Source organism: Pelobates fuscus, chromosome 13 (genome assembly GCF_036172605.1).
Source record: "Pelobates fuscus isolate aPelFus1 chromosome 13, aPelFus1.pri, whole genome shotgun sequence".
NCBI classification, from domain to species: domain Eukaryota; kingdom Metazoa; phylum Chordata; class Amphibia; order Anura; family Pelobatidae; genus Pelobates; species Pelobates fuscus.
In genome coordinates, this window is record NC_086329.1 from 79,452,742 (window position 1) to 79,596,920 (window position 144,179).

The following is a 144,179-nucleotide window of genomic DNA, read 5'->3' on the forward strand; positions in this document are numbered from 1 at the left end:
CGACCCTGGATTATTGAACTACGTTCCGTACTCACGAACCGGCTACAACATCGTTGTGAAAGCCCTCTGTTACCGGACCGGACTGGAAGACTTCAAGTTCCCTTCACCTCTCCTCATCTACGACTAAAGCTGAACTCTCTCCATCCAGGATAACCGCCTCTGAGGAGATCTCGGGAATCAGTGTTCTATGTGCCGGAAGCTAAGTAAAACCTCTGTGATAAGCGTTGCATCTCAAAGCTGTTATTTCCTGTCTCCAAAGTCCTTCGATAAAACAAACCCGTTACAGCTAACTTCAACTCATACTTTATCTCAGTTAGCTGCATCTGTCTTGCTTCAGTTAAAGTCTATGGAACAGCTATTGTAACTTCTTATCACCTAATTCATTAATACTACTAAGAAACTCTTTTCTGATTCAGTGTCTGCTAATTACTACCGTTTACTACTTAAAGCTACAGTGCCTATAATTGTGGACTTCAGTTATCGTTTACTACTTAAAACTACAGTGCCTATAATTGTGGACTTCAGTTATCGTTTACTACTTAAAGCTACAGTGCCTATAATTGTGGACTTCAGTTATCGTTTACTACTTAAAGCTACAGTGCCTGTAATTGTGGACTTCAGTTATCGTTTACTAATTAAAGCTACAGTACCTGTAATTGGACTTAAAGTCAATACCTTTTACTTTTTATAATAAATATTCAAACTATAAGAAATCTGCAGTTGTGTTCCTTCATAACAAATGTTTAGACGTGACAAATACGTACACACAATGTGTAAGGGTTTGAAAGAATATTCTGAATCCTTACATGTTTACTTTATCGTTTGTTTGATTTTTGTGAACCATATATAAACTACAAGCAGCGTGAAAACTATAAAAACTCAAGTGGCCATGCTGATCAAATTAAATAGTATGCTTTACACAGCGTATAAGGGTGATGTCATAGCACAACGGGAATGTAACAGGGGAAGAGGTGAAAGTCATCCTCCCCCTCCCACGACCCCGCCATATCTGCCAAGTGATCCTATGTTGGGGGAACAGTCTCTATTCTACTTTGTGTCAGTGTGTATCATGGTCTCTGAGGACGGTGAACAGTCTCTATTCTGCTCTGTGCCAGTGTGTATCAGGGCAGGGCTTTGAGGACAGGTGTCAATGTTAGGTGATTTCTGCCCTTTATGGATTAAAAGCAGACTCTGCATCAACTGTGCAATTTTCCATGGGAGTTTTGCCATGGATCCCCCTCCGGCATGCCACAGTCCAGGTGTTAGTCCCCTTGAAACAACTTTTCCATCACTTTTGTGGCCAGAAAGAGTCCCTGTTGGTTTTAAAATTCGCCTGCCCATTGAAGTCAATGGCGGTTCGCCGGTTCGCGAACATTTGCGGAAGTTCGCGTTCGCCGTTCGCGAACCGAAAATTTCCGGTTCGCGACAACACTAGTCGAGAATATCGGATATACTTTTAAATAGTTTACTGTCTATGGGAAGTCTCTTGATGGGATTGTGTGCTGATAATCTGTGAACACCTCTTAATATGCTTTTAACTGGGTAAGACGTTAGAAATGGAGTTTTGTTGGGATGGCTGGTTAACATGTAGTGTTGTATGCCTGTTAAGTAGAGTTTGATAGTGTTATATGCTTATTTAAGAGATATATGGCAAAAAGATGTGAATGCAAAAACAGTTTCAACAGAAAAAACCTTTATTATGTGATAATCACAAACAAAATCTTTAAACAATTTGTAAGCTCTAGAGTAGGCTTACCTTGTGTTAGTGTACAGGCCTGCTTGAGCGAGAAATCTACTATGCTGTAAAAGAGAACTTATATCATAATTAGTTCTGTGAAGCTTGGAGATGCCCTGGGTTGCGGGTTTGCTGATGGGTGATACTTGAAAAATTCCTGCAAATTTAAGCATGAAAGAGCATCAGCAGCGTTATTCTGAACCCCCGGGACGTGAAACCCCCAGGTCAGTCTCCTAATTAATTTCATAATTGTTAGTGACTGAGAGCGGCCTTTGTTAACTATATCACGGGTAGCTATGTTATCCGAAAAACATCTGACTGACTGACCACTCCATTCTTTACCCCAGACGTGTGCGGCTGCTACAATAGGATACATTTCAAAAAGAGCGGAAGTGTTATTGAAATTTTCGAGAGAGGTGGTCTCAACTGGCCAAGAGTCATATAGCCACTCATCACCGAAAATGGCTGCATACCCTAACGCCCCTGAAGCATCGGTCCAAATTACAGGGGAATTGTCAGATATGGGTGGAACAAATAGCGACCTGCCATTCCAAGAAGATAAGAATAGCTGCCACATTTGAAGATCAGCTCTAGCTGAATCGTTAAGGGAAGTCGTGGAATCGTCGTCGGGTAGGCCGTGTAACAGAGAGAGGATTCTGGAAATGAAGGATCTACCCTGAGGAATAATTCTCATAGCAAAGTTTAGTGAACCGAGTAGTGATCGTAGTTGTTTCCTAGTGCAAGTGCCTTGTGACGTGCAAGTGTTTATGTAAGAAAGTATCCGGTCTACTTTCTCTTGAGGCAGGCTGGTTTGCATAGAAACTGAATCGAGTGTAATACCAAGGAATGTGATCGCTGTGTTGGGACCTTCAGTTTTGTCTTGTGCAACGGGTACTCCTAAGTCTTTGGAAAGAGTGAGCATGTGCTCTAGGCTGTGGGGTGTGTGTTGGTGAGGTTCGATGGTGAGGAAGTCGTCTAAGTAGTGAATGACTACTGGACATCTGCATGAGTTGAGTAGGAGCCAGGTTAAAGTTTCGGCAAATATATCAAATAACTTGGGGCTACTTTTGGACCCGAAGGTCAGTCTCGTGGCGAAATAGTAGCTTCCTTCCCACTTAACTCCGTGCAGATGCCAGAGTGACTGGTGGATGGGAAGCAGTTTAAACGCGTTTGTGATATCTGATTTACTTAACCAAGCCGCCCTCCCGGCATGAATTATTGCTTGGATGGCATCGTCAATTCTGGCGTATTGCAGGGAAAAGTCATCTGAAGGAATCAGAGCATTAAGGCTAGGAGTTGGGGACGAGTGTGGAGTGGAGAAGTCAATAATCAGTCGCTTTTTGTTGTTATATTTGCCTGTGGCGATACCTCGTGGGTTTGTCCTCCAGGAAGTGAAAGGAGGGGTAGAGAATGGGCCTATCATAAAACCATTTGAGATTTCTTTGTGTAACAGTTCTCGTATACTGTCTGGGTCTGTGAGTGCCGACTGTAAGTTGGGGCATTCTAAAACCCCTGTGGGTAGTGACACGAACCCTGTGTGGAACCCATTAGTAAACTCTGCCGTGAGAAAATCAACCAAATGAACAGAAGGATGCTTAGACAGGTAGCGTTGCAACTTAGGTACGTTTATTGGCGTGGAAGATTTGTTAGGGTACAGTCTGTTGGGGCACATTGTTTTGGCATGTGCTCTAAAACATATTGAGCATACGTGTAACAGCCTACACGCACTATAACTGCAACCACCTGCATTAAAATTGTTGCAGACTTGTGCTTTACCTAGAAAAACAATAGGCCTACCCAGTTTGTCTCTCACTTCCCTCTGTGATGTGTAAGATTGATAACCAGAATTTGCGCTACTGGTAGAAGGGGTAGCCACGTTTTCAGGACAGAAGTTAACTGAATGAGCAGCAGATGAGCATATAGCGCAGGACGGGGTTTTAAGACCTGCAAAATGCATCAGGAACAACTCTGTGTCTAGCTGTGCCCAATCAGTAATCGTATTGTACTGGGAGAGAGAAGCTGCAGATCTTGAAGAAAATGACTTGTGATAGTCATAAAATGTGTAGCCGCCGTACTTGTATGCTAACTCAATCACTTTATGAAGGTATAAGTCAAGCTCCTCTCTCCGTAGTGGGAAAGCTGTACAGATCACATCTCTGTATAAGCCGAATGCGAGGACAAACTCGGGGATATTGAGTTTCCTATTAAGTCTAGGGTCTCTAGATTTCATCACTACTGACAGGTCCTCGAAGGTATAGGCCCTGTTTTCTACCACGTCTTGTGAAGCAATCAGTAGTGATGCTAAGTTTATGTCCTTCCCCTCTATAATGTCCCGTCTTAGAGACTGAGGAATGAGATGAATAGGGTTAATGATATTAGTGGCTCTACTAGTTGGTAGAGGGTTATCTTTACCTAAGTTAGGTGTGGGCTCAGTTACTGGCACTAGAACCTCTGGAACGGTTGTGATATTGTTTGACTCCAGATTATCCAACCTATTGTTAATCGTTGCTACTGAGGAAACAAGGGAGGTCATCATATTGTGTAATTCTGCCAGGCTATTTTGCACATTGAAAACAGTACTAGGGCCTGGCCTTTCGTTGTCATCAGTAATGTTTAACAATCTAAACAGTTCAGCTTTCCTGGCTGTAGCTGGGAAAGGAATGTTCCTCTTTTTAAGTTCTGAGGTGATCTTGGGGATAGTCCAGGAACGATAGCTGGAAGCTGGACTTGGTGGATCGGTTAGTCTCTGTGAGCCTGATCTGAATGGGGTGCTGGCCACCGACAAATCATCTCCTTGTGTAGACTCGTTAGACATGCTAGGAAGTGAGGTAGATGGGTAAGGTTAGTATAGTACCGTATAGAACGGTAGTGACCCAGCTTACTAGGCTAGTGCCTACTGGCGAAATTGTATTAACTAGCTTAGTTTGGTGACAGGTGAAGCCCTGACTACTTGCCAAGTGGCTATGAGAGGCTCTACCTTCAATTTGGCTTGTGGGGCCTTTGTGCCACTGAGGTGGGTGGCGGGGTGTTGGCCTCTCGGTGACGGTTAACAGAGTAATAACGATTGGCCGTGACAGGTGAGGCCCTAACTATGTCTTGATGCAAGGCTCTAACTATGAAATGGGACGATTGGCCTGAACCTCTGAACGTAGCGGTAGATGGTATGCCTTGCGGGACCACTAGATTGTTAGGCGAAGAGGCCTATGGGATTTTACCTAATTTGGCGAGAAATTAAAGGGTAACCTTGTTTGTGTTTGACCCGTATACATACCGGATAAATGACTTGTCTGACGTATACTGAAGTAGTTAACAAATTCTTACTTGAACCTAGAATATTTCACAAATGTAAATTACCACCTAATCCCTGGGAGCAGCCGTGGAAATGTATTTATTTTATTTTTTCCAACAAAATTGTATAATAACCGTATGCGTGGAAAACGATTTGCTTTTAGTCAAAAGTTCCACTTGTACGCTGTGTCGTATATAGTGTTTTTTTTATTTTTTTTGGAGGGGAGAATCACATAAAACAACGTCATTTAAACAATCTTGTATAATGTAGTTATAAATACGAAAACCGCGAGACTGTAAATAACTGTCCGTAGTTAACCATGGGCACTTTGAGTACCCCAATTGAAGGTACTGAGTAAAGAACCGACATATAAATACACACAGATATATTAAGCCTTTAGCAGCATTTACCCGCTTGAGCTTTGGCCAACCACCAGGTGGTGATAAAGCCAAAACCAACCAGGCTATGCCACATATGATTGACAACATATACCGTATATACTCGAGTATAAGCCGAGGCCCCTAATTTTACCCCAAAAAACTGGGAAAACTTATTGACTCGAGTATTAGACTAGGGTGCGAAATGCAGCAACTACTGGTAAATCTCTAAATAAAATTAGATCCTAAAAAAATTATATTAATTGAATATTTATATGCTGTGTGTGTATGAATGCAGTGTGTGTGTATGAGTGCAGTGTGTGTGTATGAGTGCAGTGTGTATGAATGCTGTGTGTGTGTGTGTGTGATGCAGTGTGTGTGTATTAGTGCAGTGTGTATGAATGCAGTGTTTGAGTGTGTGATGCAGAGCCTTGGTGGGGGTGGGCATTTTTTTTTTTTTTTTTTTTTATTATTTTAATACTAATTGTTTTTTTTTGTTATATTATTTTTTGTAATTATTATTTGTTTTATTATTTTTTAATATGTTTTCATTATTATTATTATTACTAATACTTTTATTAAATTTTTATTATTATTATTAATATCTGTATTCTTATTTTCGTCCCCCCTCCCTGCTTGCTAGCTGGCCAGGGAGGGGGGCTCCTTCCCTGGTGGTCTAGTGGCATTAGTAGTTCAGTGGGGGGGAGAGGGGGCTGTCAGAGCTGTAACTTACCTTTCCTGCAGCTCCTGTCAGCTTCCTCCTCCTCCGCGCCGTCTGTGCAGCTCCCTCTGTCAGCTCACACTGTAAGTCTCGCGAGAGCCGCGGCTCTTGCGAGATTTACACTGGGAGCTGACCGAGGTGCTGAACGGAGGGCGCGGAGGAGGAGGAAGCTGACAGGAGCTGCAGGAGAGGTAAGTTACAGCTCTGACAGCCCCCTCTCCCCCCAGTCTGTATTATGGCAATGCAAATTGCCATAATACAGACTATTGACTCGAGTATAAGCCGAGTTCCGTTTTTTCAGCACAAAAAATGTGCTGAAAAACTCGGCTTATACTCGAATATATACGGTAAGTTATTTTAAATGGAACTGGTAACATGTGAGTGAAAAGTCAATTTGAACCAACGAGCGTTTATACCCCATGAATTGCTAGTTTGCAGTAACGGAGGGGTAAAATGTTTGACACGAAATGGTTGATAGAAATTATTATTATTATTACTATTCTTCTTCTTATTATTATCATCATCATCATCATCCTAAAAGAGTTAATTATCCGAGTATAATGTTTGAGAGGTTTTAACTACTGACTTCTTTTATAAAACAATTAAAAGATTAAAGTACAGGATTTAATAATGACGTGTCTATTACTGGCGTGCAAGTGAAGAGTAGCAGGTTAAAATGATAGTCAGTTTATAACCCATCTGATAATTAAATTCAGTTTTGAAACAGTGTACAATTTGAAAATTCATTGAAAGTTAAACATTTAAATGAATGAAATCAACACATATTGAACATAGCCACAAGGTGGCGATATTCAGCCATACACATTGACTAAATTACATACCAACAGTAAAACCAGCCTACATGCGGGGAAAAGCAGTGCTTTGAATGAAATAGCCGAATACAGCCCGCAATCATTAACTAGGATCGCACGTAAGTATAAGGGTAAGTGTATTTGAAGCGTTTGGTCGGTAGCACGAAGCTGGTATGCGGCAAGTATCCAAAAGGACCCTATATGCGCCGTGCTCCCTGAGTGTATTTTTTTTTTTTTTTACTCAATCACTCAATCAATTACTCAATCATCTGGGGTGGCAAGACATAGCCTTACATATTACATGCGACAATATATGGCGCAATGACTTATGGGGCTGGCATAGATTTTTTTTTTCCAGGGCTGCTTTGTATCCCCAGTCCGGCCCTGAATGTAAACATGCAATAAGGACACTGCTCCTAGACAACTTCAATAAGCTAAAGTGGTCTGGGTGCCTACAGTGTCCCTTTAAAATATTCCATAATGTTCACGTTACACATCTATCAATATGAAAGAAAGATAAGTTATTCCGATGGTATGGAGAAACAGACATCAGTAAGTTCAATTCACAACGGAAAATCTGCTGCAAATATTTAATGTTTATTTGATCAAAATAAATGGAGAATTATGACAAATATCACAGGCATAGAATCAATGAGATGTGTGGCAAATTCTAGTTCAACCTAAAGCTGGGGGTGTTGGTTGTAGCTTATGTCCTGCTACAGTACTTAAAACATATTCTAATTTAAAAAACATTTTTTTTGCTTTATGATGTGAATAGATATTTTAGGTAACAGGTTATACAACTTTTGCTATTCTATTAATAATAAAAGATCAGCACAGCAGCATCAGTGATTTCTTTGCTTGCGCTCCACCCTGTGCGTGTCCCATAGCCATCCCAATCCAGACCTGCAAAATCTCCGCATTGTCTGGGGCTCTGTTCAGGCATGAATCCTCCACCTCCAATACAGTACTGGAAAAAAAATGTAATGTAGAAGTCTATGCATTGGATTTTATTGTATTCCATATATTTTGGCTCTACCCTTCTAAGTAAATGCATTTTCAAACCATCCTTCTATATTGATGTCTTATACCGTATCACACTGTTTATATTACCATTTTAGTGACTTCCAACTCTGATGCATCTTGAAAGGCTTCTAAACCCCCTATTTATGCACTTTATTATACAGATAAGAACAGAAACAATTCAGCGCTTGTACAATACTGATATAGTCTAAAGGCAGCTTGATCACCAAAAGCGGAGTCTCTCTTGTCCGATAGGGGGTAGCACCAAAAGCGGAGTCTCTCTTGTCCGATAGGGGGTAGCACCAAAAGCGGAGTCTCTCTTGTCCGATAGGGGGTAGCACCAAAAGCGGAGTCGCTCTTGTCCTCTCCTACTTTATTATACAGGTTGTATGTATTTTTTTTTTTTTAGTTTTTGTGAAGGGGATTTAAGGATTATAGATTCCTCTCTTTGATTTCATTCATGATTTCACTGTTTTGGGAGTTATTGTGAGGTAACACATGAAAGAGAGTGCAGCTGATTTGGTTTGTTTATTCATAATTATTACTCACAGGCAGTGGTGTATCCTGGTTTTGTGCTGCCCTAGGCAGAACAAAACTCAGGCGCCCCCCCCCCCCCGCGCGCGCCACCCCCACCCAACCTTTACCCATGCCCCGCATTCTAAACACACACACACACATTCACTGACAGATACGCATACACTAGCTAACAGAAACACACACTCGCTAACAGAAACACACACACTAATAGACAAACTCACACTCAGTAACAGACACTCGCTAACAGACACTCGCTAACAGACACTCGCTAACAGACACTCGCTAACAGACACTCGCTAACAGACACTCGCTAACAGACACTCGCTAACAGACACACACACACTCGCTAACAGACACACACGCACTCGCTAACAGACACACACACACTCACTCACTAACAGACACACACACACTCACTCACTAACAGACACACACACACTCACTCACTAACAGACACACACACACTCACTCACTAACAGACACACACTCACACTCACTAACAGACACACACTCACACTCACTAACAGACACACACACACACTCACTAACACACACACACACTCACTAACAGACACACACACTCACTAACAGACACACACACACTCACACTCACTAACAGACACACACACACACTCACACTCACTAACAGACACACATACACTCACTAACAGACACACATACACTCACTAACAGACACTCACATTAACACTTTTTTTTTTTTTTTTTACTTTAACCCCCCCAGCCTCCTTACCTTTGGGAATGCTGGGGGGAGCCTTCTTTTTTCCCTGGTGGTCCAGTGGCTTTTTTTTTTACTTTAACCCCCCCAGCCTCCTTACCTTTGGGAATGCTGGGGGGGCCTTCTTTTTTCCCTGGTGGTCCAGTGGCTGCTGGGCGGTCGGGTGGCGCTGCTGGGCGGGCGGCGAGGGAGCACTCCCCCTGAGCTGTCTGCTCAGCTCCCTCGCGCGCCGCACAGTGAGGCTGGGAGGCGGAGCCGGAATATGACGTCATATTCCGGCTCCCAGCCTCACTGTGCGGCGCGCGAGGGAGCTGAGCAGACAGCTCAGGGGGAGTGCTCCCTCGCCCCCCCAGCGCCGCCCGACCGCCCAGCAGCAGCCCAGCATGTCTGTTAGCCGCAAGGCTAACAAGACATTTGCCTTGGGCATTTGGGGGCGGCTTTTTTTGCCGCCCCCTGGAAAATGCCGCCCAAGGCAAATGCCTTGTTTGCCTCGCGGCTAATACGCCCCTGCTCACAGGTATAGTAGTTGTCATTTTGCACTTAATTTTATTGGTTTGTGTGTAACATGGGATGCATACGTATTTGTTTACTGTAACTGTGTGTGTAGACAGTGGTGTCACAAGAGGGGTGCGGGCCGCACCAGAGTGTGCATCACGGGACAGTAAAGAAAGGGTTTCATAAAATAAAAATGTCTTTCATAAAATCATGACTTTTCGTCACGAAATAGCAAAATCATGTAATTAGGCTGACACTTGGTTACTTTAACCAAATTATACTGACCTTGACTGCACACATATTTTAGTGAATAACCCTGTTTGTGTGATCAGATTCTAAATCATTCAAAAGTCATTTGAGAACGTATGTTCTGTTATTTATATAGATAGTTGTAGAAAAAAACAAAAAAAACTTACATGCTCTGAATTGCATCCCTTGACTTTGACACCTGGGCACAATGCCAGGGGGGCTTTTTCGTTGTTTATCACTCGGAACTGGACAAAACCAGGATCAAACTCACCTGTGGAAACCAAGAAACATTTTGTAAGACTTTAACTATATATTCATTAAATCTAAGAAAAGTATACAGTGGCAAATCTAGTTTATCTAACAGACATAAGAGACGGGGTTGGGGTAGAAGTAACAAAACTGGATCAATGTTTCAGTCCCTCATATGGACTTTCTTCAGGATCATAGAAATACATATAACAAACAATGTGAATATATATGACACATAAATAGGAATATTGACTTACCCCAGGCAATGTGTTCAGACCGGCATCCTGCCGAATCCCATGCGCATGCATGATTAGAGCTATACCCCTAATTGTGACGTGATTGCGTGGTAACGCCACCGTCGTTGCCATAGCGATGCGGCTTAATTAGAATCTCTATGGGAACGTGTACACTAAAGTGAGCTTCCAGTATTTGGTGCGATCGCCAAATAAAAAACCTAAGAGACTTAATATATTATAAAGTGCAAAGTGACTAGATCAAATACCAGGGTGTATAGGACGATTATAAAGACATCTAAATGAGGCAGTACTATATACTGTAAAGTGCAGTATGATTTAAAGTGCAATTGTGTCTACAGTGATTCAGTGATAATCAAAGTGCTACTGTAAAAACTACTTTACAGAAAGTGATTTGGTGCTGAATTCTTAAATAATTGAAATACTGTGGTGTGTGCATAAAACTGACAGCGAAGACAACAATGACATAATGTATTGACAAAAGCTATAATTGCAGATTATATGCATATACAAAACATGAATAGTGTGGGTATCAATAGTGCAAATATCCAAATTTGCATTATTTATTTTTCTTTAAAAACTTATGAGTATCATATTACTAAAATGTTACCAGTATCACCCAACAATACATAGGTTTCTAATAATTGTAGGATTGTTATATTTCTGTCTGCAAAAATAAATGCCATCAACAAAAACGATTAAAACAATGCAAGTATAAAAGGGGGTTAATTACTGTAGGAATGAATGGAGAGATAGTCTTGTTAAGTCCTTTTGGAGATACTGTATTTAAATCATGGATCCAATATGCTTCCTTATTTAAGAGCATTCTTCCACGCTCACCACCTCTTTTTGGTACGGGTATGTGGTCTTTAGTAGCCAAAATCTTTAACGTTGTCAAAGGGTATTTGTATTTTAAAAAATGCTTCGCTACTGCCTTGTCCAAATGACAGTCTCTATAGGCTAGTCTGATACTAGACCTGTGGCCCCTAATGCGTTCACATATAGCTGTTTCGGTCTTCCCAATATATGAAAGACCACAAGGACACTTACGTTTATAAATTAAATGTGTGGTCTTGCAAGTAATGGTATCTCTTATGTGGTAGACCTTATTGCTATGTGGATCTCTTAATATTTTGGCTGGTGTCATATGACCACTAGTGACACATCCCAGACACCTTACTGATCCCCTTGTCTGTTCTCTCGTCGGTTGTGTGTAACTTTTAATTGGATCCGTGTGAACCAATAAGTCTTTTAAATTCCTGTTCCTCTTTAAATATATTGAAGGCGATTCTATAAAGACTTTAGGCAGCGTGCCATCACTTGACAGTATCTTCCAATTTTTCCGGACAATCGATGTGACTTGTGGGGTTGATTGATGATACATCCTAGGAAAAAACAAGTGTCACTGAGGCATTCTTCTCCATATCTGCGCGTGCACTCTGTGTTTCGTATAGCACATTATTCAGGATGTGTCGATCATATCCTCTTAATAAAAACGTTTCCATCATTTCAGCTAACTGCTTTTCCCTAATTTCTACTTTAGAATTATTCCTGATCACTCTCACAAATTGTGTCTGAGGGAGCGAGTTCTTTAAGGCCCTGGGATGTGCACTTCGGTAATGAAGAAGTGTATTTTGATCTGTACGTTTAGTGTATAGAGAATATTGGAGACTTGAAGATCCCACCGTGATCTGGAGATCCAAATATTGCACTTGTTCCATGCTAATATTTGCTGTAAGCTTAATTGGCATATGAAGTTGATTAACATAATCTATCATATTTTTTGCTGTTTCCATAGTGCCATTCCATATTATCAGCTGGTCATCAATAAACCTATAGTAACTTTGAATGCTGTGTGCACAAACATGAATGCATTCTCATACATCGGCGCCATGGCTGCCCCATTGATATAACTGCTATCTGGAGATACCAACTATCTTCAAAGCGAAAATAGTTATTTTGTAAGGTCAATGGAGAAGTTCTAAAACAAATTCAATGGGGGGACCTGTCATGGAGTAACACTTCCGGGTTCGGCACTCAGCTGTGAGGAACCGGACCCTGCCCCCCTCTGACACAGCTCTGACGGTATTTAGGGAGACTGGACCAGAGAGAGGGTGCTTGGTGATTGATTGTTTGAGCTAACGTGTGAGCTGCCTCCGCGAGACCGCGGGCTCCACAGGCTCAGCTACTGGGAACTACTTCCGCCAGACTTACCTCTCCACAAGCTGAGACAAGCCGTTCCAGCCTTTGAGCAAATGCAAGGATTGCTACATGCCATAAAGGATTACAGGAGAACGGATACTTTGCTACTTTACAAGTGGACTATTGGAGGACTACCCATATAAACCTTAAGTATATCTTTCAGCTATTTGTCTACAATATCATTTATTAATGAGCTATCGATTGCTTACTCTAATCTTCATTGCTACAAACTACTAATTTCATGAAGGACAACTCCCATCATGCTTAATCACTATGAACTGTTTCTTGCTTTGCAAATACTTTCAGTGCTTCAAGCTACTAATCTCATCAAGGACAACTCCCATCATGCTTATTCACTATTAACTGTTCTTGCTTTGCAAATATTCTTAGCTACTTGATTATTGTTCCTATTGAAGATTAATCTCAAGAACTTAAAGAATGTTACTTAATGCATCTCTGAAGAAATACTAAATAATGAACTTTGTATTGTTGATTACTTGCACTTCTTCTTATTGAATTATTGCCTAAATGCAATTAATTTAAGTTTAACACTTATTAAAACTTCGGTTGAATCAAGTTACCAGTGATTCTCTCTTTCTTAAAGCTACAGTATTAATACTTAAGGATTCTCCATTTCTTCACTATTGTAATTAGGGAGTTTACAAGCTGCAGTTGAGTTCCAACCCGAATCACCAAGCCCAAAAAATGGAACCAGCAGAAGGGAATTCCCAAATTACTTCATTAACCCATAGAGTTGATATACTCACACAAGGCATGCAGGATTTGCAAATTGCTAATGAGAGACTTCTTTCTTATATTAGAGAAATGCAAAATAAAGTTACACATTCTTCAAGTGACCCTGCTGTCTGCAATCCTGAAAAATTTCATGGAGATCGCTCTAAATATAGAGAATTTTTGAATTAATGCAAAATGTTGTTCACTCTTAAACCTAGGGCGTACCCCACAGACAGGATTAAAGTCTGTTCAATGATTTCCTATTTAAGGGGTGAACCCATGTCCTGGGCACATACATTTCTGGAAAATGAAGACCCTATTTTGGATTCTTTGGATAATTTTGTTGAAGCAATGTCACTACTATATGAGGATCATAATAATTTAAAAGATGGGCTTCAGAAACCCAATGGAATGATATAGCTCTACGTAATCAGTTCCGTTTAGGGTTGTCTGAAACAGTTAAAGATGAATTATCTAGAACCATTCTTCCCCCAACGCTTGATACATTAATTCAACTTTCTATCAGTATAGATAGAAGAATCAGAGAACGAAAAACTGAAAAGGCTCTCTCTACTTCATTTTGGAAAAAACCCAATCCACCTTTGCGCATGTCTACTAAACCCCTGCAAGTTGGGTTTATTAGGGCACCTTTAACTATTGAAGAAAAAACAAGAAGAAGAAATTTAAATCTCTGTATGTACTGTGCTTCTAAGGAACATCTTTTACAAGAATGTCCTCTACTAAAATGCTCTAAGGAAGGAAAGCTTAAAGTTAATACCTCAATTTTGAAAACACTTCCCTCTTCCTGTTCTCATCAGTTTGCTGTACCTTTAATATTAAAATGGGACAAAGAAAGAATCAAGACTGGAGCTATTATTGATTCTGGAGCTACAGGGATATTCATAGATTCTTTGTTTGTTTAAACCAATAAAATTCCTTTTGTGAAAAAAGCATCTTTTGTCTCCATCAGAGTTATTGCTGGATCTTTAATTCCCTCTGGTCCTATAAAAAATGAAACTATTCCTATCAAGACAATTGTCAATGATAACCATTCGGAATTTCTTGTTTTTGATATAATAAAATCTCCTCTTTTTCCAATCATTTTAGGAATCAACTGGTTACAAACGCATAACCCCTTCATTCGTTGGACTCCCTTCTCTCTCACCTTTGATTCAGGATATTGTGAGGATAATTGTCTCCCACAGATTCCTATACTTCATTTAAGTCAATAAAAATTAAGACCTGGATCTCGTAACAAAGGAGCTGATGCTCTTTCCAGAATTCCATTAGATCCTTCTTCGGAAAAGAAAACCTTTTCAATATTATCAAACAATAAGATTATTGGACTTACAACTACTATATTGGATGAACTGAAACAATTATCTCACAAGGAACTTGAACTACCTTCTACTCCTAAATTGTTCAAAAAAGATGAAATCTTTTATTTCAAAAATAGAATTTACATTCCTCCAAAACTCCAAAAAAACCTCTTAAAATTAATTCATGATTCTCCCCTTGCTGGACATCCTGTAATAAAAAAAATACACTTGAACTCTCTACTAGACAATATTGGTGGCCTCGACAACTCCAAACCATAGAAGCCTATGTTAAGTCTTGTCCAGTATGTCAAAGGTCCAAAGTGGAACGTCACCTTCCTTATGGATTAATGACTGGATTACCAGTACCTGAAAGAACTTGGCAGTCTATTTCCATGGACTTTATGGTGGAACTCCCTCCTTCTCGGAAAAAACACCTCCATTCTTGTTGTCGTAGACCGTTTCAAAAAAAATGTCACATTTCATTCCTTTGACAAAGTTACCCTTATCCTCTGAACTTTCCAAAATTTTCATTGACAATATTATCAAATTACATGGATTTCCTGAAGAAATAATCTCAGACAGAGGTTCTCAATTTACTTCACATTTTTGGAAGGAAATGTGTTCTTCACTTCAAATCCACCGTAAACTTTCTTCAGCATACCATCCACAAACAAATAGCCAAACAGAATGAGTCAATCAATGTCTAGAACAATACCTTCGTTGTTACTGTACGTATTTACAAGATGACTGGAGTAATTGGTTACCCATGGCTGAATTTGCCTATACATACAAGCAGCAAAATGACGCCATTCTTTTCAAATTATGGATTCCATCCCTCCTTGTTCCCCGAAGATCCCAAGACAACTTCTAACCCAATGGTTTCTTCTCAAAATATGGAAATGTCTTCATTGTTCAAGCAATTAAAGAAAAATCTTGAAAGTTCTATGTCGTTATATAAAAATAATTATGATATTAAAAGGAGAGCTCCTCTTAAATATAAAATTGGTGACACTGTGTGGCTATCTTCAAAACATATTTCTACTAACCATCCTTCTAAGAAACTAAGTCCTCTTTTTCTTGGACCTTTTCAAATTGAATCCATTGTTAATGAAAATGCTGTAAAATTGAAACTTCCTCCATCACTTAAATTGCATCCTGTTTTTCATGTTTCACTCCTAAAATCTTTTCTCCCAGATCCCTTTCATAGGGAACAGTTGAGGAAGCCTGACCCCATTGAAGTACAAGAAGATTCGGAATATGAAATAGAGAAAATTCTTAACTCCAGACTTCATAGAGGTAACTTACAATACCTTATTAAATGGAAGAGTTATGGAGAAGAAGATAACACATGGGAGGATTCCTCTGAAATACATGCATCAAAGATGATTACTGCCTTTCACAGGAGATACCCTCATAAACCTAGGTAATAGCACACGGAGAGTGCTCCTTAGGTGGGGGATCCTGTCATGGAGTAAGCCTTCCGGGTTCGGCACTCAGCTGTGAGGAGCCGGACCCCGCCCCCCTCTGACACAGCTCTGACGGTATTTAGGGAGTCTGGGCCAGAGAGAGGGTGCTTAGTGATTGATTGTTTGAGCTAACGTGTGAGCTGCCTCCGCGAGACCGCGGGCTCCACAGGCTTCGCTACTGGGAACTACTTCCACCAGACTTACCTCTCCACAAGCTGAGACAAGCCGTTCCAGCCTTTGAGCAAATGCAAGGATTGCTACATGCCATAAAGGATTACAGGAGAACGGATACTTTGCTACTTTAAAAGTGGACCATATGTCTGGACTATTGGAGGACTACCCATATAAACCTTAAGTATATCTTTCAGCTATTTGTCTACAATATAATTTATTAATGAACTATCGCTTGCTTACTCTAATCTTCATTGATACAAACAGCTAATCTCATGAAGGACAACTCCCATCATGCTTAACATGAAGGACAACTCCCATAATGCTTAATTACTATGAACTGTTTCTTGCTTTGCAAATAATTTCAGTGCTTAAAGCTACTAATTACATGAAGGACAACTCCCATCATGCTTATTCACTATGAACTGTTCTTGCTTTGCAAATATTCTTAGCTACTTGATTATTGTTCCTATTGAATATTATTCTCATGAACTTAAAGAATGTTACTTAATGGATCTCTGAAGAAATACTTAATAATGAACTTTGTGTTGTTGATTACTTGCACTTCTTCTTATTGGATTATTGCCTAAATGCAATTCATTTAAGTTTAACACTTATTAAAACTTCGGTTGAATCAAGTTACCAGTGATTCTCTCTTTCTTAAAGCTACAGTATTAATACTTAAGGATTCTCCATTTCTTAACTATTGTAATTAGGAAGTTTACAAGCTGCAGTTGAGTTCCAACCCAAATCACCCCTAGTAGCGTAACAGGACCTTTGTAGGTAGTGGAGTGAATAAGGACCTGGCGTTTGGCTACAACCCCAGCTTCATGTGGGATCACGGTTTATAAACTTTGTACGTCCCTGTTAATGAGAATTGGTTTGGGTTCACTATATTCCAACTTGGTTATTTTGCTGATTAATGTTTGGGTGTCTTTGATGCAAGTATGCAGTTCACCAACAGGTCTCTGGAATAGGTGATCTAGCCATTTAAAAAGTGGTTCTAAAACACCATCAATCCCAAAACAATGGGGCGTCCAGGTGGTCTGTTGGGATCCTTGTGGATCTTCGGTATTGAATAGATTCTTGGGATACGTGGATTTTTTTTGTTAGGTACTGATATAATTTAACCCTTTAAGTCCGCCGGGCGTATATTTACGTCCTTTTAAAAGCGGCTCTAAACGCCGCAGGACGTAAATATACGCCCGCCGTTTTTTTTTAACTTACCCGGTCGCCGGTGGTCCCACGCCGCCGATCGCGGTTGGGGGGACTCCCAGGGAGCCCCCCTGTGGCAGATCTTCCTCCTCCAGTCCCTCCCGGTCATGTGAGAGTGAGGTCCTTGCGAGGACCTCACAATCACATGGCCGGTATAGCTGGCTCAGGCATTGCCAGCAGGGGGACCAACTGTAATGACAGTTGGTCCCCCTGCTGGCTGAAAATCAAATTAAATAATGTTAAAAGTGTAAAAAAAATATATATATATACTTAGATCATATATATATGATCTAAGTATATATATATATATATACACATATACACACATACACATACACCGTCTAGGTGTATTTTAATATTAATATATATATATAATTATATATATATATATTAATATCAAATTACACGTAGACTGATACTGATTAAATATATATATAATTATTGTTATATATATATTTATAAAATAAAAAATAAATATGTAAATACGTAAAAAAATAAAATAAAAAAAATAATTAAAAATAAAATATTAAAAAAAATATAGATGTGTTTTATTTCGTTCTAACTGTATAGTGATATTAATATATATATATTTATATATCAAAATACACGTAGAACGAAATAATATATATATATCTATATACATAAATATATACGTATATATCACTATATATATACCTATATATAAATAAAAATATTTTAAAAAAAAATATATATATACGTATATATACACATATGTATATATATACATCTATTAATTCTACACATATATTTATGTAATAATTTTACATAATTAGGTATCCTAATTAATTACAATTAGCGGGACCTGCCTGACAACCCATACCGAAAGTATAAGGAATTTAATTTGCTAGCACTATATTTAACCCTATAACTTTCTAAGACACCATAAAACCTGTACATGGGGGGTACTGTTTTACTCGGGAGACTTCGCTGAACACAAATATTAGTGTTTCAAAACAGTAAAATGTATTACAACGATGATATCGCCAGTAAAAGTGAAGTTTTTTGCATTTTTCACGCACAAACAGCACTTACACGGACGATATTACTGCTGCAATACTTTTTACTGTTTTGAAACACAAATATTTGTGTTCAGCGAAGTCTCCCGAGTACAACAGTACCCCTCATGTACAGGTTTTATGGTGTTTTCAAAAATTACAGCGTCAAATATAAGGCTTGTGTTTCATTTTTTTCACATTAAAATTCGCCAGATTGCTTACGTTGCCTTTATGACCCTATGGTAGCCCAAGAATGAAAATTACCCCTATAATGGCATACTATTTGCAATAGTAGACAACCCAAGGTATTGCAAATGGGGTATGTCCAGTCTTTTTTAGTAGCCACTTAGTCAAACACTGGCCAAAATTGGCGTTTTTTGCATTTTTCACACACAAACAAAATACTAACGCTAACTTTGGCCAGTGTTTGTGACCAAATGGCTACTAAAAAAGACTGGAAATACCCCATTTGCAATACCTTGGGTCGTCTACTATTGCAAATGGTATGCCATTATGGGTGTAAATTTATTTCCTGGGCTACTATACAGTCTCAAAGGCAACGTAACCAATCTGGCGAATTTCAATTTCAAATGTAACACGCTATATTTGACCCTGTAACTTCCCAAAACACCATAAAACCTGTACATAGGGGGTACTGTTTTACACGTGAGACTTTGCTGAATACAAATATGTGTATTTTATTGCAGTAAAAGCAAACAGTATTATGACATTGACAGTTCAAATGTCATGTAGAACTAAAAAAATAAAAAAAAATCTTATTTTCTCCCATGTTTTTCATATTAAATTATGTTTCATAGCTAAATATTTGATATTAAATGAAAGCCCTGTTTCCCCTGAATAAAATGATATATAATAAGGGGGGGGTGCATTTAATATGAAAGAGGTGAATTACGGTTTGACAGACATATAGCGCAAATGCCAGGTTTTGTTCGTTCACAACTTGTACATTTGGCTGCGGTGTTAAGGGGTTAAGATCTATATAACTAGCTCTCAATCCCTTAGATAATGTTTCTTCAATATTATTTTGGACATCCTTAATAGGGTCCCCTTCCAACAGTTGGTAAGTACTCTGGTCTGATAGTTGTTTTTCAGTTCATTAGCTTAATATGTATAAACCATAATTACGATACCGCCACCTTTATCTGCTGAACGATTTATTATTGATTGGTCATCTGCCATTTTTTTTATTATCTTATGTTGCTTTTTGGAGATATTAAGTTGTGTGTTCTTCTCGTGTCATCACTGTTTGGGCTTCTTTCTTAGTCATAGAGAGAAAGGTCTTAATTAAAGCTTTGTTGGAATTTGGATTATATATTTACTTCACACTATTCAAACGTGATTGTGGTGATAGTATTGTTTTGGCCTTGTATTATATTTCTACCAAACCTGTAGAGTTCGATGTTCCATTTGAATTGATTGGATTTTGATGTAGGTACAAAAGTTAACCCCTGGCTTAATAAATCTGTCTCTTCAGCGTTGAACGGTTTGTGGGATAGATTAAAAATAGGGACTACCTCCTGCGTGGAGGTTTCCCTTGAAACATTATTCTTCCCTTTGCACCATCTGCGCATTCTTGGCTTTCTGCCCCTCTTCCTCGGCTCCGCGTAATTGTGCCAAACTCTGGGGTATCTAAAAAAGCCCTTGTATCTTTTTGTGTACTGCTTCTTGTATCAGTATCATAGGCAGATTCGCCTGAGGTCACATCTATGGTTGATACCTTTGGACGTATGATCCTCCTGCGTTGCAGTCTTGGTCTACAGTTGTTGTTACTGCTGGATAGCCACTTGTACACCCTGTGATCCAGGTAGTCTTTTTGTACTTTCTCAATTTTTTGTTTTTTAAACCTGATTTCATTCTTGTACTTAAAGACTTCTTCCTTCAGTTTTTGTGAGAGTTTCAAACCTTCAGGTGATGATAGGAGAACAGCGTACTCTGTTTCCAGATCCAGAATCTACTGGTTGGTATCCACTAGGTCTGACTTAACATATTTAATTATGATGAGCATTAGATCAAAAGATGCTCTATTTAGTACCTGTGTCCAATCTCGTCAGACTGTTGCTTTCTCCCGTCCAATTGTAGGTATGTTCAAGATTCTGAATCCCCTTGGGATCCTCTTGGCTTTATAATAATCTGATAAGAAAATGCCATATGAATCTAAATCAACCTGTTTCCTATAGAGGCGTAAAAGTTTGAAGTACACATCTCTTGTAAATAGGTTATGAGGTAGTCCTAAGCTGGAGGAGGAACAGATCTGGCCCAGAGTAGGAGCTTGTACTGTATAAATTGAATGTCTGTTGCTTCCAGTAAATCAGTCTTGTTCCAGCATTAATTTGTGGCTCATGTGTGGATTATTTGGCTATACCAGCGATATTTATTCCTGTGGATTCTAGGCGATACTTTTCTATTGGGAAAAGGAATACTAAACCGTGATACCAGTTACTACCGTCACACACACAACCAACGAGAGAACAGACAAGTGATCAGTAAGGTGTCTGGGATTTGTCACCTGTGGTCATATGACACCATCCAAAACATTCAGCCATCCACATAGCAATAAGATATACCATTACTTGCAAGACCACACATTTAATTTATAAACGTACGTGGCCATGTGGTCTTTCATATATTTGGAAGACCGAAACAGCTATATGTGAACGCATTAGGGGCCACAGGTCTAGTATCAGACTAGCCTATAGAGACGGTCATTCGGACAAGCCAGTCGTGAAGCATTTTTTAGAATACAAACACCCTTTGACTACGTTAAAGTTTTTGGCTTTAGACCACATACCAAAAAAAGGTGGTGACCATGGAAGAATGCTCTTAAATAAGGAAGCATATTGGATCCAGGAATTAAATACATTATCTACAAAAGGACTTAACGAGACTCTATCTCTCCATTCATTCCTACAATAATTAACCCCCTTTTATACTTGCATTGTTTTTAATCATTTTTGTTGATAGCATTTATTTTTGCAGACAGAAATACAACAAACCTACAATTATAAGAAACCTATAGATGTAGTGTTGGGTGATACTGGTAACGTTTTAGTAATATGATACTCATAAGTTTTGAAAGAAAAATACAGCCAGGTCCATAAATATTGGGACATCAACACAATTCTAATCTTTTTGGCTCTATACACCACCACAATGAAATAAAATGAACAAGATGTGCTTTAACTGCGGACTTTCAGCTTTAATTTGAGGGTATTTACATCCAAATCAGGTGAACGGTGTAGGAATTACAACAGTTTGTATATGTGCCTCCCACTTTTCAAGGGACTAAAAGTAATGGGACAATTGACTGCTCAGCTGTTCCATGGCCAGGTGTGTGTTATTCCCTCATTATCCCATTTACAAGGTGCAGATAAAAGGTCCAGAGGTCATTTCAAGTGTGCTATTTGCATTTGGAATCTGTTGCTGTCAACTCTCAATATGAGATCCAAAGAGCTGTCACTATCAGTGAAGCAAGCCATCATTAGGCTGAAAAAACAAAACAAACCCATCAGAGAGATAGCAAAAACATTAGGTGTGGCTAAATCAACTGTTTGGAACATCCTTCAAATGAAAGAACGCACCGGCGGGCTCAGCAACACCAAAAGACCCGGAAGACCACGGAAAACAACTGTGGTAGATGACCGAATAATTCTTTCCCTGGTGAAGAAAACACCCTTCACAACAGTTGGCCAGATCAAGAACACTCTCCAGGAGGTAGGTGTATGTGTGTCAAAGTCAACAATCAAGAGAAGACTTCACCAGAGTGAATACAGAGGGTTCACCACAATATGTAAACCATTGGTGAGCCTCAAAAACAGGAAGGCCAGATTAGAGTTTGCAAAACAACATCTAAAAAAGCCTTCACAGTTCTGGAACAACATCCTATGGACAGATGAGACCAAGATCAACTTGTGCCAGAGTGATGGGAAGAGAAGTGTATGGAGAAGGAAAGGAACTGCTCATGATCCAAAGCATACCACCTCATCAGTGAAGCATGGTGGTGGTAGTGTCATGGCGTGGGCATGTATGACTGCCAATGGAACTGGTTCTCTTGTATTTATTGATGATGTTACTGCTGACAAAAGCAGCAGGATGAATTCTGAAGTGTTTCGGGCAATATTATCTGCTCATATTCAGTCAAATGCTTCAGAACTCATTGGACAGCGCTTCATAGTGCAGATGGACAATGACCCGAAGCATACTGCAAAAGCAACCAAAGAGTTTTTTAAGGGAAAGACGTGGAATGTTATGCAATGGCCAAGTCAATCACCTGACCTGAATCCGATTGAGCATGCATTTCACTTGCTGAAGACAAAACTGAAGGGAAAATGCCCCAAGAACAAGCAGGAACGGAAGACTGTTGCAGTAGAGGCCTGGCAGAGCATCACCAGGGATAAAACCCAGCGTCTGGTGATGTCTATGCGTTCCAGACTTCAGGCTGTAATTGACTGCAAAGGATTTGCAACCATGTATTAAAAAGTGAAAGTTTGATTTATGACTTTTAATCTGTCCCATTACTTTTGGTCCCTTAAAAAGTGGGATGCACATATACAAACTGTTGTAATTCCTACACCGTTCACCTGATTTGGATGTAAATACCCTTGAATTAAAGCTGAAAGTCTGCAGTTAAAGCACATCTTGTTCATTTCAAATCCATTGTGGTGGTGTATAGAGCCAAAAAGATTAGAATTGTGTTGATGTCCCAATATTTATGGACCTGACTGTATATAATGCGATTCTGAATAATTTGCACTATTGATACCCACACTGTTCATGTTTTTATATGCCTATAGTCTGCAATTAGAGCTTTTTTAATACATTGTCATTGTTGTCTTCACTGTCAGTTTTTATGCACATATCACAATATTTCAATAATTTAAGAATTCAGCACCAAGTCACTTTCTGTAAAGTAGTTTTCACAGTAGCACTTTGATTACCAGTGAATCACTGTAGACACGATTGTACTTTAAATTATACAGCACTTTACAGTACACAGTACCGCCTCACTTAGATGTATTTATAATCGTCCTATACACCCTGGTAATTGATCTAGTGTCAGGATCGGGACAGGGATCCAACACGCAGAGTACAAACAGGTACAGGGTACGTATACCGGACCTTAGAATGGCCGGACTAACGTAAGTAGTAAGTAAAGAATGGTATAGAGACAAGCCGAGGTCGAGGGAACGAGAGAGCAGGTAAGCGAGAGACAAGCCGAGTCAAAGGGTAATAGAGGTAAACGAGGTAGAACAGACAAGCCGGGTCAAAACCAAAGAAACTAACAGAATACAAGAGCACTGAGTGACTAGACAAGCTAGAACCACGACAGGGCAATGAACAAATGTAGAAAGCCCTATTTTATACCCTGGTTCCAAACAGGTAATCACGCCCCCGACGAATCCTCATTCGTGCTTGGGGCTTGATTGACAGATCGGGTTGGGTTGTCGTCATGACGTCGGCTACTGAACGCCGCGTCATAAAAGGAAGTGGATCCCTCGCGGCCGGCGTGTAAACGACCGAGGGAACCGCGAGGAACGAGTGATTCAACCCTTTTGCGAGGAAGAACGTCCAAGTGTCTCACCTCCACAGAGGTAGAGACAACAGGTACCCTGACATCTAGTCACTTTGCCCTTTGTAATACATTATGTCTCTTAGGCTGTTTATTTGGCGATCGCACCAAATATTGGGAGCTCACTTTAGTGTGTACACATTCCCACAGAGATTCTAATTAAGCGTCATCGCTATGGCAATGACGGTGGCATTATCACGGAATCACGTCACGATTAGGGGTGAAGCTCTAATCCCGATGCGCAGGGGATCCAACATGACGCCAGTCTGAACACATTGCACCTGGGGTAAGTCAATATTCCTATTATTGTGTCATATATATTTACATTGTTTGTTATGTGTATTTCTATGATCTTAAAGAAAGTCCTTATGTGGGACTAAAACGTTGATCCAGTTTTTTTTACTACTATAGAATAAAAGTAATTATTTACTGAAAGAGCAAGAGTGCAGCCGCCTATTTACAGATTGGATCTTGGAGCCCTGGTAGTGCTACCGGCCATGTTGTTTTGCAGCCTGAGTGCAAGGAATTGTGTATATATATATATATATATACACACACACACACGTGTACAGTTTATATAGTGTCTGTGTTTTAATGGGTAGGGGGTTAAAGCCACCTGCACATATGACAACAATGCAAACTGTCATGTGAAGGAATCAGAGAGTTTAACAGGACAGGTAAGTGTTACAGAGAAACACGGGGTCAAGAACAAAGCCAAGGTCAATCAAGGATTGCATTAAAGGATACTCTGAACAGAAACCATGATAGGGCAAAGCAAATAGGGCCAAAAATCTTAAATGCTAAATGATGTATTGTGATTGGTCCTCGTCATGCCTCTGACCTGAAATTGTCCGCTAATGGGGGCACTGATGTGGACCAATTAGAATGGGAAGGGACATGACTTCCCCATTTCCCCTTTAAGGACCGCGAGTAGCATTCATAAAATGAAAGGTTGGGCCACACAAATTAATATAGCATTAGGCAGGCGCAGACTCTCTGGACTTTCCTTCACTGCAGGGGCTGAGCACACAGAATGTCAGAGCCAAACAGAGGAGTGGGTAAGTAACCATATACGACTTATAGCCTTCTCTTTGGCTGAAAGCATCAAATAGTTGTTCAAAGTCCTGCACTGCCATTTAATTTCTTACAATTGGAGGGTGGGCACCAGGGCACTCCTGGCACCGTAACACTACAATGTGCTATGATAGTTACATTGCTCTGAGTTTCCCTTTAATTTCAACTTTTACCACTTACCAATACATATTTGTTATATGTGTGAAAATTGTGTTCTTTTTTTTTTTTCATTTTACAAAAAGTGCAGATTCCAATCGAAATTAACCTTGTTACACTCCGTGGCTGTCAATCAGACAACCATGTCCCGTTACTTCCGGTTGGTTAGCTTACTGGAGCTCTAAACTCTAAGAGGGAAAAATTACCTAGAACACCTGCCTTACTTCTCATTGAGCTGCATTGGGAAGTCTGTGTTTGCACAGAAAGTACAGTATGTGCAGTGTTAGAAGGGAGGGCTTGCAAAACTCAGCAGAATTAATAGATATATCCAAAAGAAATGTATTTTCTAAAAAGTTATTCCATCTCAAAATGCTGTTTTGACACATTCTGAATATTCTGAGCATTTGTTTCATATATTTGGCAATAATAAACATTGTGTAGGAAGTCAATAATATATAATTTATGTTAGACACAGAAAGCCTTAAAAAAAACTGAGATTATTGAGATTATTACACTTAAACAACTAACTAGAAAATTGTGTAGGTGCTATGGTTAATGCAAATTTTAATACAAACATACTTTTTCCATTAGGCGAGTAATAATTTGCTGTCTTGTCTTTATCTCCAAAGTCATAGACAACGGGTATGGCTGGTCCATTCTGATTTATGCACGTTCCCACATTGAAGACCACTGGGTATTTCTAAAAGGATAAGGATTAGAAAATATTTAAAATGTCAAAAATTATTTTTGGCATTTATGTAGCGCCAACATATTCTGCAGTGCTTTGCAATTATAGAAAGTGAATCTTTAGGGAAGAAGAAGGCCCTTCTCAAACAAGCTTACAAATTCTAAGGATTTGATGTAGGTAGATATATATATTATTAGGTCAAAAAAAAAAAAAAATAGGGAACAGTGACACTAAACTGAGAATACAAGGGGGGCGGGGCCTGACCACCGAGCAAGCAGGACGCATGTTGAAAGAGCTCCTCGGCAAATAGATGGAAATTGGCTAAAAATCGTGATACCTGCTATAAATACTGGCAGCATCCGATCCCTGAAGGCACGGGAGAGACCGGGCACCAATTTTTAACACCCAGCTGTGTGCATTATGGGCTCCGACGGGCATTGCGGCCTGCTGACTACACTGAGGCGGGGGACGCGGCCGATCTCCCGCCTCACCTACACATCGACGACGGTCTTGGCTACGCTTCCCCCCCTATGGGCCGGTGGGGGTTATCCCGGCCTCCACAAAGCGACTGACCACGAACAAGTGCACAATAGCACCAAGCAACTGAACCCACAAACCGACATGCGGGCCGCAAAGATGGCCGCCGCACGTTACCCAGAGCCACGGGCCCTGCACGAGGACAATATAACAAGGGCATTTGAACGCTTATGGGCGCAACTCTGGGAGAAAATCGCCGAAAGGCCACAAGGACCGGCAATCGTACACTCAACACATAAACTGGCGGCGACAAAAGCACAACAACCTGCACCACTTAGTGGCGCGGAGAGGCTGACCAGAATGAAGAGAAGGCGGACGGCACAGAACTCACCTAACCGTCCCACTACCAGAGCTCACTCGCCTGGAACCCGGTCTGCGCAGGTGAGACTGCACTTACACAGCTCTCAACCTCGAACAACGGGCACTCCACGGAGACACTGGCTGCCAGCTCACACTCTCAGCGATCAAGCTCAGACCACCCACAGCACCCATGTATGAGAGACACGGACAGCTCAGGTACACTACAGGAAGGGACAAAGCAATCCACAATGGTACCTACCAAGGGGCACAGGTACAGGTCCAGGGCAGAGAGGTGGACAGCACACCCACAGACTGGGAATTGGGTAAGCAGGTAAGAAGACCCGGACTGCCTGATGGCCAGTTCCGGTGATGATCCCGGCATAGACGACCCCCGAATCCTGCTACACATGGTGGACTCGAGTAAACAAATGTACACCCTTGGACATAGACTTTTACTTAATCACGTTAGCCCTAGCAATAACTACAACCAAGCTCAGCCAGCCGTACATATACTACATGACCACGGAACTCTGCGCACCATCAGGAGGACTCTGGTTCAAATGTCCCCACTGCGAAGACCCTATGGCCACCCACCATATCTCAAAGACTGGGCATGTAACTATACAGAAACGAACGCTAACCTGCATCTACCTACATGCTATTTTATTGTCTATTGCTTTTATGTTACAGTTGCACGTTTCTCTCTTTTTTTTTTTATTGTCTGATTTCTGGAACACCAGGGCGACCATTTAGCCAGATAGTTTAATGTCTAACATTGTTCCTCATATCGAACAGATCTAGAAGCCTTGCTTTAGTAATTGTAAGTTTGCTGACTTGACTCCCTGCAGAGGTTGTTTGTTAGACGTAAACTACACCCCCACCCATATGCGTACAGGTAGCATATTACTTATTCATTTGATCCCGAATCTCACAGCCACTCCTATACCTAGGGTGTGCGAGAGGAAAGTCCTTGCCCTATAGGCAATACAACATTGTGAATACAACCCTGTGTTCTGGATGACACCTAATCGCCTGAAGCTTGTAACCTCCTGTGTACGCTACGTATGTTACAGTATATAACCTAGCTATGTCTTTCTATGCATAATAGATATATAGTACAGCTTAACGCGAACGTGATTTATATGTATCCTTACTGTCCCAGCGTACTGTAAACCTATCTTTTAAGCCATGTTGAACGACGTACTATTTAATCTATACCCAAACGCTGATATCTCGACTCGTTATACCTTACTATTTTAAAAATTATATGCAAATCCAACAAGCCACAACGTTGTTATATTATGTGAATGAAACTTGAGCCTGCGAATGCCGTTGTGGCAATACAGGCACTGTTGTAACTACCTGCAAATCTAAAAAAAAAAGAATTAAAAAAATAAAAATAAACTGAGAATACAAAAATAGAAACCCAGTGCAGCTAAAAATCACCCAATTGTTTAGTCACTTCAAACACTTCATACATACTTCAAATTTGGAATGAAAATGAAGTGTTTGCGCACACAATGGTAAAAGATGTTTTCTCAGCAGATTGTAGTAGATATAACTTATATAATATAAGCATAAAAAACATCATAATGTAGTATGTACACATATAAATGAATAGTAAAATAACCTGGAAAACTCATTTTAGTCGGCTCTAAACTATGCTGGCATTTCATCAATCATATGATGCAGTGTAAAAGATTTCACCACCGGGTCCACCACAAAGCAGCATATTTCCTCTGTTTGAGAGCCAGTAACCAGGTAAATATATATGACAAAATACTTGATTGCCACAACCAAATAAAACAAAATAAATTAGCACAAAGCGTTCCAACCAATAACATAGGCCTTCATCAGGTGTATATAGTTCTCAGTATTAGGGTACATGTATTTATACCACCCTAAATGCTTAAATCATGCATGTGAGTTAATTAGCTACACTTTCACCCATATCCTAAAATGGGCCGATAGTGGCAATGTTCCGCCCCACCTAATATGGAGACTCTGTTGTTTCCTGTGTTGTGGGCACACTTGACCTTCCTAAGATGGCCGCGTGCTCCTTGGAACTCTATCCTTCCTCTTTGTTTCCTGTAGGCTGGTTTGCTCTGATGCAATTTCTGTGCATCTGTCCCCTCCGATGACTCCTCTTTGCCATCCACACATTGATTCTGTATGACGCACTTCCGGTGCTTTGTTGGATCTCGGCGACTCCTCCATACGTATAACAGTGGCGCTAATCCATTTTAAAAAGTCTGTTATGACGAAACGCGTTATGGACATTACTTTTTTTTATCTGATTGAATAAAGGATTTTGGTTTTGCAACATTTTATTGTACATTACAATTTTTTTCCAATATCTTTTCCTTGCTTTTTAAATTATAAGTATTAATATATTTTACTTATTTGTTATTATTATTATTTTTTTACTTCATCAATTTTTACTCTCAAGAAAATCCCAGGTGGGGATCCTACCACCAACGCTGTCATCATAGAGCAGTGAGCCTGCTCTACACTTGTGAGTACTATCTTTTTATATTTTATACAGCTATTACTGTCTTATTAAGAGCACTATTTGTGGCTATTTTTATTTCCTCTCAGAGTGCTTAGACACCCTCCTGCTGTGATCGACCTTCACCATATCCCATAAGTGGGAATTATACCACTATAGGCGATACACACTAGAGCTGGTCATAGCTCTCTTATATGTGAGTGCAATATCATTATTACTGTAACAGTTTACCAGGAGTTGGAACCCAATTGCAGGAGATGGCACAAGGAGAAGGCAAAAAACAAAAACACAGTACAGATGAAGGGGTAATCCAAAGGCGGGGTCAGACGAGAAGCAGAAGTCAGGACTGGCAGCAGAGTATCGTAGTCAGTAAGGCAGGCAGAGGTCAGAGTCCAGGTCCAGAGCCGGCAGGAAACACCAACAAACAAAATGACCAGATTCTAGGTCTCAGGCAGAGCTGGCTTTTACAGCCTGCTGATTAGGAGCAGCTGACCCTAATTGGTAAGGGGCTGCAGGTGAATCAGCACTGCTCCATCCAGGCAAGGAAGCAGAATCAGGAAGCAGAGTCAGGAAGCAGAATAATACTGAAGCCCCCTGGTGGACAGCATGGTGTTTACCTCCTTTTTGCCATCTCTTTCTTTTCTTCTCTTTCTTATATTTAGTTTTTATAAAGGTGAATGGATTGCCAAACGCATTGCAGTTATACTCCTTGTTGTTAATTTGTCAGAGTATTTAATAGGACTGTCGTACTGTTACTTCTATTGATATAACACCATTAGGGGAAAATAGACACATAGATATTCCTCCTTCAGGATTGCCTCGGAGGGACATTAACTAGACACATTCATCAATTTTAAAACACCTTTTTCTCTATTTCTTTATGGACAGACTTCACTTTTTTTTCTCATTCTTGCTTTTTTCCCTTTTCTTGCCTTTTGTTTCTCTTGTTTCTCCTTACTTTCTCTTTCCTTCTTTAGTTTACCCTTTTTTCCTATCTCCTTCCTTCCCATACTGGTATTAAGTAACATGTACACTTTGTACCTGGAAGTCCGTAGCCACAGGCAGCTGTCTCATTGTGGGGTTTGGCGATGTATCGTGCCTTCCAGGTCCCATTCCCATCTTGCTAGGGCGACTCCTCATGTCTTCAGACCTCCGCCAGTATCGTTATACACAGGAGCACAAAACTGACGTTAAGTGATTATTTCTGTTCAGCGATTACTTAAGCTCTTAGAGTTAGATGTTTAGTGAGCTTCATAGTCAGCTCTTAGAGTTAGGCGTAAGCATACCTCGTGGTCCTCTTCAACCTATTGTTCCTGTAAGTTTTCTTGTAATTGTCCTATTTATAGTTAAATCACCCCTCTCATAATATTGTAAAGCGGTATGGAATCTGTTGGCCCTATATAAATGGTAATAATAATAATAATAACTCAAGAAGAGCATCTAGTAACTTTTCAACAATATATTACTCAGCAAATACTCAATGAAGAACTTGATGGCCTATATTTAAAAATAAAACAACATTTCAAAGACAAGTTGTGATGGAAGGCACCTTGACTCAAGGCTCAAGCTACTGATGTCCAGTCTGTTTTTACTTTCATGTTATGCTTTGAACTCTTAGTCTAGTTTAAGTGTCTGACAAGTAAGCATAAAATCTTTACTTGTGACATTCTGTTGTTTCTGAGGACACGATTGCAGCTTTCACCCTCAGCCCCCCTTCTTATGTCCTAACTTGTGTCCCAATGTCTTTTTTTAATATATAACCATTGAAATATGCTTAGTTATGTAAATTCCTTTTATGGTACAAAGTGACTTCAATCATCCTGTTTTTGTTGTACAAGTCACAAAGCTGTTTTACCAAGTACTGTATAGTCTCAAAGCAAACCAATAAAAGAGGAAGTAATCTTTTGATGGAAGCCTTTGTATATATGGACCCTGCTTTTTTACATCATGTTAAACTTTGGTTACGGTATATAGACAACATTCTTTTTCTTTTGGACATGTGATGTGGGAGATTTTATGTTATTCAAATAGAAATTGGATTGTCGTCTTGACACTATCTCTTTCACCTTGGAATTTGATTCCCATGAGGTGCACTTTCTTGATGTCGCCATTCAGGAAAAGGAAGGTCATTTATTATTTAATTTATACCAAAAACCTGCATATCTGGTAATAAAGTTGGGTTCAGAATTTAAACAGAAAAAAGAAGGATCTCTGCAGGAATTAAAAGTATTTTTAGAGGCTTCTGTCGAGAACCCTTTGCAGAATTAAATGTTATTGGCATCAATTATTCCCATACCAAGAGTAGTCAAAGATCCATCACTCATCACTAACTACAGACCTATATTTCTTATAAATATAGACATGAAAATGTATTCTCAAATTATGTCTAATTGCCTCAAGAATGTTATTAATGATCTAATCAATATTGATCAATCAGGTTTTGTCAGGGGGAGAGAGAGGCACAACAGATAACACTTGTAGGATTTTTAATTAATTTCATAAGATTAATAAATATAAATTGGGATCTGTTATTATGGCTCTTGATGGCCAGAAGGTATTTGAGAAAGTCGGTTGTAGATTCAATTATGGGGAGATTCAGTGTTGTGGGCCAATTTAGAAATAAAACTATGCTGCTTTATACCAAATCCTTTTTTTGAATCTGACCCCTTTTTGATAACAAATAGTACTAGACAGGGTTGCCCTTTGGCACCCTTGCTGTATATTTGTACTATTGAACCTTTAGCTGGTTTGATTAGAGAGGATATCAATATAAAGGGGATTAAGATATGCAATGGAGACATCAAGATCTCTCTCTTTGCAGATGATGTGCTTCTCACCCTGGCGGAACCTTTCATTTCAATTCCATCGGTCTTAGAAACTATAGTAAATTTTCAAACTATAAGATTAATATTAAAAAAAACTCACATTTTAACCTCTTTTTTGTCTATGGTGCAAGAAGAACTTTTGACCTCATAATTTCACTTTATATGGAAGGGAAACAATTTTGATTACTTGGGGATTAAAATCTCCCTTGATATAGATAACTTAATACAAATGAATTATGATATTTTATTAAAGAAATTTCAAATACAATTAGATAACTGGACAAAGCTAGAGGTCTCATGGATAGGTAGATTAAATATGTTTAAAACATTGCTCCTACCAAAGTTACTATATTATTTTAAGGTGTTGCCCTACAGAGTGGAAAAAGAGGATCTCGTCCAGTTTCAAAACTTACTTTCAAAATGTATCTGTCTAGATAAGCAACCTAGGATATCTCATTATATCTGTTGGAAAAGCTATGCAAAAGTGGATATATATTTTCTGGATGTCTTTAAACTTCACGAATCCAGTATGCTTTCACATCTATATTTGTAGTTAAACCTAGAAACTGAAAATCAATTGTGGTATATTTTAGAACAGGAGGATAGTCCTAAGTACAAACTGTATATTTTATTTTGGATTGGCATTTTAATGTTTGGGAAGTTAGATATTGCTATATTTTCTAATAAAATTATTATTGATATGATCGATACCTCTAAAATTCTTAGTAAGAAACTAAAGCTACAGGACAAATTAGTATACTGCGTCCCTTTAGAATTGTTACAAGTTGCAATGGAAGATATAAATGTTCAGATGTAGATTCAACACGGTATAATGAAGATTTCAGATTTATGTTATAGGAATAACCTTATCCCATTTGCACAACTACAAATAAAATATAATCTTTCATCTAAAGATCTCTTTCAATACCTAAGAATTAAAAAATTGGTTATGTCCAATGCTTTACAAACATAACCCAGACCCTTTTACAACTTTACTTAAAACTAAGGTCTCTAGATCTAGACCGCTTCTCAGTGGTCTTACGTGCTCCCAACTTGCGCCGTTACAGTCCATAATGAATGCGGCGGTGAGGCTCATCTTCCTGTCCGCCCGCACCTCCCATGCCTCACCCTTCTGTCAGTCCCTACATTGGCTTCCTATAAAATATAGAGCTCAATTTAAAATTCTGGTTCTTGCTTTCAAATCTCTACATAATGCTGCTCCCACCTATCTATCCTCCCTTATACACAAGTATGTCCCGTCTAGGCCCTTACGATCTGCTGAAGACTTACGTCTATCTTCTGTCCGTACTCCCACCTCTGATGCTCGCCTTCAAGACTTCTCAACGGCTGCACCGTTCCTGTGGAACTCGCTTCCCTCCTCCGTTAGATGCTCACCCAGTTTCCACTCTTTCAAAAAATCGTTAAAAACCCACTTCTTCATAAAAGCGTATCAATTAAACTCTTAATAGCTCCCAACTGATTCCTCTTCCGCAACTGTCACTAGTCTAATACTATCCTTACCTTTTGTGTCATTTTACCCCACTCCCTCTAGCATGTAAGCTCATTGAGCAGGGCCCTCAACCCCTCTGTTCCTGTGTGTCCAACTTGTCTGGTTACAACTACATGTCTGTTCGTCCACCCATTGTAAAGCGCTGCAGAATTTGACGGCGCTCTATAAATAATATAATAATAATAATAATAATCTATTAAATTGTTGGGATCAATGGAACAAGTGTCTCATAGCCCCATCTATGAAATGGGAACGAGACCTTCGGAAAATGTTTCCTCTTTCAGACCAAAGCTACATTATTAGTCAAGCGTTGTATTCATAGTGTATGCCTCTGTGAGCTTCATTTGAAGATAATTTATAAGTGACACATAGTTCCTGCAAGACTACACAAAATTGAATCTGGAGATGTGGTGTGGAAGCTGGATCTATGTATAATATCTGGTGGCAATGTGTAGGTTTGATGAATATCAAAATCAAAATGTTCAATCTTATACGCTCCTTATTTACGGAGATAATTGAGCTATATCCTCAATTATTTCTTTTCAACATTGAATTTCCATCCCAGGATAAGAGTCAAAATTATCTTCTTACGCATATATTTTTTTACAGTTAAATTATGTATAGCAAGGGCCTGGAAAAGTTAAACTCTCATACCTTGGAAGGATATTATGGTATCAAATAGATTTTCAATATAAAATGGAACATAACTTTGTTTCAAGTGCAGATCTTTGGACATCCTATGGAAATTGTGGCTACCCGGGACATCCTATACGGCTAATCTATTAATGTTCTCCCAGGTTTGATTTGGCCTCATGTCGATTCTCAGTCATTTTTTTATTGTTGTTTTTTTTGTAACAAAGTCTCAGACATAATCTAGATGGTCAGAGAAAAAATGGGTAGAATATGGACATATGATATGAAGTATGCTTTATTGTCTTGATATCCAGATGTCTGAATGCTATGGAATAATCTCTGTTCAAGTCAATATATATTAAATACCATATATTAGATGAGACTATGTCTGCATAGATTAATATCAATAATTATGTGTTACGACGTTTTTTTAGTGTCTGTCTGGCGACGCGTGATGACGTGACGCGCGCACGCACGCTCGTACGTCCTCGTGGTCGCGGGTATGAGAGAGAAGGGGAAGGGGAGCGAAGTCCGAGAGGTGGATATGGGTTGGCGGTAAAAGTCCCTTTGATCGCAAACTGCTATGAGCCGGTGAAACTGTTCCTGCAATATTGCTGACGCTCTACATTCTACCGATACTGCCATACTGCCATTAATAATATTTTATATTAATCCCTCATAATCCCCCATATGCCTGAGTACTGAGCGGCTGGAGTGGGTCGGAAAACGGAATACTGAAAATAAAAGGAAGAGGAAAGGGGAGAAAATAAAAGGAGATGAAGAGTTAAATTTAACGGAAAACCAACCGATTTAAGCTACCTGAAGCACAGTTTTTAAAGAGCAACGCTGATTCCGGTAAAACTCACAGGCATATTTAACAAACAGTCTGCAAAGAATTTCTATGAAGAGTGGCAAGTAATGAGATTTTGTATTTCCTGTCTCCCGATTTTGGGGGCCTGCTATATTGCCATTTAAGCCCATGAGATACAGGCTTATCTTAGGCTTATCTCAGATAAAGGCTTATACGATTTATAATTCTATTTTGACTATTTTTTGTTAAAAGCCTAATAATTTGAACACTTGAATGTTTGAACCTTCTAGAACCTTCTAGAAAAAAAAAAAAAAAAGAATCTAATATACTGCCTGACCTATCTTTGCCTGATTTATCCTTGTCTGATTTCTTCTTCAATCAAAGGTCTAAATTCCGCATAATCTCCAACTTATTTAAAGAGACAAGAACTTATTTTACAACACACATTAATAGATGTATGAAGTATTATTGAACACTCTGACTTAAAAGCTCAATTTGAACTGAAGTTTAACCCCTTAACGACCGCTGACGGTTCAGGACCGTCAGCGGTAAAACGTGCGTTTGGACCGCTGACGGTCCTGAACCGTCATAACGGTTTTGGGCTACTTACCTGATCGCCGTCGGTCCCACGGCGGCGATCAGTGCTCCACCCGGTCCAGGGGGGTTGCCTGTCTGCCCAGGCAGTCCCCCTTCGGCAGATCAGGACCCCACGGCCATGTGATCACTCGATCACATGACCGCAATAGGTGTCCATGTGTCTGCCTGCAGGGGGACTGTCTGTGCTGACAGGCAGTCTCCCTGCAAGTGAAAAATCCAAAATAAAGTGTAAAAAAAAAATCTGTGTAAAAAAAAAAAAAAATATGTGTATATATATGCTATATATACACATGTATTATATCTATATATACCTATATATAATATATGTATATATATCATATATATAATGTCACACTAAGTGTATTTTTATATTTATATATACGTATATAATTATAAAAATACACTTATATTTAAATTACACACGAATATATACAATATATATAATAACTATATATATGGTATATATATATATTATTATAAAATACAAATAATATGTTAATAAAAATAAATAACAAAAAATAAAAATAATTTTTAATAATTAAAAAAAAATTATATATATATATTCAGTTTTATTCTAACAGTATTTTGATATTGATATATATATATTTATATCAAAATATACTTAGAATGTAATGATATATATATCTATGTATAAATAAATAAATAAAAATAATACGAAATATACATATGTCCACATACATAATTACATAAATAATTTCATAAATATACACGTAGACGTCAAATATATAAATATGTATATATATTAAAATTCTACGTGCATATTTATGTAATATTTTTACCTAATTAAGTAATTTTAATGATTGCAATTTGAGGGACCTGCCTGCCAACCCAGGCCAAAAGTACAGATAATTTAATTTGCTAGCACTGTGTTTAACCCTGTAACTTTCTATGACACCCTAAATCCTGTACATGGGGGTACTGTTTTACTCGGGAGACTTCGCTGAACACAAATATTAGTGTTTCAAAACAGTAAAACATATCACAGCGATGATATTGTCAGTGAAAGTGAAGTTTTTTGCATTTTTCACACACAAACAGCTCTTTCACTGAGGATATTATTGCTGTGATATATTTTACTGTTCTGATACACTAATATTTGTGTTCAGCGAAGTCTCCTGAGTATAACAGTACCCCACATGTAGAGGTTTTATAGTGTTTGTGAAAGTTACAGGGTCAAATATAAGGCTTGATTTTACTTTTTTTTTTTTATTGAAATTTGTCAGATTGGTTAGGTTGCCTTTGAGAGCGTATGGTAGCCAAGGAATGAGAATTAGCCCCATGATGGCATACCATTTGCGAAAGAAGACAACCCAAGGTATTGCAAATGGGGTATGTTCAGCTTTTTTTAGTAGCCACTTAGTCACAAACACCGGCCAAAGTTAGCGTTTTTTGCATTTTTAACACACAAACAAATATAAATGCTAACTTTGGCCAGTGTTTGTGACTAGGTGGCTACTAAAAAAAACTGGACATACCCCATTTTGAATACCCTGGGTTGTCTACTTTAAAAAATATGTACATGTTAGGTGTGTTTCGGGGATTTATGACAGATAACGGTGTAACAATGTCACTATTGATACATTTAAAATATATATATATTGAAACAGCAATTTCCTACTTGTATTTATAGGCCTATAACTTGCAAAAAAAAGCAATAAAGCATGTAAACACTGGGTGTTTTTAAACTCGGGACAAAATTTTGAATCTATTTAGCAGTTTTTTTCATTAGCTTTTGTAGATAAGTAAAAGATTTTTCAAGTAAAAGTCCAAAAACATGTTTTTTTTTTTATTTTTCACCATATTTTATTATTTTTTTTAAATACAATATATGACATAATATATATACTGGTATGTAAAGAAAGCCCTTCTTGTCGTGAAAAAAACAGTATATAACTTGTATGGGAACCGTAAATGAGAGAGCGGAAAATTACAGCTAAACACAAACACCACAAAAGTGTTAAAACTGCTCTGGTCCTTAACGTACAAACATCGCAAAAACAGGCCGGTCCTGAAGGGGTTAATATGTTGCTTGACCAATCCTTGCTTTACTGCAATGTTATGTGGAACATATTGATCTAGAGGTTTGAAGCACCGTTCAATATATTGCCTGACTAATTCTTGCCTGATTTATACTTCAATCAAAGGACTAAAAACACTCTGATTTAAAAGCTCAATTTGAACTGCAGTTTAATACGTCGCTTTACTAATCCCTGCTTTACTGCAATGTTATGTGGAACATATTGATCTAGAGGTTTGAAGCATTGTTCAATATATTGCCTGATTAATTCTTGCCTGATTTATACTTCAATCAAAGGACTAAAAACACTCTGATTTAAAAGCTCAATTTGAACTGCAGTTTAATACGTCGCTTTACTAATCCCTGCTTTACTGCAATGTTATGTGGAACATATTGATCTAGAGGTTTGAAGCATTGTTCAATATATTGCCTGATTAATTCTTGCCTGATTTATACTTCAATCAAAGGATTAAAAATCCTGTCTAAGCTCTATCTCAATTAAAGAGACAAGAATTTATTATATAATAGACATCAATAGATATCAACAGATACACGAAGCAATATTGAATATTCTGATCTAAAAGTCTAATTGAATTGCAGTTTAATTCTTCGCATGACTAACCCCTGTTTAATCTCTATTTTAATTGAAGAGATAAGATTCTATTATAAGCTGAATATAAACGGATATATAAAGTATATTAAGCAGTCTTGACAATTGTGAATATACCGAATTAAAATTGACTAAGAGAAAAAAGGGATAAGATAAGACCACGGGAAGGACATGTGAAAGATTTAAGGAACTAAGATAAGACAATATACTATAAATAGCTGGCACACTTTCCATCTAGATCTGATTAAAGTTTCCAAATCAGATTGAAAACTTTTTAAATAGAAGAAAAGACATCAGTGAATCAGAGAAGGCATCAGTGAACCAGAGAAGGCGAGAAAAGAAAAGATCGATAAGAAGAATATCAAGTGGAAACAATCAATTACCGTATATACTCGAGTATAAGCCGAGTTTTTCAGCACATTTTTTGTGCTGAAAAACCGGAACTCGGCTTATACTCGAGTCAATAGTCTGTATTATGGCAATTTGCATTGCCATAATACAGACTGGGGGGAGAGGGGGCTGGCAGAGCTGTAACTTACCTGTCCTGCAGCTCCTGTCAGCTTCCTCCTCCTCCGCGCCGTCCGTTCAGCACCTCGGTCAGCTCCCAGTGTAAATCTCGCGAGAGCCGCGGCTCTCGCAAGACTTACAGTGTGAGCTGACAGAAGAGCTGACCGGACGGCGCGGAGGAGGAGAGAGCTGACAGGAGCTGCAGGAGAGGTAAGTGCACTCTGACAGCCCCCACAGCCCCCCTCTTCCCCCCACTGAACTGCCAATGTCACTGGACCACCAGGGAAGGAGAGCCCCCCTCCCTGGCCATCTAGCAAGCAGGGAGGGGGGGACGAAAATAATAATACAAATATTAATAATACAAAATTAATAAAAGTATTAATAATAATAATAATAATAATGAAAAATTATTTTAAAAAAATTAATTAAAGAAATTAATTAAAAAAAGTTAATATAACAAAAAACAATTAGTATTAAAATAATAAAAAAATAAATAAAAATGCCCACCCCCACCAAGCCTCTGCAAACACTGCACTCATACACACTGCACTCATACACACTGCACTCATACACACACACTGCATTCATACACACACTGCACTCATACACACACACTGCACTCATACACACACACTGCACTCATACACACACACTGCACTCATACACACACACTGCACTCATACACACACACTGCACTCATACACACACACTGCATTCATACACACACTGCATTCATACACACATACTGCACTCATACACACTGCACTCATACACACACACTGCACTCATACACACACACTGCACTCATACACACACACTGCACTCATACACACACACTGCATTCATACACACACACTGCACTCATATACACTGCACTCATACACACACTGCATTCATACACACTGCACTCACACCCACTGCACTCATACACACTGCACTCATACACACTGCACTCACACACACTGCACTCATACACACACACTGCACTCATACACACACACACACACTGCACTCATACACACACTGCACTCATACACACACACTGCACTCATACACACACACTGCATTCACTCATACACACACACTGTAAATAAATATTCAATTAATATAATTTTTTTAGGATCTAATTTTATTTAGAGATTTACCAGTAGCTGCTGCATTTCCCACCCTAGTCTTATACTCGAGTCAATAAGTTTTCCCAGTTTTTTGGGGTAAAATTAGGGGCCTCGGCTTATATTCGGGTCGGCTTATACTCGAGTATATACGGTATGCCTCCGAAGAAGGATAAGGATAAGCCAACCACAACTACTACAACTAATCCTGATAAACCTAGAAATATCAACATCTTCTGTTCTCCTAAGACACAAGACAACTCCTCTATTAACAGACTATCGCAGGGAAGCAGAAGAGACTCTGCAATCTCTAGTCATGATTATCCACAACTGCCTCTACTACAAGTGACGCAACAAACGCTTAATGAAGCATTGGAAACACTATATCTTAGAATAAAACAAGACTCTGATGACAACTCAAGTCTATTAAGATCAGAAATAAGGGACTTATCTAATATCATACAAGAACAAGTAAATACTATCCAAGAATTGAAAATAAATTTTGAAGAAATGAATTTAAAACATAAAAATCTTGATGAGAAATTACAATTTCTAGAAACAAAACTTGGCGACTTGGAAGATAGATCCAGGATTAATAATCTCAAAATACGTGGCATTCCAGAATCCATCAAATATGACCAATTAGACCAATTTCTTATAATTTTTTTCAGAAGATTATCCCAGATACAACTCTAGGAGACCTACCTTTTAAAAAATACCATAGGATAAGTAAACCAAAGAACCTTGCTCCTACTGTACCTAGAGACATTATCGTTTGTTTCTCCAGTAACCTCATTAAGAACCAGATTATCCGGGCAATACAGAAAAATGGAATTAATGATCCAGACTTTAAGGATGCTAAAATATTTGCAGATATATCTACAACGACCCGACAAAACAGGAAAAAATTTGCCTGCCAGACTGCAATTTTGAGACAGAAGGGAATTAGATACAAATGGAACTTCCCGACGACATTAAAGGGAAACTCCAGTGCCAGGAAAACAATCCGTTTTCCTGGCACTGGAGGGTTCCTCTCCCTCCCACCCCCCAATCCCCGGTTACTGGAGGGGTGAAAACCCCTTCAGTCACTTACCAGGGGCAGCGACAGGTCCCACGTCGCTGCTTCCTCCTCCCCCGCCGCTCCTCCTTCTGGTTACGTCGGCCGGTGGGCGAGACTGATCTCGCCCGCCGGCCGAGGAGACCTAATGCGCATGCGCGGCAATGCCGCGCATGCGCATTAGCGCACCCCATAGGAAAGCATTGAAAATGAATTTCAATGCTTCCCTATGGGGAATAGAGCGACGCTGGAGGTCCTCACACAGCGTGAGGACGTCCAGCGACGCTCTAGCACAGAAAACCTGTGCTATGAAGCAGGAAGTGTCCTCTAGTGGCTGTCTAATAGACAGCCACTAGGGGAGGACTTAACCCTGCAAGGTAAATATTGCAGTTTTAAAAAAACTGCAATAATTACACTTGCAGGGTTAAGGGTAGTGGGAGTTGGCACCCAGACCACTCCAATGAGCTGAAGTGGTCTGGGTGCCTGGAGTGTCCCTTTAACAGTATTCTATCAAGAACAAAGACTCCTTTTTAAAGACGCTGCTGAAGCACAAGAAACCATCGATTCTTGGGACCTAACATAATTACAACTTAAAGGAAAAGGGGGAAAATGAGAAAACCTTGCTATCTATTGATGTCGGTTACCTCTGTCTACTCCTAGAAATGACTTAATATTGGATAGATAGAAATTAGTTTTTTTTTTTTTTTTGTGCAATGTATTGATTAATATGGGTCTAAAAGGTCACTCATAGTAATATAGTATATTCCCCTATTCAAATGCACTACTTTTTGAACATGAGCTAAAATTTTATGTATCGATCCTATTGAATTTTTTTCCATAAATATTGATACCTAATTACAATATTATGTACACAACGCACTACATTTTCTGTTGATTAATATGGGCCTAAAAGGTTATTTGTAGTAACATAGTATATTTCCTTATTTAAAACACTACTTTTTGAACATGAGTTAAAATTCTATATATTGGTTCTACTGAAATTTTCATTTATAAATATTGAAACTTAATTATAATGCTATACACATAAGGCACTATGCTTTCTGTTGATTAATATGGGCCTGAAAGGCTATTCATAGTAATATAGTATATCCCTTTTTTCAAACACACTACTTTTTGAACACGAGTTAAAATTCTAGATACTGGTAATATTGAAACTCCTTCTATAAATATTGTTACATAATTACAACACTATGTACATAAGGCATAATGTCTTCTGTTGAGAGATATGGGTCTAAAAAAGCTATTTAGAGTAATATAGTATATTTCCTATTCAACTACACTATTTTTTGGACACGAGTTAAAAATCTATATAAGAGCAGAGTAAGTGATGAGAACCGCACTCAGTCCCAACGGCCAAGGGTGCTCCAGAGCAGGACCAGCAATCCCAGTACAATAATCCAAGAAGAAAAAACTCACAGGCACTCCAACTTCAAGCCGCAGGCAGATTTATTATGACAGAATGCAACGCAACGTTTCGACCGGAAAAAGACCTTTCCGGTCGAAACGTTGCGTTGCATTCTGTCATAATAAATCTGCCTGCGGCTTGAAGTTGGAGTGCCTGTGAGTTTTTTCTTCTTGAAAAATCTATATAAGGGCTCTATTGAAACTTTCTCTATAAATATTGATATATAACTATAATGTTATGCACATAAGGTAATATGTTTTTTAATTGATAAGTGACTTATAGATCTGACTAAAGTATAATGGACTAATCTCTGACTATGAGACTAGTGCTACTCACTATTTGGGTGAAATACACTGTAAATGGTTAGGATATTGGTTATTAGTGGGGTTTTTTCCCCTAATTTGATTGATATATCTTGTTTATGGCTAGGAAATTAACGTCTCAGGACCAATATTATTAATGAGCAATACCACTTGTATAGTCGAAATATATGGTGAATTACTGGCGTAATGGTGGAGGAAAATGTATATTGGAAAAATATAAGAGAGGAAAAAGATATATCTTGTTGATGGTTAGGCAATTAACGTCTCAGGACCAATATTATTAATGAGTAATATCACTTGCAAAGTTGAAATATTTGGTGAATTGACGGCTTCATGGTTGGGGAAAATGTATATTGAAAATATATGAGTGAGGAAAAAAGAGGGGAAGGAAAATATTTTTTTTTTCTCTCCTCCTGCTTCATGAATTTAGATTTTGTATCAACTGAGATCTATATTGAATATTTAGCCTCATGCTGAACTGGTCTCATATACTCTCTTGTGACCTTTATTCTTTACTCACCTCAATTGTGACCTCTACTCCCTCCCTACCCCTCTCCCCCGTGTCCTCACTCCTGCCATCCAGGCAGGCTTATCCAAAGGGTTACTATTGGGTTGCTCTATTGGAATACCAATGGGAACTTTTTTCTCCATGTATTGGTATACACTCTTGTTGTTTTTTATGTTAAATGTTTTTTTTTTTTTTTTCTCCTCTCCTCTTCTCTCCTCTTCTCCGGGACCGGTGGAGAGGGAAACAGGATACAGTGGTAAATGTTCTTCCTTGTGATGCCACTTAATATTGTTTCATGGAATGTCCAGGGACTGAATTCACCTCAAAAGAGGGGGGCCGTACATAAATTTCTAAATGATAACCAAATAGATGTAGCTTTTATCCAAGAGACTCATTGGATTAGTCCACCAGATAGATTGTGGAAATTTAAAAAATATCCATGGGTATTTGCCTCAAACTTGGAAGGGAAGAAAAAGAAAAGGGGCACTGCTATCTTTATCTCTAATAGTCACATTGTTGAAACTGTACACTTTTTTTCAGATCCTATGGGTAGATATATCTTCCTAGTGGTTAAGATAGATGGAACAATATACACCTTGGTTAATATCTACGCTCCAAACCGAAGTCCAGAAAAATTGCTTGATCAAATTATGGAAACAATTGATGATTCAGCTAGTGGTAACTTATTAGTGGGGGGCGATTTCAATAGTGTCATGGATCCACAAAAGGATAGAAGCTATAAACAAACAGCAAATTCTAAATCATTAAATAACTATTCATATAACTTAACAGACTATATGGCAAAAAAATACTCTTTACGATTGTTGGAGGAGGGTATTTAATCCAAATGAAAGGGACTATACCTTCTTCTCCCATGTCCATCAGACATATTCACGTATAGACATGTTTTTTGCAAAAGCAGACTTTTTAGACTCCATCGCTAAGACAAGTATTGGCTCTATAATACTATCAGATCATGCCCCTATATTTTTGAAAATTAAATCTAGAGATAACTTTAAACCTAGGTGGAGACTTAATGAAAGTCTTCTGAAAATTGACTATATTAGGGACTCTATTGTAGTGGAGATCGAGAACTTCCTAAATATTAACAACAATGGAGAAGTCTCGGTCTCCATGGTATGGTGTACTCTTAAAAGCTTTATTAGGGGGCTACTAATTAAATATGGTTCAGAACTTAAAAGAAAGAAAGGCGACAGTCTTCAAAAATTAAAAATCAAATTGGCGGAGAAAGAATATCTAAATAAAAAAGTAACAACTAAAGAATTATCTGAATAAATAATTAAACTAAAGGTATCCATTAAAGATAAATTATATGATTCAGTTGATAAGAACCTCACACTTCTTAAACAAAGATGGTACCATAATAGTAATAAAATAAATAGAGATCTTTCAAATAAACTTAAAAACTATAATAAAGATAAATCTATAAAAAAAATAATTTTAGGTGATACCCATCTAACCCTACCAAAAGATATTGCTAAAGCATTTGTGGATTATTATAGTTCTTTATATAATCTGGATGAAGTTAAAGCAACTGACTTGGAAATCGATAGATTTCTAAGTAGCCTTAATCTACCTAGAATAAAAGATTTAAATCTAGAAAGACTCAATGCTCCAATTTCATCAACGGAGATTATTGAGACAATTAATGACTAAAAACCTAATAAAGCGCCTGGTCCTGATGGATATCCAGCAATATTTTATAAAAATTTTCTTAACTCCATTTCTCCTATCTTATTGGAAATGTTTACAAAGACATCTACAGACTTTCCTTTTCCAAAAGAAATGATGGTAGCCTCAATAATACCTATTCCAAAGCCTGACAAAGATCCTACTATGATCACTAATTATAGACCGATCTCTTTGATCAATACGGATATAAAATTTTTCTCTAGTATATTGTCTAAACGTCTTAAAGATACTATTAGCGATATAATTGGAGTGGATCAGTCGGGTTTTGTAAAGTGCAGAAGCACTACTGATAACACCTGCAGGATTTTTAATTTGATATATAAAATTAATGAAAGCCGAATGGGTTCTGTGGTGATGGCCCTCGATGCCGAAAAGGCCTTCGACAGAGTCAATTGGAGATTCCTTGACTCTGTCCTGGGCCGATTTGGCATCGAGGGCCAATTTAGGAGTAAGACTATGACATTATATAAGAACACTTCAGCAAAAATTAGTAATCCTTTCTTTGACTCAGATACCTTTGAAATTAATAATGGTACTAGGCAAGGCTGTTATATATTTTGTCAATGGAACCACTAGCTGCACTAATTAGGCAAAATATTAATATAAAAGGAATAGTATTGCGAGAAAGTGAAGTTAAGATAACTCTGTTTGCGGACGATACCATTCTCACCCTAGTTAACCCCCAGGTGTCAATTACACACTTACTAAGTGATATAGTTATATATAGCTCCTTTTCTAACTATAAAATTAACATAAAAAAAAATCAAATTCTACCTTACAAATTAAGTGATGTCGATAGAGAATCAATAACCAAGCAATTCCATATAGCTTGGGCTAAAGAAGAGATTGATTACCTGGGGATAAAAATTTCTCTTGACATCCCCAGTACAATACAAATGAATTATAAAAATCTATTTGGCAATCTACAACATCAAATAGCCAAGTGGAAACGAATAGAACCATCTTGGATTGGTAGAATAAATATGGTTAAATCATTTCTGATACCGAAACTCTTATACCTTTTTAGGGCAATTCCATTTAGAATTAAGACAGAAATGCTTAATCGGTTTCAAAATCTTTTCTCTAATTTCATTTGGGCCAATAAACCTCCTAGGATTGCTTTTGAAATACTACGTAGAAGCTACTCGAAAGGAGGCATGGCATTTCCGGATGTACATAAGATCTATGAAGCATGTAAAGCATCCCAATTATTAATGTGGATGAATATGGATCAAGATAGCTCACCATGGTTTAGTATAGAACAAGAAAGTAGTCCTAAATATAAACTACTTATTCTGGTGTGGTTAGGCCTATTAGACTTGGCCGTATTGGAGAATAATTTTTTCTCCAATAATATTCTAAATAGTGATGTACCGAACTGTCCGCCGGCGAACAGTTCCCGGCGAACTTAGCGTGTCCGCGTTCGCCGCCGCGGGCGAACACATGGGCGGTTCGATCCGCCCCTATTCGTCATCATTGGGCAAACTTTGACCCTGTGCCTCTCGGTCAGCAGACACATTCCAGCCAATCAGCAGCACTCCCTCCCTTCCACACCCTCCAACCTCCCTCCCAGCATCCATTTTCGATTCATTCTGAAGCTGCATGCTTAATGAGAGGAGGGAAAGTTTAGCTGCTGCTGATTAGATAGGGAAATTGATAGCTAGGCTAGGGTATTCAGTGTCCACTACAATCCTGAAGGACTCATCTGATCTCTGCTGTAAGGACAGCACCCCAAAAAGCCCTTTTTAGGGCTATAACATCAGGCTGCTTTTTTTTTTTTTTTTTCCTGTGTAATGTAATTGCAGGTGCCTGCCTGCCAGCTTCTGTGTGAGGTTCACATTGGATACTGTGCCTACTTGCCCAGTGCCACCACTCATATCTGTTTTAACAATTGGTTAAGCTTTAGATTTAAAATAAATATTTTTTTTCACTGTAATAGAAGAGCAGTTGCTTGCCTGCCAGCTTCTGTGTCAGGTTGGATGCCTTGCCCATTTGCACAGTCAGTGCCACCACTCATATCTGTTTTAACAATAGCTTAAGCTTTAGATTTTAAAGAAATCATTTTTTTTCACTGTAATAGAAGAGCAGTTGCCTGCCTGCCAGCTTCTGTGTCAGGTTGGATGCCTTGCCCATTTGCACAGTCAGTGCCACCACTCATATCTGTTTTAACAATAGCTTAAGCTTTAGATTTTAAAGAAATCATTTTTTTTTCACTGTAATAGAAGAGCAGTTGCCTGCCTGCCAGCTTCTGTGTCAGGTTGGATGCCTTGCCCATTTGCACAGTCAGTGCCACCACTCATATCTGTTTTAACAATAGCTTAAGCTTTAGATTTTAAAGAAATAATTTTTTTTCACTGTAATAGAAGATCAGTTAGTTGTCTGCAAGCGTCTGGGTGTCAGGCCTACTTCAGCGTGTGCTCTGCAGACCTGTGCCAGCGTGCTTTGACAGTTGCCAATCATATCTGGTGTCTCTTTAGCGTGCTTTTACAAAGAAAAAAGGTTTCCAGTGTAAGCTAATAGCAGCCAGTCAGTGTCCTTCAAGCGCCTCTGTCAGGCCTTCCTTCAGCGTGTGCCCTGCACAACCCTGCCAGCGTACTTTGACAGTTGCCACTCATATCTGGTGTCTCTATAGCGTGCTTTTACAACCAAAATTTTGTTTCCACTGTAATAGAAGAGCAGTTGCCTGCCTGCCAGCTTCTGTGTGAGGTTCACAGTGGATACTGTGCCCTCTTGCCCAGTGCCACCACTCATATCTGTTTTTACAATAGCTTAAGCTTTAGATTTAAAAGAAATAATTTTTTTTCACTGTAATAGAAGAGCAGTTAGTTGTCTGCAAGCGTCTGGGTGTCAGGCCTACTTCAGCGTGTGCTCTGTAGACCTGTTCCAGCGTGCTTTGACAGTTGCCAATCATATTTGGTGTCTCTTTAGCGTGCTTTTACAAAGAAAAAAGGTTTCTAGTGTAAGCTAATAGCAGCCAGTCAGTGTCCTTCAAGCGGCTCTGTCAGTCCTTCCTTCAGCGTGTGCTCTCCAGAACTGTTCCAGTGCACATTGCCAATCATATCTGGTGTCTCTATAGCGTGCTTTTAAAACCAAAATTTTTCTTTCACTGTTATAGATTGAATAGCAGTTACTTGTCTTCAAGCGGGTGTGTCAGGCCTACAGTGTGTGCTCTGCAGAACTGTTCCAGTGCACATTGCCAATCATATCTGATGTCTCTATAGCGTGCTTTTAAAACCAAAATTTGTTTTTCACTGTTATAGATTGAATAGCAGTTACTTGTCTTCAAGCGGGTGTCTCAGGCCTACAGTGTGTGCTCTGCAGAACTGTTCCAGTGCACATTGCCAATCATATCTGGTGTCTCTATAGCGTGCTTTTAAAACCAAAATTTGTTTTTCACTGTTATAGATTGAATAGCAGTTACTTGTCTTCAAGCGGGTGTCTCAGGCCTACAGTGTGTGCTCCGCAGAACTCTTACAGTTCACATTGCCAATCATATCTGGTCTCACAGTAGCTTGCACTTATAGTACCACTAATCCCCAAAAAAATGACAGGCAGAGGCAGGCCACCCCGCAGGGGCCGTCGTGGTCGTGGTGCTGTGATTCCCTTTTGCCCTAGAATAATGCCCAGTTTTCAGAAGCCATGTACCCTGAACTTGAAAAGTTCTGAGGACATAGTTGACTGGCTAACACAGGACACCCAATCTTGTACAGCCTCCGCTCGGAACCTTGACGCACCATCCTACTCCAGCTTAGCTTCAGGCACCTCTCAAGATACCACTCACCCGCCTGCCGCCACCACCAAAACTAGCACCACAGCCGCTTTACTTGGTATGTCAGAGGAGTTATTCACACACCTGTTTGAAGAAATGAGTGATGCGCAACCATTATTGCTAGAGGATGTAGATAACAGGGATATGTATCAGGCAGGCAGCATTAAACACATGGAGGTACGGTGTGATGATGATGATGTTGTACCCGCTGCTGCTTCCTTTTCTGAGTTGTCAGATACAAGCGAAGCGGTTGATGATGACGATGCATCCTGGATGTCACGTGGGTGCCCGCTCGGCAAGAAGAAGAACAGGGCGAAAGTTCAGATGGGGAGACAGAGAGGAGGAGGAGACGAGTTGGAAGCAGGGGGGGGTCATCGCAAGGAGCTAGTGGCACAGTCAGACAGCATGCATCGGTACCCGGGGTCAGCCCGACAGCACGCCAATCAACGCATGCTGTGTCCACCACCAGAATGGCGTCATTGCAGAGCTCAGCAGTGTGGCATTTTTTTTGTGTGTCTGCCTCGGACAACAGCGATGCCATTTGCAACCTGTGCTAAAGGAAACTGAGTCGTGGGAGGTCCAACACCCACCTAGGTACAACTGCTTTGCGTAGGCACATGATCTCACATCACAAATGCCTATGTGATCAACACATGAGTACAAGCAGCACGCCTACTCTAAGCCGCCATCCTCCTCCTGGTCTAGCATCTTCAGCCACGTCAACCACTGCTGTCCTTCTTGCCCCCTCTCAACCATCTGCCACTCCGTCTCCCGCCTTGAGCAGTTCCCGCTCATCTGCCCACAGTCATGTGTCTGTCAAGGACATGTTTGAGCGTAAGAAGCCAATGTCACCAAGTCACCCCCTTGCCCAGCGTCTGACAGCTGGCTTGTCCGAACTATTAGCCCGCCAGCTTTTACTATACAATCTGGTTGAGTCTGAGGCGTTCAAAAAATGTTTAGCTATTGGGACACCGCAGTGGAAGGTACCCGGCCGGAATTTCTTTTCACAAAAGGCAATCCCCAACTTGTACTCGATTGTGCAAAAGGAAGTCATGGCATGTCTGGCACACAGTGTTGGGGCAAGGGTCCATCTGACCACTGATACCTGGTCTGCAAAGCATGGTCAGGGCAGGTATATCACCTACACTGCGCATTGGGTAAACCTGCTGACGGCTGACAAGCAAGGAATGCGTGGCATTGCAGAGGAGTTGGTGACACCGCCACGAATTGCAGGCAGTCCTGCTGCCACCTCCTCTACTCCTCCTACTCCATCCTCTTCCATAACCTCCTTGGCTGAGTCCTCTTGTGCTGCTGCGTCTTGCTCCACATCAACGGCACCCCCCCAGCTCCCCAGGTACTATTCCACATCCCGGATACGGCAGTGTCACGCCGTCTTGGGTTTGACTTGCTTGAAAGCAGAGAGTCACACCGGACAAGCACTCCTGTCCGCCCTGAACGCACAGGTGGAAAAGTGGCTGACTCCGCAGCAACTGGATATCGGCAAAGTGGTGTGTGACAACGGAAAAAATTTGATAGCGGCATTGAAGTTGGGCAAGTTGACACATGTGCCGTGCATGGCACATGTGTGTAATCTGATCGTACAACACTTTGTGCATAAGTACACAGGCTTACAGGACGTCCTGAAGCAGGCCAGGAAGGTGTGTGGCCATTTCAGGCGTTCCTACACGGCCATGGCTATCATGTGTATCATGTGGACGGTGAACAGTCTCTATTCTGCTCTGTGTCAGTGTGTATCATGGTCTCTGTGGACAGGGAACAGTCTCTATTCTGCTCTGTGTCAGTGTGTATCAGGGGCTTTGAGGACAGGTGTCAATCCATACCTGCCAAGTGACCCTATGTAGGGGGGACAGTCTCTATTCTGCTCTGTGTCAGTGTGTATCATGGTCTCTGTGGACGGGGAACAGTATCTATTCTGCTCTGTGTCAGTGTGTATCAGGGGTTTTGAGGACAGGTGTCAATCCATATCTGCCAAGTGACCCTTTGTAGGGGGAACAGTGCCTATTCTGCTCTGTGTCAGTGTGTATCAGGGGTTTTGAGGACAGGTGTCAATCCATATCTGCCAAGTGACCCTATGTAGGAGGAACAGTCCCTATTCTGCTCTGTGTCAGTGTGTATCAGGGGTTTTGAGGACAGCTGTCAATCCATATCTGCCAAGTGACCCTATTGTCAGGGATCTTACCTGGAGTTGGAGTCCGGCAGGCAGAGTTAAGGCACCCTTTGCAATTCGGCACAGACCGAGGGGACTCAGGACAGAAATCCCCAAGGGTGTGACACAGTGCACTGGGGCTGAAATAACCAGTGCTTCCTGGAACGCAGTACAGACAAGGGATATCCAGAAGAGTAGTCGGTAACAGAATCAGAAGTCAGGGCTGGCGGCAATCAGGCGAAAACAGTAGACGAGCAGAAGATCAAAACCAGGAGTCAGATTAACAGCAGTGAAACCAAACGGAACAGGAAACACGATCTGACAACGAGGACCAGACTTGCGGGGTTTAAATAGGAAGTCTCAAGCAATGATCATGGAACCAGGAACAGGTGTGCAAATCCCAGGCAAACCGGCTCAGACTACAAGATACCAAGAACATCTAGAAACAGTCAAAGATGCGTGGATACCAATGTAAGGATCCTGACTGGGATGCAGGCAACTCAGGTTCGATCCCAACCAGAGCCAAATACACAATATTGTGTAAAACACAATGATGATCCTGACATTACCCCCCCTTCAAAGACGCCGTAGGCGAGAAGAGGAAGGCAAGTACGACCCAGGAGGTTACTTTTTAGTTTTCTTGGTTTTAGTAGTACCCTTAGGAGTGGAGGTCATAGCTATTAGGGCCTTTTCAAAAACTTCCAAGTCCTCCTTCCGGACTAGAGTCCCATTAGAGGCATAGGTACAACCAGCAGGAGGGACTTCCTTGATAGGACTTGTAGTGGTTGTGGTGCTTGCCTTCCTAGAAGCAGACTCTTTAGTGGAAATAGCGATCTCGGGTTCTTTCGTAACTGATTCCAGCACATCCTCAGGAGCAACAACTGTAGAAGACGGAGGATTGTTCAAAGTGGTCAAGCAAGGACAGGCAGCATGTTGGCAGACAGGTCTCATGGGATATGCCGGAGTAGTACCCAGACGGAGAACCCGAGACCTAGAAGGACGAATGGGACAAAAGGAGATTAAATGCCCTCTCTCCCCACAGTAAAACCACAGTCCATGCGCCACCCTTCTTGCCCTTTCTTGAGATGACTGACGGCACCTAACCAGTCCAATCTCCATGGGTTCTTCCGCCTCGCTGCCAGATGTATAGGATGTTTCAGGCATTTCAGGAGACTTGGGAGTAGGAGGGTTAGTAGTAACATCAGTCCGAGTGAAAGGAGTAGTGTAAACCATTTCCAGTCCGGGTTGCAATATATGGGAAGCAACAGTAGGTGTTCTCTGTATATAGGACTTTTGTGTCTTGTTGCATTGTAGCCCCAGGGACCGAATAAAGGACTCCCAGGAATCCAGGACTGGGCTTTTGGTGAGTAACAATTGGTGGGCCCAAATCTTAAGGTGCCCCGACAATAAGGTAATTGCTGTCCTCACTTTAATGGCATCTGTGGCATAGGTAAGTGGTCTCAAGAAAAACAGGACCTCGCAGTCAACCTTGAGGGTGTCAAACTTAGACCGGATCCCAGAAAATTTCTCAGGTAGAGCAACCAGCGGTTCAGATAGTCCAGAGTCATAGGTTACTCTCCCTTTATGGGAAGCCAGCTCCTGCTGTAAGCCCTGCAAAGCCTGGGTGAGCTGGGAAACTTGCTGGGTCAAGGCTGCAACGGTAATTCTCAACTCTGCAGACTCCATTTGGTCAGATCGTACTGTCAGGGATCTTACCTGGAGTGGGAGTCCGGCAGGCAGAGTTAAGGCACCCTTTGCAATTCGGCACAGACCGAGGGGACTCAGGACAGAAATCCCCAAGGGTGTGACACAGTGCACTGGGGCTGAAATAACCAGTGCTTCCTGGAACGCAGTACAGACAAGGGATATCCAGAAGAGTAGTCGGTAACAGAATCAGAAGTCAGGGCTGGCGGCAATCAGGCGAAAACAGTAGACGAGCAGAAGATCAAAACCAGGAGTCAGATTAACAGCAGTGAAACCAAACGGAACAGGAAACACGATCTGACAACGAGGACCAGACTTGCGGGGTTTAAATAGGAAGTCTCAAGCAATGATCATGGAACCAGGAACAGGTGTGCAAATCCCAGGCAAACAGGCTCAGACTACAGGATACCAAGAACATCTAGAAACAGTCAAAGATGCGTGGAGACCAATGTAAGGATCCTGACTGGGATGCAGGCAACTCAGGTTCGATCCCAACCAGAGCCAAATACACAATATTGTGTAAAACACAATGATGATCCTGACACCTATGTAGGGGGAACAGTCCCTATTCTGCTCTGTGTCAGTGTGTATCAGGGGTTTTGAGGACAGGTGTCAATCCATATCTGCCAAGTGACCCTATGTAGGGGGAACAGTCTCTATTCTGCTCTGTGTCAGTGTGTATCAGGGATCATTAGGATAGGTGTCAATCCATATCTGCCAAGTGACCCTATGTAGGGGGAACAGTCCCTATTCTGCTCTGTGTCAGTGTGTATCAGGGATTTGACTATCTTTAATCAGATTCAAAAATTACAATTCCAGGAAACATTTAACAAACATTTACAAGAACATGTTATGCACATCATAGAAACAACGTGAACCTCTTTAAAGCCACAAACTTAAGACAAAAAATACGTACACACAATGTGTTTGAAAGAATATTCTGAATCCTTACATGTTTACTTTATCGTTTGTTTGATTTTTGGGAACCATATATAAACTACAAGCAGCGTGAAAACTATAAAAACTCAAGTGGCCATGCTGATCAAATTAAATAGTATGCTTTACACAGCGTATAAGGGTGATGTCACAGCACAACGGGAATGTAACAGGGGAAGAGGTGAAAGTCATCCTCCCCCTCCCACGACCACGCCATATCTGCCAAGTGACCCTATGTAGGGGGAACAGTCTCTATTCTGCTCTGTGTCAGTGTGTATCATGGTCTCTGAGGACGGGGAACAGTCTCTATTCTGCTCTGTGTCAGTGTGTATCAGGGGCTTTGAGGACAGGTGATTTCTGCCCTTTATGGATTAAAAGCAGACTCTGCATCAACTGTGTAATTTTCCATGTTAGTTTTGCCATGGATCCCCCTCCGGCATGCCACAGTCCAGGTGTTAGTCCCCTTGAAACAACTTTTACATCACTTTTGTGGCCAGAAAGAGTCCCTGTTGGTTTTAAAATTCGCCTGCCCATTGAAGTCAATGGCGGTTCGCGCGGTTCGCCGGTTCGCGAACATTTGCGGAAGTTCGCGTTCGCGAACCGAAAATTTCGGGTTCGCGACAACACTAATTCTAAATGACATGTTTATAACTTCTAAAATACTTATGAAAAAACTTAACTTGAGGGATAGAATATTTTATGATACTCCAATCGAGGCCCTATGTTATATATTGATAGATCTAGACATTAAACCCTGGCTTCAATTGGGGATAAATAAGATCTCTGATTTATGTGAAGGAAACAAGCTGACTATATTTAATCAATTACAACTGAAATACAACATACCAACAAGAGATATATTCAAATATCTAAGACTAAAGAACTTCCTAATGTCTAAATCAATCTGTAAAGAACACTATATAACCTTTCAAATTGTTAATAGTCAAAAAAAAGGTAGTATTGCCAGATTTTCTAAACTGTTTGACCTAATGGACCAAGACTTTCAAATTCCTCCTTTTAAAAAGTGGGAAATCGATATTGGTAAATCTATACCTTTTGTAGAATGGGTTGGAGGTACGCAATTAGTGAAACAATCTATTCATAATGTATCATTAGAAACCCATTTTAAACTAATATATAGATGGTACTTTGTTCCAGCTAGAATGTATAAGATTGATCCTATCCATAGTAAAATTTGCTGGAGATGTGGTCTGGAAAATGGCACAATATACCACATATGGTGGGAATGTCCTAAATTAGACGATATAAAAACTCAAATGTTTGAACTAGTAAGTTCTTTATATCCAGGTATTAAGGAAATTAGCCCACAAATGTTCTTGTTTAATATAGATCTCCCTATACAAGATAATAAGTTAAATAGGCTATTGACTGATATTTTTTTCGCAATTAAAATCAACATCGCTAGATGCTGGAAATCCCCTGTACCCCCTGATTGGAAAGAAATTATGTCTCAAATCGATTTCCAGCGTAAAATGGAGATGAGCCAGGTCTTTAACCTACAACATAGGAAAAATGAGAAAATCTGGTCCCTTTGGACTTCCACATTTTTTAATGAGATTTAAATATATTTACGCACTGTCCTTTTCTCCTGCATTGGCCGGGTGGGGTGGAGGGGGGAGGAGGGAGAGAGAATTTAATTTTTTAATCTCGAATCTATAATATAGTAGTAATAAATGTTTTTTTTATCTATTTATTTATTTATTTTTTGTCTTCTTGTCGTATTGTTTGTCTGTATGTTTATTTTTACTGTATTCACACAATGTAAATATTATGAATGTTTTGATAGATATCATCAACTATAGTGCATATCTATATTAGCATGGGATGTTTGTATCTTATGGCATGAGTTTGATATGTGATGTTTGATGAAGTCTGTTTTAAACAAATGTGATTTTCTGTATTTTTCAAAACTTTTCTCTGAATAAATATTATAAATAAAAAAAAAAATAATTATGTGTTACAAATTCTGTTTGAATGTATATTGTCTGTAAAAAAAATATTTTTTTCAAATATAAAAAAAATACAACCATGTATTTACACTATTATAAATGGTAAATGAGTTCCTTAAATTTCCAAATGTTTTTTTTTTTTATGACAGTCCCTATTCTGCTCTGTGTCAGTGTGTATCATGGGCTCTGAGGACAGGTGTCAATCCATACCTGCCAAGTGACCCTATGTAGGGGGAACAGTCTCTATTCTGCTTTGTGTCAGTGTGTATCAGGGGCTTTGAGGACAGGTGTCAATCCATATCTGCCAAGTGACCCTATGTAGGGGGAACCGTCTCTATTCTGCTCTGTGTCAGTGTGTATCATGGTCTCTGAGGATGGGGAACAGTCTCTATTCTGCTCTGTGTCAGTGTGTATCATGGACTTTGAGGACAGGTGTCAATCCATATCTGCCAAGTGACCCTATGTAGGGGTAACAGGCTCTATTCTGCTCTGTGTCAGTGTGTATCATGGTCTCTGAGGACAGGTGTCAATCCATACCTGCCAAGTGACCCTATGTAGGGGGAACAGTCTCTATTCTGCTCTTTGTCAGTGTGTATCAGGGGCTTTGAGGACAGGTGTCAATCCATATTTGCCAAGTGACCCTATGTAGGGGGAACAGTCCCTATTCTGATCTGTGTCAGTGTGTATCATGGGCTCTGAGGACAGGTGTCAATCCATACCTGCCATGTGACCCTATGTAGGGGGAACAGTCTCTATTCTGCTCTTTGTCAGTGTGTATCAGGGGCTTTGAGGACAGGTGTCAATCCATACCTGCCAAGTGACCCTATGTAGGGGGAACAGTCTCTATTCTGCTCTGTGTCAGTGTGTATCATGGTCTCTGAGGACAGGGAACAGTCTCTATTCTGCTCTGTGTCAGTGTGGATCATGGGCTTTGAGGACAGGTGTCAATCCATATCTGCCAAGTGACCCTATGTAGGGGGAACAGTCTCTATTCTGCTCTGTGTGAGTGTGTATCAAGGGCTCTGAGGACAGGTGTTAATCCATACCTGCCAAGTGACCCTATGTAGGGGTACAGTCTCTATTCTGCTTTTTTTCAGTGTGTATCAGGGGCTTTGAGGACAGGTGTCAATCCATACCTGCCAAGTGACCCTATGTAGGGGGAACAGTCTCTATTCTGCTCTGTGTCAGTGAGTATCATGGTCTCTGAGGACGGGGAACAGTCTCTATTCTGCTCTGTGTCAGTGTGTATCATGGTCTCTGAGGACAGGTGTCAATCCATATCTGCCAAGTGACCCTATGTAGGGGTAACAGTCTCTATTCTGCTCTGTGCCAGTAAGTATCATGGTCTCTGAGGACGGGGAACAGTCTCTATTCTGCTCTGTGTCAGTGTGTATCATGGTCTCTGAGGACAGGTGTCAATCCATATCTGCCAAGTGACCCTATGTAGGGGGAACAGTCCCTATTCTGCTCTGTGTAAGTGTGTATCAGGGTCTCTGAGGACAGGTGTTAATCCATACCTGCCAAGTGACCCTATGTAGGGGTAACAGTCTCTATTCTACTCTGTGTCAGTGTATATCATGGTCAATCATGGTCAATCCATATGTCAAGGTGTCAATCCATATGTCAAGTTGTCAATATGTCATATGTCAGGTGTCAATCCATATCCATTGTGATTTAGGAATGTTAGGTGATTCCTGCCCTTTATGGATTAAAACCAGACTCTGCATCAACTGTGTAATTTTCCATGGGAGTTTTGCCATGGATCCCCCTCCGGCATGCCACAGTCCAGGTGTTAGTCCCCTTGAAACAACTTTTCCATCACTTTTGTGGCCAGAAAGAGTCCCTGTGGGTTTTAAAATTCCCCTGCCCATTGAAATCAATGGCGGTTCGCCCGGTTCGCCGGTTCGCGAACGTTTGCGGAAGTTCCCGTTCGCGAACTGTAAATTTTGTGTTCGTGACATCACTAGTGACAATATTTTTAGCCCAAAATAGGGACTGTCCCTCCTAAACAGGGACACTTGGGAGCCTTTTGTGCAAAACATACTAATAATCATTGAATTGGTTTGTAGGGTATACAACATTGTTCTCTTACAAAAGTGATATCACATACAGCTGTATTACTGGAACAAAAAATATTGCAGATTGCTAATTCAGGAGACTCACAACAATACAGGACTTCAAAAGCAAGTCTTTGTGTTTCTCTTTGCATTATTAAAATGATGTATTAAAAGGTGTGGAGGTGCTCAACGCCTGTCATCTCCCTTCTTACAATATGTAAGTATGTAAGTTTCTTGGTGATGTCTTGAGTCCCATGGAAATGTAACAATTTATATTCAACAACAAATCAAACATCTATACATTGAATAACAAGGCATACATACTTTGTACAAGTAGAAAAGATTGTCGCCTTCTTTTGGTAGAAATCCAGAGTTTGTTCGATATCGAAGCAAAGCTGCGTTCTTCCAAGCTGGTAATGGAGTTTTGTTTGGAACATGCCAAATACCTATATCACTAGCTCTGATATCATAATATCCATGATTCTAGGAAAGTAAGCAAAATAAAATAATTAAAATAATAAACAAGTGACAAAATGTATGCTTAATGCTTTCTTTATCACTCCCAGAGGAATAAATGTAAAAAAATTTGATGGAAAAATACATTAAGGGGTTCAAGATAAAAAAAAAAAAAACTCTGAACCAGCAATAAGACATCTAGAACCTCAAAACGTATTGCCAGATTTCCCATTAGGCAGAGTATGTGCATGCCTGATGGGGGTGCTGTAGATAGATACTCTGTATGTTGTTTTTTTTTTAAATTCTTTATTTTTGTTGTGCATGTTATAACAGAAGAGCTTGCACAGCCACGACAGCATGGGCAAGTGCAATAATGACATTAGAGAAAGACATCATCATGGCATATGTAAAACAGCACAAATTTTTAGGTTAATTAGATCTATATTTTAACAGTTTATGTTCTCGTTTAGTTATATGTATTCATGAACGTCGCTCTTCAAGTATTTACTCCTGAACTGCTTATCAGAGAAGGTGGGGTGCCAGGTTAGTTAGAACAAGGGAACATAAGTAACAGAAATAACAGGAGATTAGTTCTAAAGGTAAGAGCGTTGTTACTCTGGCTTACAATACTAACATAACTGAGGTGGGCAGTTATTCTAGCATGGTGTCGCCTTAGGTAGGCGTTAGAAGATATTGCCCACTTATGTATATATATGTTGATATCGCTTTTCAGGGTACACAACTAACCAGGACAGGATACCTTACAACAACATATGATCTGCGCTAAAGATTATGGTTAGTCAGTTGTAGGCTGTCAGGCTTATAGAGTACAGGCTTTCCTGGACGTTAGTGACTTTAGCATGCATTAAGGTTCACACTTAAATTACATGTGATATAAATGAACATATAAAACATTGAAATAGCTAGCAATATGCTTTTAACAGTGCATGAGAGGTTAAGTAGATAGGTGGTACACACGCTTAAACAAATCGGTTCTCTCACATATGTGGCACTCTAGCTTAGTTAATCTGGGGTGTCAGGTTACTATATTGTAGGCCATGGCAATATGCTAGCAAAATTATCATGAACCGCAAATTGCAAATTCCCTGTGAGGCCAAGTTCTATGGCCAAGATAATCAAGGGAGCCCTGTGGGAATATCACAGCTGAAAACACATTGAAATGTGGCTTAATAGGAACCTAGTAGGTGCTTCCTAACCGGGCTAGGTTAATCTGAGGACCTCTGGCTGTGAGGGAGAGACAGTCCAGGCGAGCAGGGTGACTGCTGCGTGGGTCTAAAATGTGTTATGATAACCTGTAAGGTTTTGCTGAGTCCGTGTGTTTGATGATCATTGCTTATCCATAGTCCATAGTCCTTGGTGGAGTGGCCACTGAGAAAGTTTATATCTCCGGCTGAGTGAGGTAATGATCCCCGCGTCTCGTACAGGGCCTCAGGCCGTGGGCCTCTGATTGTATCGGTCCGATTCGCGTCACCCGATGCCTTGTCTAATGGCTTCACTTGCGTGGCAGGGTATGTGCCCCATTGGGGTGCCCACTCCTGTGAGCTGTGGAAGGGCTTTCTGCTGGTGTCGCCCCCCTGCTGACATCCTCGCTGCTTCCTGGTCATCGTCGCAGCGGGCTTTGTGTGTATCCCCGTGCGGGGTTGCGCTTTTCTGGTTTAGGGTTGATTGAGTCGCTGAGTGGGAGGTTGGTCGGGCGTACCGGCGGGTTCTCTTCTGGAGCTTGGGGTCATGAGTGCCGCTATCCGAGGGTCCCGGAGCCGGTTCCCGCCATGATGAGTTTCGGCTTTGTCTCCGTTGCGAGTCCGCTCGGGAGTTACAGGGTGGGGTTCCCTGCAAGTGGCGCCGGGTAGCCGGGCGGATCCACGCCATCACCCCCTTCAGCGCTAGCTTGTAGATCCGTCTTCGGGCTTTAAACTTCGCCCAGAGGTAGGTGCATAGCTGTCCAACAAACTCCCATGTGTGCTTGGGTGGCTGTGTAGATGGTCGCTTGGTCATAGGCTGCGACTGAGCTGCCATCTTGGCTAGGCCCTGTTTGTCCTGTTTGGCTGAGGGTTTTGTTGCTTGATCAGGCGTTGGTATGGGGGTAGTCGTCCCCAGCGAGGACCGGATTGTCACCCGCCGGTCCAGAGGGAGGGGGGGGTAGCAGGGCTGTAGCGGGCTCTCGTGTGTGAGCTCTTCCCGTGCCGGGAGATCGTCCGCCTCCCCCGGGTCTCAGGCTTCGCTCTGGTTTAGGCCGCATGGCTGGTAGAGGTTTTTTGGCGGTACACCGGAGCCGGACTGGTACCGTTTTCTTTGGCATGTTGCTCTGGATCCGTTCTGCATCCGTTCTAATGTGAATATAGCAGTCGGTTTTAGCTTGTTTAATTCGGTTGTTGCAGGAGCTCTTAGGATGTGCGACCAGCATCTTGGCTGTCAGGCCCCGCCCCCCGATACTCTGTAAGTTAATACCTACCCCAACCTGATTGCCTAGGTGTTTGCTGTCTCCTCAGATCTGAGCTGGGTCTCTCTGTACCTTGTTATTTGTAGTAATGTTTCTCAGTGTGTGGTTCCAAATGGTGGCAGATATTACTTGGAGTGTTGTATAGACCACCTGAAACATGGGCTGATCGATGACACAAGACCGTCCATTGATAGTCATAGGAATTAAAGCCATTGTTACAATGGCTTTATAGTTATTTTTTAACGAAGTGGCATAACTCCTTTCTCTGATCAGGTAAGGTAGATCAGATTTTTATGTGCCTACATATATTAGTTATAAATATGGATTCCAAAAGGGATACTGTTTACACTTATGGTATACCTATTTCAAACATGATTTTCTTCTGTTGGGAAATTCTTTGAACCATCTAATTTTTCAAAACAGGTTTCATGAAGCTCAAATTGTGTTTACCAAATAAACATCACTTAAGATCCCAAAAACAAATGAATTCACAAGCATCACATTTTAATTATAGAAAATGTTTATTCCGCTGTTACTATTTCAAATTACTAAAAAATATGGAAATGTGTTATACCTGCATTATTGAGGGAGTCTATTGCATACCTTTGGAAGTTCAGAATTAAGGAACAAACAATACCTTGTAGTCATCACTAGTGGCTCCTTCAGGTGTACCAAATGTTGCATAGTTTGCCCAGTTGCCATCACCCTCTGGGTTGTTGGGATCACTTCCTTGCTGGTTGGACCATCTATCTCCAGTTGTACATTTGCCCAATATGTTATTTTCATGAATGCTAGCCACCAAAGTCCAACCACCACCATTAGTGGTCATATCACAGAATGCATTGTAGGGTGTCCCGTTTTCAGTGATCAGTGTATAAATCCCATCTGTATTAGAACAAATGATTTATATATATTGTAGGTAAAACAATGATAGAGTGAAGAATTTGTTTACTGGAAGCATTTGACGTTGCAGGTGTAGTATGAGTATCTGACACTCTCTTCTCTTCTGCAATGAGGTGGAGAGCAATGCTAGTTTGACTACTTATGGTCTGATAGGCGAGCACCAGGGCTCTGCTTTCACTATCACCGCTATAGTGGTTATGGTGCTTGGAGTGTTTCTTTAATTGTTTTCTATAAAAAAAATATAAGGGCATTGTGATGGAAGTAGTTTAATTTGATCTCATAGTCCTTAGTGTGTTTATCCTGTATTAAGTTCCTGTTACAGATCTATTCTTGATCTTCGGTATTAGTGTTTCTGACCTGGCTTTTATGACTACCCTGTTCACGTACCAGACCCAGCTTGTTCGTTGACCTGTTCCAGTCTGTAATCCTGATCTGTTTGAATATGGTTTGCTGTTTCCTGTATCAGTCAGTATTCTTTTTTTTTTTCTTGTACACAATTCGGTTTATTTTATATTGTTTGTGTTTTTTACTTCTATATAAAATGTGACAAACTCCCCTCTCCAAGTGACCACCAGACTATCACAGACCCAGGCCGATTGGAGGTCTGGGGTCTGGATAGTCTCCCAGTGAGGGGGAAGATATGTGACAAACTCCCCTCTCCAAGTGAGTTTGCCACGAGCTTCTGGAGGAGCCTGCTTGCCAGCCTCCTGCCCACAGACTGTGAGCCGTGTAGGGAAACCTGTAAAAGACTACTAAACTTGACCGACTGTTAGCACTGATTTCCCTGGAACTGTTTTAGGCATAGGACCATGTGCACGGTCGGTCAAAACTATGACTTCCAGGAAATTCTGCAGGACTTCTCACGGGCGGCTCCTCTCCTATGGAATAACTTGCCTACTGCCATCAGACTCTCCCCTAGTCTTCAATCATTTAAGAAGGGCCTTAAATCCCATCTCTTCAGGAAAGCGTATGGCCTCCCAGAGTAATCTCTCCCTTACATACCTGTCCCTATGGGATAGTGCTTTGCTCTCTCCTCCAGCTCTGCTTCACTCCTACTTGATATTTCCTATCCTAATGTTTCTAATACCCCACCTCCTATAGACTGTAAGCTCATTTGAGCAGGGTCCTCTTCAACCTATTATTCCTGTAAGTTTTCTTGTAATTGTCTTATTTATTGTTACATCCCCCCCCTCTCAAAATATTGTAAAGCGCTACGGAATCTGTTGGCGCTATATAAATGGCAATAATAATAATAATAATAATAATAATTCCTGAACCCCTGCTCTGATCTGGGTGATTTTTGGATATGTTGTTCATCTAGATCAGGGCTATCAGGATGTGACTTTTATGGGGATATGTTGTGTTTTGGGGTACTTTTGGGACTTTTTAGAAATGTGTTTTTTCTGCCTGGAGATGATTGAGTTGATACAGTAATTAACTCAATTAACTCCCAAGCAGAGGGGAGGGATTGTTTGCCTGTGTGGAAGTGTCTTACATTGTAAATGCGTTGTTATTGGTTTGGATGTTTGTGTCCCTGTGTCCAACAAGGTCCACCTGGGTGTCACCCTTGTTGGGAAACTTGCATAAAAGCCCATTAAAATGCTATTCCAGCTTACACTCCAAAACTGTGTGTCGTCGTGTTATTGGAGGGAAAGAAGATTTAGTCCTGTGTCTGCTGTTCCAGCTTGCAGGGGTTTCAACTGGGAAAGTCCTTGTAAGGACTAGAGCTAATTCCCCATTCGGCTCCAGGAAGGAGCGGTTCCAGGGCCCCAGTCAAGCCACGGCGACTGTGGGCAGAAGTGCTGAGGTTTGTCCCCTGTTTCTGCTACGCTCTCTGGACTAGGAGAGGTCTACCCACTGGAAGCTGGACCCCGGTCTTGGGTCCAGGGTGGGTGGAGGACTGCAAGACCCCAACCAAGCTGCGGCGGTTCATGGGGTCTACGTTGGTTATGGTGTTCCAGTGCTGTGAGTATGGTACTCGCAAGTACTAGGAAGCAGCGATAGATGGAGGTACCTGGTCGGGATGCCAGGCGGTCCGTTACTTAACCCCTTAAGGACCAAACTTCTGGAATAAAAGGGAATCATGACATGTCAGACATGTCATGTGTCCTTAAGGGGTTAAAGTGCACTATAGTCACCAGTTTTAAATATGGATATTGTGGGATGGAAAAGTGCAGAGAATCTACAAAATGCACAAGAGGAATATATGTTGTGATGAAGAAATGGTGTTTACTATGTAAATTTTGGTCATGTATAATTTGTGTTCGAATGTTCGAAGTATTCTCTATATTTTTTACCCATTGTGAGAAAACTGATATATTTTAACATGAATTTCAATAGCTGCTGATCTATTAATCTAAAAAAGGTGCCCTTGTCCGTTTAACATTCATTTGGTGATTACATAACAACATTTCTAGAAAATCACAGTATCTGGCCTATCTCCATCACATACCTCTAGCTGTTCTGTCCCATTGTTTAATTTCTTTACAGCTGCCAAAGTTTTTCTCACAGGAGTAACCTTGGATACAAAAGATAATTGCAATAATGTTATATGCATTAAAATGTATTTAAAACAGAATTGGAGAGCTTCTCAAATATTAGATATACAGGTGATACTCGAAAAATGTGAATATTGTGCAAAAGCTAATTTATTTCAGCAATGCAACGTAAAAGGGGAAACTAATATATGAGATAGACACATTACATGCAAAGCAAGATAGTTCAAGCCGTGATGTATCATAAGTGTAATGATTATGGTTTACAGTTAATGAAAATCCCAAATTCACAAACTCAATAAATTAGAATCTTGTGAAAAGGTGCAATATTATAGGCTCACAGTGTCCCACTCTAATCAGCTAAGTAAACCATAACACCTGCAAAGGGTTTCTGAGCCTTTAAATGATCTCTCAGTCTGGTTCAGTAGGAATCACAATCATGGGGAAGACTGCTGACCTGCAGGGCCGGACTGGGAATTAAAAGCAGCCCTGGAAAAAAATTATTTACCAGCCCCATAATGCGTCACGCCAGCATAATGTGCAAATACAGCGTTAGAAAAGATAATTTAAGATTAAAAATTATTACTCCAATGTAAAAAAAAAAAAAAAGCACATATAGGCTTCAAAAAAACCAAGAGTGCAGATTTATTTTAAGCAGACGTGCCTTTGCATATAACCAATGTTTCAGTCCAACTACCATGATATATTAAGGAAAGCTTGGTAATGGGACTGAAATGGTGAATGTATGTAGGGCACAACTGTAAAAAATGACGGTATCTTGTTTAGTTTGAAGTCCTGTGGGGGCGCTCTTCACTTTAAATATGTTATTGTGCTGGAGTATGCACCTAGCAACAAGACTTGGCCAATATCTGCTCATTACATATGGTACATATCAATTACATTTCTCTGTGTATTACGTATATATATATATATATATATATATATATATATATGTACATTAATATATGTGTAAATATAATAGGCATAATTATATATATGTATATATATATATATATATATATATATATATAAAACTAATACACACATTAATATACATGATAGATAGATATAGATATAGATATAGATATATATATACACCCACACCAGTGGCGGATCCAGAGCCTGATCTCGGGAGGGGCACTTATAGATTTAAAGAAATAATCCATGCACAATAACCACTACTGCTCTGTGTAGTGGTTATGGTGCCAGGAGTGCCCGGACCCGCTCCCAGAGTAAGTAGTCAAACCGTTTAAGAACAGTTTGACAACTTACCTGGGGTCTGCTGGGATATGGGGCTGTAGTAGGGTATAGGAGCAGTGGTGCAATGTGTGAGGGCTGCAGTTTGTGTGAAAGGTTCAGTGTGTAGGGTGTGTGGGGCAATGTGTGTTTGGGTGCCTGTGTGTGTGTGTGGGGCAATGTGTGTATGGGGGGGGCTAGGTGTGTGTATGGGGCTAGAGGTCGCAGTGGTGAGAGTGAACTCTAGCCCGTTGCTCCAGCGCTAGAGTTCACTCTCGCGAGAGCTGGAGCGTTGCCACTGTAACCGCGGCAACGCTCTGTACTCGCGCAAGAAGGACCCGGAGGAGCTGCAGGCTGAGCTCCCGGGTCCTCTCTTCCTCCCTCCCTTGCCGGCTGCCTGCATGGTGCCTCCAGAACAGGGAGGGAGACCTCTGATCTCCCCTCCGGTCCGTGAAGGCACATGGTGCTTGGACAGTGCCAGCCTGGGGGGGAAAGGGCAATTGCCCGTTGCCCCCCCTGGATCACACACACACATCTATGTTTCTTTCTCCCCCTCACTGCTCCTCTGTGTCCATGTCTCCCCTCTCCTTCCCAGTCACTCTCTTCCCCCTCTGCCTCTTTCGCCCCTCCCCTTGTGTATCTCTCTTCACCTCTGTTTCTGTTTCCCCCTTTTCCCTGTCTCTCTCTTGCTCTCTAACATCTCTTTCTCCCCTTGTGTCTCACTCTCCCTCCCTCTCTGTCTCTCTCTATTCTCCCACTGTTTCTTTCTTCCCTATCTCTGTTTTATTCCCCCCCCTCCCCTTGTGTCTCTATATTACAACCCTTGTGTCTCTATATTACCCCCCCTTGTGTCTCTATATTACACCCCCCCTTGTGTCTCTATATTACACCCCCCCTTGTGCCCCTATATTCCCCCCCCTTGTGCCCCTATATTCCCCCCCTTGTGCCCCTATATTACCCCCCCTTGTGCCCCTATATTACCCTACCCCCCTTGTGCCCCTATATTACCCCCCTTGTGCCCCAATATTACCCCCCCTTGTGCCCCAATATTACCCCCTCCCCCTTGTGCCCCAATATTACCCCCCTCCCCCTTGTGCCCCAATATTACCACCCCTCCCCCTTGTGCCCCAATATTACCCCCCCTCCCCCCTTGTGCCCCAATATTACCCCCTCCCCCTTGTGCCCCAATATTACCCCCCTCCCCCTTGTGCCCCAATATTACCCCCCCTCCCCCCGTGTGACCCAATATTACCCCCCTCCCCCCTTGTGCCCCAATATTACCCCCCCTCCCCCTTGTGCCCCAATATTACCCCCCCTTGTGCCCCAATATTACCCCCCTCCCCCCGTGTGCCCCAATATTACCCCCCTCCCCCCTTGTGCCCCAATATTACCCCCCTCCCCCCTTGTGCCCCAATATTACCCCCCTCCCCCTTGTGCTCCATCCCCTCCATTTACCTGAGAGTAGTCAGAGGGGGCCGGCCGCTTTCTAGGCTGGTGCCGTCGGGCCGGGTGGCAGCCTCGCCGGTCCGGCGGCACTTCTAATGCTGAGGACGGAGGAGCATGTCTCTGTACCATGCTCCCTCGCGGTTCCCACAATTCCCAGCACAGGAACCGCGAGGGAGCATGGTACAGAGACATGCTCCTCCCTCCTCCTTCATGCTCCTCCGTCCTCAGCATTAGAAGTGCCGCCGGACCGGCGAGGCTGCCACCCGGCCCGACGGCACCAGCCTAGAAAGCGGCCGGCCCCCTCTGAGTGTGCCACCGGACCGGCCACCCGGTGGCACATACCTCTGCAGCCCCCAGGTGCCGCGGCCCACCGGGAAATTTCCCGGTATCCCGGTGGGCCAGTCCGGCCCTGCTGACCTGACAGTTGCGCAGAAAACCATCATTGACACCCTCCATAAGGAGGGAAAGCCTCAAAAGGTAATTGCGAAGGAAGTTGGATGTTCCCAAAGTGCTGTATCAAAGCACATTAATAGAAAGTTATGTGGAAGGGAAAAGTGTGGAAGAAAAAGGTGCACAAGCAGCAGGGATGACCGCAGCCTGGAGAGGATTGTCAGGAAAAGGCCATTCAAAAATGTTGGGGACTTTCACAAGGAATGAACTGAGGTTGGAGTCAGTGCATCAAGAGCCACCATATAAAGACGGATCCTGGACATGGGCTTCAGATTTCGTATTTCTCTTGTCAAGCCGCTCCTGAACAACAAACAACGTCAGAAGCGTCTTGCCTGGGCTAAAGAAAAACAGACCTGGTCTGTTGCTCAGTGGTTCAAAGTCCTCCTTTCTGTGAGAGCAACTTTTGCATCTCATTTGGAAACCAAGGACGCCGAGTCTGGAGGAAGAATGGAGAGGCACACACTGCACAATGCTTGAAGTCCAGTGTGAAGTTTCCACAGTCTGTGTTGATTTTGGGAGCCATGTCATCTGCTGGTGTTGGTCCACTTTGCTTCATTTAGTCCAGGGTCAACGCAGCCATCTACCAGGAGATTTTGGAGCACTTCATGCTTCCTTCTGCAGACGAGCTTTATGGGGATGCTGACTTCATTTTCCAGCAGGACTTGGAACCTGCCCACGCTGCCAAAAGCACCAAAGCCTGGTTTAATGACCGTGGAATTACTGTGCTTGATTGGCAAGCAAACTTGCCTGACCTGAACCCCATAGAGAATCTATGGGGCATTGCCACATAAAGATGAGACCTGAGACCAAACAATGCAGAAGAGCTGAAGGCCGCTATTGAAGCATCCTGGTCTTCCATAACACCTCAGCAGTGCCACAGGCTGATAGTTTCCATGCCATGCCGCATTGAGACAGTAATTGCTGCAAAAGGGGCCCAAATCAAGTACTGAGTCCATCTACATGCTTATACCTATACATGCTTATACTAAGGCCCGATATTGTTTTATGTACACTCCTTATTTTATTGATTGCATGTAATATTCTAATTTACTGAGATTGTGGTTTTGGGGTTTTCATGAGCTGTAAGCCATAATCATCGCACTTATGACAAATCACAGCTTGAAATATCTTGCTTTGCATGTAATGTGCCTATCTCAAATATTAGTTTCCCCTTTTACGTTGCATTACTGAAATAAATGAACTTCTGCACGATATTCTAATTTTTCCAGAATCACCTGTATACACATTTTCAATTATAAATATCTTCTAACAAATATTAGTGTTTTATACAGAGTTGTAAATGGATCACTACTTTAACCCCTTAAGGACCAAACTTCTGGAATAAAAGGGAATCATGACGTGTCAGACATGTCATGTGTCCTTAAGGGGTTAAAATAAGTTGTTTGGCCAAAATCAGAGATGGATTACAGGGTTGTAGACCCTTCATAACAAATAATGCCTCCATCACAAATCCAAAGAAGAATGGGTTCTGAAGACTATAATATACTAAGGTCTGGTGGCATTGCTGGCTCACCTTGTCTGTTTCTCCAGGTTCTACTAAAAGTCTTGGATGCTAGTTCTGTGTGCGTGGGTGGACATCATTCCACATGTCCAGTATATGGACCCATTGGTGAAATCCAGGCAATGCTCAGTTATCATTTGTGCCTGCAGGAAAGCATTCTTTTCTTCTGTCCTTTAACCACTTTTTTTCTGCATCCTGTCATATTCCCTTTTCTGTTTGTTTTTCAGTTAACAGACCTCACTCTCTATATATTTTACCATCTGCTCTGATCTTTATAATGGCATATGCGATAATTATTATTTTTTTGGTGTTGAGAAGAAGTTGACAACAATTTAGAGTCTATAATGGTTAATGTTTCTAGTTTAAAGGAAAAAAAAACATGGTTATTGTACAGAGGACAAATAACTCAAAAATCAGGGCTCAATATTTCAAGTCCTACACCAGTAGACAGACCTAAGAATTACTCGCCACTGTTTGCCTGAAAGGTCCATGGAACATGGAACTCATCAGGACTGAATTTTCACTAACTCATAGCTGGTAGGCGAGCGAAAATTTTGAGCCGTGCTTTAATTAGTCTGCTAGTTTACTACTATCAAAAATCTTAGAACAATAAAATAAAATAAATGTTAAAACTCCACCGTGATTTATAAGAGGTTTTGAAGCAGAAATAAGTAGGTAAGAAACATAGTTTAGATGACAAATATTTGTTATATGAAACTGGGACACTTACCACACATTTCAGAACACTTTATAGTAAGTGTAGCCAACAACAGTATTTTCAGCAACATCCTGATTTATGTATACAGCAATCTGAAAATGAAATATCTTGAATATATTCAATATATGCAGCATATATATTATACATATTCCCAAATCTTAACTTTTTTGAATGTTCAAACAACTTTAGTGATCCTATTACCTGTGTCAATGTGTGGCACACTGAGAGGACTATTTCAGTGTTTCTGTTTTATGGTAACAGGTAAATAACCAGGTGAATAAAAAGATGATTGATGAATGGGGACAGTTACTGGCAGGGTTAATCAGTAAACAGTCGTAAAAATGACTTAATTCTGACTACATAGGCAATTAAGATTTACTAGAACCAAACGCAGTCAGAATTCTGTCAGTCCAACCGATTCTGTAAAATCGTTCGGATGAGTTTGGAAAATCAGTAATAGTTTATTTACAGCACTGGAATCAACGCCCATATGGCGGCCAAAGATAAACCGAATGCATCTGGTAAGATTGAAAATGATCATTCACAGCGCAAGGCAAGCCAGCCACATTACACAAGTGAAAAAATAAAAATTTTATTGCTGTAATGGAGGTTATAAACCTCTAAATCCCTCCATTTGCCATCTGAGTGGGTCCCCTAATATTAATAACAAAGGGGGGGGGGGGGGATCTGGTGGGAGTGGCCTCTTATCAAAAGAATGGAGAATCTATTATACCCTTTCTCAGCCCCTCTCAAGGGTGGCAAGTATGGGCTCTAAAATAAATAATAAAGAGTTAGGACCTATTTTCCCTTACCCTGCCCTTCACTTGGGTGTCGGGTTTGGGCCCTAATATTAATACTAGAGTGGGGACCCTAATTACTTTTAAAATAGGAGGGGCGGACATGTCATTGTCTTACCTCCAAATAATAGTATGCTCCTAAATGGATAGTGGTCTCCAATCCCCTAGCCACCCTCTAAAATAAATGAAACTCCCTACCTACCCCCGTCACCCTAATGACAATGAGGAGAGGGCAAATATATTTAAAACCTGTAAAAAATATATGTTTTTTTGTTTTGTGTTTTACAGTGTGTTTTAGTACCACTGCTGTGCGGAGTGTGCCAGTTTCTTTTTTTTTTTTTTTTTTTTTTTTTTTAACTGTAGAAAGAAAATTACTTTTCTGAGTGTGTTCAGTCCAGTGTGCTCTACAGCAAGTGTAATGTTACTGGTAGAAATAGCATAATTGAAGAATCCTTTTTAAAAGCCCATTTTTTGTTAAGTGAGCGGTGTAGCGTTTCTTAAAGTGAAACACATCTTTACAGTAATAGTTAATCCACCAAGCAGCAACCCAGTTTTTAATGCTAACATCTATTTGGGCTTAATAAAGTGGTGTTGGTTTACACAATACACATTCTTTTCCAATATGATTAAAAACAATCCACATAAAGATGAATTTCTAGCACCCGTAATGTAGGTTATAAAGGCAGCTAGAGGAATCAAAACCGGAGTCTCTCCTGTTCGGTCAGAGAAAGGATGTGAACATATGAAGGGAGCAGCAACTCAGGGGATCCTCATGGATACTTGGATATAAAATGAGATAAACACACCGAGGGAGGTGGTACAATCCCTGCCTGGGATGTTGGGTGCGTCTCTTGATTCAATCGGGGTTGATCCAATGATTCTGAAATAAAAGCACATTAAGCTGTACTTGTTCTGGTGACTATTATGTCCCTTTAAATGTCAGAACTTTGAAGAGTAACTTCCTTAACCCCTTAAGGACACATGACACATGTGACATGTCATGTTTCCCTTTTATTCCAGAAGTTTGGTCCTTAAAGGACCACTATAGGCACCAGAACAAGTACAGCTTAATGTGCTTTTATTTCAGAATTGCTTTTGTTTAACCCTTGTTTCTATAAACATATCAGTTTCAGAGAAGCTGCTATGTTGATAAATGGGTTAATCCAGCCTCTAGTGGCTGTATCACTGACAGCCGCTAGAGGACTTCCGCGCTTCTCACTGTGAAAATCACAGTTAGAATATGCCAGCGTCCATAGGAAAGCATTGTGAATGCTTCCCTATGGACTGGCTGAATGCGCGCGGCTCCTGCCGCGCATGCGCTTTCAGCCTAAGAGGAGGAGAGCTCCCCGCCCAAAGCTGGAGAAAGAGGTAAGTTTAACCCCTTCCAACCCCTAGAGCCTGGCGGGTGGGGGCACCCTCAGGGCTCTATAGTGCCAGGAAAACTAGTATGTTTTCGTGGCACTATAGTGGTCCTTTAAGGGCTTAAAAGACCACTAAAGTCACCCAAAGCACTTAATTTCAATTCACTCTTCCCTTTTATGATGTGGTTACTTGATCACAATACAAAAATATCTATTTGTCTGCAGTGTAATGTTATCTAAATAAATGTCAGCAATGTGTTCTTTTTTAATTTTTTTTTCTTGTTTATGTAGCAAACAAACTAAATTGTTAAAATGCCCTTTGGCAACCTATGACAGTATTGCTCCCTGACAAATGCAAAATCAGCTGTTCTTCTGTCCCTTTATGTATTATCAAGAAGTACTAGTTTGCAGATACATCCACTGTCAAATCATGACAGCAACTGTCAATTGCACTGAGCATTCACATACATTATTTTTTTGCCAATAAACTTTTAGTACAAGGGTACAGCGGCACTGTCACCATTTGGGGACTTTGCAGAATACGTAAAGACCCCTGACAATGACATTGCCGCTGGGGAAGGGAGGATTGTTAAACTTTCACCCATTTTATCTGGATTGCAAATGGTGTGCTTGCCCTGAGTACTCTGAGTACCCAAAGCTCCTCTTTGAGAAGCATTGGATTGCACCATGATCACCAGGCATGGTGGTCCCACAAGAGATTGTCCCAGCACTACATTACAGATGCAGACAGCTAGCTTTTTTAAAATTTATTTTTATTGTAGATGAAGGAGGGTCTAAATATAATTCAATAAATTAACTAATCTATTTATTTTTTAATGTTTGCAATTACCTTTTAACTACATGTTCACATTACTAAGAATCTTGCATGACATTTGAGAAGAGACAAGGACAATGAGTTAGGATCTAAAGGAGTGATCACTTGGTGAATGAGTGTCACCTTGTTTGTACTGGGTCATAGTGAAGCCTAAATTGTAGATTCATATTAACTTGACTTGTTTATTCTCATAATTTTGCTAATTATGAATCCCTCCTCTCCCTGAGTGTGTGCTCTCCTTTTGCTAGATTAATTAGGGATTATTCTAGCCTCGGTGAGGGAATAATCTAAATTTTATTAAAGACAGGAGGCGAATATTTGCTTTACTTTCTTTACTGAAACCTCCAGCAGCAAAGAAACAGTTAACATAACTTTTCAAAATAACCAATCAGAACAAAGCAACAGTAGTATAAAACCCCTAAGCAGGCTCTTCCACTTGCTCTTTCTTTGATGAGGTCGAGCAGGAGAGCAAGGAAACCAACAAATCTACCTTGTAGCAGACACATCCAGACATCACTTGCACATCATAATACCTGATGAATAAACAAAGTCTACAGATCTTATGAAGACCTAGTATCTAGTATGTACCTAAACTAAAAGGCATTGACTAAACATAATTACAACACAAACATGATGAATAAAACACACACACGGACAGTCATCACTAAATGATAAAAATAACCTTTATATGTAAAGCCATGCATCCACAAAACATAACAATTTCCCCAATAATTATAATAGAATAAGACTCAAATCCAGGGAGGGAACGTTAAAAAAAGAGGGTGAAATATTCGCCTCCTGTCTTTAATAAAATTTAGATTATTCCCTCACTGAGGCTAGAATAATCTCTAATTTTATGGCAGGACAGGAGGCTTCATATTTGCAATTTTAATGCCCAAATAGTAGAACCAGAAGCAATATGAGATAGAGGACTGAAATAAAAGGAGAATGGAAAAAACAGATTCCCTAAACCAAGCAGAGGAGTAGAGAAAAAGTAGAAGGGACCCAACGGTTTCGGGAGATGTTGAGATGACAGCACCCCGAACTAAAAGAGTCCCAGAGGAACTCTCAAGGTCAGCCAATGAGAGGATCCACCAAATCCAATGGGCAAGCGAAGATGCAGAAACAGTCCAAAATGGGCGTACGTAGAAATCAACAGCTGTCCATGAGTAGACAGACGAAAGAACCAGATCCTGGATCTACATGGTCGTGTACAACCTGTCAACAGAGCCGTGGCCTATCCAGAGGATAGGGGTACGACCCAGAGGAAGAATAGAAATAAAATATGTGTGGAGCAGAAGCCGATGTACCGAATGGCAATAAGGAAGACATTACGTCGAAACCATGACGTCAGAACGCGATGAAATACAAGATGTACTGGGGAAAACCGTAAGCGGAAAAACTGGTGCAAGGCAAGTCCTTATCATCAGGTCATTCCTCAAGGAACGCAGAACACACGATACCACTAGAAATGAGGAATAGCGAGAGATAGGGCTCCAGTAAGGTATATTCCACCTGGTAGACTGCAGGCCAAGAGATCCTTACCGATGCCAGAATCTTGCGAAAACGCACATGAGTCATCCACTAGTTGAATGGCCCATACGATCCTACCCTGAGAGGGCAACTCAGCCAGACAATGGGGACAGCCATGATAAGGACCGCCATAGGGACCCAAACATCTCTCCAGACACCAGTCATGGCAGGTTACCCCTGTAGATCCCACACGGGACATTAAGAGACAGGGAGTCATAGATTGCCTTCCCATGGCAAACTCCAGCAAAAAGGGGGAAAGCACGGAGGACTCCTCCGAAGTGGTGTGGCCAGGTGAAACGACACTCCCAGGAATTCGGTCTGAAGCAAAGCCCAAAGTATCTTGTAGGTAAACAGGATGCGTACGCCCCGAGGGAGACCAAGCTTGGAAAACGTGTTCCTCGCCGAGGGTCCGCCAGCCAGCTGGAGAACCGCTCCGTATGGCGGTTCGCACCGAATGTAATCATGCCAGTACTTGAGACCCTGGAGGGTGAGGCAACCAATCATTGGGGTCTCTCCAAGGTCGGGTGAAGCCGTCCGCCACCTGAGTGTCTCGTCCTCCAGACATTCTGTCACAAATGACGACTACTTGTCCAGACGCTATAGATAGTGATCCTACGTGAGATCTGACTGCAGTCCGTAGTGGGCAACCGTTGATAAGTCCAATGCTGGAAGGTAGTAAGCAGTACTACTTTCCCCTGGGGAAGCTGCGAAAGGAGAACAAACCTGCAGGTAGTTCCATGCAGTTGGTGTGAAGAGGTCCCTCCTCCAGACTTCAGGCCGAGGTTAGTTGGGGTCCCAAACTCCTAGGTAGGCCAGGACCCCCTATGTCGGAGTCATCAATTAAGTTTTAGAAGAGTTTAGTCCGAAGGTCACATGATTCGGTTGTAACCAGGCCGAAGACCCGAGAAAGCGTCATGTTGGATAGCTGATAGTACCGGATCCTGGAGGTATGGCCTCCATGGCGAATAACGACCGGTCAATCGACCAGGTTGGGCCCCTAAGTGTGGCCTGCGGATTGGAGAGCATATGCTTGGTATTTTTCTTGAAGACTGACATCTTGGTCCTCGGGAGGCGGGGCACCGCCTAGACCGAATATTCCATGAAAGACCAGAAACTGAGTGGACTGGGAGTGAGTAAGATTCAATATATCCATGTTGATGGGGAAATCCATGCGGGTTACTCATATGTCCAGTTGAGGGAGAGAACCAATTGTCCACGCCGAGCAGCTCTCTGAGGGGATGAGTGCCCTCCGTCTCGAAGTGTCAACAGGTGACATATGCATTGGGAGCATGTAGCGTGGGGATGGGGCGGGAGTCCACTCCACCGCACCCGTCGCCAAGCAGGGCAACTCCGGAATGGACGCCTCTTTAGGTCATGCGTATCCCTCATTGAACGGTCCAAGGTTCCGCAACCTTGATCCTGAGTCTGGGCACGATCCAAGAGACCTCTGTGGCTAGTTAAGGGGAAACCTATGAATAGAGACGTGTCAGCTCAATTTGTACGTGAGGGTAACCCCGGAAACAGGATGACAAATCCGTCAGTTTGATGTCCAGCTTGGACAGGGGCCGTTTTGCGGTTCTCAGGGGTAGAAACGAACTAGGCGATACCTATAAGTCATATCGGTCCATTCCCAATGGGAATTTAGTCTTCTCCGCTTTCCAAGCTGTAACGCGCTGTTCGTCCCGAGGAAACGACTGTGTCCGTGTGTCATCAACATCCAGTGGTTAGTACCGGATAGAGTTCAAACCCGATGTTAGGTGTTTGCGGGTTCCTTTCTGGACTCCGTCATGAAGACTGATCCTCTTGATGAATCCATCCGTTAGTCAACGAGTACCAGGGGTTATTAGTGTAGTGTCTAGGATGGACAGTGGAGTGTCCCCGGTAGGGTACAGACGGTTTCTGGCAGTCAGTTCAGCGGGGCGGCATCAGGACTGGCCAAGTGACCTTCTGGGTACGGGAGATTTGTCCTTCAGTCATGATTGCATAACTGCCGTAGGTAACATTGTCGGAGTGATACCTGGTGCGGCCAGCTGGGGGTAACCCAGCGTGCAAGAGGGGGTCACCCAACAAGCACAAGCATACCATGCAGTATAGGCCAGCAGGGGAGGGGGTCACCCTCAGTCTGAACATAATCGGACACTGTAGGTACAGCAGTTCTGTAGTGGTTAGCCGTATAATAAAGTAACCAGACATGCCGGTCAAACAGTGCAGACAGCAGGAGGATGTCACCCTCATATAACCATAACCGGGTATTGCAGATCCAGCAGTGCTGTAGGTAAGAGGGGGTCACCCTCAGTGTGGTATCTTAGAGGGCTGTACACCCAGTAGTGCAGTCAGCGAGAGGGGGTCACCCTCATCATGGTTATAACAGGACCCTGTAGGTCCAGCAGAGTAGTCCACAGGAGGGGGTCATCCTCAGTATCTGCGTATAGCAGGGCACTGTAAGAACAGTAGCTCAATTGGTGGGAGGGGTACCCTCTTTTATGGGAATACCTGGACGCTGCATGTCCAGCAGTGCAGACTGTAGGAGGGGTTCCCCTCGGTATGATAATAACAGGACATCCAGAGCATTAGTGTAGGAAGCAGGAGGGGGTCACCCTCAGCAGTAATCCTACAGGACGTCGTAGTGCCAGCAGGGTACTCATTGGTAGCCATGTTGCCAGAGGGAGGGGGTCACCCAGCACACAATGGTGTCACACGTCCATTATTATGGACCAGTAGCGGGTAGAGTCCCAGAAATATAGACGGGGTGGGAAGGTCACCTCCCGTAATAAATGGGCTTATGTGGGGCCAGTTAGCCCCCCCTGAGGGATAGAAGGGTCCATTCAGCTAGAAGCCGACTCACATCTACAGACCACTCAGGTATTATATTAGGATACATTTTAGAAGTGTATATATAGTGGAAAAATTTAAGCCCCTTGCAGGAAGGGGAGCAAATCCTAGGCAGGGGAGCTAGGTGCTGAAAACAGGCCATATAATTTTTGTTGAGAGAAAGACTGAACCTTAAGAGAAAGACTTGATTAGCATATATCACATGTGGCATAGTCTTGTTAAACAATGATTTTTATTTGAGCAGTAACATGCCCCTGTAAATCTGAGATTCACCTTTAATTAGTAAAAAAGCGTGGCAAGTCTACTGCTAGGATAGAGAACCTAGTCACATAGCATCAGACATCATAGTAAGCTGCAGTTATGAGCTGTGAGAGTGCCAGGGACAGATCCTGCTATCCAGGATCTGTTGCATATGCAGCATGTGAGACAGGCACAGCAAGTAGGGGGATAGCTGAAATATTGGGCTATCTTTCTTATGTAGGGAGAGGAAAGGCTGGCCAGCAGGCAGTAGGGCAGCTCGGTGGGTGAGACCGGACTAGTTGTCTGCCAGCTTATGTGTCAGGCTCACAGTGGATACTGTGCCCACTTGCCCAGTGCCACCACTCATATCTGGTGTCACAATAGCTTAAGCTTGACATTTAAAAAGAAAAAATGTTTTTCACTGTAATATATTGAATAGCAGTTAGTTGTCTGCCAGCTTTTGTGTCAGGCTCACAGTGGATACTGTGCCCACTTGCCCAGTGACACCACTCATATCTGGTGTCACAATAGCTTAAGCTTGACATTTAAAAACAAAAAATTTTTTTTCACTGTAATAGATTGAATAGCAGTTAGTTGTCTGCCAGCTTCTGTGTCAGGCTCACAGTGTCAGGCTCACAGCCTTCAGCGTGTACTCTGCCAACCTCAGCAAGTGCACTTTGCCACTCATATCTGGTGTGACAATAGCGTGCCTTTAAAAAGAAAAAAAGTTTTTCACTGTAAGCTAATAGCAGTTAGTTGTCTGCAAGCGTCTGGGTGTCAGGCCTTCAGCGTGTTCTCTGCCAACCTCTGCAAGTGCACTTTGCCACTCATATCTGGTGTGACAATAGCGTGCCTTTAAAAAGAAAAAAAGTTTTTCACTGTAAGCTAATAGCAGTCAGTGTCCTTAAAGCTGGTGTGTCAGGCCTTCAGCGTGTACTCTGCCAACCCTAGCCAGTCTACTTTGCAACTCATATCTGGTGTGACAATAGCGTGCCTTTAAAAAGAAAACACGTTTTTCACTGTAAGCTAATAGCAGTTAGTTGTCTGCAAGCGCCTGGGTGTCAGGCCTTCAGCGTGTGCTCTGCCAACCTCTGCAAGTGTACTTTGCCACTCATATCTGGTGTCTCTATAGCGTGCCTTTACAAAGAAAAAAACATTTTCACTGTTCTAGATTGAATAGCAGTTAGTTGTCTTCAAGCGGGTGTGTCAGGCCTACAGCGTGTACTCTGCCAACCTCTGCCACTGCACAGTGCCACTCATATCTGGTCTCACAGTAGCTTGCACTAATCCCCCAAAAAATGACAGGCAGAGGCAGGCCACCCCGCAGGGGCCATCGTGGTCATGGTGCTGTGATTCCCTTTGGCCCTAGAATAATGCCCAGTTTTCAGAGGCCACGTACCCTGACCTTGAAAAGTTCTGAGGACATAGTTGACTGACTAACACAGGACACCCAATCTTCTACAGCTTCCGCTCGGAACCTTGACGCACCATCCTCCTCCAGCTTAGCTTCGGGCACCTCTCAAGATACCACTCACCCGCCTGCCGCCACCACCAAATCTAGCACTACAGCCGCTTCACTTTATCTGTCAGAGGAGTTATTCACACATCCGTTTGAAGAAATGAGTGATGCGCAACCATTATTGCCAGAGGATGTAGATAACAGGGATATGTCTCAGGCAGGTAACATTACACACATGGACATACGGTGTGATGATGATTATGATGTACCCGCTGCTGCTTCCTTTGCTGAGTTGTCAGATACAAGTGAAGTGGTTGATGATGATGATGTGTCCATGGATGTCACGTGGGTGCCCGCTCGGCAAGAAGTGGAACAGGACGAAAGTCCAGATGGGGAGACAGAGAGGAAGAGGAGGAGACGAGATGGAAGCAGGGGGAGGTCGTCGCAAGGAGCTAGTGGCACAGTCAGACAGCATGCATCGGCACCCGTGGTCAGCCCGACAGCACGCCAATCAACGCATGCTGTGCCCACCACCAGAATGCCGTCATTGCAGAGCTCAGCAGTGTGGCATTTTTTGTGTGTGTCTGCCTCTGACAACAGCGATGCCATTTGCAACCTGTGCCAAAAGAAACTGAGTCGTGGGAAGTCCAACACCCACCTAGGTACAACTGGTTTGCGTAGGCACATGATCGCACATCACAAACGCCTATGGGATCAACACATGAGTACAAGCAGCACGGAAACTCAAAGCCGCCATCCTGCTCCTGGTACAACATCTTCAGCCACGTCAACCACTGCTGTCCTCCTTGCCCCCTCTCAACCATCCGCCACTCCGTCTCCCGCCTTGAGCAGTTCCCGCTCATCTGCCCACAGTCATGTGTCTGTCAAGGACATGTTTGAGCCTAAGAAGCCAATGTCAGAAAGTCACCCCCTTGCCCAGCGTCTGACAGCTGGCTTGTCCGAACTAATAGCCCGCCAGCTTTTACCATACAAGCTGGTGGAGTCTGAGGCGTTCAAAAATTTTTTAGCTAATGGGACACCGCAGTGGAAGGTACCCGGACGGAATTTCTTGTCACAAAAGGCAATCCCCAACCTGTACTCGATTGTGCAAAAGGAAGTAATGGCATGTCTGGCACACAGTGTTGGGGCAAGGGTCCATCTGACCACTGATACCTGGTCTGCAAAGCATGGTCAGGGCAGGTATATTACCTACACTGCGCATTGGGTAAACCTGCTGACGGCTGCCAAGCATGAAATGCGTGGCTCTGCAGAGGAGTTGGTGACACCGCCACGACTTGCAGGCAGGCCTGCTGCCACCTCCTCTACTCCTCCTACTCCATCCTCTTTCACTGGAAGAGGATTGTGAGGAAGAGGAGTCAGAGGAGGAATGTGGAGGAGGAGGAAGACCAACCACAGCAGGCATCCCAGGGAACTCGTTGTCACCTATCTGGTACCCGTGGTGTTGTACGTGGCTGGGGGGAAGAACATACCTTCATTGACATCACTGAGGAGGAGGAACGGGAAATGAGTAGCTCGGCATCCAACCTTGTGCAAATGGGGTCCATCATGCTGTCGTGCCTGTTGAGGGACCATCGTATAAAAAGGCTGAAGGAGAACGACTTGTACTGGGTGTCCATGCTACTAGACCCCCGGTATAAGCAGAAAGTGGTGAAAATGTTACCGAATTACAACAAGTCGGAAAGGATGCAGCATTTGCAAAATAAATTAAAAAGTATGCTTTACACAGCATATAAGGGTGATGTCACAGCACAACGGGAATCTAACAGGGGAAGAGGTGAAAGTCATCCTCCTCCTCCCACGACCACGCCATATCTGCCAAGTGACCCTATGTAGGGGGAACAGTCTCTATTCTGCTCTGTGTCAGTGTGTATCAGGGATCCTTAGGATAGGTGTCAACCCATATCTGCCAAGTGACCCTATGTAGGGGGAACAGTCTCTATTCTGCTCTGTGTCAGTGTGTATCAGGGCCTCTGAGGACAGGTGTCAATCCATATCTGCCAAGTGACCCTATGTAGGGGGAATAGTCACTATTCTGCTCTGTGTCAGTGTGTATCGGGGTCTCTGAGGACATTGTGATCTAGGAATGTTAGGTGATTTATGCCCTTTATGGATTAAAACCAGACTCTGCATCAACTGTGTAATTTTCCATGGGAGTTTTGCCATGGATCCCCCTCCGGCATGCCACAGTCCAGGTGTTAGTCCCCTTGAAACAACGTTTCCATCACTTTTGTGGCCAGAAAGAGTCCCTGTGGGTTTTAAAATTCGCCTGCCCATTGAAGTCAATAGCGGTTCGCCCGGTTCGCCAACGTTTGCGGAAGTTCCCGTTCGCCATTCGCGAACCGAAAAATTTGTGTTCGCGACATCACTAATGAGCAGTATCCAGAATCTATCATATAAATAGCATAAATACAGGAATATATGTTAACAAGTGGTACAGCAGCTACATAGCATGAAGTGGTTTAGGAAATAACACAGAATAAACTGCCTAGCTAAACCCAGCAATAGACTGCCTAGATAAAAACAGCAAACAAACTGTTAAAACAAATCCAGCAAGAACCCTGCCTAAATAAATCCAGCAATTAAGCTGCCTAAACAAACCTAGTAAATAACAAACAAAACAACACCGTTGCTAAGTGTTAATATCGTGTAAATTACTTAACTCCAATCAATCTGTAGCCTCCCAGGATCGTTATCCACCCAAAACGATCGTAATATATGTATAGAACCACAAGCAGAAATGGGATACGGCTGTACAGTCTATGGAGGGAACATACAAAGAAAAAACAATAGTGTAATACAGTATATACAGTGAATAGTGCGCTTTAAATGGATGCACTCACGAGATAGTGGAGATAAAAGAGCATTCAAAGGTGCCTCCCCAGGATATGTGGAGGGATACTGGTATCCTTTGCAAATGTCGAGCAGCCAATGGGACACAGGACTCCAGGTGAGTAGTAGTAGAAAATATTAGTAATTTTATTTTCTTTAAAAAGGTGAAACAACACCATAGAAATAAAATTTAAAAGTGCAGCAATAGGTCCTTTTATCTCCACTATCTCGTGAGTGCATCCATTTAAAGCGCACTATTCACTGTATATACTGTATTACACTATTGTTTTTTCTTTGTATGTTCCCTCCATAGACTGTACAGCCGTATCCCATTTCTGCTTGTGGTTCTAAACCTAGTAAATAGACTGATTAAATAAACAAGCAGCATGCAGGATAAAAAACAACCCAGAGCAGAGACAACTCTGAGTTGGTGAGTGCTCACCTGGAGGCAGCAGCAAAGAAAGAGGAAGTGGAAGAGCCTGCTTAGGGGTTTTATACTACTGTTGCTTTGTTCTGATTGGTTGTTTTGAAAAGTTATGTTAACTGTTTCTTTGCTGCTGGAGGTTTCAGTAAAGAAGGTAAATCAAATATGAAGCCTCCTGTCCTGCCATAAAATTGTACTTATCTGGACACATATCACACAGATCCTTTGTGCATTAATAGTGCTGTTCTGTAGTATTTAGAATTCATACGTTGCAGGAAGGGATTTAGTGAACTAATTACTTAAGTGAACTCATTGTTCCTATTTACAGGAACAGTATAGTCACCTAAATTACTTTAGCTAAATAAAGCAGTTTTAGTGTATAGATCATTCCCCTGCAATTTCACTGCTCAATTCACTGTCATTTAGGAGTAAAATCACTTTGTTTCTGTTTATGCAGCCCTAGCCACACCTCCCCTGGCCATGATTGACAGAGCCTGCATAAAAAAAAAAAATGGTTTCACTTTCAAACAGATGTAATTTACCTTAAATAATTGTATCTCAATCTCTAAATTGAACTTTAATCACATACAGCAGGGTCTAGCAAGCTATTAACATAGCAGGGGATAAGAAACTCTTAATTAAACAGAACTTGCAATAAAGAGCCTAAATAGGGCTCTCTTTGCAGGAAGTGTTTATGGAAGGCTGTGCAAGTCACATGCAGGGAGGTGTGACTAGGGTTCATAAACAAAGGGATTTAACTACGAAATGGCAGAGGATTGAGCAGTAAGGCTGCAGGGGCATGTTCTATACACCAAAACTACTTCATTAAGCTAAAGTTGTTCAGGTGACTATAGTCACTTTTCTTCTTAACAATTTGATTTCATTCTTGCAACACATGATTTTGCATTTTCAGCCCAATAGCCCAATAGCATCAAGAAGTACTTGAAGGACAGGATAACATGTATCTGGTAGCCCTATTTGCACAACTATATCTGCATTTGTGGTTCAAATGTAACATCATCCTCAAGAATATAAATCTAAATAAAACTGAATTAATATAAATAAAACTGCTTCTTTAATAGCCTGTATTTTTTATAAGTTACAAAGCAGACCATCTTGGTAGGAAAAAAAACAATCAGCTCCTATTTCATTAGATTAAGACAAGTCTGGTTGGATGTATTCAGGGTTAGATTTGTTCTGTAATGATGAGTATTAATGCTATATTTCTCAAAATCAGTGATGGCTATCATTGTAGCTACTTTTCCTATGAGGATGCTTATCCATTTTTAAGGATCACTATAGGGTCAGGAACACAAACATGTATTCCTGACCCTGTGGTGTTAACACCACCATCTAGCCCCCCTGGGCCCCTTATGCCTCCATAAATATAGCAAAAGCTTAATGTATTCAAGCCAGAAGCTGTAGATCTGCATGCTGTTTGCCTAAAAAAAAAAAAGCAGTCTGCTGACATCATCAGAAGTGGTAGCCTGATCCAATCACAATGCTTCCCCATAGGATTGGCTGAGACTAACAAAGAGGCAGATCAGGGGCAGAGCCAGCACAATTCAAACACAGCCCTGGCCAATCAGCATCTCTTCATAGAGATGAATTGAATCAATGAATCTCTATGAGGAAAGTTCAGTGTCTGCATGCAGAGGGAGGAGAAACTGAATGTTTGGATGCATTTTAGGCAGCCATGACCCTGGAAGCATCTCTAACAGCCATCTGAGGAGTGCCCAGTGAAGTTATCACTAGGCTGTAATGTAAATACTGCATTTTCTAGACAAGTACTGAGTAGGGGATTTTAATAAGAGTCTGGTTATAACAAGAGTGGTGTTAAAACAAATCTGCAGTGATTTGCCTTGGCAGTCATTAAAGGAACACTATCAGCATCAAAACAACTTTAGCGTAATAAAGTATTTTTTGTGTATAGATCATGCCCCATGCAGCCTCCCTACCATTTAAGGATTAATTAAATTTTCTTCTGCACATGTAGCCCTAGCCACACTTCCCCTGACTGTGACTTGCATGAAAACATTGGTTTAATTTTAAAAAGGTTAACTTGCGTTAGATGTTTTCATCTTTTGCTCTCAAAACTTTAACCCCACACAGGAGGCTCCTGCAGAGTCTAGAAGGCTATTAACAGAGCAGGAGAAAATGCATTCTAAATTAAACAGACTGTGCAATAACTGTAGTTTAAACATTAGATAACTATTTGCAGGAAGAATGCTGTGCAAGCCACATGCAGGAAGTTGTTACTAGGGCTGCATAAACAATGTCATTTTACTCTTAAATGGCAGAGAATTTAGCAGTAAGACTGCAGGGCCATTATATATACTATAACACCACTCTATTAAGCTAAAGTTGCTTTGGTGCCTATAGTTTTGCTTTATTATGCTTTTCATTTTGTTGGTCTTGTTTGTGAATTCTAATACAAAAGGTGCTGTTAAGTCGGCTTTTTTAGTGCTGTGGTATTGGGTATTGGGTATTGAAGTTATTCTCTATTGAGTTGTCCAATGTCCTCCTTGAGTGATTCATTCTTTTTAACATTGTAGTTTTTCTCTTCAAGTATATGTTTAATGAGAGTTAGCCTGTTCTTTGACCCTTTTCTTTGACCTTTTTCTGGTTTCTGTGATTTCTTCTTAACCGCATGAGTTAGCTTTTTGGGATGATGTTAAGACAGGGATATAGGTTATTGAATTATTAAGATCCATGCTAGAGTCATTTCATGTAAATAATAGGTTGTCAATACCAGCAGTATAGGACCAGGTTCACCTCCCACCTATGATTAGCCCAGATGGTGGAATTGTCCCATTCAGCCATAAAAAAAGATTGGTGTAAGTAGGAGCGAACCTGGTATCCATACCTGTCCCCTGTTTCTGTAGATAAAAGGAATCGTAAAACCAGAAATAATTGTTTAAAATAATATTAATACCTTTGAGAAAAAACAGGTGTGAGGAAGGCTGAACTTGATGGACGCAAGTCTCTTTTCAGCTATCTAACTATGTAACTATGTAATAAAATCTGTTTGGGGTATGTTCCCATTCACCTCAAGGATCTTTCTTTTTGAGGAAGATTGTACATCATCTGGAATAATGGTATAGAGTGATTGTACATCACTAGTTACCAATATGTAGTTTGGTTCCCATTAAAAAAAAGAAAAAAATGTAAAAGACTCATATTGTCTCTAAGATACAATATCATGTTTTTAATGTAGGGTTGAAAAAGGATATATATATATATATATATATATATATATATATATATATATAATATATTCAGATAGATTAGATAGATAAAACAAAGTTAATACTAGAAATAATGGTGTGTTCCTCTCATTTTGTGCATTTTCGCTAAAAAGTAAGTACGTGGAATGTACGGATGTGTGCTGTTAATATGGAAGTATTTATCTTTTACTTTGTCTAAAAACTTGGATAAAATAATATTAGGAGTGGGATGAGATTATTATTTTCATTACCTTTTATATAGCGCCAACAGATTCCGTAGCACTTTACAATATTATTAGAGGGGGGATTTAACTATAAATAGGACAATTACAAGAAAACTTACAGGAACGATAGGTTGAAGAGGACCCTGCTCAAACGAGCTTACAGTCTATAGGAGGTGGGGTATAAAACACATTAGGACAGGAAATAGCAATCAAATAAGATGGGAGTGAAGCAGCTGGGGGTGGAAGTCGAGTACTGCCCTTTAGGAGAGAGCAAGAGACAGGTATGTGAGGTGGAGGTTACTCTGGGAGACCATAAGCTTTTCTAAAAAGATGGGTTTTAAGGCACTTCTTAAACGATTGAAAACTAGGGGAGAGTCTGATGGTGGTAGGCGGGCTATTCCATAGGAAAGGAGCCAAGCGTGAGTTGGCCGTACGGGTATGAGCAACGGACAGGAGAGCGGGCAGAGTGGAGATACCGAGAAGGGGCATACCTATGGATCTGTGAAGAGATATTAGGGACTAAAATTGTTCAATGATGGGGGGGCGGGGCTTAGCGGGCAAACGGCACAGACGCCATTTCGGGAGCTCCGCTAATCCAGCAACGAAACTAGCGAATAACGCCTAAACGAGCACACCCCGACTACCGGGGCGACCAGAATCAGCTCCAGGAGAGCGTAAGGCACACATCGATGCCTTTCTTTCAACAGGGTGCAAAGCAGAAACGTCGGCCCCCAAGGGTCTCCCACGCGGCCAGCCAGAAATACAGGCCGCATGCAACAGCGGCCTGGTGGGATACAGACTGGCTTACACCCGATCAACAGCAAGCGCAGGCACCAGAGCCAGAAGAGATGGGCAAAAAATCCCAGAAATCTCAGGCACCCATTCCTCATGACTCACAGGACATCGGCAAGCTGCTTCAACGCACACCCAGGCCCAAAGAACTGGAACAGGCCGAACCAGAGGCCTATAACTACCAGTTGACAGCAGGGGTGAGTGAAAATACACAGGGACCACCCACAGAAGGGCCCCCATCCCCACAAACCCCAGCCAATACTGAACCTGCAACAAAACATGACATTGATAACCTCTTCGACAGAATCCAAAAACTGTTTGCCGCAGACATAGCAGCAGTGCGGACCGAGGTACGGGCGGTCACTGCCCGCATCCAGGCATCTGACACAAACATAGCTGACCTGCAAAGCAATCTGGCAGAGGTGAGGGACACCGTGACGAAACTACAAGAGCAACACTCACACATGTCTCTGAGACTAGACTTACTGGATGAAAGGTCCCGCCAGAAGAATATAAAGATCAGAGGGGTCGCAGAAGCAGTAACAGCGGAGGAATTGCCGCACCTCATAAGACGCCTAATAACTACATTGCTCCCAGCAAAACAGGCGAAGCAATTCACACACGACGGCGCTTACCGTATTGCAAAATCCCCTAGGGCGCCACCTGCAGCACCCAGGGACATTATACTGCGATGCGGAACGAGGCAAGACAAACAAGCCTTGATAAAAGCTATCCATAATAAATCACCTATGGACTTTGAGACCCACAAGATCTCACTCTTCCAAGACCTTCAACGCACCACTCTAATGTGGAGAAAGACCATGAAACCCATCACCCAAAGGCTACAAGAAGAAGGGATAACATATAGATGGACTGCCCCTCGATCACTCACAGTAATTAAAGAAGGCACCCAGTTCAAGGCCACCGATGTGACGGAGGCCAGCACCTTTCTGACAGCGCTGGGCATAGGAGACGCCCTGCAAGTACGGAAGGCCCAAGCTACCAGTGGGACATGGGACGTTGACAACGTCACCCCCTTTGTCCCCCGACATGAACATGGAGCAGTGACATAGGGAATCACACCTCCGCCATAGATTGAGAATCTAGCACTCCTTTGACCCGACCTTCGTACTGAACACCCCAACTTCTACCCCCACTGCACCGACTAGACGAATGCCCCGGAAAAAGTCTGTGCCACCATAGCCCTACTAATAGCGATGTCCATGACAGGGCCCCACGTAGGCCTACTCCCTAGCACCCTCCCCCCCGGAGTCCCCTCCGGTTAAGGAATACACTAGACCCCCAGCTAACAGACGACAACCAGCAATCCAGACTAACCGCTAAGGTCCCCTATTCCAGCACTCCCCTCTCCCTGATGAGCTCCTAAGATACACTCAGGTTATGCAGACCTTCGATCTCCCATTATACTGGTATTTTTCCACAAATAGTCTGGACCATAGTTGTTCTTATTTTTTGATTTTTCATCTTATTTTTAAGTTTCCTTATGTATGGTATATGGTGCTTAATTGTCCTTAATGTTTAGACACCCTCACTACCAACAAGGGGATCACCTACTAAGCGCTGAAACCCCCCTGTGCACCTCCACATAGAAATGGATACCTCGTTTGTTTCAGCTGATGATCACCACAGCGATAGTCACAATATTATTCTTATTTATTTATTTTACTTAGATTTACAGATCGTTCCGTTAATCAGTTAGCAACTTAGCTTTCTCTTCTTTTCTTGTATATTGTCCTAAGAAATATAGATGACTCTCGTTAGGGGGTCTTATACCCCAGGCGACAAAGCGACATCAGAACAAGCTTTACTAGTCATAGCCCCAGTTTGTGGGCTATAGCCCACTGTACTTCTTTCTTGTAAAGCTTCAGACGGCAATAGCAATATATTGAGATAACTTGCTAATATAACACTTTGACGGATCTTAGCTATGGTTACTTGAGTGTCACGAGTTTCACTGGAACTCCGATATAGATCAATCAACAGTGTTTTATAGCCTGCTTTCCTCTTGTCATATATATACAACTACTTAGTCATGTTTTATGTTTAGTTAAGATAAATGTACGCTAAGCGACTCTCAAAAATATAAAAACGAGGCATTGACAATAATGTGGAAATGTATCTAACGGTGCTAATGTTGTATCGATTTTACTCTGTGAATATCCTTGCATTTCCCTTTCTTTATTCTGTACCCTTCACCCGTGCCTTAATAAAAGAAAGATTGACAAAAAAATAAAATTGTTCAATGATTTATAGGTATGGGTTAGCACTTTGAATTGACTCCTTTATGATACAGGAGGCCAATGTAAGGACTGACAGAGGGGTGAGGTGTGAGAGGACCGACTAGAGAGGAAAATCAGTCTGGCAGCAGCATTCATTACATACTGTCATACAGTGTCATACATACAAGACTAATTAGGAGAGGGTTACAATAATCCATACGGGAAATTACTAGAGCATGGACAAGCTCCTTGGTAGCATATTTCATAAGAAAGGGGAGGATGTGGGATATGTTTTTAAGATGGAATCTACAGGATTTGGCAACATACTGGATGTGAGGCTCAAAGGTGAGGCCAGAATCAAGTATGACACCAAGACAGTGCACTTGCAAGGATGGACTTATGTGAATGCCACTAATTTGAAGGGAGAAGGGAGTTTCAGAAAGTGGGAGGACATCCAGTCAGAGTCTTAACACCTCTTCCTTCGCCATGAGTACTGCTGACACTTTTGTTGCCACCACCAGCACCAGAACTACCACCAGTATAGGTAGTATCCTATAGTATCTCAAGATAGAGGGACTAGCATGTGGTCTGCTGCCACTTCTATCCGTTTACTTTAAGAGTTTTATGGTCAAAGCAAGGAATCGGTAAAACCAGTGGACTTTGTTGCCATGACCTGTGATACCCTCTTGTGCCAACAGCATTCATGACCATTTGTGATGCCACAATCTGCTGAACACCATACACGTATAGAGGCATACTTGTGGGAAAATATACTGACGTTATATGTGTGTTACCTAGAAATTTAGACAAACCGATGTGATTCTGCTTCAGTCAAGTCTGCACACCTGGAATAGATTGTGACATTAGTGAGCGGAAAAGGCAAAATCATAAATGAGCCACGTTTTTGTGAAAACTGGTTATATTTCAGAATGAAAATACATACAATTGGTGGAACACGTTAGGCGGATCTGTAGGAGGAATATCACATAGAGTAATATTGTAAAGGAAAATAAAAATTGTTAAGAATCAAGAGTAAATACTCACAAACATGGAGCCAAATATAATCATAAGGCTCTCATGAATAGCGCAGGAGGACTCTTTTAGGACGTCCTCAATCCTCCTTCCTGATGTATTTGGTGCAGGTGATAGATGAAAACAGACGTCTTTCACACCAAATCACACCAGACAACATCATAAGAAGGGATGTATCGATAGCTGGAGGCTGGGGCTTCTTAGCCCCAAATCTGTTTAGCCCTTCAGAAGACTTAGAATGGCTAGTTCTATGACACTCTATGCTCTAAAATATAACCAACAATAGTGGAAAGTGTTTAAATATAAATAACTGTGAAATCTATGTGGATAAAAACTGTGCATAAATATATCCCAAATTAATCAAAATGTGTGTATTAATCCAGCAGCACACACCACAAAGTGAAATATAGATTCAACCAAATTACCAAAATAGTGGTGCACTTGAAAATTATACGTAAAGGGACACTATAGTCACCAGAACAACTACAACTTAATGTAGTTGTTCTGGTGAGTATAATCACAGCCTTCAGACATTTTCATGCAAACACTGTCTTTTCAGAGAAAATGCAGTGTTTGCATTGCCCCTAGGGACACCTCCAAGTGGCCACTGGAGGTGCTTCCTGGCTCAGCACTGCACAGTAGGCAGCACTGCCATTCAGCTCTGCATGGGGACACTGAATTTTCCTCATAGAGATGCATTGATTCAATGCATCTCTATGAGGAGGTGCTGATTGGCCAAAACAGCGTTTGGTCCTGCTCCCTTGCTGATTTTAGCCAATCCAATGCTTTCACTTTGGGGAAATGGTATGAGATTTTTTTTTTGTTTTGTTTTTACAGTGTGTGTGTGGTTGTATGTGTATGCATATTTGCCTCTTATGTTATATTTAAATGTATTCACCCAATGTATAAATTATCCTGTAAAGATTTCAGCTAAATTACTGTCCTTATATACCAAAGTATCAGGATGACTAAAGTCTTACCTTGATGTAAAACTGATGTTTGTCATCAGTACTGATGTTTAGTGATTTAACGCACAATAATGTACCTCATTTCTTACTTTCCTTGCAAACTTTTATCTGCATGTCTTCCTCAATCTCATTCATAACATATCATTTTCTTAATGCCAGGATCTATACATGCAAATATATGCCTCTACCATTCCTATTCATTGTTTCTCCCTATACTTTATATAGCCACTTAAATAAATTGCATATTGTGTTTCACCCCACCCCATTTACCCCCAACAACACTAGCATCTTATTTTTTTTTATCAACTTCTTGTATTATCCAGCAGTCATTTTAAATGACCATGTCTTTTGTACAACTCCTCCTATCCACGCCTGCATTTCTGTTGTGTTAAACATCCTCCCTGCTTTATCCCATTCCATCTTCCTTGTCCTCTTTTTATTAGCTGAAAGTCTTCTCCAAACTTCTAAGCACTTTCTTCACAAGCACAACAGAAGCACAGAACCTTTTCCTTTCAGCTGCAATAAATCACGTCTTATATTAAATTAAAATATCTCAATATTTGTTTCAGCAACCAAAAATGGTTAATTCTGCAACATACACAACTAATCTCCCACTGAATGTGCATCACAGACTGTGGCACAAGTCGAATTTAAGAAAGTCCTACTTTGGAGGTCTTTCAAATACACTAGTTATTCTGAAGTATCCATCAGGACAATTCGACTGCTTCCAGCACTGCAACTTCTCATCTGAAATTTCCAACATGGGAATGGGCAAATATACTGGGAGGGACAATATCAGGACTTCTACAACTTTTCTTCCACCTTGGTTACCCAGAAATATGCCTGTTTACATACAGATTAAACAATCTTCTCTTCCATCAGTAAATGTTACCAAACAGCTTTGCTCAGTGAGCACAAAACCCTTTCATGGTTGTAAATCTCTTTCGCTGTTAAAATTTTCAATCTGAGCTTCCAGTCATTCTTGCTTGCTACAAATTTACAGACTCCGGACAACTTTTCCAGTCATGCATAACTAGATCCTGAATACAAAATATGTTCCAAAGAAAAGGAACCAAAAAAACCGTTAGATAGCCCTTTTATAGTAAGAGCATATAGCTTAAAGTTAAGAAATCCCAAAATAACAGCCAAGATAATTCTATAAACAATTCATACAAGAGGAATCTAAAAGACAATAGCCTCACATGTAACCAATGCTGATTTATATGGGGAAAATCATCCTTTCTTAGATGCTAGTGTAAATGTTGAGTGGTATGTGTACTAAATGTCTAAAAAAAAGTTAGGTTCACCACCACTACTTAGGAAGGTAATGTAGATGAGTCAGAGTCTACCTCCGTAATACTTATAAGAATTGGTAATTGTTACAAAATTGTATCAGGTTAACATCTCATTATACGAAGAAAATGAAAAGAAATAACCTAGGGCCAAAATTTAGATATCACAAGGTAGAGGGCACAAAAAAGGGGGGTAACCCCTAAATAGTGAATATCATAGAGAATAAACAAAAAAAAGAAAAAAATGCCATTCTACCTGTGTATGATTTACTGAGAAGATTATAGGCTTAAAAAGTAACTTTTAATAAATTAATCTAAAATAAAAATATGTTAAAGAAAAATCATATGAACAACAGGAGTGGGTGGAGACTATACAGTGAGTAAAACTCTGACTACTTATACAAACTGTAAAAGTGTATACATAACACTAATGCTGAAGCAATACTGTTTTGCTATAATATAACATCGGTGTATTCCCAAGTAATAGAAGTGATACTATATTATATATCACTAATAGCTGTAACAAGAGGGGGGAGATAAGACGACTGCTAAACCAGTGCTGTCAATAGTTAAAAGATTTATGGATAAGTAAATCCCTACATGATAGTACAACTAGCGACATGGGTTAGCCCCACATACAATAATTGATAATGTTCTATGGTGCTTAACCTCTGAAAGATCCAAGATAATGGTTCAGCTCAGACAGATTTCTGACAGACGGCGATTAGCCAGTTAAATATCACAAAAGCTGCCTAGATCATAGCAGCGTATTGATAATAAATTAAGGTTGCTGTCAAGCAGTAAAGTGTAAAATAAGGGGTTGCTGACCTGGCTCAGTTTTTTCTCCAAGATACCCAGCAGTATATTCTAGTGTAACAACGGCTGCCTGCACTGAGTTATCTTATGCTTTACCACAGTGGAGCACAAAGTAGTAGCTCACCTGTGAAGGGCTGCTGACAGGCAGCAGTTAACCGGTTAAAAGTCACACAAGTTGCCTAAGTGCTAGCTGCATCTAAATAGTAGGTCAAAGTATAAAGAGAGGGTTTGCAAACAGTTTTGAACAGGTTGCCTAGGTAGTAGAGAATATACAGAAAGTGACAGAGGAAGGCATATAGAATAAAGATTCCTGAGTCTTGTGCCTTCGAGGGCACCCCTTAATAAAATGCCTGGTCTTATCAATCTCCCCCCATAAACATAATAAAGGAAAAAGAAAGAGAAATAAAGTATGTACAGAGTACTTAAATTAGTGTTAAGAGTCTCCAATATGCACTCCTGAGATGCTGGACATGAAAGAACTTGATGTCGTCAATTTAGCAATTGATAAGCAGAGAGTTAGGTGCCGACATCAATAATGTGTCAGTATGTGTCCAGAGCCCCTGACGTGCACGTTTCGCCAGTGAAGCTCATCAGAGGGGAACCAGATACAGGTAAGTATAGGAGTATTTAAATCATAAGCTCTTAATTGATTGGGAGATTTTCAGGATTCTGATCAATGGTAGCTTGGGGAGGGAATCTCAACCATTAAAAAATAATTGACTAATTAACCCTATGTTTACCTGAATCTTATGGTTTTTTTACTGAATATAAAAATGATTGATTATATAAAAAAAAAGGTGGAAAAGTGTAAGTAACAGTGATTATCAAAATGACAGTAATGTCATTGTTTTAACTTATATGTGATTAACAATAGTGACATAGTTAGTTGAACGAACATGGCAACGTTTATCTGCTAAACTATTTACTGATTAGTGCAGATATATTAGTGGATTCCTAAACTTGTTGACTAAAATGTAACACTAATGAAAGTTTTTAGGATTTTAAGATTTTAGGAGAGAGAATGTTTGTAATAGACCTAAATTAATATTGATAATGAATAATTATGCATTTATTTGTGAATGAAGGGGGTAAAATTAAATTCTTCATTTAGTCCCAAGGGGGATAAGGTCTTACATTCATGTATCCATCTGGATTCTTTCCTTAATAGGGTGAGATTAAAATTACCCTTTCTAGTGTTCAGGTGGATACGTTCTAAAACCTGAAACGTAAGATGAGATGCATCCGAGTTATGGAAGTTCCTTATGTGATTGGAGACAGGAGTCGAAATGTTTAGGTTTGAGACGGAATTCCCATGTTGTAGGATTCTTCTTCTCAGTTCTTGGAAGGTTTTTCTATATATTGTAGTTTACAGCTACAAGTAATGATGTAAACTACTTTTGTGGTGCTGCAATTAACAAAATCATTAATCGGACGTGTTTTCTGCGTATTGGTGCATAAGACTGATTTTGATGGTTTGATAAACCTACATGCCTTACATTTCCCACATCTAAAAATTCCCTTTGTTTCTTGTAGCCATGTCTTAGGTGATGGTTTTGGTTCAAGATGACTATGAACTAGCAGGTCACGCAGATTGTTAGCTCGTCTTGCTGTGATACTTGGGAATATAGAAATATTAGTGGCCACCTCTTTGTTGTGGGTGAGTATCGGCCAATTGTCTGCATAGATTTTTCGAATGGGATTCCATAGTTGATCATAAGTGCCTATGCATCTAATTGTAGGTTTAGTATCCTTCACTTTGTAATTTCTGAGACTAGTTGATCTGTCCATACTAGAGACTCGTTGGAATGCCTTTTTAAGGATTTTGTTTGGATAGCCTTGCTGTTTGAAGCGAAGCCTTAGGTTCTTAGCTTCTTTTATAAAGGTTTCTTCTTTCGAGCAGTTTCTTTTTGCCCTCAGGTATTGCCCGTAGGGAATACCTGCCTTAAGTTTGTAACGGTGATGGCTGTTCCAATGTAAGAAATTGTTGCACGAAGTGGGTTTTCTGTAAAGTTCGGTGTCTACTTCACCCCCTTGGGATAGATTAATAACCAAATCCAGGAATTCTAGTCTGTCCTCACTGATGACATGAGTTAATTGTAGGCCAATAGTGTTGATGTTCAGTATCGAGACTAGTTCCTCGAACTGTGTTACTGAGCCAGTCCAAAATATCAGGACATCATCTATGTAACAATGCCAACTAATGATGAATTAATCAAATCCTGTCTGTAACGTATTTTTCAAAATTGTGGCTTCCCACCACCCTAAATACAGATTAGCGTAACTAGGGGCACAAGCACTTCCCATGGCCGTGCCCCTAGTTTGCAGGTAGTAGGTACCGTTGAACACAAAATAATTGTGAGTTAGTATAAAACTCAATAGTTCCATAAGGAAAACCTTTTGTGACGCTGTGATTTTGGATGATTTTTCTAAGAAATATTGTGTGGCTTCAAGACCTACTTTGTGAGGGATGTTATTGTATAGAGAGACTACATCCATGCTGGCTAGAAGAGTGTATGGGGGGACAGTGAGATTCTCAAGAGTGAGTAATGTCTGTTTAGTGTCCTGAATATAGGATGGAAGATCACTTACAAATGGGTGGAGTATTTTCTCCATGAATTTGCTCGCTTGTTCAGTGAGTGAGTTATTACCCGAAATTATTGGTCTTCCTGGTGGATTATTTTTGTTTTTGTGAATTTTAGGTAAGCAATAAAAAGTCGCTACCATAGGTGTGTTATTTGGACAAATAAACTTGAACTCATCTTGAGAGATTATCTCACTATCTCTTGCTTCAGTAAGTAGTAACTTGAGAGTTTTCAGGTATGAAGCAGTAGGGTCATTTGGAAGCTTCTCATAGCATGAGGTGTCAAAAAGGTGGACCATACACATTTCAATGTATTTTTCTTTTGCCATTAGTACAATATTACCTCCTTTGTCAGATTGTTTAATTACGAGGTTGGGGTTTGATCTCAATTCTTTTAAAGCACGTGTCTCTTCATGTGATAGATTATTAATTTGTATAGGTTTGTCAGGAGGGAGTTGTTCAATTTCATTACATGTCATTTGAATAAAAAAGGTCAATGTTAGTCACCTCTTTAAAGTTTGGAGTGTACCAACTTTGTGGTTTTAGATTTGTGAGAGGTGGGTCTTTGTCTTGATCGTCCAGTAACGTGACTAGTGTTCTCAAATGTGGGTAGTCTTCTGGTGCTACAACCATGTCCCTGGCAAGTAGAGTTTCTTTTCTCTTATGTAGAGCACTCAATGCCAACTTTCTACCAAATAGGTTAGTATCTTTTAACCAGTTAAATTTGTCAGTATTAGGTGTGGGTACAAAGGAGAGCCCTTTGTTTAGAAGGAAGATAGGTATAGGATCAGCGCTGAGTGATCTAATAGGGATGGGAACAAATAGAAAGCTGCAACCTATGGGTATGAGGTTCCCTCTAATATCCTCAAAGGAAAAATGGCAAAAACACAATAATAGGTCGCGCTAAAAACAGATAAATGTATAATAACAAAGTAAAATAAATAAATAAAAAGATCAAATTAAACAAGATCAAAAAGACAAAAAGAAGAGGAATAAAAATATTAATATTAATCCACTTGCACACACTAACAGTGAAAAATTGAACAATAATAATGAATATATAATGAATATATAAAAAAAGGTAGTCCCAATGCTTAATAGTCTGCTTATATATTCCAATAAATTAGTGGAAGGCTTGATGTGTAGGAATTTCCAATGAAGAAAATGGATCTTCTAATTCTTGGGGTGTCTTGACTCCGTGGTAGACATAAAAAGACAAAGCAAAGAAACTCCAATAGTGCAAACTGAGGACCGATAAGAGCAGGATAAATATAAGGGAGGTATTGTACTCACCTATTATTGAGCATAAACTAGCTCAAGTATAATAAGCATTCAGTGGCGTCTGCCCCCCACTGGTGGGATAAGGTGAAGATAATTCCTCGGTATAAAAAAAGGGGGAGAAAAACAACCAAATATAGTGCTCACTGTGGATATGATAAAATAAGTATAAACAGTAGAAATGCAGGTACTCACATATGAATGAGCAGGATATACTGCTCAATCTATTCGTTTGGGTGGTATAGTCCCCACCTAGGATTCTTTAGCAGGTATCAGCTTCACAGTGATATATGACCAGGTAAAATAAATAAATAAAGGATATATGGCAAAATAAATAGTGGAAAAGCCAATATTCCTTTAATTAAAATAATCAATATATAAAAACAGCCAAAACGCGTTTCGCCACACAGGGCTTTATCAACTGGCAATAGTAAAAATCAGCCTGGTACATAGATGCTTAACCCCTTAAGGACACATGACGTGCCTGACACGTCATGATTCCCTTTTATTCCAGAAGTTTGGTCCTTAAGGGGTTAAATAAGCTAAGAAAACACATGCTTATTCAAATTTTTGCGCCAAAATGACGTCATCAATACACAGTGTAAAATACAAAAACATATTAAAACAGAAAAGATACAAGTCCATAATGATAATAATATAAAAATGAATAAAACCTTTAATTCTAGCTTTAAAACGAGTGTTATTAAGTAAGAAAGATGAAAATGAAAAATGAGTACTCGGTCACGTTATATCCATTACACACACACACATTTTCATTATACATATTTACATATCCATACTCTGTTTACATATATACATTTCTCTTTCTTCACTTTTTTATTGTCCCAGAGTTTTGCTTCTCCCCCCCCTTTTTTTATTTCATTATGCTCGTTTTTATTTTTCCTGTACACTCTGTACCATGCACTTCGACCAAAAGTGCAGGTACTTTATGTAGCTTGCTCGTTTACCAGACGGAGGTGTGCTTTGTTGTGCCGACCTCCGTCAAGACTACATTGCCCAATGCTCATTGCGGTATGCCACGTGATCGCGGACGATCGCGATCACGTGTTTATTTGTCTTTTCCACCCATCCGGTCCTCTCATGCTCTGTGCTGTGCACTACACTTCCCAATAGGCTTTAGGGAACTCCATGTGATCGCGGCTATCCGCGATCACGTGACCGAGTACTCATTTTTCATTTTCATCTTTCTTACTCAATAACACTCGTTTTAAAGCTAGAATTAAAGGTTTTATTCATTTTTATATTATTATCATTATGGACTTGTATCTTTTCTGTTTTAATATGTTTTTGTATTTTACACTGTGTATTGATGACGTCATTTTGGCGCAAAAATTTGAATAAGCATGTGTTTTCTTAGCTTATTTAAGCATCTATGTACCAGGCTGATTTTTACTATTGCCAGTTGATAAAGCCCTGTGTGGCGAAACGCGTTTTGGCTGTTTTTATATATTGATTATTTTAATTAAAGGAATATTGGCTTTTCCACTATTTATTTTGCCATATATCCTTTATTTATTTATTTTACCTGGTCATATATCACTGTGAAGCTGATACCTGCTAAAGAATCCTAGGTGGGGACTATACCACCCAAACGAATAGATTGAGCAGTATATCCTGCTCATTCATATGTGAGTACCTGCATTTCTACTGTTTATACTTATTTTATCATGTCTACAGTGAGCCCTATATTTGGTTGTTTTTCTCCCCCTTTTTTTATACCGAGGAATTATCTTCACCTTATCCCACCAGTGGGGGGCAGACGCCACTGAATGCTTATTATACTTGAGCTAGTTTATGCTCAATAATAGGTGAGTACAATACCTCCCTTATATTTATCCTGCTCTTATCGGTCCTCAGTTTGCACTATTGGAGTTTCTTTGCTTTGTCTTTTTATGTCTACCACGGAGTCAAGACACCCCAAGAATTAGAAGATCCATTTTCTTCATTGGAAATTCCTACACATCAAGCCTTCCACTAATTTATTGGAATATATAAGCAGACTATTAAGCATTGGGACTACCTTTTTTTATATATTCATTATATATTCATTATTATTGTTCAATTTTTCACTGTTAGTGTGTGCAAGTGGATTAATATTAATATTTTTATTCCTCTTCTTTTTGTCTTTTTGATCTTGTTTAATTTGATCTTTTTATTTATTTATTTTACTTTGTTATTATACATTTATCTGTTTTTAGCGCGACCTATTATTGTGTTTTTGCCATTTTTCCTTTGAGGATATTAGAGGGAACCTCATACCCATAGGTTGCAGCTTTCTATTTGTTCCCATCCCTATTAGATCACTCAGCGCTGATCCTATACCTATCTTCCTTCTAAACAAAGGGCTCTCCTTTGTACCCACACCTAATACTGACAAATTTAACTGGTTAAAAGATACTAACCTATTTGGTAGAAAGTTGGCATTGAGTGCTCTACATAAGAGAAAAGAAACTCTACTTGCCAGGGACATGGGTGTTGCACCAGAAGACTACCCACATTTGAGAACACTAGTCACGTTACTGGACGATCAAGACAAAGACCCACCTCTCACAAATCTAAAACCACAAAGTTGGTACACTCCAAACTTTAAAGAGGTGACTAACATTGACCTTTTTTATTCAAATGACATGTAATGAAATTGAACAACTCCCTCCTGACAAACCTATACAAATTAATAATCTATCACATGAAGAGACACGTGCTTTAAAAGAATTGAGATCAAACCCCAACCTCGTAATTAAACAATCTGACAAAGGAGGTAATATTGTACTAATGGCAAAAGAAAAATACATTGAAATGTGTATGGTCCACCTTTTTGACACCTCATGCTATGAGAAGCTTCCAAATGACCCTACTGCTTCATACCTGAAAACTCTCAAGTTACTACTTACTGAAGCAAGAGATAGTGAGATAATCTCTCAAGATGAGTTCAAGTTTATTTGTCCAAATAACACACCTATGGTAGCGACTTTTTATTGCTTACCTAAAATTCACAAAAACAAAAATAATCCACCAGGAAGACCAATAATTTCGGGTAATAACTCACTCACTGAACAAGCGAGCAAATTCATGGAGAAAATACTCCACCCATTTGTAAGTGATCTTCCATCCTATATTCAGGACACTAAACAGACATTACTCACTCTTGAGAATCTCACTGTCCCCCCATACACTCTTCTAGCCAGCATGGATGTAGTCTCTCTATACAATAACATCCCTCACAAAGTAGGCCTTGAAGCCACACAATATTTCTTAGAAAAATCATCCAAAATCACAGCGTCACAAAAGGTTTTCCTTATGGAACTATTGAGTTGTATACTAACTCACAATTATTTTGTGTTCAACGGTACCTACTACCTGCAAACTAGGGGCACGGCCATGGGAAGTGCTTGTGCCCCTAGTTACGCTAATCTGTATTTAGGGTGGTGGGAAGCCACAATTTTGAAAAATACGTTACAGACAGGATTTGATTAATTCATCATTAGTTGTCATCGTTACATAGATGATGTCCTGATATTTTGGACTGGCTCAGTAACACAGATCGAGGAACTAGTCTCGATACTGAACATCAACACTATTGGCCTACAATTAACTCATGTCATCAGTGAGGACAGACTAGAATTCCTGGATTTGGTTATTAATCTATCCCAAGGGGGTGAAGTAGATACCGAACTTTACAGAAAACCCACTTCGTGCAACAATTTCTTACATTGGAACAGCCATCACCGTTACAAACTTAAGGCAGGTATTCCCTACGGGCAATACCTGAGGGCAAAAAGAAACTGCTCGAAAGAAGAAACCTTTATAAAAGAAGCTAAGAACCTAAGGCTTCGCTTCGAACAGCAAGGCTATCCAAACAAAATCCTTAAAAAGGCATTCCAACAAGTCTCTAGTATGGACAGATCAACTAGTCTCAGAAATTACAAAGTGAAGGATACTAAACCTACAATTAGATGCATAGGCACTTATGATCAACTATGGAATCCCATTCGAAAAATCTATGCAGATAATTGGCCGATACTCACCCACAACAAAGAGGTGGCCACTAATCTTTCTATATTCCCAAGTATCACAGCAAGATGAGCTAACAATCTGCGTGACCTGCTAGTTCATAGTCATCTTGAACCAAAACCATCACCTAAGACATGGCTACAAGAAACAAAGGGAATTTTTAGATGTGGGAAATGTAAGGCATGTAGGTTTATCAAACCATCAAAATCAGTCTTATGCACCAATACGCAGAAAACACATCCGATTAATGATTTTGTTAATTGCAGCACCACAAAAGTAGTTTACATGATTACTTGTAGCTGTAAACTACAATATATAGGAAAAACCTTCCAAGAACTGAGAAAGAGAATCCTACAACATGTGAATTCCGTCTCAAACCTAAACATTTCGACTCCTGTCTCCAATCACATAAGGAACTTCCATAACTCGGATGCATCTCATCTTACGTTTCAGGTTTTAGAACGTATCCACCTGAACACTAGAAAGGGTAATTTTAATCTCACCCTATTAAGGAAAGAATCCAGATGGATACATGAATGTAAGACCTTATCCCCCTTGGGACTAAATGAAGAATTTAATGTTACCCCCTTCATTCACAAATAAATGCATAATTATTCATTATCAATATTAATTTAGGTCTATTACAAACATTCTCTCTCCTAAAATCTTAAAATCCTAAAAACTTTCATTAATGTTACATTTTAGTCAACAAGTTTAGGAATCCACTAATATATCTGCACTAATCAGTAAATAGTTTAGCAGATAAACGTTGCCATGTTCGTTCAACTAACTATGTCACTATTGTTAATCACATATAAGTTAAAACAATGACATTACTGTCATTTTGATAATCACTGTTACTTACACTTTTCCACCTTTTTTTTTTATATAATCAATCATTTTTATATTCAGTAAAAAAACCATAAGATTCAGGTAAACATAGGGTTAATTAGTCAATTATTTTTTAATGGTTGAGATTCCCTCCCCAAGCTACCATTGGTCAGAATCCTGAAAATCTCCCAATCAATTAAGAGCTTATGATTTAAATACTCCTATACTTACCTGTATCTGGTTCCCCTCTGATGAGCTTCACTGGCGAAACGTGCACGTCAGGGGCTCTGGACACATACTGACACTTTATTGATGTCGGCACCTAACTCTCTGCTTATCAATTGCTAAATTGCCGACATCAAGTTCTTTCATGTCCAGCATCTCAGGAGTGCATATTGGAGACTCTTAACACTAATTTAAGTACTCTGTACATACTTTATTTCTCTTTCTTTTTCCTTTATTATGTTTATGGGGGGAGATTGATAAGACCAGGCATTTTATTAAGGGGTGCCCTCGAAGGCACAAGACTCAGGAATCTTTATTCTATATGCCTTCCTCTGTCACTTTCTGTATATTCTCTACTACCTAGGCAACCTGTTCAAAACTGTTTGCAAACCCTCTCTTTATACTTTGACCTACTATTTAGATGCAGCTAGCACTTAGGCAACTTGTGTGACTTTTAACCGGTTAACTGCTGCCTGTCAGCAGCCCTTCACAGGTGAGCTACTACTTTGTGCTCCACTGTGGTAAAGCATAAGATAACTCAGTGCAGGCAGCCGTTGTTACACTAGAATATACTGCTGGGTATCTTGGAGAAAAAACGGAGCCAGGTCAGTAACCCCTTATTTTACACTTTACTGCTTGACAGCAACCTTAATTTATTATCAATACGCTGCTATGATCTAGGCAGCTTTTGTGATATTTAACTGGCTAATCGCCGTCTGTCAGAAATCTGTCTGAGCTGAACCATTATCTTGGATCTTTCAGCGGTTAAGCACCATAGAACATTATCAATTATTGTATGTGGGGCTAACCCATGTCGCTAGTTGTACTATCATGTAGGGATTTACTTATCCATAAATCTTTTAACTATTGACAGCACTGGTTTAGCAGTCGTCTTATCTCCCCCCTCTTGTTACAGCTATTAGTGATATATAATATAGTATCACTTCTATTACTTGGGAATACACTGATGTTATATTATAGCAAAACAGTATTGCTTCAGCATTAATGTTATGTATACACTTTTACAGCTTGTATAAGTAGTCAGAGTTTTACTCACTGTATAGTCTCCACCCACTCCTGTTGTTCATATGATTTTTCTTTAACATATTTTTATTTTAGATTAATTTATTAAAAGTTACTTTTTAAGCCTTTAATCTTCTCAGTAAATCTTACACAGGTAGAATGGCATTTTTTTCCTTTTTTTGTTTATTCTCTATGATATTCAGGTTAACATCTCTTTCCAGAGTGGCAATAAAGTAGCAGTAATATTAAACTGTTAAATCAAATAGGGATAGTATGCGCAGGGAAGTTCTAAAAGTAGGAAAATATAAGTCCTATTGTGATATTGCACGCGCCACATATCTTTCAATGAGTTACCTAGGCACACAAGATAAATAAATCTCGCTGCTAAACTCAAGATCAGGGCCGGACTGGCCCACCGGGATACCGGGAAATTTCCCGGTGGGCCGCGGCACCTGGGGGCTGCTCTGGCAATGTATGTGCCACCGGGTGGCCGGTCCGGTGGCACATACTCTGAGGGGGCCGGCCGGCCGGCGGCCGCATTGCACGCTGGAGCCGCCGGACCGGCTGGCAGCCTCGCCGGTCCGGCGGCTTTCCTAATGCTGGGGGCTGAGCCTGAAGGAGGAGGGAGGAGCATGTCTCTGTACCATGCTCCCTCGCGGTTCCCACAATTCACAGCACAGGAACCGCGAGGGAGCATGGTACAGAGACATGCTCCTCCCTCCTCCTTCAGGCTCAGCCCCCAGAATTAGAAGTGCCGCCGGACCGGCGAGGCTGTATCGTGGAACGCGCTGCCCCCCCTGACTCCTCTAGGGTAGGGGGGTGGGAGGCGGGGGGGGGGGGGGTGTGCAAGAAAGAGACAGAATGGGAGGGAGAATGGGGGGGCAAGAAAGAGACAGATGGGGGGGAGGGGTGTGTGCAAGAAAGAGACAGAAGGGGAGGGAGAATTGGGGGGGGTGCAAGAAAGAGACAGAGGGGGAGGGTGCAAGAAAGAGACAGAGGGGGAGAGAGAATGGGTGGGGGGGTGCAAGAAAGAGACGGGGGGTGCAAGAAAGAGACAGAGGGGGGGGTGCAAGAAAGAGACAGAGGGGGGAGGGAGAGTGCCACAGGGAAAGGAGGGAGAATAGAGAGACAGAGGGGGGAGAATAGAGAGACAGAGGGGGAGGGAGAGTGCCACAGGGAAAGGAGGGAGAAAGAGGCAGAGGGGGGAGAATAGAGAGACAGGGGAAGAGATATGTGGGGGAGAGAGAGAGAGACACACATGGAAAGGGGGGAGAGAGACAGAGGGGAAGAGATGTGGGGGAGAGAGACAGATGGGAAGATATGTGTGGGGTTGAGAGAGACACACATGGGAAGGGGGTTGAGAGACAGAGGGGAAGAGATATGTGGGGGAGAAAGAGGGGAAGAGACAGAGGGGAAGAGAGATGTGGGGGAGAGAGACACAGGGAAAGGGAGGAGACAGAGACAGAGGGGAAGAGAGATGTGGGGGAGAGAGAGACACAGGGAAAGGGGGGGAGACAGAGACAGAGGGGAAGAGAGAGACAGGGAGAAAGGAGAGAGACACACAAGGGGAGGGGGAAGAGAGAGACAGGGAGAAAGGAGAGAGACACACCAGGGGAGGGGGAAGAGAGAAACAGAGGGAGAAAGGAGAGACACACACAAGGGGAGGGGGAGAAAGGCAGAGGGGGAAGAGAGAGACTAGGAAGGAGAGGGGAGACTCCTCCCCCCCCCCACGAAGCTCTCCCCTGGTGGTCGCAGTGTTGAGAGTGAACTCTAGGCCCATAGACACACTACCCCCACACACACACCATACACATGCACACATTGCCCCCCCACACATTCACAGCCCCCCACACACACATTCACAGCCCCCCCATACACACATTTCCCCACACACCCTACGCATTCACACACTACACCCCCCCCCCACACACACACATACACTGAACCTTTCACACACACACTGCACCCCTCACACATTGCACCACTGCTCCTATACCCTACTACAGCCCCATATCCCAGCAGACCCCAGGTAAGTTGTCAAACTTCTGGAATAAAATGGAATCATGACATGTCACACATGTCATGTGTCCTTAAGGGGTTTTAAACGGTTTTACTTCTTACTCTGTGAAGGGGTCCCGGCACTCCTTGCACCATAACCACTACACAGAGCAGTACTAGTTATTGTACATGGATTTTTTCCCCTCCCGGGATCAGGCTCTGGATCCTCCAATGGTATATGACATGTATATTAATGTGTGTATTAGTGAGACATACTAAATCTGTTATCCCAAGTGCTACATAAATAAGCCCAAAAACAACACCAAATTAAAAAGTGAAAATGAAGAGTACAAAACGCCCCATGCACGTTTCGGCGCTACTAAAATGCGCCTTCGTCCGGGGCATAGATCCTGTATTAGATCCCCATCTTTGCTAACACTCATGGGTAACACAGAAACAGAAATGTGACAAGCTTTAGTAAAATATGTAATTACCTAAAATGCTTTGACTCCTGTGTTATCAAACTCCCGATACATATATTGAAGAGACTTGTAGAAGGAAGCCAAGAGAATATGCTCTGTGAGCTAGTTCTGTGAGTTATATATGTGTGCACAAAGCCACACAAGAGACACGTTGACCCCTCCTTAATTAACTGAAGCAGAAAATGCAAACAGAAAGAGGAGGGAAAAAGGATCAGTTTAGCTTTGAATAAAAGCCACAATTCCCAAATACGTTTACTTAAAGATAACCATTTAAAGTTGTAGTCTGCCTACTAACTCACTGTAATTGTTATATTGCAAAAATTCTTTGAGTGTTGACCTTTTCAAAACAAGTTAGGATGGGTTGGCCCACCTCTCACAGCCTCTTATTGCTGTCCAAAGTAGGATGACTAAGGGAGAAGTGAACCTCTGTATTACTAGAGATGCATCAAAGCGGTTAGGCTTTAACTACAAAGAAAGCTTAGTGTTTTTGTCAAATCTCTTGAAAATGGTTCGCTACCTCAGCAGGGAAGTAGTTGTCTGTTCAAATACCATTGGCTGAGTAATTATGAATAACGTGCAAATTCACATATCTTTTAATTTCACTATCATTAGTAGAGACGATCCTGCATGGATGCAGACCGCCCAGGTGCTCTGTAGACAGGTGGTGAGTGCAGAGCTTGGCACCGCCGCCTCAGGTCCCACCCCTCTCATTAGACCCCACCCATTTCGATCGTTATTGGGGAGGCAGAGCTGTAAGGAAAAGGTGACAGGTTGACAAGCTGTTTCAGGACAACTGTCATTACTAGTAATGATCTCTGTCCAATTCAATATAGCTTTTAGAGAAGCATAGGGGACCTAGGGTGCATGTAAGGCAATTTCTGTGCTCTGCCAATCAAATTTTTTACGAGAGCCACTTGACACATAGAGTTACATTTCCTATAAACTCCTTTCTCATCATGCTTCTCAAGGGCGTTTAACTCTTCATCTGTGCTTGAACAACTGTGGCTACTTGATAGTAAGATTATAGTTGCTGGAGCAAGCCTATATCATTTCCCTATCTTTACTCTACTAGTCATTGTCATTGCTGCTGCCCAGCCAGGAGTAGTGGGAGTTTGAGCGCGGAGCTTAATTTTGTTGGTATTTACTTTTGTATTACAAAGGCAAATAACAGTGCTGCTGCCAAACCCACATGTTCCGTATTAAGGGTTAAAAAAATGTATATGGGTTTAGAAATAAAGAGAGAAGGTATTACTTGTCTGTCACTAATTGACTAATAGTGATATTGAAATAGAATGTGTCATCACTCAAGATGAAGGGGGTTTGGCCCTTAGATAATTTTAGATAGACAGAAGGTGGTGGTGAGACAATAGTTAAAAAAGTTACTTTTATTTCTAACATTAAAAAATAGTTCCCTTGTGTTGGGATACTGAGACAATAATGCACATTAAAAAAAAAAATATATATATTATACTAATAATTATAATAATACGCAAAAAATAAAACATAAAACAAATTGGTTACTCCTAAGGCAAGCATGTCAAACCTCAAACACTAACATGGGCCAAATAAACAAGGTTTAAGTTTATGTGGGCCACAAAAAAACTAAAACTTCAGTTTTCATAGAAACGGTTTATTTTGAAAAGTACCGTATAAAAAAAGCACCTAACTTACATAGGATGTCCTCACGTTCGTAGGGCTTGAAAGTAAACAAAAGAGCAAATTTTTTTAAGGAGATCAGCATTTGCATATAACCAATGTTTCAGTCCAACTACCTTGACATATTAAGAAACGTTTGATAATGGGACTGAAATGGTGAATGTATGCTGTAAAAAAAGCAAATTATGTTGATTTTGAAGTTCTATGAATGTGTTCTTCACTTTGGCTGAGATCCTCAAATTTGATGATGTCAGCCAATCTAATGCTTTCCCATAGAAAAGCGTTGGGAGGCTATTGTGCATGTGTGTGAAAAAGCTGCGCGGCCAATCAGCATCCTCTTGGGGAGCGTTCCACACCTTCATGCAGGCCTAATCTAATACACTGCCCCCTCCCCCCATTCTCATACACTGCCCACAAATCCAATACATTGCCCCAAAATCCAATACACTGCCCCCCTCCCTCAAATCTAATACACTGCACCCTACTCTCTTAATCTAATACACGGCCACTCCTCCCACCACTTTAATTTAATACACTGACCCCTCCCTCACCAATTTAATACACTGCCTTCCCCCCAATTTAACACACTGCTCCCCTATCACCACTCTAATACACTGCCTCCTCCTTTCCCCTTTTTAATAAACTGCTCCCTCCCTCCCCAAATTAATACACTGCCCTCCCCCCAATGTAATACACTGCCCCACTGACTCCCCTCATTTAAGACCTCCCCCTCCACAAATGAATACACTGCCATCTCCCTCCCTCAAATTAATACACTGCCATCTCCCTCCCTCAAATTAAATTAATACATTACCCACTCCCTCCCCCAAATTATTACATTGGTCCCCTCCTCCCCCTCCCCCCCCAATTTATCACACAGGCCCACTCCCTCCCCCAATTTAATACACTGCCTTCCCCCCAATTTAACACACTGCTCCCCTATCACCACTCTAATACACTGCCTCCTCCTTTCCCCTTTTTAATAAACTGCTCCCTCCCTCCCCAAATTAATACACTGCCCTCCCCCAATGTAATACACTGCCCCACTGACTCCCCTAATTTAAGACCTCCCCCTCCACAAATTAATACACTGCCATCTCCCTACCTTAAATTAATACACTGCGCTCTTCCTCCCTCAAATTAAATTAATACATTACCCACTACCTCCCCCAATTTATTACATTGGTCCCCTCCCTCCCCTCCCCCCCCCAATTTATCACACAGGCCCACTCCCTCCTCCAATTTAATACACTGGCTGCCTCCCTCCCTTAAATTAATAAACTGCCCCTTGACTCCCCAAATTAATACATTGTCCCACCCTCCCAATTTAACACACTACTCATGAAAATTCCACACAAGCCTCTTCCCTTACCTTAAGATGAGCCGCCCGTCCTCCAGTTCCAGTTCTGCTCTGCTCTGCAAGCAGGCCAGATGCTCCTCTGGCACTGCGAGCAGGAGGGCAGAGGGAGTGGCTGGCCTGCTCTGCAGACAGACAGACATTCTGTGCTCTTGGCGGCCGTGGGAGAGAAGACAAGAATCAGACAGGAAAGATCTTTCCTGTCTTGCGGCTGGTCACAGCCACAGCACAAAGAGGCCCCAGGGCAGACGGACGGGCTGCAAATATACTCATTGTGGGCCGCAAGTTTGACATGCTTTTCTTAAGCTGAATACTGCATATATAAGTGACAGAGTTGTAAATGTTCATAAGCTCTCCGAAAAGTAATTTTTTTGCAATGTATGAATAACAATGTATTCAATGAGCCACTAGATGTCACTGAATAGTTCAGTGAAAAAAATGCTATCTAGTGATTTAGGTTCTGCAAGAGGAATCAAGTTTTAAAGCATAATTTTTGTAGGTCTTTTAAATATCCGCAGATCCCATAAAGATGTGAATATAAATCAATGAATCCTGGGCAGTAGGGAGGGTGCATGTGCCAAATGGTCCCTATTAAAATCTGAGAGTTAACCAACACACTTGTCCCTACATATTTGTCAGGTGGCACATGTTCCCTCCATGTTGTAAGCCCGAAGCTACAGTAGTAGGCAACTGATAGCCAAAAAGAGTTGGTACTGGTATTCCTTAAGCCTTTTTTGAAGTTTGTCAAAAGGTTTAAGTCAAGTCTAAGAGGCTCCTGGTCTAGGAGTCACGCCAATCTGAATCCGACTTGGCTATCTCCTATTAGACTCTTCTACAGCTCCTTATATGGTGGGATATAATGAGATCCATCTATTTATCAATTTTATTAAATAAATCAGCTGTCTACTACAGCTTCGGGCTTACAACATGGAGGGAACATGTGCCTGCTGACAAATATGTACAAAAATCTTTGACCTTCATCACACTGTGGAAAAGTCAAACAGGTATACTTATCTATGATCACCTCGCAGATGGTTGTCTTTACAAAACCATAGAAAATACAAAACTACAGCTGGTGATTCTAAAAGAACATAAATAAACAATACGTAGACACATCCGATCAGGACTCTGAAAGGTAGTTAACCTTGAAAGAGATTTTACTGGTCACAAAACGCATAGGACCTACTAATTTATCATTATTTAAATTCTAATTACCAATAAATGCGGTTTCAGGTTTACCTACCTTTCAGAGTCCTGATCGGTTCTTGACTCACAGTAGTTACCATCATACTAAGAAGTAGATAATCAGCCCCCTAATCTACTTCGGGGAGGCACCCTTGGAGCGCTTTCTATTTCACAATCTTGTGAGTGCAATCTATCATCATCTGTGTCTTCTTTATCTTATTGGATTACACTATGTTTTGTTTATTTTCTTTTAGGATTACCAGCTGTATCCCATTTGTGTTTTGCATATATATATATATATATATATATATATTTTTAGTTGGGGACAAAAAGCCGAGTAATAGTATTGTTGGAATAATTAGAATTTGGTTCAAGTCGGTTGAGGTGTGCCGGGACCGACCGCCGAGCAGGCCTGTAAATAAAGAGGGCAAAAAGTTGTATGGATAGACACATGAATACGTGTTGATACATAACTAAATACCTTAAACGTCTTCCACAAATCTCTCTCTTATTGAGAGTTGTTATAGCGGATTCTTATATCCCAGTGTTCGGTTATGTGTACTGGGGTCTTACTAAAGGCTGGAAAGTAGTTCCCTACTATGAGATTAACTTATAAAATGCTGAAGACTGGTGTACGAGTTACGGAAAAGTCTTGACGTATGCAATGCAATTTGAAGTTGTGAATCTATTTCGTGTGACAGGCATATAGTCCTGTGAGTGTGTGACAGTTGGTCTAGTATGTAGACCTGAAACCATACTGATTGGCATGAGGTTCTCTCTTGTAGGAGGTATGTTGTGACATTTATGAGCTATTTTAAGGATGAGGTGGTAAAAAGATATGAACACTACAAAGGAATGATAGAATACGTGATGAAAATATGATAGGTCAAAGTGCCCCATGTTGGTAGTGGCCAGAGCTCTGTACTATGAAGGGCAAATATTGGCAGAGAGTCAGGTGTGCCACCAATGGAACAAGGCCGTAATATGACCTAATGCAGTATGATTCTAATGTTTTGGAGTACTGTAGGTCATTTGGTAGCGTATGGTGTGCTTAGTATCATGTCAGCAAGTGCGATCGAGCCAAAGGTAGCCTGAATAAGTGTGTGGATAAGATAGAGTTGCTGTGTTTGCAAGCCAGTGAACTTCAAAAGTAACCATGTGACTGAGTAGGGAGAACAGACCCTGATGAACTTCACAACCTGATGTGTTGTCTGGGTAGTGACAAATACTTACTCCATAGAGACCCTTGACAACAGTGGCTATGTGGTATAATTACCAAGAGCCCAAAGTATACTAAAGAGCAAGTGATGCTTCAAGTCACAGACCCAGTGACCTGAAATGGCAGTAGATCTCGTGCAGCAGCTGTGTCTGCAATACATCAGAGGAATCAACAGACTGTGGGAAATGGACGTGGCATCCTGTTCCTATAAGAGAGAACATTTTTTGACCCCCTGGACAGGTCTGTTAGAACAGGCGTAACGAGCATGACAGGGTTAATGTAGGCGGATGACCGGGGAGTTGGCGGAGTAGTTCGATAATGTTGTTGTAACCTCACAATATGGCACGCACGACAAGGTTCAGAGAACCCAGGAGGCTGAGGATACCTATGATAACAGACATTCGCCAGAGACTGACTTGTAGCTGCCTGATACACAGGACCGTGCCTATGGTTTGGAAGTACTTTAACTGATTGAGTCCAGTTATGACTGCAAATTAGACTGCTGGAGGAGGCTACGGAAAGCTAGGGATATTTAGACCCCTCAGGGGAGAATATAGGGCCATGTGTACTTGTGTGTTACAGGGCAAGGTAAATGGTCCTTTGAACTAAGTATCAGTCGACTAGTGAAAGGGGAGGGGGAGTAATAGAGGTAAAGGCCAGTAGTCAAAGCTAACATCTAAATGTCATGACAGTGAAAAGGAGGATAGAGCCCATAGTTTGGTGTAGCGGAGAAACAGGCATCGGATGTGGTGTAGCCCATAAGCAATATTACAATACCATCATGTATTGTGAGAGTTGTATGCCTAACCCTGGAACAAGATAGGCCTTGTGACAGAGGTCCATATGTCCCTACAGACATTTAAAACGTAGGAGATGACGTATTTATATAGACCAAAAGGTCAGAAAAAATTGGGGATGTAAGGAAGGATGGTCTATGGCCTCTAGTACAAACCACTGGCTAGATTCTGGGAGATTTGACTTCTTTAGTTTAACGTAAATCATCTAAAGGGATGTCAGATTTCACAGTGTGCAATTGCTATGCTGTCTGTGGATTTCTGGGTTGGTAATCATAAACCCTGCTCCTGAGTTGCGACAGGGAATAATATCTTATGGGCATCAGCAATTGGACTGATGCAAGAGACTGGCCTCGCCGAATCCTATTTCTATGTTGAGTGAATGATATGCCAGGGGTGGATGGTTTGTTGAGGGACTCAGGGTGAATCCTGCTTTCACCTAGTTATGAGACGTAGTATGAAGTAAAAATAATGTGTAATTAAACAGCCGTGCTACATCAACTGGCGTCTAGCTTAGTGCCAAATGGCGAAGAAATTAGCTAACCAGGGATAGGTGAGGCCCTACTAATTGCCAAGTGGCTTTGAGAGGCTCTAGCTATGAACTTGGCCGAGGGACTGAGGCCACTGAACGGAGTTGGAGGAAGGTTGGCCTCTTGGGGACACTTAAAAGCTTCAATACGAGTGGCCATGACAGGTGAGGCCCTATCTAATAACCTATAGAGGTTGAAGCGAGGCTCTAACTATGAGTTGGGCCGATGGGCTATTACCTCCGTTTGAGGATGGGAGTTGGCCTCGCGGGACAGGATAACCTTTAAACTAGATTAAGGCCAGCGGCACTACCCTTCACAGCCAGTTGATCTATCTCTAAGGAATGTAGGAGAATAGGAGCGTTACGACTTTAAGGAAGGTATATAAAACGTACATACTTGGCCCAACTAGTGTGGTTGAGCATGAGAATGGATTCTATAGAGCGGAACATAATGACATTATGGGAATGTTAATGGGAATGCATCCAGTATAGTGTCAGTGTTAATGGAGTGTTGTGTTTAGAACTAAGACATCAACAACGGGGCGATTTGTATTGATGGTAGAATCGAGGATAATAAGGGATCAAAATATTTATGGCCTTAGTCCAATCAACATGTGGATAGGGAAGATAATAAACGTGTTGTATCTATGTGTAAGTTCCCGCTGTGTGTCCTTCCGTAAGAAGGATCAATATTATGTGTGACAGTATGTTGTACATATATTTTACTAGCAGGAACCGAACTTTCGAGATCCAGCAAGTGTCTGGGGCTGGGGTAATGTATGCTGACAGAGGGTGGTGTAGGAGGAAAATGAGTGGCTTGACGAGGCCATAATTGTATGTAATTGCTCCAATGAGTGGTTGAAAATGGAGTTGTAGTGGAATGCCCGTGGTGGGCCGTATGTTACGTATGAGTGACGGCCTAGTGAGGGCCGTATGTTATTATTATTATTATTATTATTAGACGTTGTTGTGGCAGGCTATGTGGCAAATGGAACTTATGCTAGATGAAAATCATATGCCCTATGTGAGTGCCCAATTGAGGGGTTGACAAAATCGTGATGTGCTGCATAGCTCATGGAGGGCCGAGGTATGATAGAGTTGTAGAACACCCTAGTAAGCTGTAAATGATGTAAGAGCTGGGTAATAATCGTACGTAGCACAATGTAGGTGGCCTGGTTACACTGGACTATTGACATTACGCTGAACCGGAATAGCCTGATAAGAGATGTAATGATTACAAACATGGTGAGGAATACTGTAACCTCCTGGGAGTATGGCCAGGTGTATGCCACTTAGGAAGGATTGTGAGTAGTTTAGCAGAGTGCTCATATGTGGGCAGTATAAGGAATAGCAGAAGTGTAAAATAAGACTCTGTTGATGAAAGGTTGTAAATTTTGGAATATCTGAACATATGCCCACACCTGTACCCGGATGGTATCAGACGTAATGCTAAGACCATGGGTTGGAAGTGGACATGGTAGCCCGAGGACGTATGAAGTGTGTTGTAGTGGCCTAGGGAGGGCTTAGTGTAGGGAATATACTTAACATGCTGAGAGAAGGCCCAATTTGAGTTGTGAGGTACAGGGTGGATCGGTTGAGAGGTTACTGGTTGTTTAGGGAGAAACAATAAACTGGTATGATCGATATTAGACAGTAGCATACCCGGCGGTGTAACTAATGATAAATGAAAGCTGGCATGGTAAACATAGGGATTGAAAACACCTTATCTTGATAAAATATGTACCTGCTGAGTCAAATGACATGATGACCGGTACATAACTTGGTACCAGGAGCAGGGCCGGACTGACCACTCGGGCACATCGGTCATGGACCGAGGGCCCGAGACAGTCAGGGGCCCGGCCGCACAGCCATGCTCCTGCTGGAGAGATCAGAGATCTCTCCAACTGGAACGGCAAAAAATAAAACAATTTCATTGATAGGTTGTGGGGCCCCTGATGGAATGCAGGGCCCCACAACCTACCGCTCTGCATGTCACCTGCCCCCCTCCCCCATCCTCAAAGGAGACCTGGCAGCTTCACCTCCTCTCTGCCAGGTCTCCTTCTCCTGTCCCTCGCGGCTCTGTGTGATGGGAGAGGCGGGACAGGAAGTGACATCACTTCCTGTTTACTCCTCTCACACACAGAGCCCGATCAGCAGGGGAAGGAGCAGCAGCCTGGGAGAGAAGAGGAAGCAGAGAGAAAGGTAGGCACTAATCACCCTTCCCCCCTCCCACTGTGTCCCTAATAACCCCCCCTGTCACTAGTCACCCCCCCCGTCACTAGTCACCCCCCCGTCACTAGTCACCCCCCCTGTCACTAGTCACCCCCCCCTGTCACTAGTCACCCCCCCCTGTCACTAGTCACCTCCCCCCTGTCACTAGTCACCCCCCCTGTCACTAGTCACCCCCCCTGTCACTAGTCACCCCCCCGTCACTAGTCACCCCCCCGTCACTAGTCACCCCCCCGTCACTAGTCACCCCCCGTCACTAGTCAACCCCCCCTGTCACTAGTCAACCCCCCCTGTCACTAGTCACCCCCCCGTCACTAGTCACCCCCCCGTCACTAGTCACCCCCCCGTCACTAGTCACCCCCCCGTCACTAGTCACCCCCCCCGTCACTAGTCACCCCCCGTCACTAGTCACCCCCCCTGTCACTAGTCACCCCCCAGTCACTAGTCACCCCCTCCCTCACTCTGTCACTAGTCACTCCCTCCCTAACTGTCACCCCCACCCGCCCTCTGTCACTATGTCACCCCCACCCGCCCTCTGTCACTATGTCACCCCCACCCGCCCTCTGTCACTAGTCACTCCCTCCCTAACTGTCACCCCCTCCCTCTGTCACTATGTCACCCCCACCCGCCCTCTGTCACTAGTCACCCCTTCCTCCCTCTGTCACTGTGTCACCCCCACCCTCTGTCATTATGTCATTAGTCACCCCTCCCTCCCTCTGTCACTAGTCTCCCTCTGTCACTAGTCACGTCCTCCCTCTGTCACCGTGTCACCCCCTCCCTCACTCTGTCACTGTGTCACCCCCTCCCTCACTCTGTCACTGTGTCACGTCCTCCCTCACTCTGTCACTGTGTCACGTCCTCCCTCACTCTGTCACTGTGTCACCCCCTCCCTCACTCTGTCACTGTGTCACCCCCTCCCTCACTCTGTCACTGTGTCACCCCCTCCCTCACTCTGTCACTGTGTCACCCCCTCCCTCACTCTGTCACTAGTCACCCCCTCCCTCACTCTGTCACTAGTCACCCCCTCCCTCACTCTGTCACTAGTCACCCCCTCCCTCCCTCTGTCACTAGTCACCCCCTCCCTCCCTCTGTCACTAGTCACCCACTGCCGCACTCTGTCACTAGTCACCCCCTCCCTCTGTCACTGTGTCACCCTCTCCCCCACTCTGTCACTAGTCACCCCCTTCCTCACCCTGTCACTAGTCACCCACTCCCTCCCTCACTCTGTCACCAGTCATCCCTTCCCTCACTCTGTCACCAGTCACCCCTTCCTTCCCTCACAGTGACAGAGTTAGGGAGGGAGTGACTAGTGACAGAGGGAGGGAGGGGGTGACTAGTGACAGAGTAAGGGGGTGACTAGTGAGAGGGAGGGAGGGGGTGACTAGTGACAGAGTGAGGGAGGGGGTGACACAGTGACAGAGTGAGGGAGGACGTGACACAGTGACAGAGTGAGGGAGGACGTGACACAGTGACAGAGTGAGGGAGGACGTGACACAGTGACAGAGTGAGGGAGGACACTGCTTTCCTCCCTGCCCCCTCTCAACAATCCGCCACTCCGTCTCTCGCCTTGAGCAGTTCCCGCTCATCTGCCCACAGTCAGGTGTCTGTCAAGGACATGTTTGAGCGTAACAAGCCAATGCCAGAAAGTCACCCTTTTACCATGCAAGCTGGTGGAGTGTGAGGCGTTTTGGGCTATTGGGACACCGCAGTGGAAGGTACCCGGACGAAATTTATTTTCACAAAAGGCAATCCCCAACCTGTACTCGATTGTGCAAAAGGAAATAATGGCATGTCTGGCACACAGTGTTGGGGAAAGGGTCCATCTGACCACTGATACCTGGTCTGCAAAGCATGGTCAGGGCAGGTATATCACCTACACTGCGCATTGGGTAAACCTGCTGACGACTGCCAAGCATGGAATGCGTGGCTCTGCAGAGGAGTTGGTGACACCACCACGACTTGCAGGCAGGCCTGCTGCCACCTCCTCTACTCCATCCTCTTCCATAACCTCCTCGGCTGAGTCCTCTTCTGCTGCTGCGTCTTGCTCCGCATCAACGGCACCCCCCCAGCTCCCCAGGTACTATTCCACATCCCGGATACTACAGTGTCACGCCGTCTTGGGTTTGACTTGCTTGAAAGCAGAGAGTCACACCGGACCAGCACTCCTGTCCGCCCTGAACACACAGGTGGAAAAGTGGCTGACTCCGCAGCAACTGGAGATCGGCAAAGTGGTTTGTGACAATGGAACAAATTTGTTGGCGGCATTGAAGTTGGACAAGTTGACACATGTGCCGTGCATGGCACATGTGTGTAATCTGATCGTACAACGCTTTGTGCATAAGTACACAGGCATACAGGACGTCCTGAAGCAGGCCAGGAAGGTGTGTGGCCATTTCAGGCATTCCTACATTCCACTTTGCAGATATCCAGCGACGAAACAACATGCCAGTGAGGCGCTTGATTTGCAACAGCCCGACACGTTGGAATTCAACACTCCTATGTGTTCGACCGCCTACTCCAACAAGAAAAAGCCGTTAATGAATATTTGTATGACCGGGGCGCTAGGACAGCCTCTGGGGAGCTGGGAATTTTTTGCCACGTTACTGGACGCTCATGCGCAATGCCTGTAGTGTCATGCGTCCTTTTGAGGAGCTGACAAACCTAGTCAGTCGCACCGAAGGCACCATCAGCAACATCATACCATTTGTTTTCTTCCTGGAGCATGCCCTGCGAAGAGTGCTGGATCAGGCCAGATGAGCGTGAAGAGGAAGTGGAAGAGTTGTGGTCACCATCACCACCAGAAACAGCCTTATCAGCATCGCTTGCTGGACCTGCGGCAACGCTGGAAGAGGATTGTGAGGAAGAGGAGTCAGAGGAGGAATGTGGTTTGAGGAGGAGGAGGAAGACCAACCACAACAGGCATCCCAGGGTGCTCGTTGTCACCTATCTGGTACCCGTGGTGTTGTACGTGGCTGGGTGGAAGAACATACCTTCATTGAGATCACTGAGGAGGAGGAATGGGAAATGAGTAGCTCGGCATCCAACCTTGTGCAAATGGGGTCTTTCATGCTGTCGTGCCTGTTGAGGGACCCTCGTATAAAAAGGCTGAAGGAGAACGACCTGTACTGGGTGTCCACGCTACTAGACCCCCGGTATAAGCAGAAAGTGGCTGAAATTTTACCAAATTACAACAAGTCAGAAGGATGCAGCATTTAAAAAATTAATTAAAAAGTATGCTTTACACAGCTTATAAGGGTGATGTCACAGCACAACGGGAATCTAACAGGAGAAGAGGTGAAAGTCATCCTCCTCCTCCCACGACCACGCCGGCAAGGACAGGACGCTTTACAGACGTGTTGTTGATGGAGGACATGCAGAGCTTTTTAAGTCCTACGCATCGCCACAGCCCTTCGGGATCCACCCTCAGAGAATGACTCGGCCGACAGGTAGCAGGCTACCTCGCCTTAGCTGCAGATATCGACTCTCTGAGGAGCGATGAACCCCTTCACTACTGGGTGTGCAGGCTTGACCTGTGGCCTGAGCTATCCCAATTTGCGATAGAACTTCTGGCCTGCCCCGCTTCAAGTGTCTTGTCAGAAAGGACCTTCAGTGCAGCAGGAGGTATTGTCACTGAGAAGTCGCCTAGGTCAAAAAAGTCTAGATTACCTCACCTTTATTAAGATGAATAAGGGATGGATCCCAAAGGGACTGACAGGGGGCGATACATTAGAATAAAAAAGGCCTGATGAGATGAGCTGCCTTGGGCTAAAAATGGTCCACACGCTGCTGTATTTTAGCTCTGAATGCCGGTTGACTTGCATGACTTATCCGCCACCAACTATGGTTCAAGCCGCAATGTTTTAGGCCACTTTCTGCCTGGGAAACAAACATAATTTTTCATGGCCGCTGCTATAGCAGCGGCTGCAACAATGCCTAATTTTTCAGGCATGTGTACATGCCTAATTTTTCGGGCCTTTGGTGCTGCACTGTGGCTTCAAAAACCAAACCAAAAAAAAGGCACATAACAGGGATTAAACTGATAGGAATAGTACTACTTAACACACCACTCCTATCTGGTGGCACACGCAGTGCCCCAAATTTGAAGTAGGAGGACCGACCAAGCATCTTTTTCCATCTCCCGGTTCCTAAAATCGATGCCATATACACGTCCCCTGATAGGGCACCAGCTCGTTATTCTCTTTTTCACTTCACTAGGGACACTTTACTGCACTATGGGCACTTAGACCCACTCTTTGTCTTGCACAGTGTTATTCCTAGCCAGCATCTGTGATGGGAAATCAGGCAGTCATCTAAACGTTTAGATTGAGCTTTAGCTTAGAACACCCTTGAAGGTGTTTATGGAGATTAGGGTTAGTTTAGAGGATTCTTCTTAGACCTCTCTGAGTCTTTATAGCCCTTCTACCTATCCAGCATTTCTGGAAACTAGCTACGAGAAAGGTTGGCTGTTTGTCTGTGATACATTTAACTTTATATCACCTTATTTACACTTTTTTATGACAGCTTCACTCCGGTCTCCATACTCTCTGCCTATACCCATCTATTTAGAGGGAATTTCCTTGCCCCTGGCAAGATTATATAATAGGTAATAGTATTACCATTATTACACAATTAGCCACTATAGGGGAATGAGTATAGTATCCCTTTGTTATTTATAAATGATACAATAAAGACTTTTGTCCATTACTCAATTTACTTTAACAAAGGGTACTAACCACAGTATTAGGAAGCATTACTCTGCTTTCCCTTTCTAGGATTTGTAGGTATCACTTTATTATAGTTGTCTAACCTTTTCCTATGCCAGTTTTAGATCTCCTTCTTGGGAGATTTTTTCTTTTTTCAGTTTATTAGCATACCTGGGTACAAGCCCTCGGTGGGGCTGGCACCACCACCTGACCACATTTCCTCGTTTCTTCCACTCATACCGCTTTTTCCATCTTTGAAGGGGTTTGGCGAAACAAGGAAATAGTCCTCTACTCGTAACAGGGATTAAACGTGTTATTCATCAATAAGTGGTTGACATAGTCACAAATGTCTTGGGTATTGTCACAAGTTTCATTGTCAATTGTTCTCTTGGCAACTTTATCGAGGTCAGGTGAACATTTCAATACAATGTAAATGTTCTCATTCTTGATGTGCTTGGTGATTAATATGTTCCATTCGCTTCAAAATGATAAATGTTTGTTAAACAGAAGGCATGTACTAAAATTGTTTTTAAAAAATTAGAACATTGAAGGTACAATAAGTGGAAAAAAAATAATATTTCCAATGACAAGGGAAATCAATTATCGGTTGGAATATGTTATAAACCACTTAATGTTGATGAGGACCGAGAGCTGTTTGAGCAAATTGAGAAAGCTGCAAAGCTTGGTAACATGTTAATTATTGAAGATTTTAATTACCCGGACATAAACTGGAATAAAGGGACTACTAGTTCAGCAAAGAGAATTAGGTTTTTGAACCTGCTAGATGACACCTTCATGTCACAACTTGTGCAAGCACCAACTAGGAGGACACTTTTCTGGACCTGGCTCTAACAAACAACGTTGATCTTTTGACCAACATTCAAATAGGTGAGCACTTGGGAAATAGTGATCACAATATAACTGAAATAAATAAACTGAAAAAATAAAAGCACATGGGGCATACTAAAGCATATATTTTTATAAAGTCCAATTTCAATAAATTAAGGGGAGCTTTACAATATATTGACTGGCATAAACTCTTTAGTGAAAAGAACACTGAGGATAAATGGGATATCTTCCAACAAATATTAGAAAGGTACATTTCTCAGTATGTACCATAGGGTAATAAATATAAAATAAACACATTGAAACCAATTTGGCTTAGTGGCAAAGTGAATCAAGAAATTAGAAAAAAGAAAAGGACATTCAAAACCTTTATATCGGACAAATCAGAGGCATCCTATAAAAGATACAAGAAAGCCAATAATGAATGCAAAAATGGAAAAAAATGATAGCCAAAGAGAGCAAAACCAACTCAAAGCATTTGTTAAGTACATAAATTCTAAGAAACCAGCAAATGAACGTGTAGGTTCACTAAAAATTGGTATAGGGGTGTTAGTTAATGAAGACCAGGAAAAGGCAGACTGTCACGAATTTATCCTCACCTTTTGGTAATTGCGGTGGAAATTGCGCCAGTGTGCTCGACTTCTGCAACACTCGACTTCTGCAACATGTCAGTGGACGCCAGCCGCTGAGCATCCACGCCATATTCTAGCCCCATGTCCGCCCATGGTAATGATGGCGTCGACGTGTGTGTGAAGTCACGCAAAAGACGCGCATGCACGTTTTGGGGTCAAAGTCCGGTTACGGACAATCGGCTCTGCAGGAGGGTTATTTAAACTAATATTTACTTTTACTCATTGCCCTGTCATGGTTTCCCTTTGCTGGTTATCCGAGAGTGTTCCTGATCGTATTATTATTATGGTTTTTGGCTTCGTTTTGACTTCCCTGATTTGTCTTATCCTTGACTTTTGGCTTTCCCTCATCGTTGTGTCTCCTTCTGTATACCCGACCTCGGCAAGTATTCTGACTATTTTTGGATACGGTAAATCCGGCCATTCTAAGGTTCGGTTAAACGTTATCCTTAGTCCTAGTTATGATATAATTATGTGTGCTGGATCAACTAGTAATCCTGACACAGTCATTCTAAAGAACAATTTCTCCTCTGTATATATGAAGGAAGAACCTATGGTAATAGATTTGCAAATGATTGCTGCAAGAAACTTGCAGAAAAGCAAGACAAGGTGCTGCAGCAACTAAAGAAAGTTAATATAAACAAAGCTCTATAGCCTGGAGGTATTCATCCACACGTACTTAAGGAACTAAGTGTGGAAATAAGAGAACCTCTGTTTTAATCTTTCAAGATTCTTTTCTTTCAGGAAGTCTTTCGGAGAATTGGAGAAAGGCAGATGTGGTCTAAATTATAGACCTGCGAGCTTAACTTCTGTGGCTGAGAAAGTATTTGAAAGGTTAAGGGATAATATTCAAGAATTCCTTGAGAAGAACATGGCTATCAGCAAAAGTCTGCATGGTTTTATGAAGCACAGGTCATGTCAAACTAACTTGATTGCATTCTATGAAGAAGTAAGTAGAAGTATAGCTCAGGGTGTTGCAGTGGATGTGATCTATTTGGATTTTGCCAAGGCATTTGGTACAGTTCAACACAATAGGTTAGTATTCAAACTCAAATAAACCGGTCTACATAAAAATTCTTGTTCTTGGGTAGAACATTGGCTTAAGGATAGAGTGCAAAGAGTTGTCATTAATGGTACATTTTCAAGCTGGACATAGGTGGCAAGTGGTGTCCCCCATGGTTCTGTTTTGGGACCCCTTCTATTTAAAGGACCACTCTAACACTTGTTTTCCTGGCACTAGAGTGCCCTGAGAGTGCCCCCACCCTCAGGGACCCCCTCCCGCCCGACTCTGGAAAGGGGAAAAGGGGTAAAACTTACCTTTTTCCAGCGCTGGGCGGGGAGTTCTCCTCCTCCTCTCCGCCTCCGTTCCGCCCCGTCGGCTGAATGCGCACGCGCGGCAAGAGCTGCGCGCGCATTCAGCCGGTCGCATAGGAAAGCATTTACAATGCTTTCCTATGGACGCTTGCGTGCTCTCCCTGTGATTTTCACAGTGAGAATCACGCAGCGGCTCTAGCGGCTGTCAGTGAGACAGCCACTAGAGGATTTGGGGGAAGGCTTAACTAATTGATAAACATAGCAGTTTCTCTGAAACTGCTATGTTTATAAAACAATTGGTTAACCCTAGCTGGACCTGGCACCCAGACCACTTCATTAAGCTGAAGTGGTCTGGGTGCCTAGAGTGGTCCTTTAACATGTTTATAAATGATTTTGAAAAAAAACATTGAAAGTCATTGTTGGGGTTAAAATCAGCTATACACGAAACTCTCTTAGTTAGATGGATATTTTGCTAGAGCCACACCCTCTGTGATAGACAGGATCCCGGGAATCAGTCAAGAAGACAAGAGATGTGTTCTATAACCAATTCAAAGTTTATTATACAGTCATATGCATTTATACCCCATTTTCATGTCGGTGGGGGCCTTGAGCATTAGTGACATAATTTGTTTTTCACAAGTTATAAACAGCTGTTTCTAGTTATAATCTTTCGTCATATAACGTATCACATATTTGATTAAAACCAGATATTTACAAATACCGATATATTGGACAACTAACAAGAACATTTCGAAATCAGTACTTTTCCCGTAACTAGGATTTTATATAAATCCTATTTCCGAGAATATGAGATAAAATGCCAAACTTAATCTTGGTTCAAATTAACCCTTATATGAACAGCTAGGATAGATGGCAAAATGGATATTCGCATCTACAGTCATGTTTCAGTGTTTTGCAGATGACACAAAAAAGTAATACAAAGTGAGCAAGATATTACTTTGCTGCAGGGGAATTTAGATAGACTAGGGAACTGGACACTCAAATGGCAGATGAAATTTAATGTAGAAAAATGCAAAGTTATGCACTTTGGTATAAAGAATGCACAAACAACTTCTACTCTTATTGGAAGCGAATTAGGGATAACAACACACGAGAAGGACTTGGGAATTGTTATAGACCACAAACTATGCAACAATATGCAATATCTATCAGCAGTGGCTAAGGCCAATAAGGTATTGTCATGCATGAAAAAGGGCATTAATTCTCAGGATGAGAATTCGGAGATATAATTATGCCTCTTTATAAATCACTGGTAAGACCACATCTTGAATATGCTGTGCAATTTTGGGCACCTGTTCTAAAGAATTATATTATGGCACTAGAAAGAATGCAGAAGCGAGCTACAAAATTAATAAAAGGAATGGAACATTTTAGCTAGGAAGAAAGGTTGAAAAGTGTAAACCCCTTTAGTTTACAAAAATGTCGCCTCAGAGGGGATATGATAACATTATACAAATATATTCAGGGCCAATACAAACCATTGTGTGGAAATCTATTCACAAACAGGACTTTACATAGGACAGGAGGTCATGCGTTTAGACTGGAAGAAAGAAGATTTAGTCTTACGCAAAGGAAAGTTAGAGTCAGAGTCCTGACCTCAACCCCATTTAGATGCTGTGGCATGACCTCAAGAAAGCGATTCACACCAGACATCCCAAGAATATTGCTGAAATGAAACAGTTCTGTAAAGAGGAATGGTCAAGAATTACTCCTGACCGTTGGCACGTCTGATCTGCAACTACAGGAAACGTTTGGTTGAAGTTATTGCTGCCAAAGGAGGTTCAACCAGTTATTAAATCCAAGGGTTCACATACTTTTTCCACCTGCACTGTGAATGTTTACATGGTGTGTTCAATAAAAACATGGCAACATTTCATTCTTTGTGTGTTATTAGTTAAAGCAGACTGTGATTGTCTATTGTTGTGACTTAGATGATGATCAGATCACATTTTATGACCAATTTGTGCAGAAATCCATATCATTCCAAAGGGTTCACATACTTTTTCTTGCAACTGTATGTTTTGTAGTTTTCAGATGTGTTTGAAATATGTTTACTGAACTGTTGTTCAAAGAACTGTTCATAATATGTTATCTTGCTTCCTGTTTCCACAGTGCTTCTCTATGAGAAGCATTTGCATGGATACCGACCAATACAAACAACACAGTTTGTGCCTGGCAAAAAGAGACAGGATCAGCTGAGAATATGTGCCACTAAGAAAAGGTAGGTGTTTTGGCAGTTAGGAAAAACAAACTAATTTTTTTATTTTTTTTATTCCAATACAAAAGCGCACTTGATAAAATTAAAAATAAACAATCCACAAATAAAAATCTGAGTAAGAAAAAAAAAAAAAACACCTAGCATATCAGATGCTACTGTACCATTAACTTAACACCTGATTTTGGTTACAAGTTTTTAACATTTGTCTTGATTGTTCTGCGTTAGACTCCGTTATAAAGTAAAAAATAGGGTGGCATTTTGCTTAACATGTGCAGTAGTTAAATCCTCAAGATTGATCATCAGCCAAGGTGGTGAGGTTACTTTATTGAGACGATCACTTTGGGGGCTAGAAGGTAAGTCAAACTTACCTTTTGAACCCTCACGGGGGAGCGGACTGGTGATTAGGTAGAGTAAAACTCTAGTGTGTTACAGCCACTTACCTGGAAGTGCTATGAGCAGGGTTAATATATGCTATGGGAGAAAAGCATATAACCAGGCCTGAGAGTAGCCAGATTGATTTTAAAACAGAGTAGTATAGGACAAGCCAAGGTCAGGAAGACAAACCGTTGAATTAACAATAAAACAAGCCACAGGTCAAGGACAATAGATAGGAGATAGTCAATAGTCTTCCTGTCAGGTCACAGTTATGGTGGATGAAGTGGGTCTTGCGTCTCTGGGTGTAAACTCCCTAATTTTAGCCACGTCTATATGCGACAGGCTCCTGCCCTCAACAGCGGTCTGCAGGGTGATTCACAATGACCGCAGGTGGTCCTCCAGCTTCTGTTAGGTTTCTGCTCAAAGCGTAGTGTCTTGGGCTGTAAGTAAGACTGTGCGGGATGGGCCCCAGTGATATGGCACCTCTTTTGTGCGTAGCAATTGAAGCAGTGGTCACAGGGACCGGCACCACAGGAGAGAGTGTTCCTTGAAAGATCTGGAGTGAGGCGTAGTAAGGCACCCACAAAGGTAATGGTTCTCTTTCCTCTCACCGCGGTTTGTAGGAGGGCCTGTAAGGAACTAAAGTAGAGTATTAGGTCCAGAGTAGTGGAGGGTGGTGTACCGGGTGTCTTAGGGAGATGGAACATACCGTCTAGTTTCATGGTCTTGGCGTGTTTCAACGGTAGGTGGGCAGCGAAGAACCGTCTGATTAAGTGAGGTAAATCCGGCAGCCCCACCGTTTCCGGCACCCCTCTGAGTTTCAAATTATATTGTCGCCGCTAAACTTTCAGGGCGTCGATCTTGCGGTCGACCTTTAGTTGGTGCTGATCCATGGCGGCCAGGCCTCTCTCCACCACTGTAAGCTGGCTGTCATGAGCCCTCTGGGTGGTTTCGAGTTGGGCCATTTTAGTGGTCGTACTTTCAACTGCCTTCTTGAAGTTGGACTTCATCTAACATCACTTTAAGTTGGGCCGCAATGTAGTAAGAGCCCTCGTCTGCAAGTGCCATATTGTCCCATGCGGCCCACTGTGCATTCCGGAATAGGTCGCCAATATCTCGGCTCAATGGACTCTTGTGTGGCTTGGGCTTTTTGTTTTTACGATCCATATTTGATCCTCCAGTCAGGGGGCTGTTTCCAGCGAGTTTATAGGGCAGCTTTCTCCCCAATTTCAGCCTTTTGTTGGGCAGCGTTGTACTGAGCACAGAGAACATGCAACCATCCACGTTCACAGCTAGGCTCCACCCCCCTCAATATGCACGTTTTTTTCCAGCATTTAGCACATCAAAATGATATTGTATTGAAAGTTATATATCCCCTCTTCCCTACGAGTTTGTATTATTTAATACCTTCTGTTGTGCTGGAATCCCATCAAGTCCTCACTTGTGCCTTCCATGCTAGCTAGTGAGGCCTGTTATAGTCAGGTAAGCTTTTAAGGAAGGTGTAATGTAGGATGGGATTAGATGAGCTTAAGGTGCCCAAATGGACATTGGTGTTGGCGAGCTTTGTAAGACATAGGTGTGCCTGGGAAGAGTGAAGGGTTTCATGTTCTGCAGCATGTGTAATCTTGTGTTATGGACCTCATTGAGGCTTAAGCCTGATTGTTCTGTGTGTTGTATTTGTTTTCCCTCCTTAATTTACCTCGGTAAACAGACTAATTGTGTGCTGACAAACCACAGACTTGGATTCTGAGCCTTGACACTCTCCCAAACCCTCTGCAGCTATATTTTCAGACAGATTTACCACTTACCAGATTCAGATAGAACTTTGCTTCTTATATTCATAATTATTTGATTTCATAGTTCTGCATCCCTTATGTATTAATCTATAAGCAAACCTAGTTAATTATGAGTCATGTTTCTTCATGCTCCTTCAAGTGTGCGTTATTATGGGATATCTGAAGTTAATTATTATTTTCGTTTGTTCTTTTTTCTTTTGTTCCTTTCATGGGCTAATGCACATCTGTACATGCTACAACTTCCAAAGTAAATTTTAAAATGTTCCAATGTCTGCTAAAATTATTGTGTTATCCATTGTGACATCTTCTAAATTAAAAGTTCCTGGCTTACATGACATATTGTGGTTATTGCTTAACCCATTAACCCCTTAACACCGCAGCCAAATGTACAAGTTGTGAACGAAACAAAACGTAAACAAAACCTGGCATTTGCGCTATATGTCTGTCCAACCGTAATTCACCTCTTTCATATTAAATGCACCCCCCCTTATTATATATCATTTTATTCAGGGGAAACAGGGCTTTCATTTAATATCAAATATTTAGCTATGAAACATAATTTAATATGAAAAAAATGGGAGAAAATAAGATTTTTTTTTATTTTTTTCGTTCTTCATGACATTTTAACTGTCAATGTCATAATACTGTTTGCTTTTACTGCAATAAAATACACATATTTGTATTCAGCAAAGTCTCACGTGTAAAACAGTACCCCCTATGTACAGGTTTTATGGTGTTTTGGGAAGTTACAGGGTCAAATATAGCGTGTTACATTTGAAATTGAAATTCGCCAGATTGGTTACGTTGCCTTTGAGACTGTATAGTAGCCCAGGAAATAAATTTACACCCATAATGGCATACCATTTGCAATAGTAGACGACCCAAGGTATTGCAAATAAGCGATGTCCAGTATTTTTTAGTAGCCATTTGGTCACAAACACTGGCCAAAGTTAGCGTTTGTATTTGTTTGTGTGTGAAAAATTCAAAAAACGCCAATTTTGGCCAGTGTTTGTGACTAAGTGGCTACTAAAAAAGACTGGACATACCCCATTTGCAATACCTTTGGTTGTCTACTATTGCAAATGGTATGCCATCATAGGGGTAATTTTCATTCTTGGGCTACCATAGGGTCATAAAGGCAACGTAAGCAATCTGGCGAATTTTAATGTGAAAAAAATTAAACACAAACCTTATATTTGACGCTGTAATTTTTGAAAACACCATAAAACCTGTACATGAGGGGTACTGTTGTACTCAGGAGACTTCGCTGAACACAAATATTTGTGTTTCAAAACAGTAAAAAGTATTGCAGCAATAATATCGTCCCTGTAAGTGCTGTTTGTGCGTGAAAAATGCAAAAAACGTCACTTTTACTGGCGATATCATGGTTGTAATACATTTTACTGTTTTGAAACACTAATATTTGTGTTCAGCGAAGTCTCCCGAGTAAAACAGTACCCCCCATGTACAGGTTTTATGGTGTCTTGGAAAGTTATAGGGTTAAATATAGTGCTAGCAAATTAAATTCCCTATACTTTCGGCATGGGTGGTCAGGCAGGTCCCGCTAATTGTAATTAATTAGGATACCTAATTATGTAAAATTATTACATAAATATATGTGTAGAATTAATATATGTATATATATACATATGTGTATATATACGTATATATATATATATTTTTTTTTTATTATTTTTATTTATATATAGGTATATATATAGTGATATATACGTATATATTTATGTATATAGATATATATATTATTTCGTTATAAGTGTATTTTGATATAAATATATATATATTAATATCAGAATACAGTTAGAACGAAATAAAACACATCTATATATTTTTTTATATTTTATTTTTAATTATTTTTTTTATTTAATTTTTTTACGTATTTACATATTATTTTTTTTATATTATTTATAAATATATATATAACAATAATTATATATATATTTAATCAGTATCAGTCTATGTGTAATTTGATATCAATATATATATATAATTATATATATATTAATATTAAAATACACCTAGACGGTGTATGTGTATGTGTGTATATGTGTATATATATACTTAGATCATATATATATAATATATATATATGATCTAAGTATATAATTTATTTATTTTTACACTGTTTTAAAACATTTTTATTTTATTTTCAGCCAGCAGGGGGACCAACTGTCATTACAGTTGGTCCCCCTGCTGGCAATGCAGCAGGCAGCTATACCGGCCATGTGATTGTGAGGTCCTCGCAAGGACCTCACTCTCACATGGCCGGGAGGGCTCCTGGAGGGCGGACGTGCCGCGGGGGGCTCCCTGGGAGTCCCCCAAACCGCGATCGCCGGCGTGGGACCGCCAGCGACCGGGTAAGTTACTAAAAACCGGAGGGCGTACTATTACGTCCGGCGGCATTTAGAGCCGCTTTTAAAAGGACGTAATAGTACGCCCTCCGGTCTTAAGGGGTTAAGGATGAAGCCAATTGTACAAGTTCTAATCAAAACAAAACCTGGAATTTGTGCTATAGGTCTGTTAAACCATAATTCACCTATTTCATGTTAAGTACACCCACACTTATTATAAATAATTTTTTAAGGAAAAATAGGGCTTTAATTTCACATTTAGTATTTATATATAAAGCAAAATTGTGTAGGAATAAAAAATATAAAGTGTGAAAAATTAAGCAATTTTTGGTATTGTATGAGTTCTGCGTGGCATTTTAACTTTGAATGTCATAATACCATAAGATTTTTTATTTTTGCAATAAAACACACATATTTGTGTTCAGCGGTGTCTCACAAGTACAGCAGTACCCCCCATGTACAGGTTTTCTGGGGTTTTGGAAAGTTACAGGGTCAAATAGAGGGCTTTCCCCTTTTTCAATTTTTACACATTCAAATTTGCCAGGTTTGTTTGCTGGGCCTATGTTGCATTTGAGACCATATAGCAGCCCAGTAATTAAAATTACTTCTATAATGGCATACTATTTGCAAAAGTAGACAACCCAGGGTATTTAAAATGGGGTATGTTCAGTCTAATTTAGTAGCCACTTAGTCACAAACCCTGGCCAAAGTTAGCGTTCATATTTTATTTTGCATTTTTCACACAAAAACTGAAATTTCACTGATGATATCATCATTGTGATACATTTTACTGTTTTGAAACACTAATAATTGTGTTTAGCAAAGTCTCCTGAGTACAGCAATTCCCCTCATGTACATATTTTATTGGGTTTTGAAAAGTTACAGGGTTAAATAAAGGTTTGTTAGGGAGGTCCCTCAAATTATAATTAATAACATTACTAAATTATGTAAAAATATTGCATAATATACACATAGAATGTAAATATATATACATATATGTGTATTTCAATTATATGTGTATATTTATGGCAGAGCCTGTAGTTGTGGGAGGGGTTTATCCGGCCTATACATTCACATGCCTCTCCTTCGTCTGGGCTGAGACTTCCTGGTTCAGTACAGAACCATCTACTTCCGGTTCAAAGGTTATCAACACAAACTACCTGAACTCCAAACAAGCTGGTCTTGGCCTAGTGAGGCCTATGCAAGTATATATTTGACCTAATTTGAGTAAAAAACCCCAAAAAACTAAACAGCCCTCCCTCGAAGCTCATGGGGCACTGCCACATCCGGTTCAGCGCGGCTTTTCCTGTTGCCGTTCGCATGTTTTTTTTTTTTCAACAAAACCGTAAGTTTGTTCACTTTGATCCACGTTGGGCCACGCTATTACTGACATTCCACACGTATTCAGCCCACATTTGGCCTTTCACTAACTAGGGTGGCATTAGCATTTCAGTCCATTTTCCTTCCTCACTCGGATATGCCAAATTTCACTACTAACGCAAATACGGCTTATTTCAATCACAGCATCAGAGTGATACCTCAATTCGGTTCATACATTATGCTTACTGTATTTGAACATATCGTAATTTATAATATGCAATTTAGTTAGTCACCCTACGTTCTTTTGTATAATAAATGCTATGCCAGATTCCGTTTTCATATTTGTAGCTTATTATTGTCAGCACACATAGCCTCGGTTATACTTGTCAGCATTTATTACTTATGTTCACCAGGCCTCAGTACCTATATGTATTTTTCTTGGTTGCCCTCTTAGTATTCAGGCACTCATGGGGCCTACACTGTCTAGGAATTATGTGGCAAAGTGTTGCTACCGAGTATCAAATAACTGTGATTAGTGCGCTTATAATTACTTTGTGTATATTCTTTCAAAGTAGCCGCTTCAAACTCTAGGGGGAGTCTCCCTCACCCCCATAACAATTCAAATGGTGAAACGAGTTCATACATGCCCTAGATTGGATGAACACCTCTCTCTGAAGCTGCATTCTTAGATAGAGGAAGGAAAGTGTAGCTGCTGCTGATTAGATAGGGAAGTTGATAGCTAGGCTAGGGTATTCAGTGTCCACTACAGTCCTGAAGGACTCATCTGATCTCTGCGGTAAGAACAGCACCCCAAAAAGCCCTTTTTAGGGCTAGAAAATCAGTCTGCTTTTTTTTTTTTGTGTAATGTAATTGCAGTTGCCTGCCTGCCAGCTTCTGTGTCAGGCTCAGTGGATACTGTGCCCATTTGCCCAGTGCCACCACTCACTCACTGGTGTCACTATAGCTTAAGCTTGACATTTAAAAATATTTTTTTTTCACTGTAATAGATTTAAGAGCATTTAGTTGTCTGCCAGCTTCTGTGTCAGGCTCAGTGGATACTGTGCCCATTTGCCCAGTGCCACCACGCATATCTGGTGTCACAATAGCTTAAGCTTGACATTAAAAAAGCAAAAAAAAAAAATTCACTGTAATAGATTTAAGAGCATTTAGTTGTCTGACAGCTTCTGTGTCAGGCTCAGTGGATACTGTGCCCATTTGCCCAGTGCCACCACGCATATCTGGTGTCACAATAGCTTAAGCTTGACATTAAAAAAGCAAAAAAAAAAATTCACTGTAATAGATTGAAGCGCATTTAGTTGTCTGCCAGCTTCTGTGTCAGGCTCAGTGGATACTGTGCCCATTTGCCCAGTGCCACCACTCATATCTGGTTTCACAATAGCTTAAGCTTGACATTTAAAAAGAAAAAAACTTTTTTCACTGTAATAGATTGAAGAGCAGTTAGTTGTCTGCCAGCTTCTGTGTCAGGCTCAATGAATACTGTGCCCATTTGCCCAGTGCCACCACTCATATCTGGTGTCTCTATAGGGTGCTTTTACAAAGCAAAAAAGTTTTCCAGTGTAAGCTAATAGCAGTCAGTGTCCTTAAAGCGGGTGTTTCAGGCCTTCAGCGTGTGCCCTGCAGACCACTGCCAGTGGACTTTGACAGTTGCCACTCATATCTGGTGTCTCTGTAGCGTGCTTTTACAAAGAATAAAAGTTTTCTAGTGTAAGCTAATAGCAGTCAGTGTCCTTAAAGCGGGTGTTTCAGGCCTTCAGCGTGTGCCCTGCAGACCCCTGCCAGTGGACTTTGACAGTTGCCACTCATATCTGGTGTCTCTGTAGCGTGCTTTTACAAAGAATAAAAGTTTTCCAGTGTAAGCTAATAGCAGTCAGTGTCCTTAAAGCGGGTGTTTCAGGCCTTCAGCGTGTGCCCTGCAGACCACTGCCAGTGGACTTTGACAGTTGCCACTCATATCTGGTGTCTCTGCAGCGTGCTTTTACAAAGAATAAAAGTTTTCCAGTGTAAGCTAATAGCAGTCAGTGTCCTTAAAGTGGGTGTTTCAGGCCTTCAGCGTGTGCCCTGCAGACCCCTGCCAGTGGACTTTGACAGTTGCCACTCATATCTGGTGTCTCTTTAGCGTGCTTTTACAAAGACTAAAAGTTTTCCAGTGTAAGCTAATAGCAGTCAGTGCCCTTAAAGCGTGTGTTTCAGGCCTTCAGCGTGTGCCCTGCAGACCACTGCCAGTGGACTTTGACAGTTGCCACTCATATCTGGTGTCTCTGTAGCGTGCTTTTACAAAGAATAAAAGTTTTCCAGTGTAAGCTAATAGCAGTCAGTGTCCTTAAAGCGGGTGTTTCAGGCCTTCAGCGTGTGCCCTGCAGACCCCTGCCAGTGGACTTGGACAGTTGCCACTCATATCTGGTGTCTCTGTAGCGTGCTTTTACAAAGAATAAAAGTTTTCCAGTGTAAGCTAATAGCAGTCAGTGTCCTTAAAGAGGGTGTTTCAGGCCTTCAGCGTGTGCCCTGCAGATCACTGCCAGTGGACTTTGACAGTTGCCACTCATATCTGGTGTCTCTGTAGCGTGCTTTTACAAAGAATAAAAGTTTTCCAGTGTAAGCTAATAGCAGTCAGTGTCCTTAAAGCGGGTGTTTCAGGCCTTCAGCTTGTGCCCTGCAGACCCCTGCCAGTGGACTTTGACAGTTGCCACTCATATCTGGTGTCTCTGTAGCATGCTTTTACAAAGAATAAAAGTTTTCCAGTGTAAGCTAATAGCAGTCAGTGTCCTTAAAGCGGGTGTTTCAGGCCTTCAGCGTGTGCCCTGCAGACCACTGCCAGTGGACTTTGACAGTTGCCACTCATATCTGGTGTCTCTGTAGCGTGTTTTACAAAGAATAAAAGTTTTCCAGTGTAAGCTAATAGCAGTCAGTGTCCTTAAAGCGGGTGTTTCAGGCCTTCAGCGTGTGCCCTGCAGACCCCTGCCAGTGGACTTTGACAGTTGACACTCATATCTTGTATGTACGTAGTGGGGAATCGCGATGCAGCCTAGAACAAAATCTAACCCTATTCAACCCCCCAGTAATGACAGACCACTTAGTATGGATGAAACAGGCCACAGCATTTATTATCACAATCTCAGTTACTGCATAACACATCCATAACTTTATTTATTAAATCTCTTCTTTTCTGTAACCAAAACGTTAGCCATAAATAAGCATAAATTAACATATATACATATATAACTCCACACATAGTGTTAAACAGTGACCCAACCGTCCTTGTCAATAAACATAGAGTGGTTCCTAATCACCACTCCCTCTCATCTCCCCCCTCGTCATAAAAATCATATATTTCCAATGCCTGCCATCAGCCGACCTTATCCACGCTCGATGGGCACGAGACATCAGGCAACCTAAAGTTTAACCATTGAGACCTTAAAAAACTTGTTCATCTCATTCCATATACTTAAACGTAACCTCAAACTCAATTTGCAAGGACATACCCCCGCCACAACCCCGCTGTTTTAAACCTAAAATCAGCGGGGGACCCCACCACAACCAGCCATGGCCTGCTCCACCACTTCCTGCGGCGCTAGATTAACATAGAATAAATACTGCACCAGTAAATGAAATAACAATTCGGGATCAAGCTAAAAAACACAAATAACATAACAGTGCAACACGTATATATATATATATATATATATATATATATACAGATGAAAAGAGTGCACTCGGAAGGTCTTCTTAAAGATATAAACAATTTATTGTGCCAAACTTCAAAGACATACAAGTCGACGTTTCAGTCCTCGTGGGACTTTTTTCAAGACAATGAAAGGCGGAAAAAAGTGATTTAAATATACCTTGCAGGTGATTTGATTGGAGAGTAGGTTATATGAAAGAGAGGCTGTGCAAATGTGAAAGTGATTACTCAACTTTGAAATAGAGATTAACCCCTTGAGTGCCTAATGAAAAAAGGCCTGAAAGTGAGTGTGGTTACGGCCAAATATCTAATAATCTGCACTCGCAGACATATTAAAATTCAAGGATAAGAAATATCGAAGCCACCTTAGAATGACTAAGTGTTTACGAATCTATTAGAATATTTAAACAAATTTGTTAAACAAAGTTAAACAATATCTTACGATTGCTACATTTTTAAACAATATCGTAAGGTGGCCACGTTTAAATTGGAATTCCAAGTGCCAAGTGATTGCAGACCTAATAGATACATTATAGAAAAAACTTCAAAGTATATTTGAATAACCCTAGGGATACTATATATATACTTGATTGTTTTACATATTAACGGCCATACAGTCTCTAGAATATAACAGGAGTATCCATAATCTAACATACCTAGCTAAATAAAAATACAAATACGTATATGAATAATATATGATTGATTTAACAAAGAATCTCATGAGTTTATCACCAATAATGGTTTTTCTGTGACCTTTAGTCCAGATATATATCAATTATTTACGAAACTATGGCTTCTTTATCTTTTCGAAATGAAGCAGCTGAGTGGGTTGATTTCATTAAGTCCCCCCGGGGACAAAGTTCCTAATGTGAAGATCCAAAATGCTTCTCTTTGAAGAAGTAGGACGTCTCTGTCACCCCCCCTGTTCGGGGCCGGTACATGTTCAATGCCCATAAATTTCAATGTGGGCAGTGTATGCCCTTTTTCCAGAAAATGTTTAGCTATGGGGGTAGTTGCTATGCCGCTGGATAACGCAGTCCTGATGGTAGATCTGTGTCCCCTCATGCGCTCCCTGAGGTCATTAGACGTTTTGCCGATGTACATGAGTCCACATGGGCAGGTGATGCGATATACTACGTGTGTAGTGGTGCACGTGATCCTTTGCCGTATCCTGTATTCTTTACCTGAGCGAGGGTGGTAGAACGCTTTGCCCGGGGTCATACTATTGCAAGCCATGCACTTCAGACAACGATAACAGCCTGGACTTTGAACAGACTGGTGTGCCATAGATATGTCTGTATGAACCAGATAATCTCTCAGGTTCCTGTTTCTCCTATAACTAATCATAGGCGTATTCTGAAATATCGTCGGTAGTGTCTTGTCTTTTTTAAGAACCTCCCAGTTGTGTCTTATTTTCTGGGACATCTCGCCCGATAGTGAATGGAACGTTTGGGGGAAGATCATTCTGTTTTGATTGCTTTTAATTTTAGGGCCATCAGTGTAGTTTTTGAGTGCTTTTGAATATGCACCCTCCAGCATTTGTCTTGGATATCCACGTTGTGAAAATTTTTCAAACATTTCTTGTACCTGGTTTGCTGCTTTTATAGAATCAGAGTTGTTCCTCAGTATTCTCATAAATTGAGATACCGGTAAAGATTTTATGAGGTTGGGAGGATGGTGACTGCTGGCATGTAGTAGCGTATTACGGTCAGTTTCCTTTGCAAATAAAGTATACCCCAGCTTGTTATTTTCTATGAAGATACGAAGATCCAGGAAGTCAATTTGTTTGTTGTTAATTTGATAGGTAAGTCTTACTGGTAAATCCAGTTGATTCAGTGACCCTATCATGTCATGGAGACTTTGTTCTTCGCCCGTCCATATGATGAACACGTCATCGATATATCTCAGATATTTCAGAATATGATGACCATATTTTTGAAGAATATGTACCTGTTCATATACATGCATGTATGCATTAGCATACATTGGTGCCATAGGGGCACCCATCGATGTCCCGGATATTTGTATGTAGAATGCTTTTTCAAATCGAAAATAATTGAGTATAAGACATAATTCCAATAATTCAAGTATATATTCAATCGGGGGCTCTATACGTTCTTGGTACTGTGTTAGTACTTGGTGCATCGCCTGAATTCCCTCCTCGTGGGGAATTATGGTGTATAAACTGCTTACATCAATGGCTGCTAAGAAGACTCCTTGTGGGGGGAGTTCTATAGAGTTTAAGGCTGCTATGACTTGCGCCGAGTCTTTAACATAGGTAGGTAGTGACATTACCGTTTTTTTAAATTTTGTGTCTAACCATTTTCCTATGGGTTCTAACAATCCCCCGATCGCCGATACTATCGGTCGTCCTGGTGGGCGCTCTAGGTTTTTGTGAACCTTAGGCACTGTGTATATGATCGGGCACCGAGGGTGGGTTTCAAATAAGTACTCATATTCAGTAGTAGTAAGGAAACCTGCTTCTAAGCCCCTTTGCAGTGTCTATTGGACAATTTTACTGAATTCATAAGTGGGATCTATTAGCGTGTATTCATAGACTCTGGTATCCTTTAATTGTTTAAGGATTTCCTCCTTATAGTCGTCATATTGTTGGACGACTATAGCGCCTCCCTTGTCCGCTGGACGTATGGTAATGGACATATCTTTAGCCAGGCTGTTTAAGGCTTCTCTTTCATCTTTAGATAAATTCGGACGTCTTTGGTTCCGGGTAGTTGTAACCTTCATTGTATCAAATTTTAACATTTGTGAAAATGTTTTTAATGTAGGGTTTAAGTTGGAGGGGTCAAAGGTACTTCTCATTTTAAACTTTTCTCTGTTCTCCTCAATTTGATGTTGTTGATTAGAATTTTTGAAGAAATCTGCTAAACGGAGTTTTCTATTAAATTGAAATTGCTCAATTTCCCATTGGAATTTGTTAATATTAGCAGTCGGAACAAATGAAAGTCCTTTATTTAGAAGCATAGTTTCTGTAGTGGTGAGGACTCTAGTGGATAGATTAATGATAGGGTTAACTAGCGTCTCCTTGGCGGTCGTCCCCTGTGTCCAGTGCCTTTTCCCTTTCTGTCCCCTCCTAGTGTAGTTTTGATGTTTGGGGGGCGCTCTATGCCTTGGTGGTTCCCACTTGCTGTTTCTCTCACCAGGCCAAGTCCCGGTTCTAAAAAAGACGTATTATATGATGCTGTGGTATTAGGGTAAGCCCCCTCTCTTTGCGAATCCTTATAATCAGAGTCAGATGCCGACTCTCCTGAGGTAAAGTCAACGGTAGATGCAATGGGTTTTCTAATTCTAGGCCTGTAGGTTCTATATGCGGGTCTGGTGTTATCTCCTGATAACCACCTGTATACTCTATGCTCTGAGTAATCTGCTTGTACTTTGGTAAGTTTTTCTCTTTTAAACCTGACCAAATCGTTTTTATATTGTTTCAGATCTTCTGTTAGTTTCTGAATCAATGTGTCACAGTTGGGTGCTGTAATAGTAGTTGTATGCAATACTTCATAATTTGAGATTTTAAATTTAGTGATTTTTAGTTCACGACCTACCTCCTCTATCACCACCAGCATCAGGTCCAGGGAACACTTGTTTAGTATACCAATCCACTTTCGACACACTTCAGGGTTGTTTCTTCCAATAGTTGGAACGTTTTTAATCCGAAAACCTCTGGGGATTTTTTTCATGCGATAATAGTCGGATAAGTAGGTGGCATGTAATTCGAGGTCAATTTGTCTTTGTTTAAGTTTAAGCAGATTTCTAATGACGTCCCGAGGTTCAGTAGATACTGGTAGGTCCGAGTCCGTTTGCGGCCACAAAATCGCCGCGGCTTCTGCTTCTGTGTATTGCAGCACCTCTGCGTGGTCTGCATACGCTCCGGCTCTAGTCAGGAATTCCTCCATAAATCAAATCCTTGAAAACGATATGACTCTCCTGGGTCTGGTGCGTGAATTGAGCCCTGGCTTGACGGGCTCTCCGTAATCAATACAAACTGCAAATGTCCCGCACTCAATGTACCGGTCTTGTGCTTGCCTCGGTGCTGCCTCAGCCTTCAATATATACAGATGAAAAGAGTGCACTCGGAAGGTCTTCTTAAAGATATAAACAATTTATTGTGCCAAACTTCAAAGACATACAAGTCGACGTTTCAGTCCTCGTGGGACTTTTTTCAAGACAATGAAAGGCGGAAAAAAGTGATTTAAATATACCTTGCAGGTGATTTGATTGGAGAGTAGGTTATATGAAAGAGAGGCTGTGCAAATGTGAAAGTGTGAAACCCCTAATGAAACCCCAAATGTGAAACCCCTCCAACTTAAACCCTACATTAAAAACATTTTCACAAATGTTAAAATTTGATACAATGAAGGTTACAACTACCCGGAACCAAAGACGTCCGGATTTATCTAAAGATGAAAGAGAAGCCTTAAACAGCCTGGCTAAAGATATGTCCATTACCATACGTCCAGCGGACAAGGGAGGCGCTATAGTCGTCCAACAATATGACGACTATAAGGAGGAAATCCTTAAACAATTAAAGGATACCAGAGTCTATGAATACACGCTAATAGATCCCACTTATGAATTCAGTAAAATTGTCCAACAGACACTGCAAAGGGGCTTAGAAGCAGGTTTCCTTACTACTACGGAATATGAGTACTTATTTGAAACCCACCCTCGGTGCCCGATCATATACACAGTGCCTAAGGTTCACAAAAACCTAGAGCGCCCACCAGGACGACCGATAGTATCGGCGATCGGGGGATTGTTAGAACCCATAGGAAAATGGTTAGACACAAAATTTAAAAAAACGGTAATGTCACTACCTACCTATGTTAAAGACTCGGCGCAAGTCATAGCAGCCTTAAACTCTATAGAACTCCCCCCACAAGGAGTCTTCTTAGCAGCCATTGATGTAAGCAGTTTATACACCATAATTCCCCACGAGGAGGGAATTCAGGCGATGCGCCAAGTACTAACACAGTACCAAGAACGTATAGAGCCCCCGATTGAATATATACTTGAATTATTGGAATTATGTCTTATACTCAATTATTTTCGATTTGAAAAAGCATTCTACATACAAATATCCGGGACATCGATGGGTGCCCCTATGGCACCAATGTATGCTAATGCATACATGCATGTATATGAACAGGTACATATTCTTCAAAAATATGGTCATCATATTCTGAAATATCTGAGATATATCGATGACGTGTTCATCATATGGACGGGCGAAGAACAAAGTCTCCATGACATGATGGGGTCACTGAATCAACTGGATTTACCAGTAAGACTTACCTATCAAATTAACAACAAACAAATTGACTTCCTGGATCTTCGTATCTTCATAGAAAATAACAAGCTGGGGTATACTTTATTTGCAAAGGAAACTGACCGTAATACGCTACTACATGCCAGCAGTCACCATCCTCCCAACCTCATAAAATCTTTACCGGTATCTCAATTTATGAGAATACTGAGGAACAACTCTGATTCTATAAAAGCAGCAAACCAGGTACAAGAAATGTTTGAAAAATTTTCACAACGTGGATATCCAAGACAAATGCTGGAGGGTGCATATTCAAAAGCACTCAAAAACTACACTGATGGCCCTAAAATTAAAAGCAATCAAAACAGAATGATCTTCCCCCAAACGTTCCATTCACTATCGGGCGAGATGTCCCAGAAAATAAGACACAACTGGGAGGTTCTTAAAAAAGACAAGACACTACCGACGATATTTCAGAATACGCCTATGATTAGTTATAGGAGAAACAGGAACCTGAGAGATTATCTGGTTCATACAGACATATCTATGGCACACCAGTCTGTTCAAAGTCCAGGCTGTTATCGTTGTCTGAAGTGCATGGCTTGCAATAGTATGACCCCGGGCAAAGCGTTCTACCACCCTCGCTCAGGTAAAGAATACAGGATACGGCAAAGGATCACGTGCACCACTACACACGTAGTGTATCGCATCACCTGCCCATGTGGACTCATGTACATCGGCAAAACGTCTAATGACCTCAGGGAGCGCATGAGGGGACACAGATCTACCATCAGGACTGCGTTATCCAGCGGCATAGCAACTACCCCCATAGCTAAACATTTTCTGGAAAAAGGGCATACACTGCCCACATTGAAATTTATGGGCATTGAACATGTACCGGCCCCGAACAGGGGGGGTGACAGAGACGTCCTACTTCTTCAAAGAGAAGCATTTTGGATCTTCACATTAGGAACTTTGTCCCCGGGGGGACTTAATGAAATCAACCCACTCAGCTGCTTCATCTCGAAAAGATAAAGAAGCCATAGTTTCGTAAATAATTGATATATATCTGGACTAAAGGTCACAGAAAAACCATTATTGGTGATAAACTCATGAGATTCTTTGTTAAATCAATCATATATTATTCATATACGTATTTGTATTTTTATTTAGCTAGGTATGTTAGATTATGGATACTCCTGTTATATTCTAGAGACTGTATGGCCGTTAATATGTAAAACAATCAAGTATATATATAGTATCCCTAGGGTTATTCAAATATACTTTGAAGTTTTTTCTATAATGTATCTATTAGGTCTGCAATCACTTGGCACTTGGAATTCCAATTTAAACGTGGCCACCTTACGATATTGTTTAAAAATGTAGCAATCGTAAGATATTGTTTAACTTTGTTTAACAAATTTGTTTAAATATTCTAATAGATTCGTAAACACTTAGTCATTCTAAGGTGGCTTCGATATTTCTTATCCTTGAATTTTAATATGTCTGCGAGTGCAGATTATTAGATATTTGGCCGTAACCACACTCACTTTCAGGCCTTTTTTCATTAGGCACTCAAGGGGTTAATCTCTATTTCAAAGTTGAGTAATCACTTTCACATTTGCACAGCCTCTCTTTCATATAACCTACTCTCCAATCAAATCACCTGCAAGGTATATTTAAATCACTTTTTTCCGCCTTTCATTGTCTTGAAAAAAGTCCCACGAGGACTGAAACGTCGACTTGTATGTCTGAAGTTTGGCACAATAAATTGTTTATATCTTTAAGAAGACCTTCCGAGTGCACTCTTTTCATCTGTATATATTGAAGGCTGAGGCAGCACCGAGGCAAGCACAAGACCGGTACATTGAGTGCGGGACATTTGCAGTTTGTATATATATATATATATATATATATATAAAATGCTAGACCCCTTATGTAGAGCAAAACTCACAGGATTGAAAGCCGTCCCAGGCTCTATATAATATGCAAGAGGGAGCCTAAAAAGGCTAAAAAAATACATTTGAGGGGAGAAGAAAAGGATACAAAGTGGAGAATCCAAAATTCATTGAACAAATAAACAATTAAAACAGGGACAAAAGCAGTGTATAAATAGGAAAATATACTAAGCACAAAGCCAAAATAAAACACCGCAGAGTAAATAAGAAAAAGTCCCATATACAATACTTTGGTCTAGCAGCAACCGCGTTTCAACTCCAGCCGGAGCCTTCCTCAGTGCACCGTTAACATAGGCCTTGTCCGACCTCCAAGCGCACCCATCCCCTCGAGATAACCAGAAACTGGAATCCCCCAAGCCAAACCTAGAAACCCATCTTGTCCGATTTCCGACGGCAGCGCACCAGGGCACTCACATTGCTGAGCGCACTGCCAACAGGAACGGGCGATAGCTGCAGCCCGGCCCCTGAGAACCTCTGGTAAGAAACAGAATGAGTAACATGTCTAGATTTAAGAACACCCAAATCCCAAACAGCCACCGAATCCAGATCATTCCACCCAGACAGATGACAAAAACCCCCGGTACCCCTAGGAGGCGGGACAGCTGACCCAGGAAGAGGATCAGGCGCCAGACCACCGAACCTCCACTCCCGAAGGCGTAAGATCCAATAACTCGCCCCGCACCTCCTGTCCAAAATTACATATGAGCATCCCACCCTCTTTATTCCGGGGTGGGTGGGGGGGAGGAGACAGTAACCGCGGGGAGAAATCCATTCGGAGACCAGCAGGGCGAACCCAAGGAACCTACCACCCCGACCCCCACCATCCAAGCCCTGTGAACCAGTGGCACAAGCACGCCCAGCCTGGCGGCGTCTGTAGCGGCCCCAAACTGGACCGAATACCCCCTGAACCCACCACCATCCTAACCCAGGAATTCTAGCCCCAATTGGAGCACCCCAACAACATGGATGCAGGCGAGAAAACCCAAACGCAAACAAGGGGAGAGGAGGCCGAATAACCCAGGGGCGGAATAGCCCCCACCGAAGAAAAAACAGGACACGTGTGGGAACCCGGCACTCCCCCCAATTGGGACGGTATATTTCCAACTACCCTGGGAACCTAGCACACCCTGGGAACCTAGCACACCCTGTTAGGAGCCTAACCAGTACCCTGTGCATTCAATTTACCGCAAGAGAAAGCAGAAAGGGCCCGGTTATGTCTACTCCGCAACCTCCAAGAACGGAAAAGATTCTATTGATGAATCAGCCAACTTACCTTTCCCAAATACAACAGCCGTCGAGCGGCGAAAGCCTGAAGGAAGTCCCTTCCGATGCTTACTCGATCCACCAAAACCCCTTCCCACCTGCAGATGACCGTAACATGAATGGGAAGCCGCCAAGGAAATGCTCTCATCCAGCCTGATCGGTCACACTTAACTGTAGAGGGCCCCACGCTGCCTCAGAGATTGACCCATGGACCCGCTACATCAGTGTCTGCTAGACTGAGCGACCATGTCCCCACTGCCTTATAAATTTGTCCCCGCGGAGCCCGAAGTACGTCCTACCGTGAACAAGATAGAAACCCCCTGGGAAAAACCCCGCCTGACCAGACACTTCCAGACTCAAGCAGCGCCGAGCTAGGCGCCACCACCAGGGTACCAAAGGATTGACCCAAAGGAAGAAGTACCCACCTGTCCGGGAGTTGGGGACCCCACGCCTACCATGCCACCAGAATGTGGAAGCTCCAAGACAGCCAGAGTCAGCAAGAGCCCCAATGCTTGCCAGCTCACCAAGCAAGAGTCAGCACACCATGGAAAATGAATTAGACCCCAAAAACCCCCAAACCCACTGCAGCGGCAACAGGTGGAAGTCAGTGGAAGGGACTTAGGGGGCCTGATTGCACAAGCCACCATTAACGGAGGCCCAAAAGGAAAACCCCATACTGCCCCAAAGGCAACAATGACAGGCAAGACCAGCTTACCCAGGAGGGCGACATTAAGAGCCACCCGTGTGGGGAGCACCACGCGATCATGCACCACGCGATCCCTACGACTGGAACCCTCGTGGAATGGCACGAGGACCCAATTCTCCGTCTGCAAATTCCCACCAACCCAGCTCACCCTAGGAACGACACGCGTCCCAGAGAGTGCCCGGATGGTAGAACAACGTGGAGCCTTGTCGGGGAGCCCTCTCCCCGACAATGCTATCCATAACATACGATGCCATGACACACTCCTCGCGCAATCTGTTATGGCATTCACCACTGCTCCATAGTAGTACACGACACGCGCAAGTCAAGCAGGCCATACTAGTGCCCCGCAGCAACATCCAGAGCCACCCTAGCCGCCTGCCTCTTGGGAGGCAACGCCAGCGCTATTAGCTGCGCAGGACGCCGCAGGAAACTGTACCATAATATATGATAAACACTGACAAAAAGGGGGGGGAGGTTAAATAATCGGAGTGGACTACCTGGTAAGCGGCGTCCAGGTACCGTTTTCCTCTTTCTTTTTCATTCTTTTTTTTCTGAATCTTTTATTCCTCATTCTATTCAGGTATTCATTCAGGACTTCTTTTTTTTTTGTTTTTGTTTGTTTTTTTTTTAATGAAATTTCCAATTTTTTTTTTGGCTTTTTTGCCCACTAATACCCCCCCCCCCCCCAGTTTTAAAGGGACCCGATCAGATTGCAAGAAGGGACAACGTACTCACCAGCCAATGCCCGGTGCACCATCTGCGGCATAACAAGCGTAGAAGTCCAGGCAGAAGACATTGAAATCAGCTTCCACTGTTTTCTTCCAAGATGTTCCAGGCGCCACCTGCTGGGCATTTCTGTGAACTGCAGCCAGGACCTGTGAGAAGGGCATGGAGAGGACGTGCCACCAGGAGGCAGCCGAGGTAAGTAACCAGAGAGAAGAGCAGAAGGCAGAGAGAGAAGAGCAGAAGGCAGAGAGAGAAAAGCAGAAGGCAGAGAGAGAAGAGCAGAAGGCAGAGAGAGAAGAGCAGAAGGCAGAGAAAGAAGAGCAGAAGGCAGAGAAGACCCAGGAACAGGTAAGAGCAGGGAAAGAGAGGAAAAAAGGGGGGCGGGGGCATAGAGAATAGAAACAGAGAGTGGAAGGGGGAAGAAAACAGAGAGAGGGGAAAAAAAAGGGGGGGGGGGAGAAAGAAAGATGGACCGCCAGGAAAGAAAGAAAACATGCCAACAGGGGGGAGAGAAACCGGAGACAGAGAAGGGAGGGGGGACTGAAAAAAGGAGGAGGGCAGGGGAGAGAGAAGGCCCCAGATGGATACAGGCCGCGGGGGGAGCACCCACACCGGCAGCCACCTTGGGAGAGGGGGGCAGGGGCCACAGGGAAGGCCCAGAGGGACTCAGGCTGCAGGGGGGAGCACCCACACCGGCAAGCACCATGGGAGAGGGGAGCAGGGGCCACAGGGAAGGCCCAGAGGGACTCAGGCTGTGGGGGAGAGCACCCACACCGGCAGCCACCATAGGAGAGGAGAGCAGGGGCCACAGGGAAGGCCCAGAGGGACTCAGGCCGCAGGGGGGGAGCACCCACACCGGCAGCCACCATGGGGGAGGGGAGCAGGGGCCACAGGGAAGGCCCAGAGGAACTCAGGCCGCGGGGGGAGCACCCACACCGGCAGCCACCATGGGAGAGGGGGGCAGGGGCCACAGGGAAGGCCCAGAGGGACTCAGGCCACGGGGGGAGCACCCACACCGACAGCCACCATGGGAGAGGGGGGCAGGGGCCACAGGGAAGGCCCAGAGGGACTCAGGCTGTGGGGGAGAGCACCCACACCGGCAGCCACCATAGGAGAGGGGAGCAGGGGCCACAGGGAAGGCCCAGAGGGACTCAGGCCGCGGGGGGGAGCACCCACACCGGCAGCCACCATGGGGGTGCCC

The 144,179-nt window shown here is 41.7% G+C and overlaps 1 protein-coding gene across 1 annotated transcript; it reads right to left on the reverse strand.

Annotated features, from left to right (window-relative positions):
* Positions 1 to 7,733: 7,733 nt before the first annotated feature.
* Positions 7,734 to 104,854, reverse strand: LOC134583516 (intelectin-1-like). Its single transcript, XM_063440452.1, has 8 exons — positions 104,797 to 104,854; positions 69,425 to 69,504; positions 63,998 to 64,063; positions 61,280 to 61,527; positions 58,050 to 58,208; positions 25,998 to 26,118; positions 10,142 to 10,245; positions 7,734 to 7,904 (listed from the first exon to the last, which is right to left on the reverse strand). Exons 2-8 carry the CDS (start codon positions 69,480 to 69,482, stop codon positions 7,752 to 7,754), a joined length of 909 nt encoding a protein of 302 aa, XP_063296522.1. The 5' UTR covers positions 69,483 to 69,504; positions 104,797 to 104,854; the 3' UTR covers positions 7,734 to 7,751.
* Between the last annotated feature and the right edge of the window lie 39,325 nt (positions 104,855 to 144,179).

Bases quoted from the DNA above. Each gene is read 5' to 3' on its own strand.
- LOC134583516 (XM_063440452.1), bottom strand. From the start codon at position 69,482: ATGTTGCTGAAAATACTGTTGTTGGCTACACTTACTATAAAGTGTTCT. The intron at 26,119-58,049 runs GTATGTATGCCT...TTATCCTTTTAG, and splicing joins ATCTTTTCTACTTGTACAAA to AAATACCCAGTGGTCTTCAA. The intron at 10,246-25,997 runs GTATGTTTGTAT...TGGTTTCCACAG, and splicing joins TTACTCGCCTAATGGAAAAA to GTGAGTTTGATCCTGGTTTT.